Source organism: Rhinopithecus roxellana, chromosome 5 (genome assembly GCF_007565055.1).
Source record: "Rhinopithecus roxellana isolate Shanxi Qingling chromosome 5, ASM756505v1, whole genome shotgun sequence".
Classification (NCBI taxonomy): Eukaryota; Metazoa; Chordata; class Mammalia; order Primates; family Cercopithecidae; genus Rhinopithecus; species Rhinopithecus roxellana.
In genome coordinates this window covers 68011589-68155403 of record NC_044553.1, presented here as the reverse complement: position 1 = coordinate 68155403, position 143815 = coordinate 68011589, and the positions used below count along the sequence as shown (strand labels likewise).

Here is a 143815-nt window from a genome sequence, read left to right as displayed (position 1 = left end):
CTTAAAAGGATATCCTTTGGAACTACATAAATTTGTGATGGAAAATTTCAAATGCCAACTTACATACAAGAGGGTAGGTCATGTAAAAATTATTTAAGGGGCTTTGAAGGCAGCTGTCTGGGGAGTTAAGGTCTTGTTTCTCCTGTGCCCTCTCTCACCCCTAAGGTACCGGGTGGGCCTCTGGAGGTGCATCTGCCTATACAGGGAATCTTTGATGTAGCAAAACACACACACACACACACACACACACACAACACACAAAAAACCCTCACAGCGTGCCCTGCCCTTGGGCTCTGGAAACCACCATCCTGCCTGCCCCACTCCTGCTCTCAGCCCCCTCCTCAGGCCTAAGCCTCCCCAGCCCTCCCCACCCCCCCTCCACTGCCCCAGCAGTCCACCCCGCTGTCACCTCCCAGCCCTGGCCCGGCCAGCCCTGGAGTAAATAAACCACTGGGCAGAGACCCAGACAATGGGCCTTGGCAAGGAGTTAATGGGCTGGGCCTCTTGCGTTAGCCGAGTGTGACCGGAGCTGGCAGGGGGCCTGGCCTGGCGCCAGCATCGATTACGACCAGACGGAGCCAGGGCAGACTTGGCACGAACGGGCCCCACAGCTGGCAGATTCAGTCACCCTGGCCACAAGGGCACGAGGCCTGCCCTGGGCGCCGGCTGCCACCGCGGCTGCGCTCCCTGCCACCGCCTTTGCTGCCAGTGTGGCAGGGCCGCTTGTCAGGCACTCAGCCCCCGGGCCCTGACTTTTGGTCCTCCCCAGGGGACTGTCCCTGGTCAGGCCTCTTCCTGTCCCAGGCTGCCTCTGAGGCTGCTCTGTGGCCCCACAGACTGGGTGCGGAGCAGGGGTGGGGTAGTGGGGAGGCTGAGGGTTGGGCTGGGGGATGCATCTGTGACCACCACCCCCTCTGGCCCCTCCAGGACAGAGGGAGGCTACTGGGTCAGCTGGTGCTGGTCAGCAGGAAGAACAGGTGAAGCAAGCCTCATTTCTGGTGTCCACATGGAGGACAGGGCCTTTCTTTCCCTGTTCCTCAGAAACCTTCGTGGGCCTGGGCTCTGCTCCGGCTCAGCAGCTCCACCCTGCAGGCGGGTTGGCAGGGTGGCAGGGACCACCTGAGGGCTGGCTGCGTCCCTGCTGAGAAGCTGTTCCAGTCAGGTTTTGCAAGCGGGGCTTGCCTGGGGGAAAGGACATTTCTTGCTTTGTGGGTTCACTGCTCCTCCCAGCCTCTCTAGGTCCCTGTCCCCTGGGCGATGGGCTGTGGCATAACGTCCTCAGGGCAGGCAACGGCTCCATTTGGAGCTGAGGAGCTCCACGGACCCGCAGTCTTGCTGAGCAAAGGTTTCTTTGGCTTGACTGCTGGGAGACAGATCATTCCACTGGGCAGAGTCTCCAAATTTTAGGGGATGGTCAGTATCTCTCTGCCCTGAGAGGTCCAGAAAACACCACAGAGGAGAGAAAACACCAGGCCACATACCCAGAGTGACAGCCCCTGCTCTCTGAGGTCACAGGTGGAGAGCAGGGGAGGTCAGGCCCTGAGGGCTGTGGCTGCTGGAGCCAGCTCCACCAGGCCTGATAATCCCTGCAGATGAAGCCGGCGCCCATCCCAGTAGGCAGTGGTAATCCCCACCCAACCCCGCTTCCCCGGGCAGGAAGCTGACACAAGGGTGAGGAGGCACTGGGAACGCGGGAGAGCAGAGGAGCGGCAGCTGGGGCTCTCACCTTGGCACTAGCTTCTGTGCCTGCCCTCAGTTTCCCTTGTCCCCCTCCGGAAGCTCTCGGATCTTTACTTTTTTGTGAGCTCTGTTCTCAGAGAAAGTTCTAATACGTGTATAATACCAACTGACTGACTAGTGGGGTGGGGTGGGGCTTGGGGCGCCGGGTAAATGTGTGGTCCACCAAATGACACCAACCCAACAACCCTGCGGAGTTGTGGTCTCCAAACTGAAAGAGGACACAGTGTCAGGTGACAAACACAACTGGCCTGGAGCCAGGCATGGTGGCTCACTCCTGTAATCCCAACATCTTGGGAGGCCGAGGCTGGAGGATCACTCGAGCCCCGGAGTTCAAGACCAGCCTGGACAATATAAGGAGACCCCGTATTTACAAGAATTTCAAAAATTAGCTGGGCTAATGGCAGTGCACGCCTGTAGACCAAGCTACTTGAGAGGCTGAGGTGGGATGGTCGCTTGAGTCTGGGAGGTAGAGGTTGCAATGAGCCGCGATTCAGCTGCTGCACTCCAGCCTGGGCAACAGAGCAAAACCCTGTCTCAAAAATTAAAACAATTAAAATTAAAAACTGGCCTAGACTAGGGATGTGAAATGTCCAGACATTTTGAACAGATAAGAGGGATGGTGGGAGGGATGAATTTTTCAAAAAGAAATATTGACATTTGGTGGCGAAATATAAATACATACAAATCTTTTCCTCTACAATACTTACTTTTTTATTGTCCTTGAAGGACCTACAAAAATCACTTAGGTGGTTGAGGCATATAAAATGTGCTATGCATAACTTGGCTCATAAAATTGTCACCTTTGTTATATGGTTCCAGAGATGTGAGTGTCTGTTTAAAAGTTAGAAACATGCTGTTAATGGAGACTCTTTATTCTTCCCCAGTATTTTTTAAAACCCAAAGACTTCTCAAGGAGTCTGATTTTTGTCTGTTTGTTTTGTTTCCCCTGGCCTTCATCTGGACTCATCCTTCTGGTGGCCTTTTATGAAGTAGGCTGGAGACCCTTCATACTGGATAACCTCACACCTTGACCTGGGTAGTCAGCAGCACAGGGCCCAGTGTTTAGAAGGGCCTTGCATTTGGTTTAAAACTCTGTTGCCACCATAAATATATAGATGTCTTTTTTGAGACAGGGTCTTGCTCTATCACCCAGGCTGGAGTGCTGTGGCATGTTCTTGGCTCACTGCAGCCTCCACTTTCTGGGTTCAGGCTATCCTCCCACCTCAGCCTCCCTAGTAGCTGGAACTCACAGGCATGCACTACCACGCCCACTAATTTTTTATTTATTTTATTAATTTTTTTGAGACAGGGTCTTGCTCTGTCACCCAGGCTGGAGTGCAGTGGTGCAATCTTGGCTCACTGCAACCTCTGCTTCCTGGGATCAAGCGATCCTCCCACCTCAGCCTCCTGAGTAGCTGGGACTACAGGCATGTGCTATTGTGCCTGACCTAATTTTTTATTTTTTGTAAAGACAGGCTCTCATTATGTTGCCCAGGCTGGTCTTTAACTCCTGGGCTCAAGTGCTCCTCCTACCTCGGCCTCCCAAAAAGCTGGGATTACAGGCACGTGCCACCACACCCAGCAAATGCTTCATACGTTTTTAACAAGGGGCCCATATTTTCACTTTGCACTGAGCCCCACAGGATAAGTAGCTAGGTCTGGTCATACCCCTGTCTGAAGCCAGCACTGACCATCCCCAGCCCTCGGAGCTGTCCCCAGACCTCACCAGTGTCATCTCTCCAATAGGAGGAGGCCTTTGCCCTTGTGTAATTCCTGCTTGCTCTTGTCAGGAGTGCCTGCCTGCCTGCGTGCCTCGCTTTGAGCCTCCCTTGTCCCTGGCCAGCTCAACAGCATCTCCTTACATTCCCATTCGGCCCTGGGGACCACTGGGAACACAACAAAACACAGCCTGTTCCCGTGTGGCTGTCGGTTGGTCGGGCGTCGAGGCCTGCTCCTCACTCCAGCTGGTGTACCCCTCCAGGACCCATACCTCGCGCAGAGCGGGAAGCCTTCAAAGAGGCCGCGCCTTCCTGGCTGCTCCCTTCGCATCCTGATCCAGGCCAATGATGTTTTTGCAATTTTCCTGTCAGCTTGGTGGGAAAAGTTCAAAGAGACTCTGTCTTCCTTTCTGGCTTCCTTTCCATACGGCACAGCTTTCTCTCAGCTGCTCCCCTGCCCCATCTCTCTCGAGGAAATCGGTCTCTTTCCTCTCCCCCTCACCCAAAAGGTCCATTCCTGAGCGTTATCCTGAAATCAAGCCGTGGCGGGGCAGTGGGGGATCTGAGGCAGAAGGTAGGTCAGAAGTCGGCCAACCACCTGGCTTGGGGCCTCCCTGCCAGTGCCACCTGTGGAGGCCGACTGTTCGGAGGATCCGGGAGGGAGACAGGGAAAAAGAGTGCTCCCGGGGTTGGAAGAGCATTAGCACCTCTCATAGGGCTCCCACAGTACCCCATCTGAAAGAAGGTGATGGATTGTTCATAACCTGTTTCTCCTGGAAACACTTCCTAGTGGCCAGGGACGCACGGGAATGTGTTCCCTCTGTGGCCTTTCTGTTGAAGAAGCGTAGCTGTCAGTGCTATTCCTCGGAAGAGCCTGGCATCCCAGGGGTCTCGGAAGGGGCATCAGAATGCAGAATGTATGACAGTCACTCCCAGCCAATACCATCACTCTTCGAAATCAGGAGTTTCCAGTTCTCCCAAGGCGTCAACTGTACCCTGAAACCCTAGTGAAGGGCTCGGGGAGTGCTCATGCCCCATTATCATCACTTCTCCGTCCGCTCCTCCATCCCTCTTTCCTCCTCTATTACAAGGGATCCACAGGATTTGAGAGTAGAGGAGGCTTGCCTGCTGCCTCCACCCACTGGAGGAGAGCCTGCCAGGCCCAGAGACAAGCCCAAGGCTCCACGCCTTCCCGTTTTCTTTGCAGCAACGGGGTCTCATTATGTTGCCTAGGCTGGTCTCAAGTTCCTAGATTCAAGCCATCCTCCCACCTTGGCCTCTCAGTGTTTTGGGATTAGAGGTGTGAGCCACCGCGCCTGGTCCCGGGCCTTCCCTTTCGAGGTCAGCACTGAAGGCAGCCAGAAACCAACCATGCACCACCCCAGACCTGAGAAACAAGTCTAAATAGGTAGGACCGTAAGCAAACCAGAAGCTCAGGTGAACAGTGGGCCCAGAGCCAACAGGAACTCACTCTCAAACTCCAAATCCCAAAAGAGTAGAGGGGCTGGTTTCCAGAAAGGCCACAAAGTAAACCTTGTGGAGAAGACTCCAGTGGCTCTGGAGAAAGGGGGAAGCAACGTGGAGCAGCAGAAGGGCAGAGGACAATGAGTCAGCAAAAATGACTTCCTACCTCCTAAAGGGGAGGGGGTGAGGACGGGAACTCCCAGTAAGAAAGACTGGCAAGATGTTGGGTAAAAGCTGAAGGGGAAAGAGGTACATGGGGCAGGAAAATAACACCATTGGAATGAAAATGGTTCCCCTGGAGTCTAGTGATAAGAGAAGGAGGGATTGAGTGAGTTGGGGGATCTTAGTCATCTCGGCCAATCGCGTGGCACAGCAGCACTGGGACTTTCTTGGCAGAATGAATACACAGGGGCTTAGAGACATGCTGCGACTGAGGGGAGTGCCAAGTGAGAAATGGAAAAGACCAGGAGAGTGGCGAACGGCCTCACGCTCACTTGACTTCACTCATGCAGATGGGCTGCGGGAGCAAGATGGAAGTCCTGACTGACGATCCACACTCTGGGTCTTCAGGGAAGTGTCAGCCTCAGAGCTGTGGTCAGTGCGTGGAGCCAGCTACCTGTTGGGAAAGAAAAACTTAAGGTAGCTCCTTACCTCACACATGCCAGTTAGGCTAAATAATTACTATTTTTGAAAGGAAGCAATTTAAAAAGAAAAAAAAAAAAAAAAAAACAAGAAGAATGTATAGGTAAAGACTTGAAACTATATATATATATATAGTCGAGACAGGGTCTTGCTATGCTGCCCAGGCCAGAGTGCAGTGGCTATTCACAGGCACGATCATGGTGCACTATAGCCTTGAACTCCTGGGCTCAGGTGATCCTCCTGACTATGCCTCTCAAGTAGCTGGGACCACAAGTGTATTCCTCTGCACCCAGCCTTCTTGAACATTTTTATATGAAAAGTTATACAAGCATAAAAGCAACAGAAGTCACGAAGGAAAGGCTTGATTGATTTGGCTGCATTGAAAAGTATTTGTGACTCAAATAAGTGAAATTGTAAGACAAATAGCAGTTTATAAAGAATTCTCATAGACAACAAAATACTAACTCCAAAAGTTAAAAACAGTCAAATACTAAGGAAGGGACAACTCACAGAAGAAACAATGGCAATTAAGTATTTAAATATTTCTTCCTCATTCAGAAAATAAGAAAGTGAAAGTTAAACAATGAAATGTCTCATTTTGGGTGGATAGTGTAGCTCATGGCTGTAATCCCAGCGACTGGGGAGGCAGAGATGGGAGGACCGCTTGAGCCCAGGAGTTCTAGACCAGCTTGGGCAACATAGGGAGACCCCGTCTCTACAAAACAAAAAATAAAAAATTAGCGCCGGGCGCAGTGGCTCATGCCTGTAATCCCAGCACTTTGGGAGGCCGAGGTGGGTGGATCACGAGGTCAGGAGATCGAGACCATCCTGGCCAACACACGGTGAAAGCTCGTCTCTACTAAAAATACAAAAAAAAAAAAAAAAAAAAAAAAAAAAAATTAGCCAGACATAGTGGCAGGCACCTGTAGTCCCAGCAACTGTTCTCGGGAGGCTGAGGCAGGAGAATGGCGTGAACCCGGGAGGTGGAGCTTGCAGTCAGCCGAGATCGCGCCACTGCCCTCCAGCCTAGGCGACAGAGCAAGACTCCATCTCAAAAAAAAGAAAAAAAAAAATTAACGAGCATGTTGGTACACGCCTGTAGTCCCAGATACTTGGCGGTGGGTGGGGGGAAGGAGGGGCTTTTGAGCCCAGGTGCTCAGGAGGTCAAGGCTGCAGTGAGCCATGATCGTGCCACTATGCTCCAGCCTGGGCGACAGAGTGCTATTTTGTGTCAAAAAAAAAAAGAGAAAAGAGGGAGGGAAGGAGGGAGGGAGGGAAGGAGGGAGGGAGGGAGGGAGGGGAAAGGAGGAAAACGAAAGTCCCTTTTCACTCATAAAATTAGCAAAATAAAAATGTTTCAGGCTGGCCATGTTGGCTCACGGCTATATTCCCAGCACTAGATGGAAACATGGTGATTTTGTATCCAGGTTCTGTTTAGCTGAACAAGCTAGACCTCATCCGTTGAGGAGGGAAGACAGCTTGAACCCAAGACGTCGAGGCTGCAGTGAGCTATGCTTGCGCCATTGCAGCCTGGGCAACACAGTGAGACCTGTCTCAAAAAAAAAAAAAAAAAAAAAAAAAAAAAGTTTCAAATGATAATACAGTTGACACTTGGACAAGGGTTTGAACTGCGCGAGTCCACTTACGTGCATGTTTTTTGTTTTGTTTGTTTGTTTGTTTTTTGAGACAGGGTCTCACTCTGTCACCCAGACTGGAGTTCAGTGGCATGATCATGGCTCACTGCAGCCTCAACCTCCTTGGGCTCAGGTGATTTTCCCACCTCAACCTCCCGAGTAGATGGGACTACAGGTATGTGCCACCATGCCCAGCTAATTTATATATAGTTTTTGTAGACACGAGGTTTCACCATGTTGCCTAGGCTATTCTCAAACTCCTGGGCTCAAGCAATCCTCCTGTCTTGGCCTCCCAAAGTGCTGGGATTAATCAGTCATGGTGCTCAGCCCAGCTTTTTTTCAATAAAGGTTACACCAGGTATGCCTGTCTCTCCTGCCTCCTCTGCCTCCCCTTCTACCTCCTTCATCTCTTCTACCTCTGCCATTCCTAAGACAGCAAGACCTACCCCTCCTCTTCCTCCTCCTCCTCAGCCTGTTCAATGTGAAGATGGTGAGAATGAAGATTTTGATGACGATCCACTTCCACATAATGAATAGTAAATATATGTTTTCTTCCTTATGATTTTCTTAGTAACATCTTCTTTTCTCTAGTTATTGTAAGAACACAGAATATAATACATATAACACACAGAATATGTGTTAATTGACTATTATCAGTAAGGCTTTTGTCAACAGTAAGCTATTAGTAGTTAAGATTTGGAGGAGTCAAAAGTTTTATACGTGAATTTTCAACTACTGGGGGTGGGGGTGGTCAGTGCCCCTAACCCCAACATTGTTCAAGGGTCGACTGTGCTGTATTCAATTTTGGTCACCTTGTGTTAGGTAGGACTCTCATATACGGTAAACAAAAGTATAAAATGATACAAACTTTCTGGAAGACAATTTAGGAACAGGTATCCAAAGCTTTTGAGAAATTCATACCCTCTGTATCCAGAGATGGTTAGCAGTCTACTGATCATGCTTCCTTCCATAGTGTACAGGTGATGCAGGGAAGTGGCTGCCCAGACAGGGACTATATTCCCCAGTTCTCCCTGCGGGAGGTGTGGCACCATGCGATCAGCCCTTGCTAATGAAAAATGAATGGAGGTGGTGTGTGTCGCTTCCAAGCTGACATGGTAAAGATGTGCCTCCTCCACCCTTTCTTTCTCTGTGTATAGTGGCTTTTGAAGGTACATGCTGAAGACAGCAGAGTGACAAGCTAGATGGAACCTGGATCCTAAATCACCACACTGAAGGCCACCCACCAAATACTCAACATTGAACAGCTCTGTGAGTGAGAAATAAACTTTTATTGTGTGAAGTCTTTGAGATTTGGGGCCTTATCTATTATAAGCAATTCGTGTTGCTTACTATGACCCAGAAATTACACTTCTAGGAATGTTTCCTAAAGAAATAATCAGAGAGGCAAAGACTGATAGAATCTAAGAACAATGGACAAAACCCGAAACAGCTATAATGACAGTGAATGCTGCAAAGGGCTCTGAAACATGGGAATGGAAAGTGAAGAGCAGAGGACAGAAAATAAATCACACAGTTGCTCAGTAGTACAAATACAGTATTTGTGATGGGAATTAAGAAGAACAACAGTTGAGAAGAAAATGAAAAACTGATCAGCAAGCCTAGTGTTTAATAAGTGTATACACTGACCCATTTGCACAAACATTTTGGAATAGATTGGTGAATGGATCCTGGCATGGAAATATTTTGTTAACTGTGATCAGAGGGTTATCAGCTCTTTTTCTCTAAGAAATTCTTTGACATATGATTAAATTGTCAAGGTCTCTTCTTTTTTTTTTTTTTGAGACGGAGTCTTACTCTGTCACCCAGGCTGAAGTGCAGTGGTGCGATCTTGGCTCACAACAAGCTCCATCTCCCAGGTTCATGCCATTCTCCTGCCTCAGCCTCCCAAGTAGCAGGGACTATAGGCACCCGCCACCACGCCCGGCTAATTTTTTTGTATGTTTAATAGAGACGGGGTTTCACCGTGTTAGCCAGGATGGTCTCGATCTCCAGACCTCATGATCTGCCCGCCTCGGCCTCCCAAAGTGCTGGGATTACAGGCGTGAGTCACCACGCCCAGCTGGTTGCCAAGGTCTCTTCTACCTTTTATATGTAGATTTTTCCAGTCCAAGTCCCCTAACATTATTGTTTTCATAACTTTGAAGGCTTTTCTTCTCCTCTTCATAGCTGATCCTTCTCACCATTCTTCCTGGCCTCAGGCAGTGATGGTAATACGGGTAAGGTAAGTGCTACTACCAGAAATTATGTTACAAATGTATTATGGGCTGGGCATGGTGACTCACACCTGTAATTCCAGCACTTTGGGAGGCCGAGGTGGGCAGATCACTTGATCACTTGATATTAGGAGTTCGAGACCAGCATGGCCAACATGGTGAAACCCCGTATCTTCTAAAAATACAGAAATTAGCTGGCCATGATAGCAAACACCTGTAATCCCAGCTACTTGGGAGGCTGAGGCAGGAGAATCAATTGAACCCAGGAGGCAGAAGTTGCAGTGAGCCAAGAATACGCCACTGTACTCTAGCCTGGGTGACAGAGCAAGACCCCATCTCAAAAAAATGTACATATGTGTGTATGTGTGTGTGTGTGTGTGTGTGTGTGTGTGTGTGTGTGTATATAATTGAATATGTTTATACTTTCAAATTACTTTCACATATATTGCCACTATTTTGGATAATTATAATTCCTATGTCAAATAGCATCTTTCAGACTGATGAGTCATAGTATATACCAGAGTTGATTTTCAAGGTTTTATCTTTCAGTTTTTGAAATAGTTAATATGGACACAAAATGTAAAGAGAAAAAAAATTGTTCCTCTTTGACTACTATATTAGTCAGGATAGGCTAGAGTATGCTGCAGTAATAAAGCAACCCCCATATTCCAGTGGACACAAAAAAAGGTTGATTTCTCTCTATGCTGCATGTTCATTCCAGGTTGGCCAGGGACATGGCTCCATATAGTCACTTAGGGACACAGGGTGAAAAAGGCGATTTCATTTTGTAGTTGTGCTAGTGGAACAAGCAGCCTCTTCAATCACTGGAACACGGAAAGACGAAAGTAAAGAAGGGCATGTGGGCATTTTCTGTCTTAGCCCAGAGGTGATTTGCATCATTTCTGCTTATATTTCATTGCCTGGAACTTGTCAAATGACTCACCTAATATACAGGACTAAATACAATGTTTAGCAAGCACCACTGTCTCTAGTTACTTTTCTCATTCTGTCTACCATTTCTTTTCTGGGGCTGACTGTTTTTCTACTTATCTTTGCATATATATGACAATCTAACTTTCTGAAATTGTGCTAGATACAGGACATCAAATATGTGTGGTTGTTTCCTCCTTCCATGCCCAGTAGACATTGCTCTTTGATCATGGTACTCTTTTGGGCTAAGCCTGGATGTAGCATCAGAAACCTTCCCAATACAGCTGGCTGCTAGTTTCTCATTATCGCTAGAGATGAAACTTATTTGTCATCCCCTGCCTAAGGAATTCCACTAGCCCCGAGGACATGGAACTGACTTGCTTGGTTCTAATCTACACTACTCCATTACTTTCTTCAGGGATGGACATGAAACTAGCAGGCACCTGACCAATTCTGTTATCTGTACTGTTCACAAACACCTAATCTCGGGACTCCAGAGTTACCATCATTTTGGGGCTCTGGTATTTTCCCTTCCACTCTCTACCACTTTGATCAGGGTAAGAACAATCAAAGGAAACTTGACTTCCTTTACAGCTAACATGGGCTACTACCCATAAACTGGGAGAGAAAAAAAAAAGAAGAAGAAAAGAAAAAGGAAACTTTAGGTAAAAACAAAAACACAAGTCTTCCCCAAGCAGAACTCTGAAACGGATTGGGCCAGCCCTCCTCTCCAGAAGCCTCCACAGTTTCACAGGTCATTCCCAAACCCAGAAAAGGCAATAATTCTTTCCTATCCTCAGTGACATGGAACAAAGAGAATAGCCCTTGTAAAAATAAAATCAAAAAAAAAAAAACTTCAAAAAGAAAATGTCACTTTCCTTAAGGGTTAAACAAAGCAGGCTCTCAGGAAAATCTAGAATGTTCTTCCCCTCAGCCATGAAAACTGCTCACCATTTTCTGTTTCTTGCAAGCTTTATCCCGAGCCCCGGGGGTCTCTGGTAAGAGATACTTTAGAAAATAGAGAAGTTGGGGCAGGCTGCTGGCTTCCTTGTGTTTTTTTCCTCTCAGCCATTTCCCAAAACTTCTTAAAGTCCTCGCATTATACAAAGTGAAGATTTGTTCTCTCTACACCAGTAGTTGAGAAGTCTCTCCCGACAAAAGTTTTCACTACTGTTGCTGTTTGGAATTGGCTCAGCAGACGTAAACAGGGTCATGTGGGGCCAAAGAGGGTGGGTGTTTAGTTTTAAAGCTCCGGGGTTAAGAGTGAAAGCATGTGACTCCAGCCCGGCCAGAAACAGAGGAGCCTTTGTGTGCAGTGAGTGAGCCAGAGGCAGTCCCGAGGCTAAACACAGGGGGAGCGGGAAGGAGAACGCTGACACAGGTTCCGAGGGGCCGACAGGATGCCACTGCAGGGAGATTAACTCTTTGTTCCACAAGGGGAGCTTCTGTTCATGGCTCACAGTAGAGCAGAATACTTTTAAAAATAAAACAGCGAGCTTGCGAAGGGACGCACATATTTCTGTAGCCAGAGTTGAGACGAGAGGCAGACCGAAGCAACTGGAAGCAACAGCAATGTCCCAGCGGGAGTTTTTGGTCAATTAGCCTGGGTACTTCCTTGGGGTCCTCCCATCTAAACACTGCAGGCTGTTCCCGTGATGGTGCTCCCCTCACACACACCCCTTCTCCTCCTGGATGGCTGTGACGAACCGCAGGAGACAGCGGGGCAGCCTGGACCACACCTCCCCTGGTTCCGCTTCCTCAGGAGCGGGGAGGCTGGTGGTTGGCAGGACCCTGCCACAGGGAAGCTGCCAGGCTGCTGATTCAGCCCACCCCGGCTGCACCCTCAGGCACCAGAGCCCACTGGTGTCATCCTTTACCCATGGACATTTGGTGAGCGTGGGCTCTGCTGGCACTGAGCAAGGAGGTGGCTCTCAGCCTGGCTCACCAGCCTACACTGCTCAGAGCCCACCGGCCCCAGTGCCAGTGTGCCCTTCCCCCAACTCCACTTCCACCCAGAAATTGCTGCATTGAACTCTACTGAAGTGAGCAAGTCAAATTTCCTGAAAGTCTGCAGAATGTGACTTTCAGACTTTGGCAGGAGGAGGAAAGGAAACAAGGTTCATCTTGCCCTCGCCCCGTGGGACTGCTCAGGAGTTCAGAAGCGAGGGCGGCAGTGAGTGGCACGCCTTGCTGAACATCACACCACGAGCACTCACCCTTCCTCCAACTAGTATTCTTCACTCTTTGCTTACATGAAGATTGCTGAGCTCCTTGCAAGCGTCAGGTTCTTTGCTGGATAGCGGGGCTACGGTGGTAAATGAGACAGATGAGTGCCTGCCCACCAGGGGCCTTTGGTCCATCCAGACATGTAGAAAAGCCACTCCCACAATAATGTCCATTGGTGGTCAAGAAAATGGTGACAGTTGTACTGAGTCAATGGTGACTGTCTGTGGTAAGAAGTAAAAGGGAAATTTGCTGGTCCTTAATGGTATGAAATCCAGTCTTACAGGTGTATTTCGGTTTCCCCGGTCTGTGAAATGTCATCAGTTCTTCTCTACATGTCACAGAGGAGTCATGGAAATGATGGGTCTAGAATGGCCGTAAACTGCAGAATATTGAGGCAGTACCAAGCCCTGGTGCTCGGCCAAGAGGCTCACGACCCCAGCCTTTGATCTACCAGACTCGGGGGCTGATGGATTTATTCCGTGGTTGCTTTTTAGAATAGTAGCCAGCCCGCTCAAGTGTGTGTGTGTGTTTGCACCTATGAAATTGGCACTCAAGGGCTCAGTACCTATGAAATTGGGCTCAAGGGCACTGGGCAAAAGTAATGGTGTGTTAGAAATGAGGTTGCTACCAGGCACCAAACCCTCTCCACTTGAAAGACAGAATCACGGGGCAAAACCCTGGGCTCACTCAGGTGCAAAACAAGCAGCTTTTATCAGGGTTGCCCAGAACTCCCAGGCCTTTGCCCCTGTCCGCTACTGGGTCTTCCACAGCCCCCAGCCATGCTTTCCTACCCCTCCAACAGCTGACCACTCCCCACCAGCTCATGTTGCATGAATCTCTGAAGCCCCTTCCTGAGCTCATGGAAAAGCACCCCAGGTTCATTGCCCATCTTCCAGCTGGATAAGATCGAAGGCTACAAATACTCTCTCTGGGCTAAAGTTGTGACCTCCAAAAGCCTCAGTCTCTGAATGTGCTGACAGGAAGTGTACATCTCCAAAATCAAGAATGCAGTACAATAAACACACGTGCCTCCAGAGATTGCACCATCCTCCGTCACCGTGTACACAGGGTGAAATGTACAGGTGACAGCAGTAACTGCCTGGAGCATGAGGAAAGTCAGGAGCACAATGAAGAAAAAGCTTGCTTTGGTTTCTAAGTTTTTGCAGTACTTGTTCTTTTGCTTTTTACTTTACAAAGAAAACCATAATCCTTAAGCCTGGGGACCAAGTGACAGGTTCAGACTCAATAATTTTCCTGAAATCTTATGCAAAAATTCTTGAGTCTGAGCATGTCACATGCCTTTTCCCTAGGAGAGGATTCCTATCTTAATTCAGCAGAATCTCAAAAGAGTTCAAGATCTCACAAAAAAAAAAAAAAAAAAAAAATTAAAAAGCCAAAAACCTGCTGAAGCCGGGGTCCCACCACTCATGCCTCTAATCCCAGCATTTTGGGAGGCCAAGGCGGGTGGATCACTTGAGTCCAGGAGTTCGAGACCAGTCTGGCCAACATGGCAAAACCCCATCTCTACCAAAAATACAAAAAATTAGCCGGGAGTGGTGGTGGGCGCCTGTAGTCCCAGCTACTCAGGAGGCTGAGGCAGGAGAATTGCTTGAACCCAGGAGGCGGAGGCTGCAGTGAGCCAGGATCGTGCCACTGCACTCTAGCCTGGGCAACAGAGCGAGACTCCATCTCAGAAAAAAAAAAAAAAAAAAAAAAAAAAAAACCTGCTGAATAAAATGCTGGGGCAGGTCACAGAGATGCAGTCTGGTCCTGCCCCATTGGACAGATAAGGACCCCAAGAACCAGTGAGGCGAAGTCACATCCTTGCCCAAAGTCATTCAGCCAGCTAACGATACAGTCAGCCAGAAAACCCAGTCTCCTTAATCCCCACCGGGTGTCTTATCCACTTTCCACACCACCTGGATCTCTTGTAGGGCACAATTTTGAGGGTGGGGACCATGTACCTTATTTCTTTCCAATCTTCGCATTGGGCTTAGGGTAGCGCCTTGCTCCTGGCGAGGGGCTGTCAGTGCCAGTGACTCACTCAGTGTACCTCATCTTCTCAGGAGCAGGGTTGGCGCTCAAATGAGCATTCGAATGTTGGCGACAGATCCCCCCGCAGAGTAGCATGGAGCCAGGGGACATGTGAATGGTAGCAAAAGCAGTGGCCAGACAGGACATCACTAATATCACTTACTTTCACCCTCCCTTTAGGACAATTCCGATTCCAACTCCACACTGAGCCTTCCCCGTTAAGGAGGCAGGAGCGTCTCCTAGGAAGCAGGGCATTAAGGGCAGCGTGGCTGGGTTTAGGGGTCTAAAGGAGTCTCATTGTACACAGGGACTAGTTCCAAGACCTCCTTTAAAGCCAAATCACATAAAGTGAAAATTTCCCTTGAAAATCCTTTAAAATGCCTATCAAGTACAACAAGCAGACATGATCCCTCCACAGGACATCCCAGCCAGTCAGCTCTGCCTTCAGGCTGGAAGAGAGTCCTGTTACCTCAGCTGAGCAGCAGAGGAAAACATGGGTGGCATTTAGGGCTGTGCTGGGCCAGAGAAACTTATCTTCAGTGTGGTGAGATGCTGCCGTGGGATATGAGATAAGGCCAGGGAAGGGCGGCCGCACGTGCTCCCGTTTCACGCTCCCTCCAGGCCCTGCAACCGTGCCCTGCTGCTGCACTGTATCACCACACATCAGCATATCACTGTACACGTCCCTCCCGCTCTCCCCACCTCTCAGCTGAGCTCCTGCAGTTGACTTCATGAAAATTAAATGGGTGCTTCAGGAATCTCCACCTTAATACCAGCACCTCATCACGCAACCACCTTGGGCTGCCACTCCCAAATTCCTGGCCCACAGAAACTGTGAGATAATAAATTTTTGTTTGGTTTTTGTGGGTTTTTTTTGAGATGGAGTCTCGCACTGTTGCCCAGGCTGGAGTGCAATGGCATGATCTCGGCTCACTACAACCTCCACCTCCCGAGTTCACGCGATTCTCCTGCCTCAGCCTCCCAAGTAGCTGGGATTACAGGTGCCAGGTACCATGCCCAGCTAATTTTTTGTATTTTTAGTAGAGATGGGGTTTCACTATGTTGGCCAGGCTGATCTCGAACTCCTGACCTCGTGATCCACCTGCCTCAGCCTCCCAAAGTGCTGGGATTACAGGCGTGAGCCACTGCGCCCGGCCATGTTTGTTGTTTTAAACTGCTAAATGTAGGGGTAATTTGTTTTGCAGAATACAAGTACAGAATACTAATGCAAAGGAGATATCTGGAGAGGCAGGCTAAGGAATGATCCAGCAGGACAAGTTTTCCAGTGGGCGTGATGAGATTGAGTCTGCCATTTAGGAAGTTTCCCTGGCAGCACAGAAGACCACGCTGTGGAAGGCACAAGGCTGATGAGAGAACAGTTAAGATGCTCCACAGTTGTTCAGGCAAAAGGACTTACATTAAGACAGTGCAGCAGAGAAAGAAGGAAGACAGGCTGCAAGAGACATTTCCAAGTAAGAATGGCCAGAGCTTATTGACTAACTGCCCACAAATAGTAATATCATTAATATTAATAGCTAACATGAATTGAAAACTTAATATGTACCAAGCACTCTTCTAAACACCTTACACATATCTGCACATTTAATTCTCACAATAACCTATGGGTAGGTACTACTATCTCATTTTATAGATGAGGAAACTGAGGCACAGAAAGATTATGTGGCCTCCCAATGCCACATAACTGGTGAGCAGCACAGTCTGGGTTCACACTTGGGCAGCTGTGCCTTTAATGTCTCTGTTCTTCCTCTGGCGGGATCAGAGGGAGAAAGGAGGGAACAAGGGGAACAAAGGTGAGCTCTGGGATTTCTAGCCTGGGCAACCCAGTGCAGCCTTACCCAAGGTAGGCCTCGATGACATGAAAGACATCACTATCACCAGTCACCTACTAATCCTCCGTGAACCTCATAGGAACTGCTTAATGCACTCAACTACAACCCAGCAAGTGAAATGTAGAATAACATCCGGACATGGCATCAGGCCCCACTTACACCACGCTCCAGTAAAAATAAACCTCCCCGTCCAAATACAGAGTGGTGGGAAGTGTCATACTTTACAGAAGAAGAGGCAGTTATTTGGCATTAAAAATAGATACATCTTGGCTTACTTGAAGATCTGGGCATGAGCAGTGCAATTCCCAAATGGAAACAGATGGACGGGGTGAGCCCCCCCTCAAGACTGACTCAGCTATTTAAAGAATCCAAATAGAAAGTTATATCCCCTTTCTGGGCCTCAGTTTACTCACCCATAAGACAGAGGGGTTGGACAAAAGATCCAATGTCACACCAAGCTCCAGCCCTCTGAGGGTGGGAACTGGAGGCCAAGGCTAGATCTGAGAGCTGACAACCTCCTAAATCAAGGAGAGCCCAACAGATGCAGGGCGGGTTGGCTCCTCAGTTCACAACTTACTGCTGATAGGATCAGGAGTAGTTTTTCCCAAGGATTTTCAGAACGCTGTCAAGAGTTTTTAAATCACCGCTTTGAATCAGACACATTGTTAATCCACAAAGAAATGCAAGCCAGGAAGTCCCCCTGCGACTAGCTTGCCTCCTGAGGGGTTACCCTGAGAGAACGGAGGGGTGAGGGAGTGTGTGCGGGAGGGGCTGCCGCGGTCCTTCCATCACTGAGTCCCAGCGGCAGGCAGGCCCTTTCGACACATTCCCTTTAATCGGGCAAGGCAGGCACAGTTGTATTTCACACGTGGAAGAACTGGAGGCTCAGAGAGGTGACATAACTTGCCCAAGATCATTCAGCTGGAGGAGGAGGGAACTGGGTCCAAAGCCTGCATCTGTCCCCCTCATAGGGCCGCTGCTGTGCTGCCTACCGTGTGCTCGGAATCACTCTTCTCAACTTCAGGAGGGCAAGGGAAGTCATGACGGAAGCTGAGAGCCTCCAGGTCACTCAGGCCGGCAGCTGAGAAAGCTAGAAGGCTTTAATTTCCTAACTGATCTTCTTGCATTTTTATACCTTGAAAAATAAAAGACCAGATTTGCTTTAAATGATTTTATTAAAAATTGTACCAATTGATGGGGGGAAGATATACACACACACACACATATGCATGTGAAGAACAGAAACACATAAAGCCAAAGGCTCTGTACAGTTTTTTTAAAAATGTGGCCCCTTTCTTCTTCCTCTCTCCCAGAGGCAGAGTGCCCAGACCCCAGGGCAGCTACCCTGGGGATGAACAAAATGCTACATTCTCACTGGGTCTCCCCCTGCCAGCCCCCGTGGATCCAGGGATAGGGTAGAAGGCTAGCAATGCTCCCAGAGCAGGGAGGGGCACTAGCCACCTGCACAGAGAGAGGCAGTGCAGGCCTGGGAGCCAGCACAGGGCTCTGAGCACCTTCAGCTGGGAGGTTGGCTGGGCAGCCATGAGATCAGCTTTCTCCGTTATTCCCTCAAGACTCAGAGTCCCCACCTGCCCTCAGGCTGCCTAAGGGTGACTGGAGCCCCTTCCTGCTAGGGTGTCTGGCCAGGATGGCCTGCTTCCAAGAGTCCTCACCTTCACACAGAGAGCCGTCTCCAGGCCAGGCCAGCGCTGATTTGCAGAAGGCCTGTAGAGCCATGGTGACCAAAATCTTCCTGCTTCTTCCACTTCCCTTCTCCCTACCCCACCTCCCCATCAAGTCCCTCAAAAAGAAGTACTCACTGGGGTAGCGTGCTCCTTGCTGTCCAGGACAGTCACAGTGGCTCCATAGCACTCTTCCTGGGAGGCCCTGGCAGAACTGTCCCGAACAACCCTCAGGCAGGAGCCACCTGCGGATGGGGCTGGGCTGCCGGGGCAGAGACAGGTCAGCTGGGCCCCTGGGGCCCTTGAAACAAGCCTGCCACATAGCTTTGAACACAGACCTACTCCCCTGGGGGCTGAGGGAGGTCACTGGGAGGTGATCTTTTTCCACCTCGGACTGAGCAAGAGGAGGCTGCCAGGGAGCAGCGCTCCAGTGGCCCAGACTTTGAAACAGGCCAGGATGAGTCCAGGCTGAGTCCTCCACCCTCACTGCAGGAGTCCCACGTCTGGCCTGGGGAGTTCCCTCACCAGATCTGTCGACCAACTTCTAGAAACCCCTGCTTTGGGGCTGTGAATTAGTAGGACTGTTTTGACCCTGAATATCAGGCTTCCCTTCCTCCCAGGCATTTCTTCCACCAGGAGGGAGCTTTCCAGGCCCTCTCCCAACCCCCACCCTCAGCAAGCCACAAAGCCTCCACCGTCTTCAGCTGGTTACAGGTCAGGATCCAGGTCAGACTCTCCCTCCCTCTAAATCTGATTCTCCACCCCTCGCTAGAGACAGCCAGGCTCCTGGGGGTGAAGGATGGAGTCTGAGGGGGTGGAGGTGGGGGGGAGGGGCAGGGCAGGTCTCCTGAGGCTAGACTTGAGGAATGTTTAGGCCAATTCAACAGGCAGAGGAGGAAGGGGCCAGTCTAGATCACTAAGCCAATTAAAAACAACCAGCCAGAAAGAACGTTTCTCCTTCCTGACAGCTACTCCGCCAGCTACCTCCTGGGTTTTTTTTTTTTTTTTTTTTGGTGGGGAAGAAGGGAGAGGGAAAAGTGGGGGTGTAAATTTTGCCCTGGCTCACTTAAGACAGTTCCTGGCTTTGCATAATATGGAGACAGTGCAGTCAGACCACCTTCCACCTGCCCCAGGCTTGATGTTGAGGTGGGTTTGTCAAAGTCTGGGCTCAGTTCTCAGGCCACGGGGCACCCAGCCTGGGCCCAGCAAGGTCTCTGAAGCTGATGGCCTTGCCTTAGCACCAAGATCTAAATCATTTTCTCTCTCACTGAGCTCAGGTGGAGAGTCTGCCAAGAGGGGTGAACAGTGGCTGCTGTAAATAACCCCGGTTTTTTGGTGTGTGCCACTGAAGCATACGGCAGCAGCCTGCCTGTCACCACCTTGATTCAGACAGGGGAGAACAACATATGTCCCATACACATCATAAAATGGTATGGAGACCCACAGGGAAGGCTGAATTTCACAATGGTCAGTGCATCCCCGAGCCAGTCCTCACGCTGGTCCCCGGCTCCTTCTCTGCATAGCAGGAACCCGTCTTCTTAGCAGACAAATCATGGTACACACCCTGAGAATAGAATTCTGACCAAGAAGAGGTAATATCTCCAGGATATCTGAGCAGAACAAAACAAAGGCTTACACGCACAGTTTGAGGCCCTTCTCCTCCAGGGTGCTGTGAGCCCATACGGCACCTTTGTGCAAATTAGGAAAGGCACCCCTTCTTCTTGGGAGAAGTAGCCCCACACCAGGGCACACAGCTTAGTGAGCAGAACACAAGCTGAATTCCAGCCTCCATTAGCTCTCTCTGCAGGTGCCCTTGTGCAGTGAACAACCTGCACAACTGTACATCCAGAAGATCAATGTCTCCTTCAATAGTACTGAAGACCTCCTCTCTTCAGAACTGGAAGAGCTTGGGCTTGTTCAGATTTGAGAGTCTACTCTGGACTCTTCCTATTTCCTTGGGTAGCCCTGAGGTCTTCTTTGTCCAGGGAAGCCGTCTTTTCTTTGGGCCTTACTTCACTGTTAGCACCAATGCTGTCTTTTCTCACATATGCAAAAGTTATAATTTAGTTTCCAGCGTCTGGTTAACAGATTCCCTGCGCCTGCTATTGGAGCTGCCACACTGGCTGCTTTAGATCCTCTCCATAAGTGCCGCAGCAGGGAGAGAAGGGAAGACATGCAGAGGCAGCTGTGATCCTGCTGCTTCCAGAGCAGGCCCTTCCGGCCTAGCTGGAAGCTGGAGGAAGACAGGAAGTGTGTACCCAGCTTTGACGGTTCCCCATTCTAATCATTATCTGTGACTCTAAAAGTCACTTCTCAGCTGGCAAAGCCACTGTCCTGGCTTCTTCCGTTTCCCACTAGGTGTGAAAAATGATTGGGATGAGGGAGAAGAGGTATGTTGTTTCCAAGGAAACCAAAGGGTCTGGGGTCCTCTAGGGCTGATCCTTACGGTGGAGCGGCCACCACATTTTCCAGCCGCACTGCAGACCTGCCCCGATGTCCCTCGGTGCTGATGCTGGGGGTGGAATGCGGTCTGTCAGTGGGTTCTTTTGAAGGAAGAGCCAGCAAAGGCACAGGCTGCCAGCAGCAGCACGCCGACCGACTATTCAGCTCATCCGTGGCTGACACCCAGCTGGTCCCAGGCCGCCAGTGGTGGCAGTGGCTCTGTACCTCAGGACCAATCCTGGGGCCTCCAAGGGGGACCAAGTCAGTTTTGAGGCCTAGTCAGAAGTCTGGTTCATTCTGCGACATGTTTGAGGGGTCCTTAGAGAAACCCAACCCTCCCTGAGGTCTGACAGGAGCTGGCCAGGAATCCTTGAGCCCTTGGAGCAGGTACTGGCTGGGGCAAGTGAGAACCCAGACAGATGTGGAGCTGGCCGGCCAGCCTAGTGAAGCCGCTGTCCTCAAGTGGAAAGCCCCTGGCCCAGGCCCTGCTGGGTTAAAGCAATGTGCCCATCAGGATCATGGTCCCCATCCACAGTGGAAGGCTCATAAGTTTGGTGGAACTGGGATTCGAATCCACGCGATTTCTTAACTGAGTTCCTCTGGAAAAACCACAGTCCACTTCCCAGAGAACATCACTAACGGATCATCTTCGACAACCGGTAGATTCCTCAGTCGAAGAATCTACTTGTCAGAGGCCTTGGGAATTCTCACCATCACAGACACATCAGCCTCCCCTTCAACAGTGTTTGACAACGGCCCCCATTCCAGGTCAAGGGCCTGACAGAGAAAGAAGGTCCCACTTGAGTATGTTGTATGTACACACAGGGAGAAATGTAAAAAAATTAAAACGCAAAATAACAACAAAAAAACAACTTCACAAGACACAGTGTCAGTCCTGCCCGATGTCCTTCCTGACGGTGTTCCTGGTGCCCCATGTGAAGAGGGCAGCCCAGCCTCACCTAGGGCCCGCCCCGTTCCTATTCTCTTCTCCATTCAAAGCAAGGTTGTGCAGGAAGAGGAGGATCTGCCACCACACGCGATTTCGGTTCTGCTGGTGCTGAAGGGAGAAAAAAAAAGGCCAACATAACTCCCAAACACAACCTTAGACGACTCCCTCTCATTTCCAATAAAAGTTAAGATCTCCAAGTCTCACGGCTGGCACTTTAATCCTATCAGTACAGCTCACAGCGGGCGGGGGGGGGAGGCGAAAGAGACACTGCCATGTGGAGGAGATAGTAGAGTTCTCCAAAAACAATTGCAGCTTTAACATTAAAAAGAAAAGACTAGGCTCTATATGCACTATGCACAAGAGGATTAAGCTTTTTCCCCTGCTTGCAGGATTTTCCAGAGTTAGCCAAGTGCTGCTTTTAATCAGATTGGCTCCCGAGCCCCTCAAACCTCAGCTGCGTGAACAACAAACTGGCTTCAGAAAGAGAAGAAGTGCCCCCCTCTCTCCCCCCCGACTCCAAAGTAACATAGAGAACAAGGGGGAAGAGGGGGCCTCCATCTGCAAGTGATTTGACACTGTGAAGGTCAAAGGGTTAATCTTCAATTTAAACCACACTGCTGAGGCAGCAAAAATCTGATTTCATCCAGTGCAAACACGCACACACACAAACTCTCTCTCTCACACACACACACACACTCTTGTGCGCCCGCCCGCTCTCCCTCTCCAGCATCTCCACTCGGTGCTGCCCTTTTTATAGATGCTCTTGACAGTAAGCCATAAATAATCCCTCTTGGAGCGCTCTCCTACTGACTGGAGCCAATTAAACGTTAAGCAAGAACATACTTGAAAACAAAACAAAAACAAAGAATATATACTATGCTCTGGAGGTTATCCCAGGTCCTACTGTCAGGCTGGGAAGCTAGGGGCAAAGTTCAGGGGTCAGTGGCTCAGCAGATTGGGGCTGGTGCCCTGCCCACGCAGGTACCATTTCCCAGGGGAGGCCCGGGCGGGGTGGCAGAGGGGGGAGGAGAAACTAAGGGGTGCTGGAAGAGGCGGTCTTTGTTCTCTCTTTGTCTGCCAGGGCAGGAGGACTGGGCGGGGGCCTCTCCACAGGGCTCTCAGTGGACAGGGGAATAAAAACCTAGTGTGCAGAAAGGAGCCAGCACGGGCTGGACTTGGATTACTTTGGTGGCCCCGTCAGCAAGCAAGTTTACATGAGGTGTCCGGGGGAGCTGGAGCCCTCTCTTAAACTGTCTTCAACCACAGCACCAGCCCCCACCAGGCAACTACTCCGGTCAGATGGGTAGAGGAGAGAAGAAGCCAGTGGCACAGCTGGAAAGGGGACCCAGGTTGCCTGGGCTCCCAGAGCTTCCAGGTTCCGTCCAGCCCCGGCCTCCCTGACCTTTCCCAGGGCCACCATGCAGGTTGCTGGCTTCCCCTTCATGCTGCCCTAGGCCACAAAAAGAGAGGCATCCAGGCAGCTGGCCTCAGGCCTGACAACCCAGATGAACACAGAATGCCCCCGTCCATGGCAACAGCATTCCTCCTTCCCCCGTGGAAGAGCCTGGAAAACAAGCCAGCAAACTGGAGGCACAGCTCCTGCTTGGAGGGGAAGGGAAATCGGGCGTGCCACAGAAGAGGCCTGGCAGACAGCGGGTGGGGAGATGGATGGCTTCCTCGTGTTTTGTAAACAAAGATGAGTAAAAAGAGGAAACACACCCGGCTTAACAAAATCTGGTTAGAGTAAAACAGCGTGAAAATGGACTCAGCTGCAAACCCGAGGCCTCGGGCCTGCAGCAGCTGGGCCAAAGACCCCCTCTCCTCCCCGCCCCAGCTGCTGCCTGAGACAGGTGCAGAGGTCATGTGGCCGAACAAGAGGCGAATCCAGGGGCAGACTCATCCCTGGAGAGGCCAGTCTGCTGGAATTCCAGAGCTCCTCAGGTGCTTGTCTGAGAAGACTGGTGGCAAGAACAATCATCACCATAATAGTAACGTGGGGTAGGGCGGCAGCGGGGGGTGGGGAGGAGCCAGGCTCTGTTCTGTGTGTTCTGCATCCTTGCTTCTCAAAGGGTGGTGCATGGACTAGCAGCCTCGGCATCATCAGAGAGCTGCCTGGAAACACAGACCCCGCATCAGAAGATTCCCCAGGTGATTTTGAGGCACATTATCATGCCCACTACTTAGCTACCACACAGGTAGTTTAAGTGGCAGGGACTGGACTGAACCTAGACCATATGGCCCTAGAGCGATGTCCCTTCCCGTTATCACTGTGCTCAGAGTGCCACTACCTTTCTTTATACAAAGCAGACCCTCTAGCCTCCCCTTCACTAAATCATCTCCAAACAGCTCAGTGGCCAAGGAAAGCAGGTGAGAATTCTATGATTTGGGGTTGGGGCGATTCCCATCTCTGTATGTTTCAGTTTCTCCCAAATTCCACTAATGGAGGCCATCTACTGCCTGGGCAACTTGAGATCTCTGAAGATGAGGCACAGACTCCATCATCTGGGAGTGTTGGGAGACTGAGAAGCAGCTGTGGGCCAGAGAGTGCTTTCAGACAGGAAGACTGAGGTCCCGCAGGGGACCCAGGCAGGCCTAGGCACAGGAAGCAGGGTACATGGGCCGGCCCTTGGGAAGGATCTAGTTTCCATGCCTCTGTGTGTGTGACAGTTCTTAGGGCTCATGAATTGGCAAGGAAGGCTCTATGGTGTATGGATCCCCAGGGACCAAGAATCAGAGGACCTGGCTTTACGGGTGGATCTCCCATCAACCTGCTCATGAGTTCCCTCTTGGCTTATAAGGAAAATGCAGGTATTGTACTAGATCAACGGTTTATAAACCCAACTGTGTCACTAAGCCAGCTGAGGTGCTGTCGTAAGTACAGAGTCTCCAGGCCTCTCCCAGACCCACCGGGTCAGAATTTCATGGAAGGGTCCCAGGAATCTGTGTACTGAACAAGCTCCCTGGGTGACATTTTAGAGATCAGAAATCATTTATTGTATATTTTAATCATACAAGCAATACATGTTAATTGTAGAAATATTGGAAAATACAAAACATTACAGAGGAGGAAATAAAGTCACTCATGATCCAACAGCCTAGAAGAAAACACTTCACATGTTGGTGTTCTGTCCAGTGCCTTTCGATCTCTTCCCACCAAAGTAATGTCTTATCCATTGGCCAAGCCAAAGGTCAATCCTGCCCAGGTGGTTCTGTGGCAGCCAGGCCGCAGCCTTTTGGAAACCACAGAGGTGCTCTCCAACCCTAAGGAGTTTGTCATCCACAACTGCCTTCAGGATTATAACTCAGAGTTCCAACAACTGAATTCTGTCAGCCGGGTGTAGGGCCTGGGAACCACCCATGGGCCCAGGAGCCGTCTCTTGACTACAAGCAGATACCACACAGGCTCCCTTTGGCCTTCTCCTGCCTCAGGGCAGCCTTCACAAGACCCTTTTCCACGAGGAAACCAAGAGAATCAAAGAATGCCCTGATTACAAAATACAACAATAAATAAAATCTTGCCTAAAAGTTTAACAAAAGGGCCTGACTAGAAAGGAAAGAAAAAGGGCTTGAAGGAGGCCAGTGGGAGAAACGGTGAGGAGGAAGGAAGTCGGCCTTCACCGAGCAGGACAAAGAACACAAAGACACCAAAACGCCAGAGAAGGTGGGTCCTTCCACAAGAGGGTATGGAGGAGAAGGGGACAAGGAAGGAGAACCAGGAATGAGTGCACTTGGCCTCTGCCCCTCAGGCACCTGGCACAGCACCCGGTGCACAATCTGAGATCAACAAGGGCAGACCTGCAGAACCAGGCCTGTTCTCCTAGACTCAGCTAGGGCACCCCTCACAGAATGGGGCTTCCCAGAATACACAGTCGGGGTGACCCAAGGGTGGGGGCTGGGATACAGGGGAGCAGAAGCTCACCCTAGAGCCCTCAGACTCACATGATTTAGAAGCCAGGGCCAAGGCATGGAGGGAACGAACTGAGGACAACGCCTCCAGGGCAGGCGCCCTAACATGGTAGATCACAGTGTTGTCTTCAGTGAAGAGAGCGCAACCAGGCGTCACAGCCCCGTGCGCCTTCTTTGGCCCAGTCTCATTTTCTTCCCATGGTCAGGGGATGAAGGCAGTCAGCTGACAAATGTTTCAATCCCTACTGTGTGCAACACCCTATGCCTGAATGCACAGTTGCTCATCCTGTATAATGGGGAACGTGGAAGGCATACAGTAGGCACTCAACAAGGGCACGCTGGACCGACTACAGAGGAGTCAGCCCTGAAAGATAACCCACTTGTCTGAGGCCAGGAACAACTGATGTCTGGCCAGGTCTAAAGATGTACTTTACGTGATAGTATCAGCCTCTCACCTGGGGAGAGGTCCAACTAGTAAAAGGCCTCCTTTTTTTTTCCCCTCTAAAGAGCTGGCTGTGGTGTCTGACAAGGTTGGACTACATAAATCAAACTCTGTTTCATCCCACACAGCCTCTGCCCTAAGCACAAAGCATGTTCCCTACGCTCCCTGGATAAGAATCTCCCTCTGCCTCTCCCCCTTTCAGATCCAATGCACGCCCTCTGGGGGCTTTGTGTGTCACAGTGTTCCAGATGCTCCAACTAGAGCTAATTCACCCCAAAGTATCAGAGGAAGAAGCCAAGCCAAGCTGTGTGCAGCTCTAAAAGAACCTACCTCACAAAATGCAAATTTACCAAACAGAGAGCAACTTATAATATCTGAGATATAGAACAGAGCACTTTCCTTTCTTCTCATGTGATCCTCACAATAGGAAGAGCAGGCATTATCAACCCATTCTAGAGCGACGGACACAATGGCTCAGAAAAGTCATCCCAAGTTAGTTGGGAGGGGTGTTATCTGAGGCTCTGACTTCTGACTCCAAAGCTGTGTTCCTTCACTAAAATTTTGCAGTGTGTTTATTCACATTATGAAAATAGTATTACCTTTTCAAAGCTAAACCACCACTGATCTGCTCCTCTAGTATATTTAAAGACATTGTTTCCAGATCATTAACTATTTAGTAAGGATGCTGTGGACCAGAAAAAAATAAACCTTTCAGAGGCAGAGCTAACTGAAGATCAAACAGAAATAAAGCTAAAACTGGTCTGAAATTATAACTTCAGACCATGATCTGAAAGCACACTCAATCTCTTCAAAATGCAGAATTGTCTATACTCTAGGGGAAGGTACACAGTCTACGATGTGAAGTTTTCCTCCCTCTTCCCTTTTCCCTGTCATTCTCTAAACCTACTCAGGCCAGGGCTGAAGGAAAGATCCTTGCAGTTGAGAACAGGAACATTGAGATAAGAGAGACTTTTGGAAAATTGCACTTGAAAGAAGCTAGGAAGATGTTTTCTGTTGAAATCAGCACATTTTAATCAAGCACCCAACTGAGCCACCAAGCATCTAATTGAGCTACCAAGCACCTAACTGAGCTACCAAGTACCCAGCTGAGCTACCAAGCACCCAACTGAGCTACCAAGCATGTAACTGAGCTACCAAGCACCCAACTGAGCTACCAAGCACCCAGCTGAGCTACCAAGCACCTAACTGAGCTACCAAGCACCCAGCTGAGCTACCAAGCACCTAACTGAGCTACCAAGCACCCAGCTGAGCTACCAAGCACCTAACTGAGCCACCAAGCACCTAACTGAGCTACCAAGCACCAACTGAGCTACCAAGCACCCAACTGAGCTACCAAGCACCCAACTGAGCTACCAAGCACCCAACTGAGCTAAGAGCTATGTGGATACAAAGATGACTAAAATATAAACTTGGTTCTCAATTGTTTTACAATATAATGGGGAGAAGGGCAAAAACACAGAGCTAAGTATCACATGAGGCAGAGCGGGTCGAGGCAGCAAATGCGTGCTCCCTTGTACCGTTGTTTTCTGGAATGTGATTGCTGGGTAGCAGGTATAGGGCGGTTGGACCATGGTTCCAGAATCCATCAAATCTGTGTGGCGCCTAGCTTAGCAAACTATAGTGTGACTTAAGCATGTTACCTCACTTCTCTGAGCCTCAGTTTCCTATAACACAGGGACAATGGCATCTAAAAGTACAAGGTTGCTGTGGTGATGACATGAGAAAAATATACATAAAGCACTGGACCTGGGGGCAGCAATGAGCAGGCTCCTTCTTCCCTGGGGAGCACAAGGAAAACCTAGGACCCACTGGCTTTGCAGAGCACTTCTCTCAACATGCTGTGCAACAGGGCCTGCCTGGGGAGCACCGTCATCCCGGCGGACTCACGAAGCCCCTCGGAGATCCCTGACTTCTGCTTTGACACTGGCCACCGCAGCCACAGGCCTTGGGGCTCAGGATTCTAGGCTGCCAGGCTAAGCCAAGGATTCTGAAACCCAGAGGGCAACCCTTGGGACCAGTGGGCCCACTGCCTCAGACTGCTTCTGACCCAGAGGCCCGAGGAACAAGCAATGTGGCAAAATGGAAAAGGAAAAAAAGGCTCCTTGCCAAGAACTTCCTCAGCCCAGCCAGTAGTGTTAACAGGACGGTGAAGCCACCATGGCCGCGCCCATAGATTCTCTAAGGACAAGAGCAGTCTGAAGCCAGCCAGTTCTCAGTGGAAGATGGCAAGGCTTCCTCTAACACAACTGGAAGACACTGGCTCCAGCCACTGGGGGTTGAGGGGTACGGGTGGGGGACAGAGCTGTGCTGTACCATCCATGTCCCCAGACCCATGTTTTGCACCTCCACAGCCTGGAGGAAGGAACTACCGAGACCCTTAGTTTCCCTCAAGCTGAGAACAGCTCCATCAAACTACTGGGCAACTTCTGCAGAGCTCAGGAGGGCATGACGGTGTGTGCCCTGGTTAAAGAAGGGAGAGGGAGGGGGTTGGGGGGACAACCCTGTTGTGTTTATTATGCTATATGCAAAATAACCCCAGGTTCTGACTCTCAGCCTGGGGTCTTTTCAGCTGACTGTTCATGTCCTGTCCAGGACCAGGTCAAGGCAAACCAGGCAAGGAGGAAGGTTGGAACCGTCTCCTTCACACACGGACTAATTGTGCTCTGGTCATGGAACATGACCTCTTGGCTGCCAGATACGGATCAAAAGGCAGACCAGACATTTTTCTTTAACCTTCTTTCTTTGTGTCTCCCTTAGTCCCCTCCTCCCATCACCCACTTTCCAAAAAAAAAAAAAAAAAAAAGCCAATTTCCATCCCATGCCTTGGTGGGGAGGGGATGAACTCTCCGGAACTACGAGGCCCTTCTCCTGGAAGAGAGAGCAGTCAGGTGCAGAGTGTGTGGGGAACTCAGCCTCTAGTCTGCCACGCTGATGACTCAGAAGCTAAATATAGCGAGCGATATAAACAGAGCCAGCCACAGAGCAAACACAGGGCCCCCAGCCCTGGCGCTGGCTCTCACGCACTCTGGCTCTCCGCAGGCCCTCCCCCAGCCTCATTCTTCCCCTGGCACTGTCCTAGGTGGGCCTCCCACTCCTGGGACAGAGGCTGGCTTCCTAGGGACCCTTCTAACTCTATAGCAAACCTCTGGGGCCCCTGCCCGGGGCTGTCCCATCTAGACCCTGAGCAGCCTAGTTAGCCAGCTTGAGTTCCAGAAAACCACTCACTAATAACGAGAGAATCCCAGTGTCAGGAAGCAGTCAGGGGCTCCCTGAACAAAGGATCCAGTCTGCTAGGCAGAGAAGCTGCTAGTTAATAAACCATGCAAACACCAACTTGGGTACAACTTCCAAAAGAGCTCTCCAAATTACAAAGTCAGGTACAAACAAAATCCTAAAGTCATATTTTAACATATTTCTAAAAGTACTCAACTGTCCCTGACTTAACAGTTACTTGTATCACAACTCCTAAAGGCCTTTCACATCAACTCTGCAAGGTAAGTGTTAGAAACTAAGGCTTGGAGAGAATAAATGATTTGCCCACGGACACACAACTTATAAGTGGCAGAGCTGGGATTTGAACACAGATCTGCCTACAAGTCTAGGATCATTTCTGTGATATTATAGCTAAAGATGGTTTCAACCGAGTGGCTGAAAGTTTTCTCAGATTTCATTTGCCAAAAAATCTAATTACTATTCAGGGAATTTCCAAACCCGGCTTTTCTGAATGGAGCCACTCCTGATCCAAGTGAAAAAGCCATTTCCAACATGAAGAATTCCAACCCTCCTGTAGCTTTACTCACTCGACTGTCTACAGTAACTACTGTTTTTGAGGATTCTTGGCTTCTTAACATTGCCCAGAAATACCCCCACAAATATCATGATGGGCCACTGCGATAGAAGAGACTCTCCCAAGGGGAGGGGATACCACTTCCTGCCCCTCCTTAGGCTCATGCTGAGGAGGCCCTGGCACAAATACAGGACAGCTGGGGTTCAGACCTTCTGACCAGGGCAGCCCAGGGGCTCAGGGAGGAAGAACATCTGTACCACACTCTTTTGCGCAGAAGCTGGACACAGAAGCAACACAGCACCACCCTCAAGATAAGCCATTATCAGCAGACCATCGGGGGCCCTTGCCACAGTTTGTCAGCTCACAGAGGAGCAAACAGGGGAACCTTCACTCCTGCCCCGGCCGAAGGAAGGTGGGATGTGCAATGAGGTTCGGAAAGGCTTTTACCTCCACCCACTCTGCCTCCAACTCTCTTGCTGCTTTGGAGACACAAAGAGCTGAGGCGGAGCACCCTGCTGACTCTGATCTTCCACCTCCAGTTTTTTGCCTGTGGATCTGGAAGAGCCACCCAGAACTGATAACTTGGGTAACCAGGCTAGTCTTCCACCTAGCAAGGCTCTCGAGAAATGTGCTGAAAGCGCAGATGGCTCGCGTAAAATGACACCGAGGGAAATTTGGAACCTGTTGCATCTGGAGCCAGGTTGATACACTCAATTGGCCATAATTCCATTTTATAGCATCATCACGTCCCCTCCCTCTGCTCCATCCTCCAAGGGAGAAGATCGTTCTGATGCAAAAAAAAACAAATAACTCAGGTCTATAACCAGGGACAAAAAGGGGGAGTTCACACTCTCCACAGAACTACGGACCAGTGGCCACTGTCTGGCCCCAGGACACTATCCCAGATGTAGGGGAAAGGTGGTGGTCAGGCCTCCTCAAGCCCCATCCGCCTATTGGGTTGCCTCTCTTGGCTCTCTCAATCCAGCCCGTAATGACGGGGAACGACTGTCATTCCCTGAAGAGAAATCGATAAGGCCAACGTCCACAAATGATCAGTCTGGACACTAATTCCTCTGGACCAGGCAGGTGGAGGGAAGTTCAGGGGAAGCAGCTCTACTCAGGGAGTCCCCTGCCAGGTGGAGTGGGAAATGAATTGTGAACCAACAAGAACAAACATGGGGGGTGATCAGGATCACCAACACAAAGAAGGAAATAGGCATGGCATTAAAGAAGATCTACTAGGTGTCCCGAACTCTCATAGGTATTTTCTCACTTAATTATCACAGTAAAATTCTGTGGTATTAGCACTAATTCATAGAAGAGGAAATAGGTTCAGTGAAGTCAAGTGACTTCCCGAAAACTAGTAGGTGGCAAAGCTGGTATTCAAACCTGGACTTTCTGACTCTGAACCCAAAGCCTAGAAACTAAATCCTAAGCAACCTCCTTCCCACTGCCTCAGTTTCTCTGCCTGCAAAAATGAGAGAATAGGGAAAGAAGATAAAGGATAAGAATGGAGGAGTGACAACAGTACTTTCTAGATATGAAATCTTAGACTGTAGTTTATATAAGAATCAAGTTTAGAAAATGACTCACTTCTTAAAAGCAGCCACTGAAACATTCCAGGAGTACCAGTGTCCCACCTGCCTGAAGCCCCCTCACCCAGCACTAGCCCTTCCTGCAGGATGAGTTCCTGGTAAAGGTCTATAAGCAGGGTCAGTGGGGAGGAGGGGGTTAAACGCAAGAAGACTCTGGGGAGAATTGCTCAAGGAGAAGACAAAAAGCCTGGCTCTTTGTACTGGAAAATTTGGGAAAATCAGCTCTTTGAGCTAGAAAGGGCTCACTGGCCAGCCTCCTACCCTTGCAATGAATTGTAGTTTTACTCAAGTAAGTAAAGAAGTAGGTAGCAAGTAAGAAGTAAGTAAGATGAAGAAGTAGGTAGCTGGCAAGAAGGGTAGGGGTATAAGTAAGTAAGTAAGTAAGAAGAGTAGGTAAGTAAGAAGAAAGAAGTAAGAAGAAGTAGGTAGCTGGCAGGAGGGTAGGGGTATAGAAGTAAGAAGTAAGTAGTAAGTAAGTAAGAAGAAGTAGGTAGCTAGCAGGAGAGTAGGGGTATAGGGAACTTGGGAGCCAGTGTGGAGTGAAGTGTGAGGCAGAGGAGACTCTCATGAAGCTCTCCTCCAGTTCTCCTTCTCCCTAGCTTGGATGGCTCTGGCTAAAAGCACAGCACCTTGTCTAAAACTAACCTGTGCCCTCAAAGAGGCAGCTCTGAACTGGGAGAAGTGATGCTGACCAGCAAAAAGCAGGGCAAGGCTGGGCACAGTGGCTCATGCCTGTAGTCCCAGCACTTCGAGAGGCCGAGACAGGTGGATCATCTGAGGTCAGGAGTTCGAGACCAGCCTGGCTGACATGGCAAAATCCCATCTTCACTAAAAGTACAAAAATTAGCTGTGTGTGGTGGTGGGCGCCTATCATCCCAGCTACTCGGGAGGCTGAGGCAGGAGAATCGCTTGAACCAGGGTGGTGGAGGTTGCAGTGAGCCGAGATCATGCCACTTTACTCCAGCCTGGGCGAAAGAGCCAAATTCTGCCTCAAAAAAAAAAAAAAAAAAAAAAAAAAAGCAGGGCCAGACCTTGGGAGAAGGGCCTCCTTCTCCTCCTGTTCAGGACCAAGTTAGGAGGGTCCCCAGGACTGTATCCTAGTCCTGTGCCAGGGAGGGCTCTCAGCCTGTTCCCAAGCCTACAGAGGCTCACCAGTGGATGGAGGAATATTCTGGGAAATAACTGGTGAGAGAGATCAGATTATTGCAAATGAAGCAAGCTGTCCTCCACGTAGCCCTCTAGATGAGTCTAGGAGAGCCACAGCCACTGTGTCCTCCCATCCTCTCCAGTACCAGAACTGGAAGCTGTGAGCTGGGCTCAGCCATAGGCCTGTACAACCAGGGTGGAGTGAATGGGCAGGAAGGAGGCCAAGAAACTGAAAACAAGAATCAGAGTGAGTCCACACATGGACTGAAGGGGAAACTCTAAGCCAAGTTTCCACCAAATAATCAAAGGAGAGAATAAGAACTGGAGCGTAAGTCTATTATCTAAGCATAGGGCCACCCTCCTGTCCTGATAACTAAGGGACCGGGAGGACTTACCAGGCCCAGGCCGAGCCCCAGACTGTCCTCAGAACTCCTTGGCAGAGGGCACTAACCATATCTATCCTGCAATGGCCTGTTCTTAGGAAACCCAAGGTCAATTCCTCTTCCCCTGGCACTGGCAATGGTTTGATACTTAAGTCAACCTCCTATTACCAATAGCTCTCCTCCAGCCACCTGCAGCTACCCATCTCACCTCAGAGTCTGCCCAGTCATGGTCAAGCTATGTATTCCCTTGATTTCCTGACAGTCAGACACACACACACACATACAGAGCCAGCTGGGCTGGGGACACAGTCCCAGAAGTACAGAATGTGTTCGCTTCCAGGTGGCATGCCTGTGCTTCAGCTGTGGCTGTACCAGCACGGATGCAGCCTCAGGCTCCTCTCCCAGCCTTGGCAGCCATCCAGAAAGCCAGCCTGAAGAGGAAGGGTTAAGTGCCTGGGGGCCCAGCCCAGACAGCGGCTGCTGGAGCAGGGAGGGCAGCCTCCAGTCCATGGCACAGAGGGCTCCTCCAGCACGAGCCTGCCAGCCGCCGCCTTTGTTGATGGACTCTGCCACATGCTCGGCTGACACGCGATGCTCCGCCCTGGCGGGGCTGGTGCCAGGCTGCCGGCTGAGCGCCCGGCTGGCCGCCGGTCTGGGGAGCCTCTCCGAGGTACACTCTCTGGAGTCCCAGACCCTGGTTCCCAGACAGAGACAGTGAGGAGCGGCCTCCCCAGCTGGAAAGTGTCAGGTTTCAACCGGTTCCACCACTTTCCCCCACTCAGGCCCCATCCCTTGGCCTGGTTACCCGTTTCCCACTGTACCTTAGCCAGGCACCCCCCAACTGCCCAGTTTCACTGCAGCACCCTGAAAATCTTCCTGTTAGGTCTGTGAGGGGCAACCCCCGAGCCACAGCCATAAGAAGAGATAGGCTGTCAAGCAGGGCTGCAGAAAGCCATCCTATTCCCAGGGAGGGACCGTAGCCTCTCCCCAGAGGGCTCTTATGGAACATGAGTTGAGAGTGGGCAGTTCACCAATGTGGAGCTCAGAGATGAGGGCAAGATGCTCATCCAGTTGGGCCCGTCCTGCCCATGGGAACCGCAATAACCAAAACTCTGGGACCATATCTTTGAGGTCTGGCAGAGACAGAGTTGCTGACAAGAGGAGACAGGCAGGCCCTGGCCCCCAAGCCCCAGCAGACTCAACCCTCCTCCCCTAAAACCCCCGTGCCTACTTGCTGCACATGAAGCCGGTGGAACTGGTCTGCAATGCACTGAAGCTTTCGGGCAATCTGTACCTCTGCTCGATGTTGCCACTGCCCTTCGGGGGGCTGCTCCCCGATGGGCAAGACTGCCGGGAAACTGGCAGGGAGAGGAAGCCGGTAGCCAGCATTGCCTGCAAAGATAGAGGACCCACATCTCAGCATTCTCCACAACTGCTCTGGCCTCCCCACGCCTGCCTGACCTGGCCAAGACCGGAGGCTGAGGGTAAATCCTCATATGAGAAAGGATAGGAACTGGCCTGCCTCTATCAGGGCACTCTGCCAGGCTTGGACAGCCTGCTGCCCAAGTGCACAGAAGTTGCGGAACAGAAGTGGGAACAGAGAGAGTGGCCCCAGCCTTCCCTTCGCTTCTCCATTCACCGACAGTGCCATGACAAAGGGCAGGTGGTAATGTGTGCAGGCGAACATGACCCCTTCCGTCCTTATTTATCAAGCCACCCTTAACCACAGTTGGTTATTCATGTAGTAGCAGGTTGAAGCTCTTCTCTGGAAAAGCACTGGAGGTAGCTCTCCAGTTTCTGGGTTGGGGCAGAGAAAGAAAAAGTCAAAAAGTGTCTTCACTTTTTTAGTGAAGTAGAGAAAGGCTAGTCTCCCGAAGCTCCTGGGCAGCAGCACAAAAACGAGGGAGGGAAAACTCCTGAGACGCACAGAGCTGCCAAGTTCCTCTCTGGAGACAGCCCCAGGCAAGACCTCTAGACCAGCGCTCCACACTCACCGAGTGCACGCGTTAGAGCCACCGCTAGGGGCGCCAGTCCGCCGGCCTCCCCGCTCCTTTCCCTCTTCCCTGCCTGCCCGCCTCATCCAACTTCTCAGACTCCCGCCAGAACTGCTTTGCCAGAACTGCCCTAAGGGGCAGTTCCCTCTGGGAGTGACTGCAGTGTCTCCTCAATCTGCTCGTCAGACACAGTAAGCCAGCCTCCTAGCCTTTACCCTCCCTCCATAAGCTGCAGTGCTAATAGAAGAAAACAGACCGTCTAACCTGCCCTTTTGCCAGAGGAGGGCATATTTCTCACAAAACAAACTATTTATAAGCCCATAAATGAAGGGGTCTTGTCTTAGCCTTGGAAGCATCCCCTCTGCTGGCATTGGGCCCAGGCAGGCCCACCCTCTTTCTCCAGTTTCCCTTTCAAGCACGGAAAGTCCCAAGTGACAACTGGGGGCCACCTTCTGCCTTTGGGAACCCTCCCTCCCAGAACCGGCTGGGTTTTTCCCCTTCACTGTCAACAGCCAGTCACAGATCCCCCAGCCTTCTCCAGCGCAAGAGGAGCCACTTTATAGTAGGCAAGTCACTGCTAGGACACTAAAGGCCAGGCCACTCAAGGGGCACAGGAAGTAAAAGGGGATACCATGGACACAAGGATCCCTCCAGGAGGGGACAATTTGCCCTCTGGGGGGCCTGAGGCACAGGTGAGGAGCAGTAACAAGCCGAGAGGCAGCAGGTGGAACTCAAGGAATCAACAGCGCCTCCGATCACTTTGGGGAAGGAAACGGCAAAGGGCAGGTGTGGGGAGGGAAAGCCCCTCTTTTCCCCCAGTGTCTGTGGGAGGACTCTTGAGGCTGACAGCACTCACCATAAAACAGTCGCTGGGGTTCCTCAGTTACCCCACAAGGCAGCATAACACCTTGGCTGGGGGAGGCTGGGCCGAGGGTCTGGGTAGCCTTGTCTTCCTGGCTGGTGGGTCGAAGGCCAGGGCCACAGCAGTGGGTGAGAGGGAAGAGCTGAAGTCGGCTGAGGGGGCAGTCAAGTAGGCTCTGGGCAAACAGATCGGCAGAGAGCGAGCTCCCAGGTTGGGCCCCCGGCTCCCCGTCCTCCGGCTGGAACACATCATCTTCCAGCTCCTCCACACACCGAGATGGCTCCATCTCTCCTGTGAGGGGGCAACGCAGGCATGTGGGCTGCTGCCCCACCAGCGCCACACCTGGAGCGACTCCCCTTCCCATCTTTCTTCCGTGCTCCCCCTTCTTATTTGAGGTGGCCGGGCCACATACTGATGACATACAATCCTGGTAATAAAGCACTGCCAAGGGTGACACTCACTCCCAAAGTGTGGGCCGCCTACCTGTTCAGGGGCTCTCCACACCTCTTCCCTGGGCCTGCCTGGAACCACCCTTTTTCCCGATCATGTTTTCTGACCTAGGCTGGGCACAAAGTTTGAGGGTTGTGAGCAATAGCAAGAGTAGAATCAGCAGCTATATGCAGGCAGGGTACCTGGGAAAATATAAAGAAGACTAGCCTCTGTTAAGTTGCTGTCAAGGGTGCTGTGACGGGCTATACATATAGTGCTTACAACACACACACACACACACACACAGTCATTGTCCCAAGGAAACTCTTATCTCAGTCTGAGCTGAGCTCCAGGCTCAGCAGAAAAAACAAAAGCCAGCAATCCCAGGGCAGCCAGGTTCCCTCCAAACCTCTAAGCCCCGCCCTGCTGCCCATCTACTCTAATCTCCACCCCTTGCTTGCACAACACAACAAACAGGCTCTGCAGTGTGGTAAGAGTGTGTCCTGGGAGAGGGGATAAAGACCCAAGCTAGTCATTGCAGCTGCCATCTCAGCTCTCTTTGAGCAGAGGTGAGCTGTCTGGCCACCAAAGATTGGCCTGGAGAGTAGGTTCAGCCTCTCCCGACTAAGTCTCCTCACTAGTCTCCACAATTTCAAATCCTTGTTTCCACAGCCTCCCGCTCCTGCCAGCTCTGAACCTGAGACTGGTACAACTGGTCTTACAGAAGGAAGTGAAATTCAGCCCTCTCCCTATGACCTCACTCACTGCCTATACTACTGAGGTTATTGATATGAGTTTCTTGGTGATAAAGAAGTTCCTCTTGCTCCACCTGATGGCTCTTGGAAGTCTGAGCTTGGAGCTACTCAGCATCTTAAGCTTCCAACCCAGCTCCCTTCACATGCCAGGAACCCCTTAGGGCCTCTGCAGCAGCAGCCAGAAGCAGCCACCAACTGAACAGCTAGGGATAAAGCGATGAATTTCATTCTTGTCAGACTCAGTTGGAGATTCCTGGGGGTTCTGTCCCCCAGTCTCTTGGCGTTGAAGAATATGCCAAATGGTCTATGGATTGGGGAAGTAGCTAAAACAATCTCAGTTCAATTGAGAATCCTGCCTTTGCCAAACGCAAGTTCTCTGTGAGGTGCTTGCTTGGGCCCACCCTTCGTCCCATCCCATCCCTGTCCCTGAGCTGTCTATGGTCCTGTCTCTGCCCTCTTCCCTAGAGAGTGAAGAGATGCCTGCTAGGATGGCAAGCAGCCACGTGTTGTTCTTTGGACAGTTTCCCATGTGTGTGTGTGTGTGTGTGTGTGTGTGTGTGTGTGTGTGTGTGTATGGGGAGGGGGGTAGGAGGTGCACTCCAGCTTATTAACAACAGGAAACAAAATTTCCTGATGAAAGGACCAAGTACTGTCCTGCCAGTCACCTGGCAGGGGCTCCCCTCCAGCTCTCCAGCCTCCTCTTCTCAGGCTGACAATCCTGACCTAAGAAGGGGCCCTCAAAGCCAATCACAAGCAGGGGTCATTGTCTTGGTTTTTCCTTTGAAGCCTATCACCTTCCCCTCCCCCTCCCAGCAAAGCCCCAAAGTTCAACCCTTGCCTGGACTGGACAGTGGGGGAGGTGCAGCCAGAAGGTGTGGCTCTGCAAGCCCCGGGGACCCCTCTCAGGCTCCACAAACTGGAGGTGGCTTGCTTGTAGGTGGGCGCCTCTGGAAGGGTGCTGGGCAAGGTCAAGGGTAAACTAAGAGAGGGTGAAGAAACCCTTTCCTCCCTTTTCTCCTGAGCTTAACAGGTGATGTCCAGAGTGGCGGGAGGAGGGTACTAACTGAGAACAGGGCCAGGGAATGCTTTATTCCTAGCAAAGGAACTCAAGCCCCGCTGCTGCCATCCCAGCCCCTAAGGGCTGAGAAGAGGGATGCTGAACTTAGACTCCTCCTCTTAGGAGAAGGCAATAGCCAGACACCCAGAGCCTCAACAGTGACTAGGAACACACACACACACACACACACACACACACACACACACACACACACACACACACACCCAGACCTGGGTGACTCCAGGAGAGAGTCTCAGCCTCTGAGTCGTGATGCCAGGGCTCCGCGCCAGGGTCCAGCGTGACGAGCACTCGGGGGCTTGACGCCCAGACTCGATTGGGAAGGGGGGAAAAAGCCCAGCTGTTAAGGAGAGAAGCCTTCAGACTCCGCAGGGAGGCGGGATGCCCCACAATTCCTGGTCTACCCCAAAGTCAGACCTAGAGGCTGGGCCGTTCGCGGGCGCCCAGGTCTGCTCAGTAGTGCACCCCAGGTTCCCCTGCCTACCTGGACCCAACTCCTTCGAGTCCCAAATGCTACCCCCAAGTTCCCTCTTGGAGCAGCGCACCCAGCTGTGGGTTCTGCACGCCGTTCTCACCCCAGGGCCCCAGTTCTTCATGGTCACCCTAGACGCCCGCAGCCCAAACCCTTCCCGGGCCCCCATGCGCAGCGCGACTCTGCTCCCCACTTCCTCAGGGAGCTGCGATCCAACTCCGCCCGGACCCCGGCCGCCACCCGGGCGCTCACCGGGCTGCGGCAGGAGGCGGGAGGCGCAGGCAGGGGCGGCGGCGACAGCGGACGCGGGCCGGGGCGGGAGGAGGCCACTCCGCACGGTGCGGTATTGTTTCCAAAATACGCTCGCTCGGGGCATCCCGCAAACAGCTGATGAGGCCCCGCCCCCCTGCGCGTCATGCCGAGGACTGGCCAATGGCGAGTGAAGCGCCAAGTCCCGGGCTGGGCAGCTGCCAGGGACGGTCACGAATGTACGAACCTTCCCTTGGAAACATTGCAAGGGACCGAGCAAAATTCCGACCGTCGCCAGAAGCGCAGTTGGAGCGCCGTCGCCAGCGCGGATTCTGTCCCTAATACAGGCTCTGGAAGCGCCAGAGAGTCCCTGAATCCTCTATTAGGTGTCGGAGAGGGGGCGCCAAAGTAACTTTTGTCTTCTTTTTCACGGGAATGGGCAGAATAATTGCTGCGCGTCCAGAAAGGGAGGGGGGAAGGAGGCGGGGAGTTTTTTGATGAGGCTAATGCGTCCAGTGGGTGCAGGGTGCAGGGTGCGGGTCCCTATGGGATCCCAGCCTCAGGGGAAAGCTCCCTCCCGCCTGCCGAGCAGGTCAGAAGAAAACTGCAGCCCCAAAGCTGAAGGTGTGTTTGAAACAAACACATCCAGAGGAACCCTTAGGTCCTCTTCTTGACTGGGCGTGGTGGGCACTGGCAAAATAAGGACCTGGTTGAGAAGAGGAGCGCTCAAGAAGGCAGGGGCTGCTTGAGCGGTTGACACATATCTCACAGATTGAGCAGCATGTCCTGCAGACCGCGCAAGGGAATCTGTGGGCTACTTCACAGACATTTACCGAGCACCTACTCTGTGCCAGATACTGGGCTGAGTGCCAGAAACCTGGCGTCTGCCCTCAAGGAGCTTACAGTCTACTAGGAGAGGTAGCCCTGAAAATAGTGAAAAGTCATAGGAATTGTATCCTTTCCAAGGATAATGACTATTGAGGAATGCAGAAAAATTCAGAATACAAAGGCTGGAGAAGGCCTCAGGGAGACAGCTTTTAAATTGAATGGGAAATATTTTTCAGTAAGGAAAACCAGATGCACGTGGCTCACGCCTGTAGTCCCAACTGGGAGGCCGAGGCAAGGCGGGTGGTTCGCTTGAACTCAGCAGTTGGAGACCAGCCTGGCCAACACGGTGAAACCCTGTCTCTACTAAAAATACAAAAATCAGCCAGGCATGGTGGCGCATGCCTGTAATCCCAGCTACTTGGGAGGCTGAGACAGGAGAATTGCTTGAACCCAGGAGGTGAAGGATGCCGTGGGCCGAGATAGGGCCACCGCACTCCAGCCTGGGCGACAATGAGACTCCATCTCAAAAAAAAAAAAAACAAAACAAAAAAGAATAGCCCAGGCGTAAGGGTAGCAGACTGAAGTGCAGAGTTGGAGAGCTTGCCTGTGCAGGGAGCAGAGGGAGGCTTGGTGACTGGATCATTGGGTGCACACTGAGATTTAGGAACAGTGGGCATGGGCAGGTAGATTCAGGTCAGATTACAGAGGTGTCCCTGGAATGCCAGACTGAAGAATCTGTATTTTATAAAGGAGAGGCAGCAAAGATTTTATTGGAGATTAGCGACTTGACCAAGCCTGAGTTTTAGGAAAGATAAAATGATGAGTCCAGCAAAGCAGTGAGAGGGAGCCACTCCTGCAACAATCCTGACCCACCAGGGGCTGTAGGGCTCAGCTGTGCTCTGACCACTGAGCTGCTCTCTGAGTTGTAAACTCAGATTTAAGGTCAGTGGAGCTGGGACCTTCAGCCCAATAGAGCCTGAAGTCTCGTTGTACCTTTTCCGCATCCATTCTTTCCTTTGCTCCCTCACAAGGCACCTGAAAGAGAATGAACCAGCCATATTGAGGGCTGTGGTTGCTAGAATAGAAAAATACTGTCTCCAAAGGACAGAGACGAGGGAAAAGGGAAAGAGTGGGGAGTCAAGGTTGGCCAGTAGCACAGTCCCCCAGAAATTGATAGATGTCCGGCAAGAGGCGCTAAGCCAAAAGGAGGTATATTATTTTACCCAGAGGCCTGGCCAAAAGTGCATGTCTGAGCTGGTCAGAGTGACCTTACCCTCCTGCTACAGGTAGGGAGATGCGGAAACCAAACTCAGCCTCTGTGAAAGGTACTGGGAGCCCTCCGTGGTTTCCAATGCACCGACTTCCTTCCACTCCTTCCTTCCATCCTTCTCTTCTCATTTGCTTTCCTATCAGGCCAGTGTCTCAGGCTGGCCACTGGTGCCCCTGAGCATTCCTTAGGTTCAAGAGTGGAACTAAAGGACACAGCAGCTCTGAATCTGCCCTCTGGGACAGCACAGGCCCTGAGGGCTGGGGCCATCGTAGCTCTCCTGACCCATCTGAGATGCTAAAGCTCTGTCTGCTTCATCACAGCCCTGCATGGTAAAATTGGGTCCACAAGGCAAAGAAGCTGAGAGAATGGGTTATTTTTGTTTGTTTTGAGACAGGGTCTTGCTCCGTTTCCCAGGCTGCAGTGTGGTGGTGCAATCACAGCTTATTGCAGCCTCAATCTTCCAGGCTCAAGTGATCCTCCCACGCTCAAGTGATCCTCCCACCTCAGCCTCCCAAGTAGCTGGGACTGCAGGTGTGTACCACCACAGCCAGCAAGTTTTTAAAATTTTTATTTTTGTAGAGACAGGGTCTCACTATGTTGCCCGGGCTGGTCTTGAACTCCTGGCCTCCAGCACTCCTCCCACCTCGGCCTCCTAAAGTGCTGTGATTATAGGCATGAGCTACCGCACCCAGCCAAGAATGGGATATTGACATGGGATCTATGTACTCACCAGGCTCATCAGGGTCCTGAGCTTTAGGGTTTATGAGCCCCTGAAACTGGTTAAACTGTGTTTGTGGGTACACACAAACATTTTTGTGAGTGGGGTGGATCCATAGCTTGTAACACTTTCATAAAGTGGTCTGTGACCCTACAAAGGTTTCAGAAAATCGTCATTGTGACAGAATGGGACTGAGGAACAGAAAGGGGTATCTCAGTGGGTATGGCAGTTTGCAAGATATGGGGAGGGTCACATCACCAATGATATTTATTTTAAGACCTCTCTCCCAGGTCTTCACAGCCTGCTCCCTCAGGCTGGTTCTGAAAGACACCTGTGGCTTTGCCTCCTGCGCTCTCAGTCTGTAAGGTCAAGCAGCAAGGGGCCCAGCCTTCTGAGCTAGAGGGACCAGAGAAGGACTGTCAGGGATAAAGGGGTCAGGGAGGTCAGGAGCCTCACCCCCACCTCTCATCACTGTTAAAGCAGACTCCTCCCTCTATGCCCTTTTCCCCCTTTTAGCACAGCATGGACTCAGCAGTATCAGGACCTGCTGCGCTGCAGATCTGGGCTCTGAGCCCCCTGACCAATAGCAACGCCCTGGGAACAGATGAACCCTGAGCTTTTGACTGGGCTCGGAGCAAATACACAGTGCAGTCACAGCAACCTCTGTTTTGGAGAATTTCCTTTCTCTCATTCTCTTCTCGTCCCTTGCCTCAATTTGTTTTCTCCTCTGCTAACTGATGCTGGCTCTGGAAGAAGGGTCCCCAGAGAAAGGCGTCAGCATGGAGGCTGATAGGGAGGAGGGCCCTCCCTGACAATCTTGGAGGAATACAAAGAGTTAAGGGGAGGCTGCTCTCAACCAGAAAGAAAACCCAGCTCCTGTAGAAAGCGGGCAGGAGCCCTCTCCATTGTCTCACCTGGCTATAGGATTTCTCTCTGAGACAAGAAATGGCTCTAAAACTCCAGTAACTGGATCACTGGAGAGGGCGGTTTTTAAAAAACCAGCTGACAGCTGAATAATAGGAATTACCAGGCAGGCTGCCCTGGGGTTACTGAGGTTTGTAACTCAACCCCCAGGGAGGGGTTAGATTGGAAACTGATTTATGGGTAAGGTTGGGGTCTTGCTGGGGGAGCACATGGTGCCTGACCCCCTTAACTACTTCCAGAAGAGCTCATATATGTAAGAAAGACCAGGGATCTGCAAGACGTGGGTGTCCTTCCCTTGCTGGACTCGCCCTATCAAAGGGAATTTATCTCTGTTATCCATCTGTTTGCAAAGGATAGTTCCTCTCTTCTGAGTTGCAGAGTGTGTGTGTGTGTACGCCAGAACAGACAGATTGGCTTCTACTAACTGGGCAAGTTAAGAAATTATTTGATTGCCTAGTCAATGAGCTCACTACTTGCCAATCACTGATTCAGAGGGATTCAAATAGAAAAAGCAGGTACTCTGCTAAAGAGAAGGCATCTGGGAATTCAGACACCGGGATGTAAAGGGAAATCCTGAAACTAAGGACTAAAGCTGGCATGCTACAGTCTGGGAAAACTGGGATGTGAAGTCCAAGATCCCGTGATGTATGACAACAGCATACGTTCAGTTTCATTTGGGAGGACTACTCGGTAAATATTTGTTGAATGAGTAAATGAACGGACATTCCCACGTTTAAGAAGTACAAGTAGTTCTGTATTAGGAAGTGGGAAGAAAGCTACAGAGGGGCATTCCTGATAAATGTCCTCTCAACATTGGGTTTGCCATTTGGGATGCCTGGTCTCATCTTAGTTTCTTTTTTTTCTTCTAAAAAAATCATTTAATAAATAGAGATGGGGGTCCCCCTAAGTTGCCCAGGCTAATTTCAAACTCCTGATCTCAAGCGATCCTCCCACCTCAGCCTCCTGAGTAGCTGCTATTACAGGTGCAAGCCACTGCACCCTGCTTATCTGACTGAATTTCTTCTCACCAGCGAGACAACCCTCTTAGAAGACAAGGGTGATGCCATCTACTCCTTGATACCCTCCGAGCGCTCTGCTCCAGGCTTGGCACATGAGTCACTCACTAAGTCTTTGGAGACAAATTTATGGAAATACTGTGAGCCAGGCCCTCAGGGCAGTATCCTCAGCTCCCCTCTCCTCAACCCACTGTGCAGCCCATGGAAAAGAAGTTGGCTTTGTCCTGCCAAGGAATGAAGAAATCCAACAGAAATACACTTTCTTTCACTTTACTTCTCCCAGGATGGCAGCCTTTTTCCTGGTCAAATGTACATCACTACAACAGTACATACTTCTTTTCAGGATTGGCAGGGAAATCTCAGAAATTTCTAGCTGAAGCCAGATTTATTGCTATCAAGGAAACCTGCCACCCGGAAGAGCTGAGGACCAGTCCCTTCCTGGCTTCAAGTGTACCAGGTTTTGAACTTGGTGTTCAAGATGATCTGGGCTGAGAAGTGAGTTAGATCAGCTGTTTTTCAGCCAACTCCGTAGTCCCCAGTGTGCTGGAGGGGAACAGGGTCTCTCTCTGGAAGGGGCTTCATGAGAGAGGGGTTCAATCACTCAGGTGTGAGTTTATCAGACATTTACTGAACACTCGCCATATGTTAGGCTTCATGCCAGCGGCTGGAGGTACAGACACAGTCCCTTCGGGGATCATTGAACATATCAGAACCCTTTTTTCTCAAACGTGAACTTTCATATACACACCTATACACACGCTCAAAGAGACACTGAGGATAGGAGGAGGGTATGGCAGGGAGAGCTGGAACTAAACAAGCTAAGGAAAAACAGACTTCTCCCAAATGGTCTTGCCTTTCCTCACACAGAAGCATCTGGAAGTGTCTGAAGCCCCATCTCCCCGCTCTGAAAGCCCACCTGTCATCAGGTGGAGTAGAAAGAGCTCTGGACTAGTGTGGCCAGGCGCAGTAGCTCATGCCTATTTATCCCAGCAATTTGGGACGCCAAGCTGGGAAGATTATCTGATGCCAGGAGGATCACTTAGGACCAGCCTGGGCAACATAGTGAGACCCTTTCTCTACAAAACATTTAAAAATTAGCTGGACATGGTGGTGCCCGCCTATGGTCCTAGCTACTCAAGAGACTGAGACAGGAGAATCACTTGAGCCTAGGAGTTGGGGGATACGATTGCACCACTGCACTCCAGGATGGGTGACAGAGTGAGACCCGATCTCTTTAAAAACAAAAACAAACAAACAAACAAAAATAAAACCAGAAAGAAAGAAAGAGCTCTAGGCTAGATGTCAGGAGATCTGGATTCAGCTCCCAGCTCTGCTACCACAGGCGATCTTTTCCAACATGCATTTGTGTGCCCTTATGCTGAGGTGGCATAACTCGGGTAAATAGTCTGGCTCAGCAGGGGTTAGAGTTTGGGGCTGACACCCACCTCTTATGGCAATCCTGCCCAGGCCCCTGGGCTGTGATGAAAACAACTCCCACCTGTTGAGCATTTACTATGTGCCAGACATGTTGTGTCAAACGGTGTCTCATTCAGGCTTTAACAACCTCAAGATAGAGCTATTACCATCAGCCACGTCTTACACTTGAAAAAACTAAGGTTACTTCTCCAAGTATGGGCCCACAGCAACAGAAGCACGGTCTGAAGCCACCCCAGCATGAAAGCCAGCACTCACACCCCCTACCTCTACTGCCTTAGGCACACTCAGTCCCTCCGCACAGACAGGATTCACTCGCCTTCCCCCTTCAATAACACACTGTCCCCGTCTGCCCCCTGAACAGGAAGGCCAAGCCTGAGGGAGCCTAGCAAGGTACATTCCAGCTCTCTCAGTTGCAAACACTCCCACCACCACCACCACCTGCGGCAGAAGCTATTGCATCACCATCAGGAAGCGGTCCAGCGGCCCAGCATCAGCTCTAAGGCCCATTTTCAGTTCCTGCTTCTATCCTTGACTACATTCAACAGGCTGCCCTGTCTTCCAGCCCCTGCCCTGGCCCTGTAGTTTTAGGCTAAGGTGATGACTGGGCATGGGACTGCAGTCTGCTACTTAGATGAGATTTGTACAGGTCCATTTTCTGATCACTGCCAGGTGGGTGACAGGGGTCTGGCTAAAGGGGGCTTCTCAGCTAAGGACCATTAAGAGATCCTGTGGGCTCAGAGGAAGGTCCTGTCGGTTGCAGGAGACAAGGAGGGAAGGGAGTCCCAGGCAGGTACCATAACCTTATCTCTACCTTTCAAGGACATGGGCCAGTGAGAAGAAGGCCCTCAAGAGCCTGCCAACACAGCCAGGATGTCTCTGATGCGGAGTCTCAGCCCATCAGACTGGCAGACACACTACACTGGGCTTTGCTTTCCTCCCTCTATTGTTATTATTTTTTTCTTGAAACAGGGTCTCACTTTGTTACCCAGGCAGGAGTGCAGTGGTGGGATCTTGGCTCACTGCAACCTCGGCCGCCTGGGTTCAAGTGATCCTCCCGCCTCAGCCTCCCCAGTAGCTGGGATTACAGGTGTGAGCGACCACGCCCGGCTAATTTTTGCATTTTTACTAGAGATGGAGTTTCACCATAGTACCCAGGCTGGTCTCGAACTCCTGACCTCAGGTGATCCACCCCTTCTGCCTCCCAAATTTCTGGGATTACAGGCATGAGCCACCACGCCTGGCCACTTTCCTCTCTATTGCTATGGAATCTTCTGGAACTGAGGAGAGATCCTTGTCCCTGTAGTTTCTCTTCTGCCTGTCCTGGATGTTCTTTCCCTCTCTGCCAACATCTGTCTCCCTCTTCCCCACGTAGCACTCTTTCTTTATCTCTTCATCTCTCTTCCTACCCTGGTTTATTCCTGCATGCACCACCTCTCTCTGGCCTCACCCTGGGTCACAGCAACAGCAGTCAGCCTTTTATGGGCTTGTAAAATACTGGACATTTTAGTGGAAGTCATCTTGTGTGGAGAGGCTGCTTCTTTTAATGTTATCATCCCCATTTGAAAATGGTTCACTTGAGTCTGAGTGACATTTTAAATGCCTCTACAGGTGGGGTTATCACTGTCTCTTCACACAGAGATCTACCCTAAGCCAGAGATCAATATGAGTTTCTCCCAGCTCTCAGATTGCTCTTCAAATGCTGAACCTGACTGACTCTTTGGTAGGGGGTTAAGGCACCTGGATCAGTGATTTGAATAAATATCAAGTTGTTCTTTTAGGACCAGCCCAGCCTTAAATTACCAACACTGGTTTACTCTGTTTAAAGAAATGTCAGACTGCAGTGTGAACCTGGATAATGATAGGACTATTTCAGAATCACTCCAAAGGTTATCCGGTCACAAAGTTGTACTAGATGTAATAAACCCTAAACAAACAAACGGGGAACCCAAGGACTCTGAATGTAAAATATACAAAAGTGACCCCTGTACAAGCTTGTGGCATAGATTCTTATTGACCTGAGGGAGAAAATACTTCTCCAGTGTATATCACCACCAAGACAAGATCATAGACTATGACCTTTGCTACGGTTTGGAGAAGTTCTCAGAGGTGAGGAGAAAGAAATCTTGATGTTGCTTTGGGTATGGAACGTAGTTCCTCGGCAAAGCGTTTTTGGAGTTTACTAGTTTCCTTGTCTGCAGGAAGTTTTTGCTTAAATATTTATTGCTCAAATATTCTCTGTCGGTAGAGAGCTTCTGTATTCCATTTCTTTGGTACTTACAATAAAGTTTGTGTCATTTTCTTTGAAATGCGATTTTTAAAAAATAACTTAGTCTTTTATTTGGAGGACCTTGTTTCATTTGATCACATTTTCCCCTTGGCAATGGGGTCCCTTCCTCTTTCTACATATTCCCTACAGGTTGAACTGAAATAATTATTACTTCCTCTCTGAAAAAAACTATTTCCTTTACATTAAGTATTTATAGGGTACATACTATGTGCTATTCTCATAAAACCACATTAGGAATTTTCGGAAGGCCATGAGGTATAAGACACATCTCCTGCCTGCCTTCCCACTGGCCTGCCCCACCCCTCCTCCACTTTCATCATGCCCAGGGGTCACTGAAGGAGCCAAGATTCCTTGGGGATTTAATTGGGTGGCCACAGATAACACAGTGAAATAATACTGACCACAGTGAGATAACACAGTGAAATAATACTGACCACAGTGAGATAACACAGTGAAATAATACTGACCACAGTGAGATAACACAGTGAAATAATACTGACCACAGTGAGATAACACAGTGAAATAATACTGACCACAGTGAGATAACACAGTGAAATAATACTGACCACAGTGAGATAACACAGTGAAATAATACTGACCACAGTGAGATAACACAGTGAAATAATACTGACCACAGTGAGATAACACAGTGAAATAATACTGACCACAGTGAGATAACACAGTGAAATAATACTGACCACAGTGAGATAATCACAGTGAAATAATAACTGACCACAGTGAGATAACCAAGTGAAATAAATACTGACCACAGTGAGATAACACAGTGAAATATACTGACCACAGTGAGATAACACAGTGAAATAATAACTGACCACAGTGAGATAACACAGTGAAATATACTGACCACAGTAGAGATAACACAGTGAAATAATACTGACCACAGTGAGATAACACAGTGAAATAATACTGACCACAGTGAGATACACAGTGAAATAATACTGACCACAGTGAGATAACACAGTGAAATATACTGACCACAGTAGTGAAATACGACTACCAGTGAAATAATAATACTGACCACAGTGAGATAACACAGTGAAATAATACTGACCACAGTGAGATAGACACAGTGAAATAATACTGACCACCGTGAGATAACACAGTGAAATAATACTGACCACAGTGAGATAACACAGTGAAATAATATGACCACAGTGAGATAACACAGTGAAATAATACTGACCACAGTGAGATAACACAGTGAAATAATACTGACCACAGTGAGATAACACAGTGAAATAATACTGACCACAGTGAGATAACACAGTGAAATAATACTGACCACAGTGAGATAACACAGTGAAATAATACTGACCACAGTGAGATAACACAGTGAAATAATACTGACCACAGTGAGATAACACAGTGAAATAATACTGACCACAGTGAGATAACACAGTGAAATAATACTGACCACAGTGAGATAACACAGTGAAATAATACTGACCACAGTGAGATAACACAGTGAAATAATACTGACCACAGTGAGATAACACAGTGAAATAATACTGACCACAGTGAGATAACACAGTGAAATAATACTGACCACAGTGAGATAACACAGTGAAATAATACTGACCACAGTGAGATAACACAGTGAAATAATACTGACCACAGTGAGATAACACAGTGAAATAATACTGACCACACCACAGTGAGATAACACAGTGAAATAATACTGACCACAGTGAGATAACACAGTGAAATAATACTGACCACAGTGAGATAACACAGTGAAATAATACTGACCACAGTGAGATAACACAGTGAAATAATACTGACCACAGTGAGATAACACAGTGAAATAATACTGACCACAGTGAGATAACACAGTGAAATAATACTGACCACAGTGAGATAACACAGTGAAATAATACTGACCACAGTGAGATAACACAGTGAAATAATACTGACCACAGTGAGATAACACAGTGAAATAATACTGACCACAGTGAGATAACACAGTGAAATAATACTGACCACAGTGAGATAACACAGTGAAATAATACTGACCACAGTGAGATAACACAGTGAAATAATACTGACCACAGTGAGATAACACAGTGAAATAATACTGACCACAGTGAGGTGAGATAACACAGTGAAATAATACTGACCACAGTGAGATAACACAGTGAAATAATACTGACCACAGTGAGATAACACAGTGAAATAATACTGACCACAGTGAGATAACACAGTGAAATAATACTGACCACAGTGAGATAACACAGTGAAATAATACTGACCACAGTGAGATAACACAGTGAAATAATACTGACCACAGTGAGATAACACAGTGAAATAATACTGACCACAGTGAGATAACACAGTGAAATAATACTGACCACAGTGAGATAACACAGTGAAATAATACTGACCACAGTGAGATAACACAGTGAAATAATACTGACCACAGTGAGATAACACAGTGAAATAATACTGACCACAGTGAGATAACACTGTGACTCAGTTAAGAAGCCAGTGTTGGCCAGGCTCAGTGGCTCATGCCTGTAATCCCAGCACTTTGGGAGGCCAAGGCAGGCAGATCACTTGAGGTCAGGAGTTTGAGACCAGCCTGGTCAACATGGTGAAACCCTGTCTCTACTGAAAATACAAAAATTAGCTGGGCATGGTGGTGCATGCCTGTAATCCCAGCTACTCGGGAGACTGAGGCAGGAGAATCGCTAGAACCTGGGAGGCGGAGGTTGCAGTGAGTCGAGATCATGCCACTGCACTCCAGCCTGGGTGACAGAAGGAGGCTCTGTCTCAAAGAGAGAGAAAAAAAAGAAGCCAGTGTAACAGGGTAAGAACAAGGCTTTGGAGTCAGACAAATGGGGTTTCAAACCTCAGCCTTGGCACCTGCTGGTGATTTGGGAGTAGTAAATTAACCTCTCTGAACTTAGTTACATCACTTGTCAGATGGTGATAATTATAACATCCTCATGTGGTTGTTAGGGAGTAGAAATTCTAATAAACTATACAAAACACCTATGAGTGCTTTGTATAGAATAGATGCTCAACAAATGGTAGATACTACGATGTGTTCAGCACTGTGTGACAACTGTGAGATAGAGAAAGAGTTCAGCCAAGCGTGGAGTGGTGTTCCTATAGTCCATGCTACTCTGGAGGCTAAGACAGGAGGATCACCTGAGCCCAGGAGGTCGAAGCTACAGTGAGTCAAGATTTTGCCACTGCACTCCAGACTGGGTATCAGAGCAAGACCCTGTCTCAAACTAAAATAAAATAAAATATAAAGTTGGAAGAAAAATGAAAAAACGTTGGCTCTGTTTATAGAAGCTGTTCTAGTTGAGAAATCAAACCTAGCACATAAAAAATAACTGTAGCATGTTAAAAATAGCATATAAGGCTGGCCATGGTGGCTCACGCCTGTAATCCCAGCACTTTGGGAGGCCGAGGCGGGCAGATCACAAGGTCAGGGGTTCAAGACCAGTCTGGTCAATATGGTGAAACCCTGTCTCTACTAAAAATACAAAACTTAGACGGGCGTGGTGGCAGGCACCTGTAGTCCCAGCTACTCAGGAGGCTGAGGCAGGAGAATCGCTTGAACCCGGGAGGAGGAGGTTGCAGTGAGCCGGGATCATGCCACTGTACTCTAGCCTGGGCAACAGAGCAAGAATCTGTCTCAAAAAAAAAGAAAGGCATGTAAATTACCTTAAAAATCATATTCCAGTCAGCCCTCTGTATCCATAGGCTCTGCATCTGTGGATTCAACCAACCTCAGTTCAAAAATATTCAGGAACAAAACAATTGCATCTGTACTAAACATGAATAAACTTTTTTTCTTGTCATTATTTTCTAAACAATCCAATATAACAACTATTTACATAGCATTTACATTGTATTAGGTATTATAAGTAATGTAGAGAAGACTTGAAGTATATGGGAGGATGTGCATAAGTTAAATGCAAATATTACATCATTTTATATAAGGGACTTGAACACCTGTGGCTATTGGTATCCACAGGAGGCCCTAGAACCAATTCTACACAGATATTGAGAGATGACTATAATAGAATATAATGACTACAGAAATAAAATGAGACTATGCCTGTGAAATGCTTGACACCAAAGTGCTTTACATATAGTAAATACTCAATAAACGGTAGTACAGTAGCTACTGTTATTAACAATAACATTCTCCTAGATTCTTTCTAGAATAGTAGTTTTCAAAGTGTGATCCCTGGTTCAGCAGCATCAGCATCACCTGGAACTTGTTAGAAATGCATGTTATTGATCTCCCTCCCATACCTACTGACTCAGAAACTCTGAGAGTGGGACCCAAAAATCTGTGTTTTTATCTATCTATCTATCTATCTATCTATCTATCTATCTATCTATCTATCTATCTAGAGACAAAGTCTTGCTATGTTGCCCAGGCTGCAGTGCAGTGGTACCATCACAGCTCACTGCAGCCTCTACCTCTTGGGCTCAAATGATCCTTCTGTCTCAGCCTCTCTAGTAACTGGGACCACAGGTGCACACGGCCACACCCAGCTAATTTTTAACTTTTGTTTAGAGACAGGGTCTCGCCATGTTGCTCAGGCTGGTCTCAAACTCCTGGCCTCAAGTGTTCCTACTGCCTTGGCCTCCCAGAGTGCTGGGATTACAAGCATGAGCCAGCATGCCCAGCTCAATCTGTGTTTTAATAAGCTCTCTGGGTGATTCAGAGACAATAGTTCTCCATATTGACTGCACATTAGAATGACTGGGGAGTTTCTTTAAATCCTGATGCTGGCTGGGCACGGTGGCTCATGCCTGTAATCCTAGCACTTTGGAAGGCCGATGTGGGCAGATCACTTGAGGCCAGCAGTTCGAGACCAGCCTGGCCAACATGGTGAAACCCCATCTCTATTGAAAATACAAAAATTAGCCAGGTGTAATGGTGCACACCTGTAATCCCAGCTACTAGGGAAGCTGATGCACAAGAATCACTTGAACCCAGGAGGTGATGGTTGCAGTGAGCCTAAATCACACCACTGCACTACAGCCTGGGCAATAGAGCAAGACTCTGTCTCAGAGATATAGACCAATGGAACAGAAGAGAGCCCTCAGAAATAACACCACACATCTACAGCCATCTGATCTTTGACAAACCTGACAAAAACAAGAAATGGGGAAAGGATTCCCTATTTAATAAATGGTGCTGGGAAAACTCGCTAGGCATAAGTAGAAAGCTGAAACTGGATCCTTGCCTTACTCCTTATACGAAAATTAATTCAAGATGGATTAGAGACTTAAATGTTAGACCTAAAACCATAAAAACCCAGAAGAAAACCTAGGAAATACCATTCAGGACATAGGCATGGGCAAGGACTTCATGTCTAAAACACCAAAAGCAACGGCAACAAAAGCCAAAATTGACAAATGGGATATGATTAAACTAAAGAGCTTCTGCACAGCAAAACAAACTACCATCAGAGTGAACAGGCAACCTACAGAATGGGAGAACATTTTTGCAATCTACTCATCTGACAAAGGGCTAATATCCAGAACCTACAAAGAACTCAAACAAATTTACAAGAAAAAAACAAACAACCCCATCAAAAAGTGGGCAAAGGATATGAACAGACACTTCTCAAAAGAACACATTCATACAGCCAACAGACGCATGAAAAAATGTTCATCATCACTCGCCATCAGAGAAATGCAAATCAAAACCACAGTGAGATACCATCTCATGCCAGTTACAATGGCAATCATTAAAAAATCAGGAAACAACAGGTGCTGGAGAGGATGTGGAAAAATAGCAACACTTTTACACTGTTGGTAGGACTGTAAACTAGTTCAACCATTGTGGAAAACAGTGTGGCGGTTCCTCAAGGATCTAGAATTACAAATACCATTTGACCCAGCCATCCCATTACTGGGTATATACCCAAAGGATTACAAATCATGTTGCTACAAAGACACGTGCACACGTATGTTTATTGCAGCACTATTAACAATAGCAAAGACTTGGGATCAACCCAAATGTCCATCAATGACAGACTGGATTAAGAAAATGTGGCACATATATACCATGGAATACTATGCAGCCATAAAAAAGGATGAGTTCGTGTCCTTTGTAGGGCCATGGATGCAGCTGGAAACCATCATTCTCAGCAAACTGTTCCAAGAACAGAAAACCAAACACCACATGTTCTCACTCATAGGTGGGAATTGAACAATGAGATCACTTGGACACAGGACGGGGATTATCACACATTGGGGCCTATTGTGGGGAGAGGGGAGGGGAGAGGGATAGCATTAGGTGATATACCTAATGTAAATGACCAGTTAATGGGTGCAGCACACCAACATGGCACAAGTATACATATGTAACAAACCTGCACATTGTGCACATGTATCCTAGAACTTAAAGTATAATAATAATAAAAAATAATAAAAATAATTTTAAAAAACCCTAATGGCCATGCTTCACCTAGACCAATCAGGATTTCTAGGGGTGAGATCCAGGCATTAGGATTTGTTAAAGCGTCCCCATGTTATTCAAATGTACATCTGGGATTTGGGAATATATCTGTACATAGAGCTTTGAGTTTACAAGAAGAGAAGACTATTCAATCTTTCCAATGAGTAAGTTTTCTAATGTAAATTATGGAAAGGACCCTAAAATACCCTTTTCCATCATTTCACCCCTCCTCCCAAATCTGCCTGTAAAAAAGACCCAGGAAGAAGACAGAGCCCCTTCGGTAACCTGAGGTTGAGCAGAGGACCATGGAACAATTCATCCTGCTTCCTCCCTTTAGAAGAACTGCCGTCCTAGGGAAAACACATGGAGAGCTTGAGCCCGATACTAATTTTTAATCATTCTGTGCTATAAATTCCCTCTGGAGGACAAACAGGCATCTGCCTTGACGTTAAGAGGCTCTTGTGTCACCCAAATCCTTTAATTATTCATGGAACAAGGAAGATCCTTTATCAGTCCCAACCATGCACCCCAAGAGCCTGATCCAGTTGTCCCTAGATGCAGCCTGTTTACCTGGCCACACCTGCCCAAACTGGCTGATCTTTGGTGTCTCCAAAGTCCAGGATGATATTTCAGAAAGAGAACTTGGTGTGATGTTTAGCAGAAGATGGAGTGAAATGGAAGGCAGGATAACCTAGACCTCATGTGCCATCCTGTGTAAGTGATTGTACAAGATGAGGTGTCTGGAAACAGTGGGTTTTCACCCCAGCCATGCCTGCGATTAGAGGGAATAGCCACTGGTCCCTCAGTTGTGCTTGCTGGGAAAGTTCCTTTGTACAGGCTGTTTTAGGAAAGTAGCTAGGAGTGAAAGAAAGGTGAGATCTGGAATCCTCAGGCAGATAGAAATCCTACTGTGTATACCTTATAAGTTACTTAAACTTAAAAGTCCCAATTTGTTCATCTATTTATAAAAATTGGGGCTTTAACGAGATGACAAATGTATGAGTCCTAAGCATAGTGCCAACTACACAGAGGCTTAGGAAATGTTAGTTTCCCTTCCCTTTCCCAGAAAAGGGAAGGAGTGGCAAGAGTGTGATCAGTCAGCTGCCTGAACCTCCTCTCTGACCCCCTGGAACCTCTAGTGAACCTGCCACTCAGTGTCACTGTCTTTCGGAGCTATTGCTAGTTAAAAACAGGATAAGATTTACATGTTAAATACTTCTCTGATACGTCCCCCACCAGGGCTGCAGCAAATTTGTGGTTGAATCCACTTTTAGTTACTACCTACTTTTCCAGTGCATAACTTAGAAACTCAAGTAGCAGAAAATAAAGTTTATTTTAATTCTAAAATTATTATTGTAAAAATGAATATGGCAATCCTGTGACCTCTGTTCCTTCACAGGAAAGACAGCATCTCACGGGCTGGACCCATTCCTCTGAAGGCTCGGGGCTTTCTTCTAGGCTTCCTTTGTGGGTTTGGGTTCACATTTCTCCTTCCCCTCACAGGATCTATGGCTGAATTTCTAAAGAAGAAGGGGAAGTAGAAGGAAAATGGGCTGTTGTCCTTACAAAGGAAAGGGTCCCGTCTTTTCAATGACCCAGGCCCTCTGGAAAGCCCAAAGAGACCCCACATTCCCAGCCTGGGAATCTGAATAAAAATAATCTAAGGCCTCTTGGAATAGCCACATATGTTGTGCTTACTTTCATACCTTTAGAAGCAAACATAAACAATGAATTAATTCTGGCACCCACTAGTGACTGCGATCAACCCCAGTGTTACAAGCTGTCCAGTGGGAAGCAGATGGCAGGAACGTAGCACAGGGCAGGGCAGAGCCCCAGGACAGGACGGTAGCTGCAGACCACAGGGCAGGGAAGGGCAGGGCAGGGCAGGGCCCCAGGACAGGTCAGCACAGCAGACCACAGGGCAGGGCAGGGCAGGGCCCCAGTACAGGTCAGCACTGCAGACCACAGGGTAGGGCAGGGCAGGGCCCCGGGACAGGTCAGTACTGCAGACCACAGGGTAGGGCAGGGCAGGGCCCCAGGACAGGTCAGCACTGCAGACCACAGGGTAGGGCAGGGCAGGACCCCAGGACAGGTCAGACTGCAGACCACAGGGTAGGGCAGGGCAGGGCCCCAGTACAGGTCAGCACTGCAGACCACAGGGTAGGGCAGGGCAGGACCCCAGGACAGGACAGTAGCTGCAGCCCAGATGCAGTTACTGTTCTGGGACCTTCCTGAAGTAAGGGGCAGAGGCCCAGTGCCTCAGAGACCTAATGCCTCTGAACTCTCGCCCCTCTCAACTCCCGCTCCTTCCTCCCTCATATCCAGGGGACGCCATGGCTCATTGACTCCCTGCCTGAGCGCCAGAGGATCTTCAGAGAGCTGCCCAGCCTAGGAATAAGAGGCTGGACACATACATCTTCGGTAATACCCCTCCTTCCCCACCACACACACACCAAGAGAATCCCCACAGCAGTGGGGCAGACATGCAGGAGATGCCAACGGCATGGAGCCTTGTAAGGAAATCTCCAAGAGGACAGGAAGAGGGACAGATCTGGGAGTCTGGGGAAACTTGGCCCTGATTCATTACACCTGCCTTTAAAGTGCACCATCAAAGTTGCGTGCTGTTTTCTTCCCATGTCTGCAGAGCCCTTTGTTCTCTGGCCATTGCTGACCAGCCTGGCTCCCAGTCAAAGCCAGACAGATTGTTCTAAAGTGTGGATTTCCACTGGCTGTCTGCATCTAATGAGCTGTCGCTCAGAACTCTGCCTCAGAACCCAGGCAATGTCTGGAAGAAGTGGGAGGGGAGAGTAGGTGTGACAGGATCCACAGCTGGGCCTGAGCTTTGCCGGGCAAGCGGGGAGTCTGGGCTGCCCTATACTCTGGCCCCAGATTTCACTCTCAAGGACCAATTTAGCCTTTGAGTCACCTAGTCTCCCTAGGGCAGAGCCCAACTGTGGGCAAGGTCTCTGGATCCTGCATGATCCTCAGGCCAGAGACGCCACTTGGCATTGCTCACCTTCTCTCTTCGCAGGACTGTCCACTGGAATGGCTTGAGATGGAGCCCCAAATCCCTGGGCTCCCACAGCCTGTGCTGGGTTCTGTAGATCTCACAACCGGAATCCTTTCTTTGGAGTATCCAGAAGGCCTTCTTAAGATGTGGCTGTAGGCTGGAAATTGTGGGACATGCCTGTAATCCTAGCACTTTGATCCTAGCAAATGGTCCTAGGCTGAGGCAGGAGGATCATTTGAGCCCAGGAGTTTGAGACCAACCTGGGCAACACAGTGAGACCCCGTCTCTATCAAAAAAGGTTTAAAAAAAAAAAAAAGAAAAAAAGAAACTGTTGCTAGAAAACCGCTTTGGAGAAAGAGGCTGTGACCTCCCCTAGGAGGAGCTCCAGCTTCTCTGGTGTAACGTGTCGCCGCAAGGATTTTTTTCCTGTGACCAAAGACATGGACCAAAACCTGCCCCTGTTACTTCCCTCTGTGTCCCTCTCTCATGGGAGGGGCTTCACACAGTACATGTTTGGTGGCCATCATGGGACAAACTGCAGTGTATATCATCAGTGATTAAGTAAAATCATTCATGGGGCATGCACAGGGGAAAGGCCACGTGAGGACACGGTGAGAAGGCGGCCGTCCGCAAGCCACGGAGTGAGGCCTCAGGAGAAACCAAACCAGCTGACCCCCTGACCTTGTTCCAGCCTCCAGAACTGGGAGAAAATTAATTTCTATTGTTTAATCCACCTAGTCTGTGGTATTGTGTAATGGCAGCCCTAGCAAACTAATAAAACCTTTGTTTTGTGGATGATAGTAATAGAATGTAATTCTTGGGTTTGTTGTGAGGTTTGAATGGGATGACCTGTGTAGAAATATAATGCAGTTCCTGGCACAGAGTAAACACTCAGTGAAAGTTAGCTATTACGATGTAAAACCAGACTAATGGGATTTATCATATCCATTCACTTTCACATGCAAGAAAAACATTCATGAAGAAGCCCAGCTGAGTTCTCTTCCCTGAACTACAGACTCATACATACAAATTTACTCAACATCTCTGCTTGGAAGAATAAAGAGTACTTCCCACAAACCTACTTGCTATGGTTTGAATGTTTGCTCCAAAGCTCATGAAATTCAATTGCCATTGTAACAGTCTTACCTTTAAGAGGTGATTAGGCCATGGGGGCTCCAACCTCATGGGTAGAGTTGATGCCATTATAAAGGGCAAGTTGGACCCACTCTTGTTTTCTCTTGCCCCTCCGCCTTCCTCCATAAAATGATGCAGCAAGAAGGCTCTTGCCAAGTGCCAGTGTCTTGATCTTACACTTCCCAGCCTCCAGAACTGTCAGAAAGTTAACTTTTGTTCTTCATCAATGACCCAGTCTGTGGTATTTTATTATAGCAGCACAACTGGACTAAGATATTGATTCTCCTCAATCTTTCCAACTCAGTAGAAAACTCCATCCTTCTGCTTGTTCAGACCACAACTTTAGAGTCATCCTCTTCTTTCCCTATACTTCACATATCACCTGTCAACAAACCCTGCTGTCTCTGCCTTCAAAATATACTCAGACTCATCACTCCACCATGGCCACACCAGTCTAAGCTACCACCATCCCTTCCCTGGATTGTTGAAATAACTGATCCCCCTATTGCTTCCCTTGCCTCTTACAGACTATTTTCATCCCAGCAGCCATGGTGATCCTGTTAAAACCCATACAAGACCCTGTCATTCTTCTGCTCAAAAGCCATCACTTCCCATCTCACACAAAGTAAAAGCCAATCTTTCCAGTGGCCTGTGAGATTGAGCATGAACTGACTCCTGGTTACCTCTCCAACTTCATCTCTTCTTCCTGTTTTCACTCATTCTGCTCCAGACACATTGACCTCCTTCCTGCTCTTCTAACATCTGGGAGAGCTCTGCTTCTGGTTAGGATGTAGAAACATATGAAAAGCCTTTGCTACAATACTATCAACAAGAAAAACCCAGACAAAAATAAAAATTGTACTTTTCTACTGAGCAGTGCATGCATGGCCTTGATGAGTTGAATTCCAGGAAGAAACAAGCCCTTTATAGATGAGCAGAAGGTCAGCACAGCTTCCATACCTGAGTATGTGCCTAGTCTGGCTACAGGTGAATGGAGAAATGTGCCATAGGCAGGGGCTTTGTAAGGATAAGAAGAAATCAGCTGAACCACGGTATGGGCTGGCAAGACAGATGACAGTCTGGAAGAGGCCCAATATAAAAGCAGGTCATTTGGGCCGATAATTCTCTCTTCTCCACCCACCCCCATTCCTGAACTTTGCCACAAAAGTGGCACTGGAGAAGGGGCTGGAAAGCAGAGAGTAGATTCTGGGACCCTGCTGGAGTCGAATTCAAAGTCAAATCAAAATGATCTGAATCTGTACACCACCCCCACCCAGCTCAATTACTGACAACTTGAAAAGGAGGCAGAAGCTTGGGATTGGGCTACTTAGAAGTGAACACAATCTGATTAAAGCTGCAATCCAGCCTTAACTCAATTCCACTGTCCGAGGAGTCCCAATGATCAGCTTCAACCTAACCACTAGACAGGGGAAAGGAATTGCAATTTCTGGGAAGTAAACAAAAAAATATATTTTCGTTTCTACTGTTCTTTTATACAAAATTTTTGGAATACAGTTTTGAGAAGCAGGAGATTAAAGAAAAAGAAACATATGATCCATAATCAAGAGAAAATAGAGAAGCAGATCCACACATGATCCAGTTATTGGAGTTAGCAGACAAAAGCTTTAAAACGATTAATATAAACATGTTACAGTTCACAGGAAAACATACCTATGATGGTTGAAGAGAGGGTTATTTTAGTAAAGAAATGTAAACTCTGAAAAAGAACCAAATGGAAATTCTAGAACTAAATATATATATATATATATATATATATATATATATATATATATATATATAATTCATTGCACTAGCTTAATAGCAAATTGGACACCACAGAAAAAGGATCAAAGAACTTTAAGACAAGCCAATCAAAAGTATACAAACTGATACAAAGAGAGACAAAAAATTAATGACCAGAGTACAGTGACCTGTGGGATAACAGCAGGTGTCCTAAGATTTGTGTAATTGTAGTCTCAGAAAGAGAACAAATAAGCACCTATTGTTTTTCTACAGGAAGAAATAATAGCAAAAAAATTAAAATGCAACGAAAAGGATCAACCTACAGATTTAAACTAATTTTTTTTTTTTTGAGATGGAGTCTCATTCTGTCAGCCAGGCTGGAGTGCAGTGGCACAATCTCAGTTCACTACAACCTCTGCCTCCCGTGTTCTAGCGATTCTCCTGTCTCAGCCTCCCAAGTAGCTGGGACTACTGGTGTGCACCACCATGTCCAGCTAATTTTTGCATCTCTTGTAGAGACAGGGTTTCACCATGTTGGCAAGGCTGGTCTCGAACTCCTGACCTCAAGTGATCTGCCCACCTTGGCCTCCCAAAGTGCTGGGGTTACAAGCGTGAGCCACTGCACCTGGCCGACCTACAGATTTTAAAAGGTCATCAAACCCCAAGTAGGGTAAATACAAAGAAAAACACATCTAGACACATCATAGTCAAGTTGTTGAACCAAAGATAAAATGAAAATCTTGAAAGCAGCCAGAGAAAAAAGGAACATTACAATGATAAAAATGGTGCCTAACTTCTCTTTAAAAACAATGCAAACCAGAAAACAATAAAATGACATATATGAAAAGAAAACCCAGAAAACACAGAATTCTCTGTCCAAGAAAAATAGCTGTCACAAATGAAACAGAAATTAAGATATTTTAAGATAAACAACAGCTAAGGGAAATAATTTTCAACAGACATGTACTTCAAGAAATACTAAAAAAGCTGGGTGCAACTGTAGTCCCAGCTACTGGGAAGGCTGTGGCAGGAGGATCACTTGAGCCCAGAAGTTCAATATCAACTTGGGCAACATAGGGAGACTCCATCACAACAAACAAGCAAGCAAAACATAAATAAAATAAAATAAAGGAAGAAAAGAAAGAAATACTAAAGGGAGTTCTTCAGGCTAATGAGAAATGATAGCATGATAGCGGTTGGAAGCTTAGATCTACCAGAAGGAATGAAGAGCATGCAAATGGTAAGTATGTGGGTAAATATAAAAGACTCTTTTAATTTATTTTGAATGACAATTGGCTTTTAAAAACACAAATAATAAGCCGGGCGCGGTGGCTCAAGCCTGTAATCCCAGCACTTTGGGAGGCTGAGACGGGCGGATCACGAGGTCAGGAGATCGAGACCATCCTGGCTAACACGGTGAAACCCCGTCTCTACTAAAAATACAAAAAACTAGCCGGGCGAGGTGGCGGGTGCCTGTAGTCCCAGCTACTCGGGAGGCTGAGGCAGGAGAATGGCGTAAACCCGGGAGGCGGAGCTTGCAGTGAGCTGAGATCCGGCCACTGCACTCCAGCCTGGGAGACAGAGCGAGACTCCGTCTCAAAAAAAAAAACACAAATAATAACGATATATTATGGGACTTATTACATGTATAGAAGTAGAATAGATAATGGTGATAGTCAAAAGATGGAAGGGGCAAATAGAAGTAAAATGTAAGTTTCTTAAATTATTTGTGAAGTGGTATAATGTAGATCCAAAATAAACTGTAACAAGTTAAAGATGCATACTATAATCCCTAGAGAAATTACTAAAAATAAAACAAAGAGGTATAGCTAAAAAGCTAATAGAGGCTGCATGTGGTGGCTTACACTTGTAATCCCAGCACTTCGGGAGGCTGAGATGGGAGGGCTGCTTGAGGCCGGGAGTTCCAGACCAGCCTGGATAACACAGCAAGACCCAGTCTACAAAAAATAAAAAATAAACTAGTCAGGCATGGTGGTACATTCCTGTAGTCCCAGCTACTTGGGAGGCTGAGGCAGGAGGATTGCTTGAGCCTAGGAGGTTGAGGCTGCCATGACCCATGATTGCACTACAGCACTCCAGCCTGGGTAAGAGATCAAGACCCTGTCTCTCTCTCTCTCTTTCTTTCTCTCTCTCTCTCTCTCTCTCTCTCTCTCTCTCTCTCTCTCTCTCTCTCTCTCTCACACACACACACACACACACACACAAAACCAATAGAGGCAACAAAATTGGATATTGAAAAATAATTGATACAGCTGAGCATAGAGGCTCACGCCTATAATCCCAGCACTTTGGGAGACCAAGGTAGGAGGATCACTTGAGCTCAGGAGTTCAAGACCACCCTGGGCGACATAGTGAGACCCTGTCTCTACATAAAATAAAAAATAAATTAGCTGGGCATGGTGGCATGTGCCTGTAGCCCCAGCTACTTAGGAGGCCAAGACAGGAGGATCTCTTGATCCCAGGAAGTCGAGGCTGCAGTGAGCCGTGAGTGCACCACTGCACTCCAACCTGGGCAACAGAGCAAGGCTCTGTCTCAAAAAAGAAAACAGTGCATTGCCACTGACCATCTGCATTGCCTTTAACCATACCCACTTCCCTGGTTCAGCCAAACCTTGAAGAGCGCTATGCTGAGGGCCTAGTACAGTGCTGCTCAAACCCTAATAAATTGCCTGGAGATCTTGTTACAATGCAAACTACATTTTGATTATCAAGCCTATTTGACTATCAAGGTAGGGGATTCAGAGATGACCAAGACAAGGTCCCTTTCTTCATTTGGCTTAAAATCCATACAAAACAGTATAGGGGAGAAGGTGAGCAGTGCCCAAAGGCTGGTGGAAAGACAGCAGAGGAAGAATTTCACTGGTTTCAATTAAAAAGTGCACGATTTTGGTAGATGCTTGACAGAGTTAATGAGTAAGGCCACTTGGTAAGAGAGAGAGTTGGGCTACACCAAAAGTCAGAGGAGTGTAGATGAAGCCAGTGTCTGTGCAACCCCGAAGAATATGCTACTGGGATCCTTACTTTTCTTCTCTTTATTCTGATGGAAATTGCTGAAGGGGAAGAGACATGACCCAGTCTTGGCATGGGCAACATGGGTGTTTTACTGTAGGCAAACAAGGCCCAGGATTGGCTGTGGGGCACCTCGGAAAAATAGGCCCTGAGGACCGGTTCAGGTGTGGACTCTTCTTACAAAGGGCAATGCAAGCAGAGAGGGCCAAGCAGCAAGCAAGAGTGTGGGGAAAAGAAAGAGAGATCAGAATGTTACTGTGTCTATATAGAAAGAAGTAGACGTAAGAGACTCCATTTTGTTCATCTTGCGAGTCAATCATGCTCGACTGCAGTGTTTCCGTCTCTGTGGGTTCATTGTAGAACTTCAAATGTCTAGTGGGTATCCAAACAGGAAGCTGATTTTCTCCTGGTGAAACACAAGCAAAATCTCTTCCCCAGGTTATCACCTTCCCTATTTCCCACGTCTTATTTTTGTTGTTTTTCCACCAAATCAGTTTTCCTTCATGTGGGCTGTTCTTTTTACCAGTAAGATATTGTTCTGCAGAAGTAGTAGTCTGATTTCTATAAATGTTTAAAAATTTTGAAGTATAGAGTGCTAGATTAAGTTGCATCTGAGGAGTGGTACACTCCTTACTGTCTCCCCCTTCTTTTTGTTTAACTGAGTTTTGAGTGTTCTATTAGTTCTTTCAACTACTGTTACTATGTCTACTTCTTTCTACATAGACACAGTAACAGTCTGATCTCTCTTTCTTTTCCCCACACAAGAGCATGACTCATTATGAGTTGTCTTGAATTATGGTCCTTTCTAAGTAGAGGGCTCTGCCTGCTGCTTTTGAATCAGGTCTGCTTTGATGGTTACAGATTTTGGTACAATCTTAAATCTAACACCCTCCCTGATTTAGGGCTAAGTCAGGTCCCTCACTCAGTGTCTGCGCAGAGCAGTATATTCATCAGGGTTCTTTTAGAGGGACAGGACTAGTAAGGAGAGAGATATATATGTGTGTGTTATATATGTATACACATATATAGAGAGAAGGGAGTTTATTAAGTATTAACTTCCATAATCACAAGGTCCCACAATAGGCTGTCTACAAGCTGAGGACCAAGGAGAGCCAGTTCGAGTCCCAAAACTCAAGAACTTGGAGTGTGATGTTCGAGGGCCGGAAGCACCCAGCACGGGCAAAAGATGCAGGCTGGGAGGCTGGGCCCATCTCGCTGCTTCACTTTTTTCTGCCTGCTTTATATTTGCCAGCAGCTGATTAGATGGTACCCACCCGATTAAGGGTGGGTCTGCCTTCCCCAGCCCACTGACTCAAATGTTAATCTCCTTTGGCAATACCGTACCCTCACAGACACATCCAGGATCAATATTGCATCCTTCAATCCAACCAAGTTGACACTCAGTGTTAACCATCATGGGCCAGATCAGAGAATCATGGGATTTTAGAGCTTGTAGGCCCTTATTGTGGCCCAACACCTTCTCTTTATGGTAAGGAAACACCCCAAACTCAAACTCTGGCATCGTGCTCCCCTTACTCTGGAGCTTAGACCCCTAGTGAAGACTGCTCCCCAGTCCCTGTAGAAACCCACCTCTAAGCCCTCAGCAAGGCAGCAGGGATAAAGAGAAAGGGGGTACAGCTTCTGCCTGGGGTGGAGGGTCAGGGGTGAGGAAGGCTGGCTGCTCAGCTTTCAGGCCATTCTCAGACGCCAGTAGGCAGGGCTGTGTGCCTAGAGATCCAGTCCCCAAGGAGCAGAACCAGAAGGAAGGCCGGGGTACTTGGCTGCTGAGAATGGTAGAAATTAACCTGGAGTGTGACCTTACCCCTAGAGTGATAGAAGGCCAGCAAGAGTGGAGTCCAATGGACATCACCTCCAAAACTTAGAAAGGCCATGTGTCCGGATTTGCCCAGGACAGATCCATTATATAAAATATAACTTTTATGTGAGCATAACTCTTAGAGGTTCCCCCTTTCACTACCCAAACTATTCTGTTTTAGACAGTATTTCTATGGTCACCCCAGTGTGACTCCAAAACTTTAACCACCAAGGCTAAGAGGTGGGGTTGCTGAGCCCTGTCCTGGCCCTGTGGGGCCTTCCTCCTTTGCTGCTCTTCTGCTCTGAATCATTCTAGATATACCTCCAGGATCAAGTACAAGTAGGAATAGGATTCCTGTAGGGAGATCACTCTTCTCAGAAGCCCTAGAAGCTCAGCCTGGCCTCAGGGCAGCTCCAGAAGGGTAGAGAAGGGGCCTGGAGGCACTCTGGGGCTGACTCAACATCTGAGATGGCTCAAGATACTCCCTGACTGCACCCAGGCTCCGGCCAGGCCTGTTCTAAAGCTGACTCAAAGTCCCTTGCTGGGAAGAAGCAGGGCTTGGGACAGGGCACACACTTCCAGGATATTTGCACCATGAAGTTACACTTTCCCCTCATGGGATGGGGCTGAGGAGACAGCAAGGCCTGTATAGTGCTGAATCTGAACCCAGGAAGGCCAGGACACTACCCCAAGGCAAAGCAAATTAACTAATTATAATTAAAACTACAATAACATTGTTCATTGACTACTTATATTTTTGCATGCTGCCTTTCTTTGCCTGCGGGCTAGCTCTAGTGTAATTCAGCAACAGTTATCTGAGGAGGTTATATCCCAGGGAATTACATACCAGACTTGCCTTCCCATGGGATCTCAATCTGGGTCTTTGCCTCTTGCCATGGTTTGAATGTCTGCTCCAAAACTCATGTTGAGATTTAATTGCCCTTGTGATGGTGTTAAAATGTATGACCTTTAAGAGGTGATTAGATCATGAAGCCTTTGGTCTCATTAATAGATTAATACCTTCAGAAGTGGGTTAGTCATCATGAGAGGGGTTTCCTGATGAAAGGATAAGTTCAGCCCCATCTCCTCTGTCTCATGTGCTCATTTCCACCTTCTACCGTGGGATGATACAGCATGAAAGACCTAACCAGATGCCAGCACTATGCTCTTGGACTTCCTAGTCTCTAGAGCCATACCCAGTTTGTGGTGTTCTGTTATGGTAGCAGCAAACAGACAAATACACCTCTAAATGAGCCACATTTTCCTCCTTTCATGTAGGCTAATTGGGGTCTCAACTTCCCTGTCTCTCTTCATCATCACACACTGCTCTCCAACGTGGGAGGCTAACTTTATTCCACACCTGAAATGTTCCTATGCTGCAAGTTTCCAGAGGGTCCCTAGGCCTCAGGGAGGGTTCTTACTGCAGCAGGTGTGACAATGCCCAAGTCAAGATGGTGGGTGAGGACTGGGGCTGGTGCCTCTGCTTAGCTGAAGAGTCCTCCACTTAGCTTTTGGCTGGTCGTGGCAGATAATTGAGAAGAAGGTCAAATTGCAACTGGCAGTTGAGCACCCTTGAGAATTGCACTCCTAAGGACTTTGCAGAACAGAGCCACAATGCCAGGCAAGGCCTGCCTACCTGCAGACATTCACTTAAGATAGAGTTGGCCTTTGTTTTATTGAAACCATGGTTATTTTATCTGTCTACCACAGCCAAACCTAATCCTAACTGATATCAGTATGTTAAGATTTACTGTTTATACTCCAATTATTTCCAAAAATAATCAGACAATTTATAGTAAATGAAAAAGATACGATAGAATCATTCAAACAAGCATAAATGAATAAGAGGCACATAATAAAAATGGGGTGACAGTTATTCTAGAAAATGTGAATTAGGGGTCATTATTATAACTGTGTGCAATATTTCACATCTCACTTCCTAGCAGTGAAGTGAAATAAGGAACACCTTACATATTCCTTATTATCCGTGTGGGTGGTGAAGGAACAAGATTCTAGTTCTGGGGCCAGCACTGGCATCTTACAAAGCAAATCCATTGTTATCAATAGCATCACCCCACAGCAAGGATGTGAGTTAGAAACCTGCACTGGATGGCATGCTGTGTGTTCCCCACTGGCCCCATCTGACCACTCTCCACTCTTCTCTCAACAGTGTCCTGGAAACACTGTACCCATCATTTCTTTTCCCCTCTGACTTCCAGTTGGTTTGGTCAATGGGGGGCCCTGGCAGGACATCAGAAGGCAGGAGGGGAGACTGGTCCTTAATGCTCCTGTGGTGCCATGCTCGCCAGTGGCTGCACACCTGACACAGCTTTTTTCAGGCTCTCCCATTGCTGCAGTCTCCCAATGGGCTCCAGGAGCAACTCTTAACTCTCTCCCCATCAGAACTAGGGGTAGCAGCTTCCCCTTGTTGCCACTTTCTAAGTTCTTCACTACCCGTGTTTGTTCCCTTTAATCCCATCCCTTCCATCGTAAATTATCCCTTCATTTATTTCACGGATAGTGAGTCATTGGTTTCCTGCTAGGACCCTGAAGATACAGAAGGTGTCTCCATTAGAAATGAATCTGGCTTCCATAACAGCAAGCCTTACAAACAGTGGCTTAAGCAAATAGGTATTTTTATCCACAATATGAGAAGTCTAGGGGTGGCAGTTCCAGGATGGTGCAAAAGCTCCATGATGCTGTCATAAAGCCAGGCTCTCCCTTTCCACTCGCCTTTCCTTAACCTGTTGGCATCTGTCTTTCTGCCTTCATCTCATGGTCACAAGATGCTGCCCAGCTCTAGACATTCTACCTATCTCCAAAATAGGAAGAAGGGCAAAAGGGCCATGCCAACCATGTCTCTCCTGCCCCAGTCTTCTCCAGACTTCCATTTGGGTCATGGCTGGATCACAGGGCTACTCCTAGATGTAAGGGAGGCTGAGAAATCCAGGAACAGATTTGTCATGACTGAGTTGGGCAAATCATGACTCATTACTTGGGGTACTCAAGGCACATTGCCATCCCAATCAATCACCCTGTTAACAAAGGAGAGCAGGGAGAATTGGTTTTGGGCAGGCCATGAATACTAACAGTTGCAGTGAAGCTTCCTAAGGCTGGGGAGGCAGCCTGTGTACAATGTGACAGTGAACAGAAACTGAGACAAGCTGGTGGAGAGCAGTGTCTGTATCCAGAGATAGGTTTTAGGGATATACTGTCCCTGAAACTACCTCATGCGCAGTTCCCCACTTCAGTGAGAATTATCAAGACCACATGGTGTAGGGACAAACCCTAGACACAGTCAGAAGACTCCTCTGCAAATCTTCCACAGCCGCCTCAGCATTTCTCTCTCCCTCCTCCATGTGCCCCGGCTTCATATGATACTCCTGCTAAATCTCTGACCCCACTGTATTGCAATTATCTTTCCACACAAGGCTGTCCTCACCCACTAGACCGGGGACTACTTGGGGACAGAAATTCTGTCTTGTTTGTATTTGTGATCCCTTGCCCAGTTAGTGCCTGACATAAAATAACAATAACAGATGCTCAATAAGGGCAAGGGGCGGTGGCTTATGCCTGTAATCCCAGCACTTTGGGAGGCTGATGCAGGAGAATTGCTTGAGGCCAGGCAGTCAAGACCACCCTGTGCAACATAGCAGGACCCTGTCTCTACAGAAAAAAAAAAAAAAAAAAAAAAAAAGCCTGGCGTGGTAGTGTGCATCTGTGGTCCTAGCTACTCGGGACGCTGAGGTAAGAGGATCACCTGAGTTTGGGAGGTAGAGGTTGCAATGAGCCATGATCATACCACTGTACTCCAGTCTGGGCAACAGAGCAAGACCCTGTCTCCAACAACACAAAACAAAAACAAAAAGTCCCACAAACGCTCAATAAGGATTTGTTGACTGAGCAACTGATTGACTAAATAAAGGAATGGGAGTTGGGTTGTGCTGCCTATCCTAATACACTGGGTGACCTCAGGCAAATAACTTTTCTAAACCTGGGTACTTCATCTGTCAATTGGGAGAGGTGCACTAGAACATCTCCAAGACCCCTTCTCACTCTGACATTTGGTGATTTTTAACTCCCATAGAACCATAGAACTCCCACCTCTGGAGTTATTTATTCGGTTTGAGGTGTTAGCTATCCAGATATTCTCTGTTAAAATGTACATACACCATATGAGGAAGTTATCCAAATAAGAATTCCATCAACATCACTGTGGAAAAATCTCTGGCGTTATGATTAGCAGGTCTTAGAGTGAAGTGTCTTAAGGGAGTGAAGCGCAGAGAGATTAGCCTTGATGTGGACAGGAAAGTCTGAAGTGAGATATACTGTCCAGTCACTTTGGGACTCGTTGAGATTCTGCAAGAGGAGACAGGGAGCTTGGGCAACTGGAATGTAGGTGACATAAGGACAGTGGGGAGTTATGGGGGCACAGAAAGGTGCCAAAGAAAGTGCCATTCGTTTGTTCATGCCTGTCTAGCAGAATAGCCGAACATGAACGAGCCAGGCTGTGTGTTGCAGAGGGGCATTGGGACAGGGATGGAGCAAAAAATGATGCTTTGATCCAATCAGGGTGGCCAGAGGACCTGATGGGAGACTCCTCTGGGCAGGTTGTCAGGGTGTGGTCTGCGGCCATCTGTCTTCCACTGTGATACCCCACGGGACAGACCTTTCCCTGCATGGCTGAAACAGAATGAATGAAGGAAGAGCCTGTCACTTTTTCATTCAGCCTGTACCTTCATTCAGCCTGCACCACGGCATGCACAGGGAGAAAGTCACACACAAAGCGAGTGGCATTCTTCCCAAGGTGCGTACTTTTGCCTTTTTGCATAACCGGTAATGTGCTCTCCCCCTCATAGATATTTTTGCCATGAATATAATGGTATTAATTTGTTATTAGTCATCTTCAGGAGTAATTTACTTTTTTTAAAACCTCAGGTACATTGGATTAACCATAGTCTTTGGTCTATAACACTCTCTTTTTACTGATCCAGGCCTGGCCCATCTTTGTGCTTCTTTTTGTTTAATTATTTATTTATTTCAAAATAATATAAGAAACACTCACAAACTACCACCCAGGGCTAGAACTAAAATATGAAGCAGACCTACATGTACCTATATGCTCCTCATCCGTTCTATCCCTCTGTCTGTTGTCCTGCTATCCCACATAGATTATTATTATTTTATTTATTCATTTGTTTTGAGACAGGGCCTTACTCTGTCACCCAGGCTGGAGTGCAGTGGCGTGATCTCAGCTCACTGCAGCCTCGACCTCCCAGGTTCCAGTGGTCCTCCCACCTCAGTCTCTTGAGCAGCTGGGAGTACAGGTACACGCCATCATCTCCAGTTATTTTTTTAGTTTTTGTAGAGATGGGGTTTCGCCATATTGCCTAGGCTGGTCTTGAACTCCTGGGCTCAAGCAATTCACCTGCCTCAACTTCCCAAAGTGCTGGTATAAGCCAACGCACCCAGCCTAGATTTTTTTTTTTCTTTTTTTTTTTTTTTTTGAGGCAGAATCTTGCTCTGTTGCCCAGGTAGGAGTGCACTGGCCTGATTTCGGCACACTGCAACCTCTGTTGCAACCGCCTCCTCCTGGCTGGGTTCAAGTGATTCTCCTGCCTCAGCCTCCCAAGTAACTGGGACTATAGGCGCATGCCATCATGCCCAGCTAATTGTAGTTGCTGTGTGTTTCTTTGTTTTTTGTTTTTTTTTTTTTTTTTCTTTTAGAAGGAGTTTCGCCCTTATTGCCCAGGCTGTAGTGCAATGGCGTGATCTGGGTTCACTGCAACCTCCACCTCCCGGATTCAAGTGATTCTCCTGACTCTGCCTTCCTAGTAGCTGGGATTACAGGCATGCCCCACCACACCAGACTAATTTTGTATTTTTTGTAGAGACGAGTTTTCTCCATGTTGGTCAGGCTGGTCTTGAACTCCTGACCTCAGGTGATCCACCTGCCTCAGCCTCCCAAAGAGCTGGGATTACAGGCGTGAGCCACCGTGCCCGGCCAACTTTTTAAAATAGAGATGGGGTTTCGCATTGTTGTCCAGGCTGGTCTCGAGCTCCTGAGCTCAAGTGATCCACCTGCCTCGGCATCCTAAAGTGCTGGGATTACAGGCATGAGCCACTGAGCCTGGCCATCAGCCTAGATTATTAAAAAATTTTGATCTCTTTAACTGTGTGAGCTATGAAACCGTGAGCGGGTATGAGGCTTATAAAGGATCACACCTACTACCGCAGTTTAGTCATCAGGACCTGAGCCAGTGCTTCTAAGTCCTAACTGGCTGAATTTGCTTATGCCTAGAGGGACCAGAACCTCAGTCAATGACACATGTTCACAGCCTTGTGGCTGGAGTCCCCAACCTGCAGTGAAGTAAGACTGTCCACAAATATATTTCACATTGTTTTGAAATTTCACCTAAGCTAGGGTGTCTCAACTTCAGCATTACTGACACATTGGGCTGGGTAATTCTTTGTTGTGAGGGGCTGCCCTGACCCTTGTAGAATGTTTAACAGAATACCTGGCCTCTACCCAGTAGATGCCAGTAGCACTCCCAGTTCAACAAATTCTGCAGATAAAGTTTCCCCAAAATACAATGCCCCTCCATGAAAGAAAATATAAGGCTGGGCGTGGTGGCTCAAGCCTGTAATCCCAGCACTTTGGGAGGCTGAGACGGGCGGATCATGAGGTCAGCAGATCGAGACCATCCTGGCTGACACGGTGAAACCCCGTCTCTACTAAAAATATAAAAAACTAGCCAGGCGAGGTGGCGGGTGCCTGTAGTCCCAGCTACTCGGGAGGCTGAGGCAGGAGAATGGCGTAAACCCGGGAGGCGGAGCTTGCAGTGAGCTGAGATCCGGCCACTGCACTCCAGCCTGGGTGACAGAGCGAGACTCCGTCTCAAAAAAAAAAAAAAGAAAATACAAGTACAGTTTGTATTGTAGGGCCTAGCTACATAACCTGTGGTCCTCAAACTAGCAGCCTGAAGGACGCCTGGAAGCTCGTTAGAGATGCAGAATCTCAGGCCCCACTCAGATCTAGGAATCAGGATCGCATTTCAACAAGATCCCCGGGTGATTCGTCTACACAATCAAGTTTGAGAATCACATTCGTAGAGATTATACAAACTGCACATCTGTGTGTGAATAAAGTGGGCCCAGCTGTGTTTCTCAAGCGTGGGAGAGGGATTACTGCCATTTTGGGTGGGACAATGTGTTGTTGTGTGGGATTGTCCCACACTTTGCAGGACAGACTATCCCATCCCCATTAAATGCTCACAATGCTCCCCAGTGCCCAAGACAACTAGACATTCCCTCTAACACTCTTGGTGGAGTACAGCTGCCTTGGGGTGTGAACCCCAGAAGAGGAGAGTCCCTCCACTCTTAAGACCTTGGATGAATGCAATTTGCCTGACAATAGGACTGCCTGTCCACAGATGGGTCTGGGAGGAAAGGAAAGATGCAGAAGTTAAAACATCACAGTGCTCTTCATCACGGCTTCAAGGGGTTAGGGACTTGCTAGGAAGTGCCAGGTGATAAGCACTGGCCAAAGGGGAGCCAGGGCCATGAGCCTGGCATATCCCAGGCAATGTCCAAGCTAGGAGCATTGAGGAGTGGAACAGAGGAGATACAGGAGCCCTCTGGGAGAAGCAGGAATTACAAAGTGCTGCCCAACCGGTCAGACCAGCTGGGCCGGTTTCCCCTGAGTCCTGGCAGCCCCAAGGGCTAGTTAGAAAAAAGCAAATGATTGAAAACAGTTTGGCATCCCAGAGCTGTGTCTGGGGTGAGGAAGGAAATGCATACAGGTGGGTGAGGTGCCCATTCTGTGCCTCACTCCCTTCTCACCTGCAGGCCCTTCCCAGAAGTGGGAGGAATAGGTGGCTCCACAGCTGGGAAACTTGAGCGCTTAGAGGGAAAAGCCCCTGCTTGGAGAATGCAGCTGGACTCAAAACTGAAGGGGCTGGGTTTGCTCCCCGCTTGCTGCTTGTCAGGCACAGTGAGCCAGGGTCTCCTTTCAGGTCCTCACAACTCTCCTAGGCTCCTACCATTGCAACCACCCACACTTCCCCAGATGCTGAATGCACTCTCACTCTCCTGCCTCCCAGTTCCTCCTGTGCTATTCTCTCCACCTGGAAAGCCCCTTCTCTCCTTTCAGTAACTCCCACTCATTTTTAAGACCCCTCTTGGCAGCACTCCCAACCTCCCTTTCTCTCGTTCTCTCAGCCTCCATGCTTGGGTGTGGGAGGGGCCCCATCCTCTTTCAAGTTCCGCTAACTCCAGGCTCCTGCTGGGGCTATAGCTCATAAGCTATTATATCATAGATTGTTTTGTTTTTCTTGAGCATAGGACTGGTGCCTTTTTCATATATATATCCCTGGTGCCTGGCACAGCACCCAACACAAAATATTCAAGAAATGTTTGTCAAATGAATGGGGGACATCCTAGAGTGCTTGGTCTAACAAGGTGAGGTGCTAGCTATTCTCTTTAGTTCATTACTGTCAATCAGTCAGTTAACGAGTATTGATTGAGCGCCTGCCTCGGGCCAGGACTTAGGGATGAAGAGTTAGAACCCACATTCTCATAGCTTTTATACACCAGTGAAGAAAACAAGGCTAACTGGAGCCTTTGACTGCTAGAAACAGGTCAACTGGTCCAATATCTTTGTTTCCCACTGAGGAGAAAGGTGCAGCCTGTGGGTAGAGGGATGGGCCTTTCTCATGCTTGTCTGTGTAGTGGGGTCTTCCTGGTGTCAGCTGCCATAGGTAACTCATATTCATTGTCGGGAGTCTGTTCCAGGCACACATCTCACAGCTGGCAGCAGTCAGCCTCTGAAATGCCACAGCTTCCTCACTGACAAGGGAACCAGAGCTAGCAAAAAAAAAAAAAAAAGCCTTTTCTCTTGGAATGCCCACTGCCTTCTATAGCTGTGTTAGGCCGTTTCTGCATTGCTCTCAAGAAATACCTAAGGCTGGGTAATTGATAAAGAAAAGAGGCTTAATTGGCTAGAGATTCTGCAGGCTGCACAGGAAGCATGACACCAGCATCTGCTTGACTTCTGGTGAGGCTGCAAGGAGCTTCTACTCCTGGTGGAAGATGAAGAAGGAGCAAGAAGAGAAGGGGGAGTGCCACATGCTTTTAACGACCAGATCTCAGGTGAACTCAGAATGAGAACTCACCTATCACCAAGGGGATGGTGCTAAGACATTCATAAGAGATCTGTCCCATGATCCAAACACCTTCCACCAGGCCCCATCTCCAACAATGGAGAGAGAAGCCCCCTCTTTCTATATGAGATTTGGAGAGGACAAACATCCAAACCATATCAATAGCTCCTTACAAAGGGGTTGGATGGAAAACTAGAAATAGGCTCAGATAGATCCAGAGAGGTTTGCAGCCCTCCGTGTCATCTTTGGCTGTTAGGAAATGACGTTTCTAACTCTGTTTGTCCGGATTCTGTTCTCCCTGCTTTAGCTTGGGAGCCATGTTGGAAGAAAGGCACTGAAATGCCTTAGAGCAGTAAGTGTCGAAAACCTACATGGAGAAGGGAAGCTTGCCTTTCTGTCTGGGCTCAAGAGGCTGGGGCTGGCTGGGCACGATGGCTCACACCTGTAACCCCTGCACTTTGGGAGGCCGAGGCAGTTGGATCACCTGAGGTCAGGAGTTCAAGACCAGCCTGGCCAATATGGTAAAACCCAGTCTCTACTAAAAATACAAAAATTAACCAGGTGCCTGTAGTCCCAGCTACGTGGGAGGCTGAGGCAGGAAGATCGCTTGAACCTGGGAGGTGGAGGTTGTAGTGAGCAGAAATTGCACCACTGCACTTCAGCCTGGGTGAGAGAGTGAGAATCCATCTCAAAAAAGAGTCTGGGGTTCTCATCTTGGGTATGTTCAATCATCCCAGAGGTGAACCTGAAATTCTGAAACGTAAAGAGTTCCTCCAAAGTTACTCTGGGGGTCCCAAATTCAAGTTTCCCACTGGCCCTCAGTCTCCTAAGGCTGTTTTAAGAAAGGGAGAATGTTGGCCAATTCTGGTTGGGACCTACACCTCCAGGTAAAACTTTAAAAGGACAGCCTTTAGAGAAGAAGGCAGAGACGGGAAAGAGGCAAAACAGCTATCAGCTCTCTTTAACTCTAACAATCTTCTCGCACCTAGCTGTAGCCAGCTTGGTTCCCACATTCAGCCAGACTAAGTTGTTTCCAATCATTTGGCCCCTCCCAGCCTGAGGGCCTCTGACCTCTGGCCTTTCTTTGGAAAAGCAATGCAGAGCCCAGATCTGCAGGAGTAGCTCCCAGCTGGGCCCCCTAGCAGGGAAGAAGCAAACTTTCCACAGTTTGCACCAAGCCCCAGGAGGCAATGTCAGAGAGGAAGTGAGGAAGCCTGCCTGGCAGAAAAGCAATGGAGGCTCGGACATATCCACCCACAGACACTCCATTCTCCTGCCAGTGTCCCCACAGTGGATTGGCTCTGCCAGGAGCCATCCCTACCCCTTGGGGCCAGGCCAAGAAAGGGTCATGATCCAAGGTGGATATCCTGTGCCCCCCTCACTCCAGTTCCCCCCAAGCCCACAGACAAACCCTGCTGCTTTCAGCATTCCTCTTCCTCAAAGGCAAACCTTGCTTGCTGGGAGCTCCACCCATCAGTTCATGGGACATCCCTTATATATGGGAATGAGTGGAAGCCCCCACTACCTATGGTGCTGAGAGATCCTGAATTCGCTTCTCCCTCAGAATGTGGTGCCTAGATGGTGATGTTTATTAAACGTCAGAACTGGTCAAATCTCTTAAATTAGAGCTGAGGTTTCTGGCACCCAGAGTTTGAAGTAAGAAGCTGGCAGCATTTAGATCCTACTCTGCTCTTCCTCCACAGGCAACTCAACTCCTCTTTGCTTCTTAGAGTTTGGATCATCTCATGTGTAAAATGAGCACAATCATGAATACTTGGAAACTCTAAGATTCTCCAAGACCTTCCCAGAACAGAAAATTCCTGTCAGAATAATGCCAGGGCAAAACAGTCTAATTTCGCACTTCCTATTAGCTACATAGCTCATTTACTCCACATCTTTCCTTGTTTCTTTTCTTTCTCTCTCTCTTTTTTTTTTTTTTTTTTTTTTTTTTTGCTTTGTTTTGTTTTGTTTTCTAGATGGCGTTTCACTCTTGTCACCCAGCTGGAGTGCAATGGTGCGATCTCGGCCCACTGCAACCCCTACCTCCCAGGTTCAAGTGATTCTCCTGCCTCAGTCTCCTGAGTAGCTGGAATTACAGGTGCCCACCACCATGCCCAGCTAACTTTTATATTTTTAGTAGAGACGGGGTCTCACCATGTTGGCCAGGCTGGTCTCAAACTGCTGACCTCAGGTGATCCACCTGCCTTGGCCTCCCAAAGTACTGGGATTACAGGTGCGAGTCACCGTGCCTGGCCCTTGTTTCTTAACAGCCCTGCCATATGACTGCTTCTATTCTGAGTTTGTGGTCACTTCTGACCTTTTGGATCTTTTTTGCCAGATGCAGAACAGTTGATACCTGGTATCTCTCCATTTATTGCATATATCAGTGTGGAAATTCTCGGTTAGGCAATTTCCAATGTTTTGAGAAGAGCATGAAAAGTCGGATACTTCTACCTAAAAGCAGAAGCATAGTCCAGAAAGGAGTTTTCATGGAAATGAAGAGAGAAACTCAGCTCCTCGGAGAGTTCCCTAGAACCCTGTTAGCAACAGCTACTGTGAGATGCAACTGGGCAGCAGTCAGCAGACCCAGCCTTGGGCCAAGGCATCTTTTCACCTTTCATCTCCCTTCCTCCTGGCAACACAAATTGGTTTGGCTTATTGTGCCCCCTTCTCATTGGTTCTTTCACCTCAAGACACCTAATCATGGGTAAATTGAAGATGCAGTTGCTGTTCTGATTGGCAGATCTGTTAACCGCTAAGGTAAAAGAACAACATGGTGATGTTGCTTTCCCAGGTGTGGCATATTTCTGGCCCTGAACACCACCCCTCTCCTTCAATTCTGTCCCCCTTGACCCTCCTCCCACCCCAGATAGTCCCTCCTTCCTTCTGTGGTTATGCAGTAAACAAGCAGTCAGCCCAAGGGTTCCCTGGAGACCCAGAGATTTTCATCTTTGGAGTGTTTGGCCTGCTAAAGCTGAATTTTGTATTATCTATGAAGGCAAGACAAAGTTGGGGAAATCAGGCTTCACACAATTAAGAACACACACATATCCACAAGCCCAGGCAACAGATCATAGACTTTTGGACAACTAAATCCATCTAAAAACCACTGATGAAGGTAGGGTTGGCTTTGATGTAAAGTAAATACATAAAATTGAGGAGCTTCCTAGAACAGTCCCATAATGCTACTAGTTGCCACTGTGCCTGAAATTCCACCATTAAGATTTATTCCTGGCCGGGCGTGAGACTACAGGACTACTCCTGTAGTCCCAGCACTTTGGGAGGCCGAGGCAGGCAGATCATTTGAGCCCAGAAGTTCAAGACGAGCCTGTGCAACATAGTGAAACCCCATCTCTACAAAAAATACAAAAATTAGCTGGGCATGGTGGCACACACCTGTAGTCCCAGCCACTCAGGAGGCTGAGGTGGGAGGATCTCGAGCCTGGAAGGTAGAGGTTGCAGAGCCGAGATTGCAGCACTGCACTCCAGCCCAAGTGGCAGAGTGAGACCTTGTCTTGAAAAGAAAAAAAAGAAAAAAGAAAAAGATTTATGCCTTCATAAATTTTCTTCTCCTGGAGCCTCCTGTTAAAATACAGGAGCAATATATATTTTAATATATATATAATATATAATATAACATATATTATATTATATATTTATATTTAATATAATATATAATATAATATATTAATATAATATATAATATAATATATATTTTAATATATTAAAATAATATATTAAGTAGCAATTCCCAAAAATCTGTTCTGAAAGAAGGAGTGTGGAAAGGTTTCTTTATGGTCAAGTAAGTTTAGAGATGCAAACATATTTTAATACCCCCTGTGGTAGGCGGAATAATGGCCCTCAAAGATGTCTGTGTCCTAATCCACAGAACCTGTGAAGATGTTACTTTACGTGGCAAAAGGGATCCGGCAGATGTGATTAAGGTTCAAGACCTTAAGATGGAAAGTTTAGCTTGTATCATCCAGGTGAGCCCAATTTCATCACACGAGCAGAGAAACGTTCCTGACTGTACTCAGAGAAAGAGATGTGGCAATGGAAACCAGGTGAGAGAGATGCTCTATTTCCAGCCTTGAAGATGGAGGAAGGCAACCATGAGTTAAGGAGTGCCAGTATATGCCTCTAGAAAACTGGAAAAAACGAAACAAATTCTCCCAAAGAGTCTTCTGATAGATACCCGGCCCTGCCAATGTTTTATTTAGCACAATGAGACCCATGTCAAATTTCTGACCTATCAAACTGTAAGATAATAATAAATGTGTATTGTTTTAAGCTATTAAGTTTGTGGTAATTCATTACGGTATCATTAGGAAACAAACACACCCCTATCCTTGGAGATTCAGGTGCACTTTGGCATATTAAGGGCTCCACGAAGCTTCTCATTTAACCCAGCACTTTAGAGACTTAATTGAATACCAAGCTCTTAATCCCCTGTAACATATATTAGCATCTTAGAACATGATGTGAAAAATACTGCATCTCAGCATTAACTATTTTTAATACCTGAGTGTGATTTAGTTCCGATGTTTTCAACGTGAAAACATGTTTCACTTGAAAGAACGGGACACAGGACAGGTAAGTTTTGATGGCCCAGCATGGAGGTCTAAAGAGGCGAGGCTGGGGTTGGAAAACTCATGGGAGAGTGGTGAATAGATAGGTGGGCACATGCTATGAACTTTGGCTGCTACACAACTTGTGTTGTTGTGCTCAATAGTTTGTGCCAAGGCCTCCTTGCCCTTCAGGCTGACCATCTTCTCCAGGACATTTCCCCTGACCTCTCCCCAGGACTAGGTTGGAAGCCTCTCTCATATGCTTCCATGGCCTCCTGAGTTTATTTATCTCCAGCTGAAATTGCCTTTTTATCTCTCCTACTGGCCTGAAGTTTCTTTTTCTTTTTTTTTTTTTTCCTTTTTTTTGAGACGGAGTCTCGCTCTGTCGCCCAGGCTGGAGTGCAGTGGCTGGATCTCAGCTTACTATAAACTCTGCCTCCCGGGTTCACGCCATTCTCCTGCCTTAGCCTCCTGAGTAGCTGGGACTACAGGCGCCCGCCACCTCGCCCGGCTAGTTTTTTGTATTTTTTAGTAGAGATTGGGTTTCACCGTGTTAGCCAGGATGGTCTCGATCTCCTGGCCTCGTGATCCACCCGTCTCAGCCTCCCAAAGTGCTGGGATTACAGGCTTGAGCCACAGCGCCCGGCCTTGGCCTGAAGTTTCTAGAGGGCAAGTTCACTGTTCTCATCTTCTGTGTCCCATCCTGGTTCAGCACATTGGGGTGAGCCTTTGTCTCATCCTCATTAGACCATAAACGTGTACGAGCTTAATCCTGACTTTCTTAGAATTGGCGGGTGCAGTTAAAGCCTATCCCCACCCAGGCCCTATGTTGGCTGCCAAGCTACAGTCCAGCCTAAGAACTCATTTTCCAAATTAAACCACAGAGCACCTCCTGTCATACATTTTGGAGTTTTGTTTTGTTTTGTTGTGTTTTGTTTTACCTACCTCCTTCTTTCTCCATAGTGAAACAAGCAAGGGGTTTAGCCTGAATGAGTTCTACATTGTACCACAGTTTATGGGAAATCCAACTAGATTATAGGAAAGACTGAGATCAAAAGACCAAATGCTACATTTCCAAGATCGTTTGTAGGAAATAGTCAAAACTGAGAAGCCATAGATATGAACAGGACACCCTGCTGAAAGGAAATGAAGTGCTAGGCCAGTACTGGCATAAGGTAAGAGATAAAATGAGCCAGTGAGAGAATCCCATGCACCATATCTCACATGATCCAGGAAAGCTTCCTGGATGTGGAGGACTAGGATGTAAAGAGTAACCAAAATTTCCTATGAGGAATCACCCCTTCCCCTCTCTCAGTCCCAAGGTGAAACACATGACTTGGTTTTGAATAATCAAAGCCCTGAATCTACTATCCCCAGTAACTGTTTGGGAGGAAGGGGTTAAGCAGGGTGACTCCTAAGTCTGAATTTGAACCTGTAAGGGTAAAGTCCTGAATCTGTTGCCCAATGGAGAATGACAATAAACCAACAACAAGAGTAGAGGCGAGATGGAGAGAGGCCCAGTCCACACGACTCCTGGGTTAAGCTTTATCTGAAGTCTTTTATATATAAAAGACAGTAAATTCCCTTTTCCAAGTAGGCCGGTTTAAGTTGGATTTCTATTTCTTTGGAATCAAGAGTCCTGATGATTCAGAGGAAATAATGACTTACATAACGTGAACAAAGACAGAAAGCTGGGAACTAAGAAATAGGGAGTAGTGGACAGTATCCTCAGCACCTGCCTCTGGGAACTGCCGCTGCCGCCTCTCCGACCATCCCCACAGTCATAAAGCAGAAATCCCCTGTGCCTGTGCTTTCTTTTTTTTTTTTTTTTTGAGACGGGGTCTCGCTCTGTCGCCCGGGCTGGAGTACAGTGGCGGGATCTCAGCTCACTGCAAGCTCCGCCTCCCGGGTTTACGCCATTCTCCTGCCTTAGCCTCCTGAGTAGCTGGGACTACAGGCGCCCACCACCTCGCCCAACTAGTTTTTTGTATTTTTTAGTAGAGACGGGGGTTTCATCATGTTAGCCAGGATGGTCTCGATCTCCTGACCTCGTGATCCGCCCGTCTCGGCCTCCCAAAGTGCTGGAATTACAGGCTTGAGCCACCGCGCCCGTCACCTGTGCTTTCTTAAACGACCCTGTTTCTGCCCCAAGGTGGCTAGTGCCTGTAATCGCAGCTACTGGGGAGGCTCAGGCGGGAGGATCACTTGACCCCAGGAGTTGGAGGCTGGAGTGAGCCATGATCAGGCTACTGCACTCCAGCCTCGGCGACAGAGCAAGAAGAAGACCCTGTCTCTAAAACAAAAGCAACCAAACAAAAAGACCCCACTCGCCTGGTCACGTCTGATCTATCACAGTTTCTTCCTCAGAAAATTGAAATTGCGACGAACAGTTTAATGTGAGTCAAGGCTAGTCTCCTGAAGGGGAAAAGAGGTGAAACCTTGGGAACCATAGCATGGCTGTGTTTACTGCTTGTGGACTGAGCAGAAGAGAAAGCAAGACAATATCATCACTTTCTAGATGAGGAAAGCTGACGGTCAGAGAGATTATATAGCTTGCCTAAAGTTGCAGATTTGGTATGATTTTACAGAACTAGAATTCAGCTTTTTTGAACTCAAGGGTGGGGCAGGAAACAGCTAGGTCTGCGGGCTAAGAACCCTGCACAGGTGATATTTGGGGCAGACAGCAGGGGTAGTCACTCTAGAAGAGTCAGGCCAAGTGCAAGCACTCAGAGATATCTCCCAGCACTCAAAACAGCAAAGAAATTCTGGTGCTGTAAGTGTTCCTCGCTCAGCTCAGAGACTCGCCTTCCAGCCATGACTCAAGACAGCACCTGCGGAGAATTTGTTTCGCCTAAGCCTGCTGCCCTTCCGCGGCCATTGACTCCGGGAAACTACAATTCCCATTATGCACCGCGACTTCGAGGACTAAACCGGTATAAACTACAAGCCCCAGAATGCCTTGGGAGAGAGGCAAGCGCACGGAGGAGCGAAGGGGCGTGGCCACGTCGACCGCGCGGGACCGTTAAATTTGAAACTTGGCGGCTAGGGGTGCGGGCTTGAGGTGGCTGGTTTGTAAGGGAGTCGAGTGCGTGCCTTGGTCGCTTCTGTAGCTCCGAGGGCAGGCTGCGGAAGAAAGCCCAGGCGGCCTGCGGCCCGGAGGAAAGACCTACAGCAGGACGAGGACCTGAGCCAGGAATGCAGGATGGCGGCGGTGAAGAAGGAAGGGGGTGCTCAGAGGTAGATACGGGAGAAGAGCTGCTGGGGGCTGGGCCTGAGAGGACCCGAAGGTGCCTGGGAGGTAATAGAAGGTTCCGCTCGGAGTAGTCGAGGGGGAGATCCGCACGGTCAGAACAGGCCCCGCCGGAGCCTCCTCCCTTTTGGAGTCGAATGCCAGAGGTGGAGGGGAAAGGCAGTGGACTGAGGGCACGTGCGAATCCTGCCTCATCCAGCTTCAAAGCGAAGAAGGCTGCGGGACCCCAGCGGAACAAAGACTTTGGAAGTTGTAATATGGTCTTGTTTGTAACTCAGCTTAGCCACCCGCTACTTGTTTGACCTTTGGCAAATCGTATGTATGGAAAATGCTGATGTTCATGCTGCCTTACGTGGTTCTGGGGGAATTCGAAGTATTTGTTAAGTAACTGCTTCCAAATAAGCCGTCAACAAAAGGCAGGTGCTATGCCAATAGCACAGAGATCTAAAAAGCCTTTAGCCGATATCATAGAGGTCTAAATTATGCCAATAGCATAGAGATCTAAAAAGCCTTTCTCTGCATGTTTGCGGCTTTTCCTTGTGTTAAAGAAAAAAAACTATATTGCAGTTCTAGGTTGGAAATCTGTATGTGTTTTCACCATGGTGCCCACAATACCTAGGTAAGTGCTATGTCATGGGCTCTTTCATTCATGTAACGAGTATTTTTTTGCCTAAGCTCTGAATGCAGCAAATATACAGACACCCAAATCTCAACCCTCATGAAGCTTAAATTCTGGGTTGGATGAAGGTGGGGGAGTCAGACAATAAAGAAACTGTTAGGTGGAGATGGTGGTCAGTATTAAAAAACAAAATAAAGCAAGTGTGGGTAGGGAATATTGGGGGTGGAGACTGGTGCAATTTTAGCTTGAACACTGGAGCCTCACTGAGATGTCATTTTGGTCAAGATTTGAAGGAATCTCAAAAGCTAGCGATTCTTTATCTGAGGGAAGTACAAAGGCTGAGGGCGAGAGCTGGGGAAGGAAGGTGCGCCTGGCGCGTCCAAGGCCATTGTCACTGGCGCAGAATTAACTAGAAGAGTAAAAGGATAGTACATAAAAATGGTGAAGATGCAGACATTGTAAGCACTTAGCTTTTACTCTAGTTGTAATCAAAAGTCACTGGAAGGTTTTGAGCAAAGGAAGGACATAATCTGACTTGTGTTTAAGTGGGGTCACTTTGGCCGTAGTGCTGAATACACTAAAGGCAGCAAAGGATGGAAGCAAGGGACACCAGTTAAGAGGTTGTTGAGGCCGGGCGCGGTGGCTCAAGCCTGTAATCCCAGCACTTTGGGAGGCCGAGACGGGCGGATCACGAGGTCAGGAGATCGAGACCATCCTGGCTAACATGGTGAAACCCCGTCTCTACTAAAAATACAAAAAAAAAAACTAGCCGGGCGACCTGGCGGGCGCCTGTAGTCCCAGCTACTCGGGAGGCTGAGGCAGGAGAATGGCGTGAACCCGGGAGGCGGAGTTTGCAGTGAGCTGAGATCCGGCCACTGCACTCCAGCCTGGGCGACAGAGCGAGACTCCGTCTCAAAAAAAAAAAAAAAAAAAAAAAAAAAAAAAAAAAAAAAAAAAAAAAAAAAAAAGAGGTTGTTGAGATAATTCAGCCTGAAATAATTCAGCCCAAAAGCGAGTTGAGCCAGGTGGAAAACAGTGGAGATGATGAGAAGTGGCTGATTTCTGTATATATTTTGAAGGTAGAACAAGTAGGATTTGCTGACTGACTGAGGGATATGAGAAAGGCATCAAAGTTGGCACTAAGATTTTTGACTTGGGCAGCTGAAGAATGGGATTGCCATTTATTTGAGAAAGAGGAAGACTGTGGGAGGAGCAGGTCTGGGAGGAAGTGGGGGCAGTCTTAGCTCAATTTGGGATATTTAACTGAGATAATGTAATCACTATTTTTAAGAGCAAGAGAAGAAAGTTCAGATGAATTCAACAAACATTCAGGGCATAACAGTGTTATATTTTGTATTAGATCGTGGGCATACAAAAATAAATGGCATAGCCCTTACCTTTACAGGGTTCACACAATATAGAGCAGGTCCTGGTATAATGTCGTTTTGTTATAATGTTGATGAGAAAAAAAATAATTCATTGTGGGGCTGCTGTGTATGTGAAGTTTGCATGTTTTCCGCATGTCTGCATGGGTTTCCTTAGGTACTCCAGTTTCCTTCTACATCCCGAAGATGTACCTGTTGATAGGCATGTCTAAATGATCCCAGTCTGAATGGGTGTGAATGTGAGTGCTCCCTGTGATGGAATGGTGTCCTGTCCAGGGTTGGTTCCTCTCTGAGTTGCTGAGATGGGCTCTGGCCACCCTTGACCCCAAACTAGAATAAGTGAGTTGGAAAATGAATGAAGGAATGAATACAAATTATTGTAAAATAAAAATCTGTAAAGGCTGGGCGCAGTGGTTCACACCTGTAATCCCAGCACTTCGGGAGGCTGAGGCAACAGGATTGCTTGAGCTCAGCGGTTCAAGACCAGCCTGGGCAACATAGTAAGACGTGTCTCTATTTAAAAAGTTTATATAAAGTGTGTATGATAATCATACAAATGCATGACAATAAACAATGCCTTATGAAAGTGCCCAGCATGCCCACTATAATGTTACTGTTTGTTTTTGAACTTTGTAGTGGTAGGAGGTACTTCCTGAAATTTTCACTCTCAAACGTTTATTCCTTGAGTTAACCCACCAACACTATGACTGCAGTCACTCACAGATTCACGAAAAATTGGGTAAATGATTAATTTTTGTTTTCATTAATTGTTCTTACATGTATGGATAGCTCACATTTATTTCAATGTTTAATATTAAAAGTGTTTCGAGTCTTTATTTAGAAGTTTGGTGATGTTTTTGTGAGCAGAAATACGCCATAGGAACATAACTCTTGTTTATGTCGATCAGCCTGTGGTAAAATTGGTTTTGTTACATGTCATTTTGATTAAAGTCATAGTTTCCAAGAAGCTGTCTCCAATGTTAAGTGAGAACTTATTGTAGTTAAAAAGACGTGACTGATTACAACTCGAATTATTAATCACAGTTACTTTAAGTTTTCAGCGCTCATCTAGACTGAAGTCCCATATAACTTTCACTCTATTTCAAAGATTAGTGCCAATGTATCTCTTTTTAAGTCCAGAAATGATGTCTTTTAGAAGTAGTCTTCTATCTATCAATTGCAAGCCTCTGAAGTGCAGAATACATAATGGCAATTACCTCCAAAACGTTTTGGGGATTCTTTCAGTAGGCTTAATAGAATTGGGTGTGGGGATACAGGGGATTGTGACTAGTAAACTGTGTTTGTTTGCTTCTGCTTTTGGCTACCTATATGTACAAACTTCAGTTTTGAGTCATCATTGAAAGATGGGACATTAGTCACACCCACACGTTGCTAATTTTAATTTTTTCTTTTTGAGACAGGGTATTGCTCTGTTGCCCAGGCTGCAGTGCAGTTGTGTGATCATGGCTCACTGCAGCTTCGACCTCCTGAACCCAAGCAATGCTCCCACCTCAGTCTTCTAAGTAGCCGTGACCACAGGCGTGTACCATCACACCTGGCTAATTTTTCACTTTTTGTAGAGATGGGGGTCTTCCTATGTTGCCCAGGGTGGTCTTGAACTCCTGGGCTCAAGCACTCCTCCTGCCTCAGCCTCCCAAAGTGGTAGGATTATAGGCATGAGCTACCACGTCCGGCACTAATTTTAAATTAAACTAGATGATGCACTCATTGGTAGGCATAGAATTACTTATTGCCTTTTTGTCTACTTTGCCAAATTTATAACACTTTTGTTCCCTTCTTTTCTTTCTGCATTAAGCCCTATTCATTTTTCTTTTCTTTAAAGAAAGAGGTGGGGTCTTGCTATGTTGCCCAGGCTGGTATCAAACTCCTGGCTCAAGAAATCCTCCCACTTTGGCCTCACAAAGTGGTGGGATTACAGGTGTGAGCCACCACACATGGCAATGCCCTGTTCTTATAGTACTGTCTACAATATCCTTGCCAAGTTGTCTTCCATTGGGCAATACTGTAGCCATAAACTTGAAAAACAGCTAACAAAGAAGCTTAGGTGTATAATAATAATAATAATAATAATAATAATAATAATACTGTGTCAGTCCACTATATTCAACCCAAGACCGTGAATAATCACCTATCGGAAGACATTTACAATAATCTAGTGCTATAATAGTCAATGTTGGTATGAGATTTACATTTGTTTCCTTCTTCACAGTGAAGCCATGTCCCTGGAGGGAGATGAATGGGAACTGAGTAAAGAAAATGTACAACCTTTAAGGCAAGGGCGGATCATGTCCACACTTCAGGGAGCATTGGCACAAGAATCTGCCTGTAACAATACTCTTCAGCAGCAGAAACGGTGTGTAGAATGGCTGAGTCTCAACCTGTCATCATTCATCCCAAATGTAGATAACGTGGGTGTGGATCCATGAGGGATGGCATAATGAGTACTCTTCAAAAATTGGTAGTATGAAAATCTGTTCTCTATCTGCCTTCATATCACATGACAGCCATCTGAAGCTATCCTCAAGTATAATTAAGAACAAAGGCTATAGGATTTCATTTCATTGTGGTACAGCCAAACTCTTTTTATCAATAGAAATGCAATTTATACAGGGAACAGTGATAAACATAGGAAAGCAAGTATTACATTGCAATGCTTCCCAAAAGTATTATGTTAGGAAGTTATTTTTGAGAGTATGACCAAAAAAATAGTGGTCTCCAAAGACATGTAAACCTTAGAACAATTGAATTTATACTAGAAAGTTCTCAATAATGATTTAACAAACTCTGGATAAAGAAAAGCTGAAAAATACTCTTATGTTATTCAAATAGACTTGTGGATCTTGTTCTCCTTTAATACATGTTTTGATAAATATGTTTTTTTTAAAAAAAGGTAAATCAAAATATCAGTTTCTACCTTCAATCTCTGACAAAAAGAAATACTGCCATTACAGGCAAATTATCATAATTTGGGATTATAATGTAATGACTATTCTTATTAATCTCTTTGGATTTTTTTTTTTTTTTTTAAATATGACAGGGTCTCCCTCTATCACCCAGGTTGGAGTACAGTGGCCTGATCTCAGCTCACTGCAACCTCTGCCTCCCGGGTTCAAGTGATTCTCCCACCTCAGCCTCCCAAATAGCTGGGATTACAGGCATGCACCGCCACGCCCGGGTAATTTTTGTATTTTTAGTAGAGATGGAGCCTTGCCATGTTGGCTGTGCTGGTCTTGAACTCCTGAGCTCAAGCAATCCACCCACCTTGGCATCCCAAAGTGCTAGGATTACAGGCGTGAGCCACCACACCCAGCCTCATTCATCATATTTTTTCATGTTACATGCATCAGTAGATTACTCTTTTTATTGCTGAATAGGATTTCATTTATTTATTCACCGATTGATGAATATTTAGATTCTTCCAGTTTTGTGCTTTATGAATAATGTTGCCATGGACATTCTTGTACAAGGCTTTTTGTAGACATAATTTTCTTTTTCTTTTTTGTTTTTTTTAGAGATGGAGTCTCGCACTGTCGCCCAGGCTGGAGTGCAGTGGCATAATCTTGGCTCACTGGAAGCTCCACCTCCTGGGTTCATGCCAGTCTCCTGCCTCAGCCTCCCGGGTAGCTAGGACTACAGGCGCCCGCCACCACACCCGGCTAATTTATTCTATTTTTTAGTAGAAACAAGGTTTCACTGTGTTAGCCAGGGTGGTCTCCATCTCCTGACCTTGTGCTCCGCCCGCCTCAGCCTCCCAAAAGTGCTGGGATTACAGGTGTGAGCCACCGCGCCCAGCAGTAGACATAATTTTCATTTCCCTTGGAATGGAATTGTTGGACCATAGAATAGATGTATGTTTAACTGTTGAAGAAACTGGTTTACCAAAGTGGTTGTAACATTTTACATTCCTACCAGCAACTCGTGAGAGTTCATTTGTGCCAAATCCACTCCAGTATTTGGCGTTGTCAATCTTTTTCATTTTAGCCATTCTAGTTTTGTGGAGTTGTGTCTCATTACTTTGCATTTCCCTGGTGACTAATAATGGTGAACGTTTTTTCACATGCTTTTTGGCCTTTTGGATATCTTCTTTTGTGGTGTATCTGTTTAGATATTTTGCCTAGTTTTCAAATTGTGTTGCAGGGGTTCTTTATTTACTTTTTCAGGAGCATAGATTCAAGCTGTCCCTGATTCAAGTTTCAGGAACATAGATTCAAGATTCCCTGAATCTATGCTCCCCAGTAGGGGTTCTTTAGTCTCTGTAGTCTCTATATTAGTCTTTTATCAAATATATGTGTTACAAATATGTTTTTCCCTCACCCATGGCTGTTTATTTTCTGGGTGTTTTTTTTTAACTGCTAAGTTTTAAATTTTGATGAAGTTCAATTAATTAGTGTTTTTCTTTTATGGTTAGTACTTTTTGTGTCCTCTTCAGGAGACTTTTGCCTACCCCAAAGTAACAAAGATACTCTCTTATGTTTTTTTTACTAGTTTCATTATTTCAGCTTTTTTTTGAGATGATGTTTTGCTCTTGTTGCCCAGGCTGTAGCATAATGGCACGATCTCAGCTCACTCCAACCTCCGCCTCCCAGGTTCAAGCGATTCTCCTGCCTCAGCCTCCTGAGTGGCTGGGATTACAGGCGCGCACCACCATGCGTGGCTAATTTTTTGTATTTTTAGTAGAGACAGGGTTTCACCATGGCCAGGCTGGTCTGAAACTTCTGACCTCAGATGATCCACTGGCCTTGGCCTCCCTGAGTGCTGGGATTACAGGCGTGAGTCACTGCGCCCGGCCAAGCATTGTTTTAGCTTTTACGTTTAGGTGTATGATTTATCTTAAATTAATCTTAAATTTATCCTTATATATGGCGTGGGGTTGGAGTAAAAAAGTTTTTTTCCCCCCATATGGGTTATCTTTCTAGTTCTTCTGCCGCCATTTGTTAGATTTTTTTTTCCTTTCCTCATTGAATTGCATTGGGGCCCTTTTCTTTTTTTTTTTTTTTTTTTTTTTTTGGGACGGAGTCTCGCAGTCGCGCAGGCTGGAGTGCAGTGGCCAGATCTCAGCTCACTGCAAGCTCCGCCTCCCGGGTTTACGCCATTCTCCTGCCTCAGCCTCCCGAGTAGCTGGGACTACAGGCGCCCGCCAACTTGCCCGGCTAGTTTTTTGTATTTTTTAGTAGAGACGGGGTTTCACCGTGTTAGCCAGGATGGTCTCGATCTCCTGACCTCGCGATCCACCCGTCTCGGCCTCCCAAAGTGCTGGGATTACAGGCTTGAGCCACCGCGCCCGGCCTGGGGCCCTTTTCAAAAATCATTTGACCACATATGTGTGAGTTATTTCTGGACTCTATATTCTGTTCTATTGATCAAATTGTTTATCCTTTCACCAATAATACACTGCCTTGATTAGTTTTACATAGCAAGTCCAGCAGAGTGAGTTCTACAGCTTTTGTTCTTTTTCAGAATGGCTTTAGTTATTCTTGGTCCTTTGCCTTTGCAAACAACTTTTGAAATCATCTTGGCAATTTCTAGAAAAGAGCCTACTGAAAAGGAAAAAAAAAAGGCTGAGCGTGGTGGCTTACGCCTGTAATCCCAGCACTTTAGGAGGCTGAGGCGGCGGATCACCTGAGGTGAGGAGTTTGAGACCAGCCTGACCAACATGGAGAAACCCTATCTCTACTAGAAAAACAAAATTAGCCGGGCATGGTGGCACATGCCTGTAATCCCAGCTACTCGGGAGGCTGAGACAGGAGAATCGCTTGAACCCAGGAGGCAGAGGTTGCGGTGAGCCGAAATCGCGCCACTGCACTCCAGCCTGGGCAACAAGAGTGAAATTCTGTCTCAAAAAAAAAAAAAGAGAGAGAGAAAAGAAAAGAACCTACTGGGATTTTGATTGCGTTGGTTTGAATCTACAGATCAATTGATAAGATTGCTGATTTTTATCAGTAGCATCTTAGATTTTATTTTTTCACCATTTCTGCAGATAATCTCATTATTTCACACTTTAATTGCCATATTAGCCTCATAATTGTGGTCCCTTCTTCTTATGCCTGGCTATCCTTATAAAGTTCTTGATTAATCTTTTTGAAATCTTATATTTAAGATGCCCTCCAGTAGTGGCTGGAGTAGATGGAATCCAAAGTCTTTAAATTTACATTTAAAGCATGTGCTTCTTACTTCTCCAGTGGTCTCCATTTGTTCTTGGTACTGACTTTATGTTATAGCTTAGGGTCCACTCATCTTCCTTTGGATGAACTCTTCCACCTTCGTAATTTTATTCAATATTAGTTTCCCTCTGTCTTGAAAAAACTGTTTTTCTTTCAAATTCCATGGTTCCTTCAGAGTCTCACCTTCTGAGGCTGCTTCTGTGATACCTCCTTTTGACTTCTTAAAGCCTTTACTATCCATTCTTGGCAACTATAATTTCGTATACCGCTTTTTATTACTAGTTCATTTTTCATTTGTGTACTTTGTTTTCCTTATTAGAGTGTATGTAGATTTCCATGTGTCAGGAACTAATTTATTATTTTTAGATCAAACATAACTTCTTTTTTTTTTTTTTGAGACGGAGTCTCGCTCTGTCGCCCGGGCTGGAGTGCAGTGGCCGGATCTCAGCTCACTGCAAGCTCCGCCTCCCGGGTTTACGCCATTCTCCTGCCTCAGCCTCCCGAGTAGCTGGGACTACAGGTGCCCGCCACCTCGCCAGGCTAGTTTTTTTGTATTTTTTAGTAGAGACGGGGTTTCACCGTGTTAGCCAGGATGGTCTTGATCTCCTGACCTCGTGATCCGCCCGTCTCGGCCTCCCAAAGTGCTGGGATTACAGGCTTGAGCCACCGCACCCGGCCAATATGACCTACTTATTACATGAATAAAAATGGAAGTGATACTTGTTCATTGGCTGTTGTCATTATTGCATATGCTAACTTTTTCTGTTTAAATTTCAGGGCATTTGAATCTGAAATTCGATTTTACACTGGACATGACCCTCTGGATGTTTGGGATAGGTGAGTCTTTTTATTTCACAAGGACAATATAAACATTAACAGATAAGTCCTTATGGCCATGTTTCTCAAACTGGGGTATATGGAGTGTGTGTCAGAGTAGACAGTGGTGTCCTGGGGGCACAGAGATCCTGAATAATCATAATATATTTTCCTGAGGTGTTTAAGATTCAGGAAATTTCGAGTTTATGATGTACGCCTTTGAACTACACCCTTGTATCCCTATCCTCATTTTTCCCCAGAAGCATGTATTAGAGATACTTTGGAGAAGTTTGAGGGATACAGGCTTAGGGTATGTCATTGAGGACCTCAAAAGAAACATGCTTTACTTCTGCTTAAATCCAGAATGGGTCTTGGAGCAGGAACAAAAGTACATGTTCAGTTTAAAATGTGTTCTTATCTTTTTCTTCCCATTTAGGTATATCAGCTGGACAGAGCAGAACTATCCTCAAGGTGGGAAGGAGAGTAATATGTCAACGTTATTAGAAAGAGCTGTAGAAGCACTACAAGGAGAAAAACGATATTATAGTGATTCTCGATTTCTCAATCTCTGGCTTAAATTAGTAAGTCTTTCTTAAGTGCCATCTGAGTTTTAAATATTAAACTAAGAGATTTTCTCTAGAGGTATCTGGTATACCAAAAAAAAGTAAAACCTGAGCCATTTTGAACCATTTAGTAGATTGGAAACATTTAATAAATATGCAATACTTCTTAAATTGGTTCTACTTAAAGGTGGACTTAAATATAGTATAATAAGGTATTTTCGCCCTTTTAAGATTGATCGCAAAGTCTGTAGATCTCTCAATGAGTATGGATTATTAATTTATTTTATTTTTTGAAACAGGGTCTCACTCTGTCACCCAGGCTGGAGTGCAGTGGCTCCATCATGGCTCACTGCAGACTAAACCTCCTGGGCTCAAGCAATCCTCTCGCCTCAGCCTCCTGAGTAGCTGGGACTACAGGTTCTGTACCATTACATCCAGCTAATTTTTAAATTTTTAATAGAGATGACGTCTCTCTCTGTTGCCCAGGCTGGTCTCGAACTCCTGAGCTCAAGCCATCCTCCCACCTTGGCCTCCTCCCAAAGTGCTGGGATTATTTGACCTCCCAAAGTGCTGGGCCTCCCAAAGTGCTGGGTGTAGGCATGAGCCAACACCCCTAGCCCAGATTACTTACTTAATTATTCTAAACATAACTGGGTGTAGTGGTTCATGTCTCTGGTCCCAACATTTTGGGAGGCTGAGGTGGGCTGATCACTTGAGTCCAGGAGTTCAAGACTAGTCAGGGCAACATGGTGAAACCCCATCTCTACAATAAGTACAAAAATTAGCCAGGTGTGGTGGCACAGCACCTGTAGTCCAGCTACTCAGGAGGCTGAGGTGGGAGTGTCACTTGAGCCCGGGAAGTCCAGACTACAGTGAGCTGAGATTGCACCACTGTACACCAGCCCAGGTGACAGAGCAAGATCCTGTCTCAAAAAAACAAAAAACAAAGCAGAAAAACATAATTGGGCCATTCAACTGTACTGGATGAGAAGGTGCAGGAACTAACATTTGGCAGCAGTGTGGTTGTTTGGGGAAAAACTTCCCTCTGTGATTCTGGTATCCCTTTTACCCCTTTATGAAAGTCATCAACATAAAGAAGTGATATTTTAGTTTTTTATTGGTCTTTGGACCTTTTTCACCTAGTGTATTGCTACAGCCAAAAATGTCTGCCTCAGCTGGGCATGGTGGCTCATGCCTGTAATCCCAGCACTACTTTGTACTGTCTCACTTGACACGTAGGAAAAGCGTATTTTTCATTAAAAAAATGACCACAGTTTCTTAGACATTAATATTACTGCTTTTATTCTAAAATAGAAAAAAATAATGAATATTTGGAATTATTTACAACTACTGCAATATGATGAAATATTGACATTAAAACTGATAAGATTTCTTTCTAAAACAAATCTCTTGACATTAAAAGTGATAAGATTTTTTACTAAAATAAAGTAAGAAATAAATTTCTTACTAAAATAAGTCTTGAGGAGGACTGATTTTAAACTTCTAATACAGTTGACCCTGGAACAACACAGGGCTTAGGTGTGCCCACCCCTCACCCAGTTGAAAATCTGCATGTAACTTTTGGCCCCCAAAATTATTAATAGCCTACTGTTGACCAGAAGCCTTACCAATAACATAAAGTTGATGAACACATAGTTTGTATGCTGAATGTATTATATCCTTTTTTTTTTCCCACAACGTTAGCTAGAGAAAAGAATGTTTTTAACAAAATTATAGGAAGAGAACGTGTATTTAATAGTCATTAAGTGGATCTTTATAAAGATCTTCATCCTCGTCTTCACATTGAGTAGGCTGAGGAGGAAGAAAAGAGGTTCGTCTTACTGTCTCAGGTGGCAGAGATGGAAGAAAATCTGTGTATATGTGAACCTGTGCAGTTCAGACCTGTGTTGTTCAAGGGTCAACTGTAGTTACAAGTATAGAAAATTAGGTAAATCCTGAAGGCATAAGGTATCTCGATTTCCTCAAGACATGCGACAAATATTTTTACATCCTTAGTGAAAGGTTGGAGAAATTACTTTACGGATATTAGTTACAGAAACTTATAATGAAGAATAGCACCCAAAGAATGCTAAACAGATTTGTTAGCCTAGAGACTGTGGACCCTTGTGGTGTAACAATGGATTTTGTCCTTCATTTGTCACTAGCCTAAATAATATCTTTATGCATAATTTATTAAAAGATTGGAGACTGGGTGCAGTTGCTACCGCCTGTAATCCCAGCACTTTGGGAGGCCATGGTGGGTGTATCACCTGAGGTCAGGAGTTCGAGACCAGCCTGACCAACATGGTGAAACCTCATCTCTACTAAAAATACAGAAAATACAAAAATTAGCCACACGTGGTGGTGCGCACCTGTAATCCCAGCTACTCGGGAGGCTGAGGCAGGAGAATTGCTTGAACCCAGGAGACAGAGGTCGCATGAGCTGAAATCGTGCCACTGCACTCCCCACTGGGCAACAGAGCGAGACTCAGTCTCAGAAAAAAAGATAATAAAAAAATAAAAGATTGGACTAGCTGCACCTCTAAAGTGACTTTTAATCCCAGGATTCTATGATTATATTTAATTGGAATTGTTAAAAGTAACAATTAATTAGAATAATTTATCTGTTTATTTTTGTTAACCTGGTGCTTGTACTGAAGAAGAAGAATATCATAAAAAGCATAATCTAGATCAGTGCTACTGAAAGAAGGGTTTGCATACTGTGTGAGATAAGTACAAAAATTGAAAGTGAGCTTTAGAAACTTTGGTAACAATTTGATGTTGCTGGGACATCCAAACGCATCATCATTCTTCGAGTAACTTCTGTTTTTATTGTATTTTATATCAGTCCATAATGGGACACACACATACACACAATAAAACTGGCCCCTTTGCCACAGATTATTTGAGAAGCAATAGTATAGACAACCATCAAATTCAAATGATCAGCACTGGAATGATCAGCAATAATCTGAACTTTGTATATGGCTAACTCGGTACATATTAAACTATTGCTTTTTCTTTGTGGGTCTGGTCAAGAGGAGTAACAGATGAATTCTTCACACTACTTTCTTTTGCTTTGCAGAAGGATTTCTCCAGTGAGTTATTTTATGTGACACCTACAGTCTAGCTAAGGAAAAAATTGTTTCTGGAAAACATCTGGTATTTTGATTTAAAGGTATAAAATTAGTTTAGTTTGGCAATTTAAGGGTTACCAAAAAAAAAGGTTTATTTAACTTTTAGATCTATTAATCTAACCATATAGTCCTTTTATGTATGTTATTTCTTTTTTTTTTTTTTTTTTTTTGAGACGGAGTCTCATTCTGTCGCCCAGTCTGGAGTGCAGTGGCCCGATCTCAGCTCACTGCAAGCTCCGCCTCCCGGGTTTACGCCATTCTCCTGCCTCAGCCTCCCGAGTAGCTGGGACCACAGGCGCCCACCACCTCGCCCGGCTAGCTTTTTGTATTTTTTAGTAGAGACGGGGTTTCACCATGTTAGCCAGGACGGTCTCGATCTCCTGACCTCGTGATCCGCCCGTCTCGGCCTCCCAAAGTGCTGGGATTACAGGCTTGAGCCACCGTGGCTGGCCTATTTATGTTATTTCTTAAGTGATCTCATTCAGCGCTCTGAATAACCTGATCTTTACTGGCTGTCCCGTGCACGAGAACACCAGAACCATTCCGAAAGCTCTCAAAGTAGTGAAATCAATGTTAAACTATATTTATGTAGTGACAGATATCAAAGATTGGATCTTATGCTGGTAGCACATTCAGAATTATAACTTTTCTTGAAACACCACCACATATGAGAAAACATCACTAATTTAAATAAGCAAGAAAAATCCATTTACTGAATTACTGCAAAATTAAACTGTAAAATGCTAATCATTTTTGTTAAAGATAGAAATAAAACATTTCATTTATTTAAGCATTTGTTGTACTAGACCATGATTAAGGGCTAGCATATAATAGATAGCAATGTCTTCTGACTTTGTAGAGCTTAGTTTATCTGAAAGACAAATGTGAAGCCATTAATTGTAACTGTAACAAAAAGAAAATTACGAGTTCTATAGGAACACATACAAGAAGGACTTAACCTAGGCTAGACAATTAGGAACAGATAAATAGGAGACATTTAGTAAAGTAACAAATGGTAGCTTCTCTAGTAGTAAAAGAACTCCTAACTAGAACATTGAAATGTTATTTTTGGCCGGGAGCGGTGGCTCACGCATGTAATCCCAGCACTTTGGGAGGCTGAGGCGGATAGATCACGAGGTCAAGAGATAGAGACCATCCTGGCAACATGGTGAAAACCCGTCTCTACTAAAAATACAAAAATTAGCCGGGTGTGGTGGCGCGTGCCTGTAGTCCCAGCTGGGAGGCTGAGGCAGGAGAACCACTTGAACCCGGGAGGCGGAAGTAGCAGTGAGCCGAGATTGCGCCACTGCACTTCAGCCTGGCGACAGAGCGAGACTCCGTCTCCAAAAGAAAAAAAAGAAATGCTATTTTTATGTGAAATTAGGAATTGTTTTTAATAGCTTCTAATGCTGATTAGAGTCTGGTGGAATGAGTATTTTTGTGAATTATTAAATTGTAGCATTAACAATTTTTAAAACCATCTCAGAAAGCAATTTGTTACCTTTTAACATAGTTCTAGGAATTTCTCTTAATGGAATAATGTAAAATGTGAAAGGTTGTATGCATGAAGTTATTTATTTTAGAATTATTTATAATTGGGCAAAATTAGAAGTTGTTTAAATATCCAGAAGTAGATGAACAGTTAAATTATGGAAGCTCTATTAGATGAAACATGATGCATTCGTTTGAAAATAATAGTGAAAAGAATTCGAGGCTGCACCACTGCAGTCCAGCCTGGGCAGCAGAGCAAGACCTTGTCTCTAGAAATAAAAATTAAAATTAAAAATAGGCCGGGCGCGGTGGCTCAAGCCTGTAATCCCAGCACTTTGGGAGGCCGAGACGGGCGGATCACGAGGTCAGGAGATCGAGACCATCCTGGCTAACATGGTGAAACCCCGTCTCTACTAAAAACAATACAAAAAACTAGCCGGGCGAAGTGGCGGGCACCTGTAGTCCCAGCTACTTGGGAGGCTGAGGCAGGAGAATGGCGTGAACCCGGGAGGCGGAGCTTGCAGTGAGCCGAGATTGCGCCACTGCACTCCAGTCTGGGCGACAGAGCGAGACTCCACCTCAAAAAAAAAAAAAAAAAAAAAAATTAAAAATAATGGTTAAGTGTAAGCAGGCAGCATGGAAAAGTGAATGATGCAGTATTATAGTGGAATAAAAGCAAATTTTATTATGATCAAAACTTTATAAGATAATATATAACCTTTTATCCTTAAGGAAAAAAAGACTGAAAAAATTTATCAAAATGTTTATGATGTGAGGTTTTTAGTGATATTTTCCTCCCTCTTGCTAATAGAGTTATCTACATTGTATATGGTCTCATAATGTCCCTTCTAAAACACAGATTTGACTATGTCATTCCTTTGCTTATCGCTCACCCGCCCTTAATACATATAACAATTACTGTTAGGCAGATTCAAAATTGATTAGCTTGACATTCAAGGCCTATCACAGCCTTTTTCTCCAGACTGCTACCTTACCTGGACCCCTGTATAACTTTTAATTTTCTGTATCTTTGCTTATGCTATTTTCTGTGGCTGAAATACCCTTCCCTTCCCAGTTTCCACCTGATGAAAGTCCATTTCTCCTTCAGGGCTAAGCTCAAAGGTTAACCCCTTCCTCCCCACTTTCTTTTCTTTAGAGACAGAGTCTCACTCTGTCACCTAGGCTAGAGTGCAGTGGCACTGTCATAGTTCACTGCAGCCTCAAACTCTGGGACTCAAGTGATTCTCCTGCCTCAGCCTTCTGGGTAGCTGGGACTACAGGCACCTTCCACCATGCCCAGCTAAATTTTTAAATTTTGTTGTAGGGTCTTGTTATGTTGCCCAGGCTTGTCTCAAACTCCGAACCTCAAGTGATCCTCCTACTCCTACCTCGGCTTCCCAAAGTGCTGTAATTACAGGCGTAAGTCACTGCACCTGGCTTATTACTCCTTCTTGAAGCCTTTACTCTCCAACTCTTCTTACAAATCTCTCAATTTTGTCTCTTTTTTAGGTCCTCCCAGTGTACGGTCCTTATCATATTGTAATAATGGATTTTTTCAATACAGGAATTGCATGTAGTATCTCCAGTGATTGTTTGGCATCTAATAGGCATTCAACACGTGAATAGAAATTGGTTAACTGTTAACAATTTTGTTACAGGGGCGTTTATGCAATGAGCCTTTGGATATGTTCAGTTACTTGCACAACCAAGGGATTGGTGTTTCACTTGCTCAGTTCTATATCTCATGGGCAGAAGAATATGAAGCTAGAGAAAACTTTAGGAAAGCAGATGCGATATTTCAGGAAGGGATTCAACAGAAGGCTGAACCACTAGAAAGACTACAGTCCCAGCACCGGTAAACTTTCTTTGGAGCTTGTCTTAACTCTTTAAAAATAATAGAAATAAATTATCTCTTTTTTACGTCTGAATAAAGTGCTTTCTGGTGGATTGGCATGTTAAGTTTACTTAGTTACTATTCAATTTTTTTAAAGATATATTTAAAAAATTTTAATCCACTGTTTGGTATACAGTACTATGAGTAAAAAGACTTGTAATCATCAACATTACCAAGATACAGAATAATTTCACACTCTCTAAAAGAATTCCCTTTGTAGGGAACATCACACACCCGGGCCTGTCGTGGGGTGGGGGGAGGAGGGGAGGGATAGCATTAGGAGATACACCTAATGTAAATGACGATTTAATGGGTGCAGCACACCAACATGGCACATGTATACATATGTAACAAACCTGCATGTTGTGCACATGTACCCTAGAACTTAAAGTATAATAATAATTTTTTAAAAAAAGAATTCCCTTTGTAGTTAGTGCCTATGCTTAACCCAAACCCCTGGCAAACACTGATTTATTCTCCAGCCCTATGGTTTTCCAGAGTGCCATATAAATGGAGTCATATAATATACAGCCTTTTGAGTCTGGCTTTGATTTAGCATAATGCATTTGAGTTGTAAAAGTTCTTTATAGATTGTAAATATAAGCCTTTGTCAGATATGTGATTTGAAAATATTTTCTCTCGGCTTAAGCCTGGTCTGTTAGTTTTCTTAACTGTCTTTTTTAGAACAGAAGTTTTTAATCTTAAAGAAGTCTAATTTACAAGTTTTTCTTGTCTGGATTGTGCTTTTGATGTGTCTAAGAATTTTTTATCTAGCCAAAGGTTGTCATAGAGATTTTCATCTTCAAGTTTTATAATTTCACTTTTTACATTTAGATCTCTGATCCATTTTGAGTTAATTTTTGTAGAAGATAGAGGTTAAGTTTTTGTTTTTTGTTTGTTTTAGCATTTTAATGTTCATTTGCTCCAATGCCATTTGTTGAGAAGACTAATCTTTCTCCATTGAATTGCCTTTATACCTTGATTTAAAAAAAAATTAGTTGATCATATTTATGTAGGTTTATTTCTATTATTCTGTTTTTTCTACCGATGTCTGTGTCTATCCGTTAGTGTTTACCATGCTATCTACATTACTATACCTTTATAGTAAGTCTAGAAAGCAGATAAAATGAGTCCTCTAACTTTGTTCTTACATTTAACTCTGGTAGTTCATTTGACTTTCTATATAAGTTTTAGAATCAGCTTTCTGGGATTTTGATTAAGATTATACAGGAATATGGTATAATTCTCCATTTATTTAGGCTTTTTTTTTTTTAAGTAAACTTTGGTAGATTTTTGTCTTTCAAGGAATTGATCCATTCATCCAAGTTAATGAGTTTGTGGGCATAGACTTGTTCATAATATTCCCTTACTATGCTTTTAATGTCTGCAGGTTATGTAGTGATTCTCCCTCTTTCTCCTGATATTGGTAATTTGTGTCTTCTCAGTGTAGCTAAGATATCAATTTTATTGATTGTTTTAGAAAACCAGCTTTTGGGTTCATTGATTTTTTTTTTTTTTTCCTCTTAATGATTTTCTGTTCTTAATTTTATTTCTGCACTTTATTTCTTTCCGTTTGCTTTGGGTATAACTTGCTCTTCTTTTTGTAGTTTAAGGTGAAAGCCTACATCACTGATTCTAGACCTTTCTCTTTTTCTAATATAAGCATTTAATGCTCTCAATTCCCTTCTAAGCACTGCTTTAGTTGTATCCCACAAGTTGTGATATACTGTATTTTCTTTTGAATTTAGTTCAAAATATTTTCTAACTTGTCTTGTGTCTTCCTTTTGACCCATAAGTTACTTAGAATGTATTACTTAAGTTAGTAAGTGTTTTTGGATTTTTCAGATATCTGTTATTGATATCTAGTTTAATTCCATAGTGGTCAGAGAACATAATGTATATGGTTTCAAGTCTTAAATTTGTTAAGGTTTGTTTTATCACCCAGATTATGGTTTATCTTGTTGAATGTTTCAAGTACACTTGAAAAATATGTGTATTCTGTTTTTTAGAGTGTAATATTCTGTAAATATAATTTAGGGCAAGTTGACTGGTAGTCTGTTCTGGTCTTCTATATCATTGATGACTTTCTGTCTACTTGTCATATCAATTACTAAGAAGGGTTTTGAAGCCTCTTTGTGATTTTGTCTATTTCTTTTAGTCCCATCAGTTTTGCTTAATATATTTTGAAGTTCTGTTGTTAGATGCATAAACATTTAGAATTGACCCCTGTATCATTATATAATGTCTCCCTTTATCCCTGATAATACTCCTTATTCAGAAGTCTACCTGGTCTGATATTAGTACAGCTACTCCAGCTTCCTTTTTGTTTGTATGATACATCTTTTCCCTTTCTTTACTTTAAAAAACAAAAACGGCCGGGCGCGGTGGCTCAAGCCTGTAATCCCAGCACTTTGGGAGGCCGAGACGGGCGGATCACGAGGTCAGGAGATCGAGACCAACCTGGCTAACACTGTGAAACCCCGTCTCTACTAAAAAATACAAAAAACTAGCCGGGCAAGGTGGCGGGCACCTGTAGTCCCAGCTACTCGGGAGGCTGAGGCAGGAGAATGGCGTAAACCCGGGAGGCGGAGCTTGCAGTGAGCTGAGATCCGGCCACTGCACTCCAGCCCGGGCGACAGAGCGAGACTCCGTCTCAAAAAAAAAAAGAAAAAACACAAAAAAACACTTTTAGAGTTGTGTAATCATCATTACAATCTAATTTTAGAACATTTTTCACACCCTAAAATGAACCCCATGCCCATTAGCAGTCACTCCCCATTCCTACTTACCTCGCTCCTAGGCAACCACTGCTCTGCTCTTCGTGTCTATGGATTTGCTTATTCTGGATATTTCAGTTAAACGGAATCCTACAGTACATGGTCTTTTGTGATTGGCTTCTTTCACTTAGCATACTATTTCCTTTTTTTTTTTTTTCAGGGAGGGGAGGGTGGAACGGGGATTTTCAGCATACTATTTTCAAGGTTCATCATAAATGAACATAGTTGCGACGTGTATCAGTACTTTATTCCTGTTTATTGCCGAATGATATTCCATCATATGAATATTATTTATCCATTTTATTTATCCATTCATCAGTTAGTGAACCTTTAGGTTGTTTGCACCTTTTGACTGTTACAAAATAGTACTGTGAACATTTGTGTAACAGGTTTTTGTGTCATTTTCTTTTTACCTTTTTGTTAAGCCAGTCGAATTTAGCAGTGGAGGGTTATATACCAACTTTAGTGACACTTATGTTAATTAACTTCTTTAACTTTTAACCTATGTCTTTATATTTTTTAAGTGGGTTTCTTATACACAGCAAATAGTTGGGTTGTGTTTTTTCCATGAACTCTAACAATATCTTTTTTGTTATGTTGAGACCATTCAATAGAATTGTTAATATTGTTGGGTTTAGGTCTACTATTTTATTATTTGTTCCATGTCTTTTGTTCCTCTTTGGCCTCTTCCCTACCTTCTTTTGGATTATCTGAATATTTTTTAGTATTTCATTTTAAATTGTATTATTGGCTTTTTGTCTGTTACAACTTTTTAAGTGGTTGCTATAAGGTATATAATATACCTAAACTTTCACATTCTACTTAGAGTTAATATTTTACCATTTAAAGTAAAATACAGAAGCTTTATAACCATAAATGTTCCTTTATATTCCCTACTCTTTTGGTATACTTGCCATATGTATTACATCTATATGCATTAAAAACCCCACCAGACAATATTTTGTTTTGCTTTCAAAAGCCATATATATATATATATCTTAAATAACTTAGGAAAATAGTCCTTTGTGTTTACCCTTTTTTTTTTTCTTTCTTTCTTCATTCCTGAAGCTCCAAGTTCCCTTCTAGTATCATTTCCCTTTAGTCTGAAGAACTTCTTATAGCCATTTTCTTTCAGAGCAGGTCTGTTGTCAGTTCTCCTAGTTTTCCTTCATCTGAGAATGTCTTCATTTCATCTTCTTTCCTGAAAGATATTTTTACTGGATATAGAATTCTGGGTCAACGTTTCTTTTCTTTTCTTTTTTTTTTTTTTTTTTTTGAGACGGAGTCTTGCTCTGTCGCCCAGGCTGGAGTGCAGTGGCCGAATCTCAGCTCACTGCAAGCTCCGCCTCCCGGGTTCCCGCCATTCTCCTGTCTCAGTCTCCCGAGTAGCTGGGACTACAGGCGCCCGCCACCTCGCCCGGCTAGTTTTTTTGTATTTTTTAGTAGAGACGGGGTTTCACCGTGTTAGCCAGGTTGGTCTCGATCTCCTGACCTCGTGATCCGCCCGTCTCGGCCTCCCAAAGTGCTGGGATTACAGGCTTGAGCCACCGCGCCCGGCAGTTTCTTTTCTTTTCTTTTCTTTTCTTTTTGAGACGGAGTCTCGCTCTGTCACCCAGGCTGGAGTGCAATGGATGGCATGATTTCGGCTCACTGCAACCTCCACCTCCCAAGCTCAAGGGATTCTGTTGCCTCAGCCTCCCGAGTAGCTGAGTAGCTGGGACTATAGGCATGCACCACCACACCCGGCTGATTTTTGTATTTTTAGAAGATACGGGATTTCATTACATTGGCCTGGCTGGTCTCAAACTCCTGACCTCAAATGATCTGCCCACCTTGGCCTCCCAAAGTGCTGGGATTACAGGCATGAGCCACCATGCCCAGCCAACATTTATTTTCTTTCACCACTTTAATGATGTTATTCCGCTGTCTTCTGGCCTCCATGGTTTCTTTCTTTCTTTCTTTTCTTTCTTTTCTTTCTTTTCTTTCTTTTCTTTCTTTTCTTTCTTTTCTTTCTTTTCTTTCTTTTCTCTTTCCTTCTTTCCTTCTTTCCTTCTTTCCTTCTTTCCTTCTTTCCTTCTTTCTTTCTTTCTTTTCTCTTTCTTCTTTCTTTCTTTCTTTCTTTCTTTCTCTCTTTCTCTCTTTCTCTCTTTCTCTCTTTCTCTCTTTCTCTCTTTCTCTCTTTCTCTCTCTCTCTCTCTCTCTCTCTCTCTCTCTCTCTTTCTCTCTTTCTTTCTTTTCTTTCTTTTCTTTCTTTCCTTCTTTCTGACGGAGTCTTGCTCTGTCGCCCAGGCTGGAGTGCAGTGGTGCAATCTTGGCTCTCTGCAAGCTCTGCCTCCCGGGTTCGCTCCATTCTCCTGCCTCAGCCTCCTGAGTAGCTGGGATTACAGGCACCTGCTACCACGACTGGCTACTTTTTGTATTTTTAGTAGAGACAGGGTTTCACTGTGTTAGGTAGGATGGTTCGATCTCCTGACCTCATTATCCGCACGCCTCGGCCTCCCAAAGTGCTGGGATTACAGGCATGAGCCACCGCGCCCGGCCCTCCGTGGTTTCTAATAAGAAATCTGTAGTCATTTAGTAGTTCCTGACCTATACATAATGTATTGATTTTTCTCTGGCCTTGTCCAAGATTTTTTCTTGTTTAGCTTGGGTTTTCAGAAGTTTGATTGTGATGTGTCTAGATGTAATTTTTTTTTTTTTTTTTTTTTTTTTGAGGCAGAGTCGAGCTCTGTCACCCAGGCTGGAGCGCAGTGGCGCGATCTCACCTCACAGCAACCTCCACCTCCTGAGTTCAAGCAATTCTCCTGCCTCAGCCTCTCGAGTAGCTAGGATTACAGGCATGCGCCACCACACCCAGCTAATTTTCTGTTTTTAGTAGAGATAGGGTTTCTCTATGTTGGTCAGCATGGTCTCGAACTCCTGATCTCAGGTGATCCACCTGCCTTGGCCTTCCAAAGTGCTGGGATTACAGGCATGACCCACCACACCCTGCCTAGATGTGATTTTCTTTACATTTAATCTGTTTGGGGTTCACTGGGCCTTTTGAATTTGCAAATGTATGCCTTTCACAAAATTTGACAAGTTTTCAGCCATTATTTTTTAAATGCTTCTTTATACCTACATCTCTTTCTTCTTTCTCTCTCTGGGACTTCAGTTGCACAAATTTTAGACCATTTCTCCCCACTCTGCTATCAAGAATCTGTCCAAATTAAACCTTTTGATATCATTCCATAGGTCCCTGAAGCTTTGTTTAACCATTTTTCTTTTTGTTTTTTAGATTGGCCCATTTTTATTGCTCTGTCTTCAGGTTCACTTATTCTTTTCTCTTCCATCTCCATCCTGCTATTGAAACCATTCAACATAAATTTTTTATTTCAGATACTGTATTTTTCAATTATAAAATTTCTATTTCATTCTTTTTTTATAATTTCTGTCTCTCTGTTGAGAATTTCTGTCTTTCCATTCATTTCAAATGTTTTTACCTTTATCTTATGGAACATAGTTATATTAGGTACTTTAAAATCTCCAAGCTGGGCATGGTGGCTCACACCTGTAATCCCAACACTTTGGGAGGCCAAGGCGGGCAAATCACTTGAGGTCAGGAGTTTGAGAGACCAGCCTGGCCAATATGGTGAAACCCCATCTCTACTAAAAATACAAAAATTAGCTGGGCGTAGTTGTGGGTGCCTGTAATCTCAGCCACTCGGGAGGCTGAGGCAAGAGAATCGCTTAAACCCAGGAGGCAGAGGTTGTAGTGAGCCGAGATTGCGCCAGTGTATTCCAGCCTGGGTGACAGAATGAGACTCTGTCTCAAAAAACAAAATAAAATAAAATCTCCATCTGAAAACGATACCATCTGGGTCATTTTATGTTTGCATTCGCTTATTGTTTTTTCCTTTGAAAGTTGGTCACATTTTCCTAGTTCTTTGTGTGTCAAGTAATTCTTGTACCCTGGATATTTATCCTGACCCTATGTTATAAGACTCTGATCCTGTTGGCTGATATTCTCTGGAGAATATCTATGTTTTTGTCTTAGTAGACAACCACACTTTAGATATTACAAGTTCTTTGTCATCTTGTGTGGCTATTGGTTCCATTGTCAGTTCAGTTTTCAAGACCTTTGCTATATTGCTTTGGGTCTGTCCCATGCACGTCCTGCTTAAGGGTTAATCTGGGGCTTGGGCAGTGGTTTAATCATAGTTCAGTTCTCAAAGCCTTTTCTGTGCTGCTTTGAATCTACCCTGTGCATGCACAGCTCAAGAGGGAACCTAAGATGTGTGCCAATTCACATACAGAATTAGGAGATCCTCTTGTTCAGCTCATTCCTTTGCAGTTCTCCTCCCATATTCTTTGGCTTTCAGAGCCCTCTTTTCCTAGTCCTCATGCCAGTAAGATTGGGGTTTCTTTAGGAGTTTCAGATTCACATACCACCATTGCAACAGTTCAAAACCACAAGAGAAAATAGAAGAATAAAAAAACAGGAAACAATCCTGCGTGGGTTGTTTCTTCAAGTTTTGACCCCTCTCCACAGTCTGTTTGCTTTTGTTGACTTTTCAGAGCCCTCAGTTAGTTGCTTTTTTTGTATATTGTCTACAGTTTTTGATCCTATCAGTGAGAGAGAGAGAGAGAAAAGGTATAGTGGGCATACTCCATCTTGGCCAGCACCTGCAATTTATTCTGGGTTTTTTGGGGTTTTTTTACCCTTATGATAATACTTTTCAAGGCTGGTTGAATGAAGCAGTGGTAGGAATGGAGAATCTCTTCTGATAATACTTAAAACTGTGGCAGCAGCACAGGAAGTTTACTTTTCAAACTTCTGCCAGCTTTGCTAAAGTAAAATGTCATGTCATATGCAACTTCATTTCATATAGGTCAGGAGAAACTGTATATGTGCGTGTGTGCGCATGCACGTGTATAGAAAAAGACACTCAGTGATAAAATAGATGTGGCATAATGTTAACAATTGGTGGGTCCAGTTTTCTAATAAAAAGTTGGTGGAGAAACTCTAATCTTAATAAATTCTGTGATCTTAGTCTTAATAACCCTAACCTGATCCTCAGATCAACTTAATGGTGATTTTCAGAATAATTTAAATTGGTCAAACTTGGGCATTTAAAGGGAGAGTTAAATCATTCTAGCCAAAACTTTTCATGATCTTAAGGTGACTCTCTTTACTTCCGAGAGAATAAATATGTTCTTTGGGATATTTCTGCATTCTTCCCCCAGCCTATTCTTCTAATTTGTTTACTTTAACAAATTGGAAATTTAGAGTCTGGTAAAGTCGTGGTCACCTCACTAAAAGTTAGTTGTCCATTCTGCTGCTTTAGACAATTCCAAGCTCGAGTGTCTCGACAAACTCTGTTGGCACTTGAGAAAGAAGAAGAGGAGGAAGTTTTTGAGTCTTCTGTACCACAACGAAACACACTAGCAGAACTAAAGAGCAAAGGGAAAAAGACAGCAAGAGCTCCAATCATCCGTGTAGGAGGTGCTCTCAAGGGTAAGTTTGTTAAATGTTATTTCGGAAAACTGTTAGTTTCTAGTGGTAAAATCACATAAGTGGTAAACTCATGTAAGCAGATAATACATAAGTATACCTGTGGACACTGTTCTAGTTTGCTGAATACTGAGTAACACAAAGAAGGAAGTCAAAGGAGAGCTAATATTACAGTGTGCAGTAAAATCAAAATGCATCAGTAATTTTGTGTCTTAATTAAGAAAGACCTAATATTTAGGAAGCATCAAGATTTTCTGAGTTTGAATTGTAAGTTGAAAGAAGATATGTAGTAACATAGCAGGTGTTGTTAAAGTGAAACTTATGTATACCAAAGCCTCAGAGAATGATACTAATATGGTTAAGAATCCTGCCTTCAGAGCCCTTTGGGACCAGACATTAGACTCTCTGTATACCCAAAGATCAGCAATAATTTTGTTTTAATTAACATTGACTTTTTTTTTTTTTTTAAGAGATAGGTTCTCGCTCTGTTGCCTGAAACGTGGTGGTGCAATCATAGCTCACCATAGCTTCAAACTCCTAGGCTCAAGCAGTCCTCTTGCCTCAGCCTCCCAAGTAGCTAGGATTTTAGGTGTGAGCCACTGCATCTGGACAACACTGACTATTTTTTTTTTTTTTGAGACGGAGTCTCGCTCTGTTGCCCAGGCTGGAGTGCAGTGGCCAAGATCTCAGCTCACTGCAAGCTCCGCCTCCCGGGTTCATGCCATTCTCCTGCCTCAGCCTCCCGAGTAGCTGGGACTACAGGTGCCCGCCACCTCGCCCAGCTAGTTTTTTGTATTTTTTAATAGAGACAGGGTTTCACCGTGTTAGCCAGGATGGTCTCGATTTCCTGACCTCGTGATCCACCCATCTCGGCCTCCCAAAGTGCTGGGATTACAGGCTTGAGCCACCACACCCGGCCTACACTGACTATTTTTTAGAGCAGTTTTAGGTTCATAGCAAAATCAACCAGAAGGTACAGAGAATAATAAGCTTTTATTTATTATATTTATAGCAGTTAGACATGTAAACCAGACTTTTTTTAAATCTCTTATTTCTTTCCTGGTATCAATTTATCAATAATCAGAATGTTGCTTGGTGATTCTAGAATTAGGATATAGAAAGTGTATGGTCCCAAAGGCTATTTCATCCAGATTGTGATGAAGCTTGGTTAATAACCAGCCCCACAACAGAGAAAACCCCTAATAAATGGGTTAATTTTGTATTAACATATTAATTTTGTATTCTCTAGTTCCAGTATATCTCTGGATATACTCCATTGAGAGAAAGTTTAAAACTGAAGAATAAAACTTAGGTTAGTTTCTGATAAAACTAGATAATGTTATAATGATGACTGAAGGAAGATATAGAATGTCTTTTTTGGAAATCTGTGAATAAAAGATGGGGGGTGACTGGAGGAGGGAAAAGAAGGCAGAATATAAGTAACAAAGAATGGATAAAACAATTCTATTTTTGATTTATTAAGTTTTTTTATTAAAAAAATTTTTTTTTCTGTTGTAGTGGAAATATTCTCCTTGAGTTGGGGAAGAATAGGTATACTTTATCTGTCATCTAAGTTAATAATGAAACATTTTACATGAAGTTTTAATATTTTTGCTCCTAGCTCCAAGCCAGAACAGAGGACTCCAAAATCCATTTCCTCAACAGATGCAAAGTAATAGTAGAATTACTGTTTTTGATGAAAATGCTGATGAGGCTTCTATAGCAGAGTTATCTAAGCCTGCAGTCGAGCCATGGATAGCACCTCCCGTGCCCAGGGCCAAAGAGAATGAGCTGCAAGCAGGCCCTTGGAACACAGGCAGGTCCTTGGAATACAGGGTAAGGACTCTTAGATCCAGTGCTTTGCTGACACAACAAAGACTTCACATTTAGAGTAGAGAAGTATTTTTACCATCTCTTTTAATTCCTCTTGAATATTTAGGCATGGTCTATATATGCTGTCTCAGAACATAAAACTATGGTAATTTTAGTTTTCTTCTTCATCTCCAGCCTCGTGGCAATACAGCGTCACTGATGGCTGTACCCGCTGTGCTTCCCAGTTTTACACCATATGTAGAAGAGACTGCACAACAGCCAGTTATGTGAGTGTGGTTTTTGGATATTTTGAAGTGAAAATTATTAGGGGTGGGCAGAGGCACCTATTCTACTTACCAGAGGCATTTTCTTCTTTGTGAAGATGAAAGTAACCAGGCCAGGTGCAATAGCTCACACCTATAATCCCAACACAGGTGGAAGCAGGAGGATCCGTAGAGCCTAGGTGTTCAAGACCAGCCTGGGCAGCCTAGTGAGACCCTGTCTCTATTTATTAGGAAATAGTAACCAAAGTTTTGTATATCCTTTGTGTTTGTATTCCTTTGAGTATGTTAGGGTTAAAAGACCGTTTGTTAATATTTTATTAAGGAATAAACTTATTAATTAGGTTTATATTTTCATTACTGAATATTGCTTTAGGAAAATTAATGGTGGCTATTCTGGAAGATGGATTGAACACAGATAAATAAGCTATTGGAATGGTTCAGGCAAGGATATTAGGGGCGGTATTTGGGCAGGGTAGTGGTAATGAAAGGAGAAGGGAGCATGGATGGGAGAGGCTTCAGCAGTAAGTTCGAAGATTTGTCTGATGGGATAATGGGGATGTAGGGAAAAGATAATGTGATTTAAGTGAGACGTTCTCATTTTGTCATTGATAGTAATGAGAAATGATGATAGTTTTCCCTCTTATCCTGCTTTTTCCTTCTGGATATATTTTTCCCCTTTCTTCCTAATCCTTAGCATTTCTGTTTTTAAGAAAAAGTATAGTAGCTGGTGGTTAAATAAATAAGTCAGCAAGCCAGCCTGAGATTTAGTCTAATGCTTAACATTGCCTAGTTCTTTTTTTTTTTTGAGATGGAGTCTCACTCTGTCGCCCAGACTGGAGTGCAGTGACGTGATCTCGGCTCACTGCAAGCTCCACCTCCCGGGTTCATGCCATTCTCCTGCCTCAGCCTCCCAAGTAGCTGGGACTACAGGCGTCCACTACCATGCCTGGCTAATTTTTTGTATTTTTGGTAGAGACGGGGTTTCACCGTGTTAACCAGGATGGTCTCGATCTCTTGACCTCATGATCCACCCACCTCGGCCTCCCATAGTGCTGGGATTACAGGTGTGAGCCACTGCACCCACCCTATTTTTAGTTTTTCCGTTACTATGGAGGATGAAGTGGGAGGATTTTTTGTACCCAGGAGTCCATGGCTGCAGTGAGCCAGGGTCACACCACTGTACTCCAGCCTAGGCAACAGATCCAGATCCTGTCTCTAAAAATGAAATAAAATAATAAAATAAAAGTTAAGAACTTTCACCTTTGGCATATCCAAATCACCAGCAGCACTACTCTCGTCCTTTGGGACCATTATTAAGTATAATAAGGGTTACTTGAGCACAAGAACTGCAATGCTGGGACAGCTGATCTGATAAGAGTCAGCTACTAAGTGACTCTTAGTAGCTGTGGATGCTAAACAAAAGGATGATTCACATCCTAGGTGGAACAAAATGGGAGTATATGGGATTTCATCAGGATGGTCAGTGTAATTTTTGTTTTTATTTTTTGAGACCGAGTCTCACTCTGTTGCCCAGGCTGGAGTGCAGTGGTGCCATCGTGGCTCACTGCAACCTCAGCCTCCTGGGTTCAACCAATTCTTGTGCCTCAGCCTCCCGAGTAGCTGAGATTACAGGCTTGTGCCATCACATCCAGCTAATTTCTGTGTTCATAGTAGAGACGGAGTTTTGCCATATTGCCCAGGCTGGTCTCGAACTCTTGGGCTCAATGATCCACCCGACCAACTCAGCATCCCAAAGTGCTGAGATTACAGGCATGGGCCACTGTGCCTGGCCAGAATGACTTGTAATTTAAAACTGATGAATTATTTCTGGAATTTTTCACTTAATATTTTTGGACCACCATTGACCATAGATAACTGAAACTGCTGAAAGTGAAACCATGAGTAAGGAGAAACTACTCTATTTGGTTTTTTATTGTTGAGTTTAAGAGTCCTTTAGGTATTCTAGATACAAGTTCTTATCAGATACATGATTTGCAAATATTTTCTCCCATTCTGGGTTGTCATTTTATTTTCTCAGTGATCTCTTTTGAAGACCAAAAGTTATTTAAAATTTTGATGAAATGCAATATATCTGTTTTTTATCTCTAAAAATAAGATTTTGAGATAAAAAACTCTAAGCTTTCGGTGTCATATCTTAGAAGGCTCTGACTAATCCAAAGTCATGAAGATTTACTTCTATACATTTTCTTCTAGGAGCTTTATAGTTTTAGCTCTTATATTTAGGTCTGTGATCCATTCTTAGCTAATTTTTGTATATGGTATAAGGAAGGAGTCCAAATTCATTTTTCTCCATGTAGATATCCAGTGGTCCCAGCACCACTTGTTGAAGACTACTCTTTTGCCATTGAATGGTCTTGGCACTCTTGTTGAAATATCAGTTGACCGAAATGTATGAATTTATTTCTAGACTCTTAATTCTATTCCATTTATCTATTTGTCTATCCTTATGTCAATACCACACAATCTTTTTTTTTCCCCCACACAATCTCGATTACTGTAGATTTGTAGTAACTTGAAATTGAGAAGGATGAATCCAACTTCGTTCCTCTTTTTGAAGATTGTTTTGACTGTTCTGATTCCCTTGTAATTCCTTATCAATTTTAAGATTAGCCTGTCAATTTCTGCAGAAAAACCAGCTGGAATTTTGATAGGGATTCTGTTGAATCTGTAGGTTAAGTTAATGAATATTGACATCTTAAAAATATTTTTTTTTTTTTTTTTGAGACGGAGTCTCGCTCTGTCGCCCAGGCTGGAGTGCAGTGGCCGGATCTCAGCTCACTGCAAGCTCCGCCTCCCAGGTTCACGCCATTCTCCTGCCTCAGCCTCCCGAGTAGCTGGGACTACAGGCGCCCGCCACCTCACCCGGCTAGTTTTTTGTATTTTTTAGTAGAGACGGGGTTTCACCGTGTTAGCCAGGATGGTCTCGATCTCCTGACCTTGTGATCCGCCCGTCTCGGCCTCCCAAAGTGCTGGGATTACAGGCTTGAGCCACCGCGCCCGGCAACATCTTAAAAATATTAAGTCTTCTGGTCCATGAACATGGGATGTCTTTCCAGTTATGTATATCTTTAAATTCTTTCAATGTTTTGTAGGTTTCAGAATACAAGTTTTGCACTTCTTTTTCTTTAATTAATAGACTTTATTTTTAGGGCAGTGTTAGGTTTGCAGAAAAATGCGGTTGAAAGCACAGAGAGTTCCCATATACTCCCTCCCCACCCCTCAACCCTGTGCACAGTTTTTCCTATTACTAACATCATACATGAGTATGGTACATTTGTTATAATTGATGAACCAATATTGATACATTATTATTGGTTAAAGTTCTTTGTTTACATTAGGATTCACTCTAATGTGTTTTACAGTTCTGTGGGTTTTAACAAACGCATAAATGTTATATATCCATCATTACGGTGTCATTCAGAATAGTTTCATTGTCCCAGAAATCCCTGTGCTCCATTTGTTCATCCCTTTCTCTCTCTCCCCAAATCCCTGGGAACTATTGATCTTTTCATTGTCTTTATAGTTCTGCCCTTTCCAGAAAGTCATGTAGTTGGAATCATAGTATAGGTAGCCTTTTCAATCTGGCTCCTTCCACTTAACAATAAGGTTCCTCTGCATCTTCTTCTGGCACAATACCTCATTTATAGTGCTGAATGATATTCCATTGTATAGAAGTGCCACGATTTGTTTATCTATTCACCCACAGGAGGTCATTCTGGTGACATACAAGTTTTAGCAACTATGAATAAGGTTGCTATAGACATTCATGTGCAGGTTTGTTTGCTTGTTTGTTTGTTTTAAATAGTCTTGTTCTTTCACCTACAGTAGCATGATCCTGGCTCACTGCAGTCCTGACTCCTGAACTCAAGTGATCCTCCCACCTCGTCCTGCCTAGTGCCTGGGACTACAGGTGCATGCTACCATGGCTGGCTTTTTTTTTTTTTTTTAAGACAGAGTCTCACTTTGTTGCCCAGCCTGGTCTTGAACTCCTGGGATCAAGTGATCCTCCTGCCTCAGCCTCCCAAAGCACTGGGATTACAGGCATGAGCCACCACACCCAGCCAGGTTTTTGTGCAGACATAAGTTTTTAACTCATTTGGCTGGATTGCATAATAAGACTAATTTTAGCTTTGTAGAAATGTGCCAAGTTATTTTTCAAAGTAGCTATACTGTTTTGCATTCCTACCACAAATGAATGAGAGCTTCTATTGTTCCACATCCTTGGCAGCATTCAGTGTCATCAGTATTTTAGATTTTAACCATTCTAATGCGTGTGCAGCAGTATCTTATTGTTTTAATTTGCAGTTCCTTAATGACATGGGAAGCATCTTTTCATATGCTTATCATCTATATATATATCTATATATATACCACCTATATATATACTTTTTTAGAGACAGTGTCTCTAAAAATATATATATAATATATAAAAAATATATAAATATGTAATATATAAAATAGCTGGGATATATATATAAAAATATATATATATATATTTTCCCCTTAGAGACAGTGTCTCACTGTGTTGCCCAGGCTGGGCTCAAGTAATCCTCCTGCCTTATCCACCCTGGTAGCTGGGACTACAGGTGCATGCCACCACGCCTGGCTAATTTTTTTTTTTTTTTTTTTTGAGATGGACCGTCGCCCAGGCTGGAGTGCAGTGGCCAGATCTCAGCTCACTGCAAGCTCCGCCTCCTGGGTTTACGCCATCCTCCCGCCTCAGCCTCCCGAGTAGCTGGGACTACAGGCGCCCGCCACCACGACCGGCTAGTTTTTTGTATTTTTTTTAGTAGAGACGGGGTTTCACCGTGTTAGCCAGGATGGTCTCAATCTCCTGACCTCGTGATCCGCCCATCTTGGCCTCCCAAAGTGCTGGGATTACAGGCTTGAGCCACCGGGCCCGGCCCTAATTTTTTTTTTTTTTTTTTTTTTTTTTTTTGAGACGGAGTCTCGCTGTGTCGCCCAGGCTGGAGTGCAGTGGCCGAATCTCAGCTCACTGCAAGCTCTGTCTCCCGGTTTTACACCATTCTCCTGCCTCAGCCTCCCGAGTAGCCAGGACTACAGGCGCCCGCCACCTCGCCCGGCTAGTTTTTTTGTATTTTTTAGTAGAGACCGGGTTTCACCATGTTAGCCAGGATGGTCTCGATCTCCTGAACTCGTGATCCGCCCGTCTCGGCCTCCCAAAGATTACAGGTTTGAGCCACCGCGCCCGGCCCTAATTTTGTTTTTTAAAGACAGGGTCTCAGCCATGTTGGCGTCGGAAGTTCGCCAACATGGCAAAAGCCCATCTCTACTAAAAATACAAAAATTAGCCAGGCCTGGTGGCCCCGGCGCCTGTAATCCCAGCTACTCGGGAGGCTGAGGCAGGAGAATTGCTTGAACCTGGGAGGCGGAGGTTGCAGTGAGCTGCGATCGTGCCATTGCACTCCAGCCTGGGTGACAAGAGCAAGATTCTGTCTCAAAAGAAAAAAAAAAGACAGGATCTTACTGTATTGCCCAGGCTGGTCTTGAACTCCTGGCCTCAAGTGATCCTCCTGCCTCAGCCTCACGAAGTGCTGGAATTACAGGCCACTGTGCCCAGCCTCCATCTATATGTCTTCTCTCACTTCCTTATTTTAAATTTATTGTGAAATATTTTACTGTTTTTGAAGCTATAGTAAATAGAATTGTTTTCTTAATTTCATTTTCTTTTTTCCCTTTCTTTACATGCTGCCTTGAGATGAGATTAATTTTCTTTTCAGATTGTTCATTGCAAATGGATAAAATACATTGATTTTTGTATACTGATCTTGTATTCTTTGACTTTGATGAACTCGTTTGTTATCTAAGACCATATCTTCTGCAAAAAGAGATCGTTTTGCTTCTTCCTTTCCCATCTGGACTCCTTTTATTTGTTTCTCTTGCCTAATAGCCTTGACTAGAACTTCTAGTACAATGTTGTATAAAAGTGACAAGAATGGACATCCTTGTCTTGTTCCTGATCTTAGGGGGAAAGCATCTAGCCTTTCACCATGAAGTATGATGTTAGTATGGGTTTTTCATAGATGTCCTCTAGCAGGCTGAGCAAGTTGGGGAAACTTTTTAAGCATGTAAATGCTTGGACCCTACCATTACAGCTTTTGATTCACTGAGTCTGGAAAGGACCGGTATCTTTAGTTGTAGAAAGGTATATAAGAAAATAAAAGGTATGTAGGTTATTCTGATCCACAGGGTTGAAAATATCTGCTGTATCATGGTTGAAGTATCTTATACTTCATTCTTTTAAAATCTATGCTACCACTCTGATTCTTCCCCCTCAGCTGAGCACCTTGGACTTAATATTATTGAGTTCCTAATGCTATATTCTTAACTCTAATTCTTTTGGATACTAAACCATGAAAAATGGTTTGTATTGCATAGATTAACTTATTTTTTTATATACTGGGTATCATTAGGATATGGTATTAAGATTTATTTTCACCTATAAATAATATAAGCTACTTGATGATCCCACTTATGGCTAATTTCCTTCCTTGTCATAGCAGAGGTGGTACTCAGAGCATAATTTTATTTTCCTTTTTCTTAAATTTCAATAGGTTTTGGAGAACAGGTGGTGTTTGGTTACACAAATAAGTTACTTAGTGGTAATTTCTGAAATTTTGGTGCACCCGTCACCCGAGCAGTGTACACTGTACCCGATGTGTAATCTTTTTACCCTTATTCCCCCGAATCCTCAGAGTCCACTGTATCATTTTTATGCCTTTATGTCCTTATAGCTTAGCTCCCACTTATGAGTGAGAATATATGATGTTTGGTTTTCCATTCCTCAGTTACCTCACTTAGAATAATGGTCTCCAATTCCATCCAGATTGCTTCAAATGCCATTATTTTGTTCCTTTTTATGGCTGAGTAGTATTTCATGGTAGATATATACCACATTTTCTTTATCCACGCATTGATTGATGGGCATTTGGGCTGGTTCCATATTTTTGCAGTTGCGAATTGTGCTGCTAAAACATACATATGCAAGTATCTTTTTCATATAATGACTTCTTTTCTTCTGGGTAGATACCCAGGAGTGGGATTGCTGGATCGAATGGTGGATCTACTTTTAGTTCCTTAAGGAATCTCCACACTGTTTTCCATAGTGGTTGTACAAATTTACATTCCCCCCAACAGTGTAAATGTGTTCCCGTTTCACCACATTCATGCCAGTATCTATTATTTTTTGATTTTTTGATTATGGCCATTCTCACAGGAGTAAGGGGGTATCGCATTGTGGTTTTGATTTGCATTTCCCTGATGATTAGTGATGTTAAACTTTTTTCATATGCTTGTTGGCCATTTGTATATCTTTTGAAAATTATCTATATATGCCCTTAGCCCAATTTTTGATGGGATTGTTTGTTTTTTTCTTGCTGATTTGCTTGAGTTCCCTGTAGATTCTGAATATTAGTCGTTTGTCTAGATGCATAGATGGCGAAGATTTTCTCCCACTCTTGGGTGGTCTGTTTACTCTGCTGATTATTCCTTTTGCTGTGCAGAAGCTTTTTAGTTTAGTTTAGTCCCATCTAATTATCTTTGTTTTTCTTGCATTTGCTTTTGGGTTCTTGGTCATGAGGTCTTTACCTAAGCCAATGTCTAGAAGGGTTTTTCCAATGTTATCTTCTAGAATTTTTATGGTTTCAAATCTTAGATTTAATTAAGTCTTTGATCCACCTTGAGTTGATTTTTTGTATAACATGAGAGAGGAGACTCCAGTTTCATTCTCCTACATGTGGCTTGCCAATTATCCCAGCACCATTTGTTGAATAGGCTATCTTTCCCCACTTTACATTTTTGTTTGCTTTGTCAAAGATCAGTTGACTGTGAGTATTTCGCTTGATTTCTGGGCTCTCTATTCTGTTCCATTGGTCTATATGCCTGTTTTTATACCAGTATTATGATGTTTTGGTGACTATGGCCTTACAGTATAGTTTGAAGTCAGGTAATATAATGCCTCCAGATTTGCAGAACATAATTATTGATGGCCCTTGTGAATTATTTTTAGTTTATTTTATCAATCTTATTTTTTTTTTTATTTTTACCCATATGAATAATAGTAATTTTGCTTCTTTAGGACGCCATGTAAAATTGAACCTAGTATAAACCACATCCTCAGCACCAGAAAGCCTGGAAAGGAAGAAGGAGATCCTCTACAAAGGGTTCAGAGCCATCAGCAAGCATCTGAGGAGAAGAAAGAGAAAATGATGTATTGTAAGGAGAAGATTTATGCAGGAGTGGGGGAATTCTCCTTTGAAGAAATCCGGGCTGAAGTTTTCCGGAAGAAATTAAAAGAGCAAAGGGAAGGTGTGTGTAATTCAAGTTTGTGAAAAGGACTTGACTTAGTTGTGTGAAGGTTGAGCTGATCTATTACGTCTGAAGAAAACTAACCTTATACTTTGCACCTTTATGTGATATTTCTATGGTTGTACTGTTTCTTTCTGTGTATCAGCCAACCTCCCATTGCTGCCTTCCACGAGAACTCCTTGAGGTGTGGGGGTACTGAGTATATTTAGAAGTAAAGGAAGACGTTCTGAACTGTGTGAACAATTTATGTTCCCCAATACAATAAGCAGGCGGCTATGATCCCTGACATGCATATATGTACATTCCATGCATCCCTATTAAGTACTTTTCCTAATGCTATTGCTTGAAATATTCCACTTTACCTTTGATATTTTGTCTGAAATTTCTCCAAGAGCTTATTTAGATTAACCTGTTAGGTCACACTGCAATGATTTAGATTATGGATATTCATATTTTTTAAAGACATTATAAATTAAAGAAAAATGTTTAAAAATTGAGATATGGGAATTTTTGGGAAACAGGAAACAGTTCTGATTCTGGAGCCTTGAGTACTTGAAGGCAAGAGGCAGGGCAGAATGGGCTGGAAAGTAGGGAAGTAAGGCATGTGGGGCTTAACGCATGACAAGGTGAAGGAGAGTAAAGAAGGGTACAGAAAATGAGGTAGGGGAGGGTCCACTTCCATTTAGACATTTCTTATTAGGATCTGTAAGGAGAAAGTAATGTTTCTTTTATACATGGATATGCAGAATAACCTACTAATATAGCTCAGCTCTCTTAAGAGGATGTAGTGTTTGTGGGGTTAGCTGGGAAACTTAACCATCACTTAAACTTTGAGGAGCAATCTTTTCTGAGTTCCAGGTGGCAACTTTGGTAAAGCAGACTGTTAGTAAGTTTGGAAGTGTTTTCATTTGTTACACTAATTAGTGTCATCCAAGATTGTCAAAAGTGCTCTGGGTTCAAATTGAACCTGTGTGTCTAGGTAGGAGAGAGGGATAGTTGCAAAGCAAGGTGTTAGTTGAGTAAGGGTTTTAGAAAAGGAGAACCACTCCAGCAAAGAAATAGGCTAGAAGGGTGGCCAAATATGAACCAGAAAAGGAACTAGGTATCTAGATAAAAACTGTTTCCTAAGGGAAAAGCTTAGTCTGTACCAGGTATATAGAAGGAAAATGAAAGTCCATTTTAGGGCTGAGCATAGTGACTCACACCTGTAATTCCAGCACTTTGGGGAAAAAAAGACCAGCCTGGGCAACATGGTGAATTTTCATTTCTGTGGGAAAAAGAAAAAGTACATTTTGTTTTCAACTAGCCAAAGAAGGACCTACTCTAGATTAGATGAGATTTAATTAGGAATAAGAAGGCACTGACCTCTGAGAATTTTTTAATACTCATTTCTGTTGTGTTTTTTTGTTTTGTTTTGTTTTTTTGTTTTTTTTAAATAGACGGGGTCTCCCTGTGTTGCCCAGGCTGGTCTCAAACTCCTGGGCTCAAGTTATCCTCCCACCTTGGCCTTTCAAAGTGCTGGGATTATAGGCATGAGCTACCATGCAGATCTTAATACTCATTTCTCAGCTGGTCTCTGAATCTATTTCATGAGCTTATATAAATTCCCATCTGTGTATAAGTTTGTACCCTTATATAAATCCTCATTTCAATAAATGTGGTTTCTAGTTACTGTCAAAAACTGGCTTCGAAGACTTGCTAACAACTACTTACTCTCAGGGAAGAATACAAGAAAAGAAGAAGCCATAATCAGGGCCTACACAAAGGTTGTTTTTCTTTGCATTGCACTTCCAAATCATTTTTTCCCTCTTCTTTCAAAAACTCTAGCTTCTTTCAGATTTCTATCCTCTAATTCTTTTCTATTTCCTGAGCCTCCTTAGTGTACTCACCTCAGACTTTTCAGTTACACCCCATCATTCATTAATTGACTAATAAGCACATGGCTCACTATCTATGCCTCTTTACCCTAACCTGCAAAACCCTGCATGACCAAGCATGGTAGCATGTGCCTGTAGTCCCAGCTACTCAGAAAAGTGAGGCAGAAGGATTGAACCAGAAGTTTGAGACCAGCCTGAGCAATATAGCAAGACCTCATCTCCAAAAACAAACAAAACCCCATGTGACTTAGCCTTTGCCTACCTCTCCAACCCCATCTTTTTCTATTCACCCTCTTACTATGCTGCAACCACACTGAACTTCCTTTGGATTCTTAGACACAGTGGTCTTTTCCTGCATTAGGGCCTTTGTGCCACCTAGTTGGTTAGCCTAGAATCTTACCCCAGAACTTTGGCCCCTTATCATTTAAGTTACAGCGTAATAATGTCACTTTATCAGAATGATCTTCCCTGATCACTGGTCTTAAGTAGCCCTCCCTTGACCTCCATCTGTCTACCCAGTCACACATTCTCACATCATCTATTTTATTCTTTTTCTAAACTGATTTTCTTGTGTGTGTGTTTCCCCCAAATTTGATTGTTAGCATCACATAACCAAAGACTTTGTATTATGTACCACTGAAACCTAAGTACTCAGAGTTGTGCTTGGCACATAGTAGGTATTCAGTATTTTTTTCCTTTTAGTAGAAACCTGTGTTGTTCAAAGGTATTCTATTTTTTTATTGAATGGATAAATAAAAGAATAGAGGCCTAGACCACAAGTTGAGGACCTTGTTCCACTTAAATCATTTTCATTTGTATTAGTAACATATGTGTTGAGGAGATGAGCTCCAAAGGCAGTTTTGCACAGAATGAGTTACTATGAGGAATAATACCTCAAGCAGCTTTACTGTTTCTAGCCGAGCTATTGACCAGTGCAGAGAAGAGAGCAGAAATGCAGAAACAGATTGAAGAGATGGAGAAGAAGCTAAAAGAAATCCAGACTACTCAGCAAGAAAGAACAGGTGATCAGGTAATTTTTCTTTTTTCAATACACAAGACTAAAATTTATTGAAACAAACTTAAACACTGTAAAAATATAGAAGGTTAAAATCCTCCCAACCCCCATTTAGAGTTTCTGGTAGCTTCCTAGCTGTTAGTAGCAGGAAAGTTGAGCGGGAAAGTAATTTAACAGGTGACTTCAAATAGAATTTGTGGCATGTGAAATAAGTGGTGCAGTTTATTGACTTCTTAGTTATACTCCAAATCATTATGTTGTTAATTCTGGCTCAAGCTTTTATTCTAGCTATGTTCCATTAAAATGGGATTGCCTAAAGAAATTTACTATATGCCTGGCACTGCTCAGTTGAGTACCACTGTACCAGTTTAGAGTAGGAATATAAATTATTGGAAATGACTTTTGTGGTATACTCATCTTATCTTGTTAGTGGATGTCTAGGGAAAGAGTAAAGTAAAGCTAATGTTAGAGCTTGAAAATAGTATTTTCTGGGTGGGAGGGACATTGATTTTGTTTATTTAATGCAAACAGCAAGAAGAGACGATGCCTACAAAGGAGACAACTAAACTGCGAATTGCTTCCGACTCTCAGGAAATGCCAGGAATGACTCTATCCAGTTCTGTTTGTCGAGTAAACTCTTGTGCCAAGTAAGATTACATTGATGGAAGGGACAGTGCCTATAGGAGGGCATTTAGAAACAACCCTCGACTCTCTAGTGCCTTGAAGTCTCTTATAGTATTGAGACATGGTTTTTATAAGTCTCTGTCACAACATAAGCTTTGATTCTGATTAGGGAGGACAGAGCATTGACTATTTTCCACTGAAGAAACGTGTTTCTTATAGAAACAAATACATATAATGTTTTTAAAAATCAAAATCACCCATTTCTACCATCAAGAGATGACTACCATTAACACTGTTCTGTCTTTTCTTTTGTGTTGTATTTTTGTTTTGTTTTATAAAAATGTCAGCTTACCATTTTGTAATCTGCTTATACTATTAATGCAACTTGACATCTCTTATCAAATATATTTCTGCAACATTTTTGACAACCAAAGGTTCCATCTTCTTTAAGAGAATTTGGATTGACAGTAATAATTTATCTTAGAGTAAATATTATATTTAATGGAAAAACCTCTTGGACTTTTAAAAACTAAACAGTTCTTTCTGTGGGTATCGAGCACATGATTTAAAACAAGTTTCTTCACAGAGAAACTTCACTTGCAGAGAACATTTGGCAGGAACAACCTCATTCTAAAGGTGAGTCGTATTTGACAACTTTGAGAAGAGCTTGCTGATAACAAATGTGTTATGTAATAAATGGTAAATATTTTTATTATGATAAAGGGATTGAAAGAAAGAGGGGGACTAGGATGCTAGGAATTTAGTGTAGGCATATGCTTTATGATAGGAAAGACACTTGAAAGAGTTTTTCTTTAAAGATTCCTCAGTGTTTCAAAATATTTGGTTTAATTGTAATTTTAAATTTACACTAACCACCAAATCTTATACTTTAGTTACTGTACACTAAACAGCAAAGACACCAAGGAAGGTGTTTCTTTTCAGGGAAAAAAAAAAAAATTTGAAGCTATTTTATATTCAAATTGGTTTTCTTTTCTTCAGAACATGTTAAAAGTGGTGAAACATGAATATCTACTTGTAAATGGCTTTGCAAAAATAAAAATAAAAAACATTAAAATCTAATTAAACCTCTGTTTCTAACCAACAATTTATTGGAAATGTAAAGCATGGAGGAACATTGTTAACAACATAGGGGGGTGAAATTGGCAAAATCCAGCATTATGGGGCTAGCAACCCAGTTTGTTGAACAAAAATTCCCCCCAAAACTCTATAGAATAAAAGAGATTTAAGAGGCATTTGAACAATCACAGTATACGGATCTTAACTCTGCATTCCCAATTCAAACAGACTTTTTAAAAAAATTATTTATTTATATTTTTTTGAAACTGAGTCTCACTCCGACACCCAGGCTGGAGTGCAGTGGCGCGATCTCAGCTCATTACAAATTCTGCCTCCCGGGTTCATGCCATTCTCCTGCCTCAGCCTCCTGACTAGCTGGGACTACAGGCGCCCACCACCACATCCCCCTGATTTTTTTTTTTTTTTTTTTTTTTTTTGTATTTTTAGTAGAGACAGGGTTTCATCATATTAGCCAGGATGGTCTCGATCTCCTGACCTCGTGATCCGCCCACCTTGGCCTCCCAAAGTGCTGGGATTACAGGCGTGAGCCACTGCGCCCGGCCAAAACAGTTTTTTAATTGGTAGAATATGAAACTTCTGACTGGGCATTAGATATTCATAAATTGCTCATTTTATAGGTAGGTATCATGTTTTGGGATTGGGATTTTAAAACAGCCTCTTTTAGAAATATGTACGGAAATATTTGCAGATAAAATGACATGTCTGGAATTTGGTTTAAAATAATCCTATTGGGTTGGGTTTGGGGAGTAGTGACAGTGGTAGGGAATCTAAATGGAACAAGATCATCTATGTTTAGGTAATTGTTAAATTGTTTAATGACCTTTTATATGTTTGAAGTTTTTGTTATTAAAAAAACAGATTGCCTTCCTGCTTTCAAACAACACAAAATATTGATTAATTTTTCTGGTTGTCTTGAAGAGTAAAGCATTTACTCCTAGAGTATGTATCTAGTCTCTCTTTCTCTAGGTCCCAGTATACCTTTCTCCATTTTTGATGAGTTTCTTCTTTCAGAAAAGAAGAATAAAAGGTTCGTTGTTTGTTTGTTTTTTGTTTTTTTTTAACTTAAGAATTTTCTGTTATTATAAGTGAGGATAAATTAGGGGCTACTGTTATGAAAAAAATTGCTAAGTGAGGTATGTCTTTTTCCAGTCCTCCTGCAGATCCCCCACGAGTTTTAACTCAACGAAGACCCCTTGCAGTTCTCAAAACCTCAGAAAGCATCACCTCAAATGAAGATGTGTCTCCAGATGTTTGTGTAAGGAGCAGTATCCTTAAGTTAATGTAAACGGGCTAGTGGATTGTTTATTCAAATCCACAAAAGCTTAAGGTTAAAGTTGAAACCACTGACTTGAATATTAAGCACATGAAAAGATGCTCAGTATTATTACTCAACAGGGAAATGCAAATCAAAACCACAGTGAGATACTACTTTATATCTACTAGGTTAGCTATAATAAAAAATTATGCACAATAACAAGTGTTGGCAAAGTTGTGGAGAAATTAGAACATACATTACTGGTGGGAATGTAAAATGGTGTAGCCACTTTGGAAAACAGTTTGGCGGCTCTTTAAAATGTTAAACACAGTTACCATACGATCCCGCAGTTCTGTGCCTAGGTATATACTCAGAATAATTGAAAACACATGTTGACACAAAAAATTTGTACACAAATGTTCATAGCTGTATTACTCATGATAGTGGAAACAACCCCAAATGTCCATCAACTGATGAATGGATAAACAAAATGTTGTATATCCATACCATGAAATATTATTTGGCTATAAAAAGGAATGAAGAGTCCGGGCGCGGTGGCTCAAGCCTGTAATCCCAGCACTTTGGGAGGCCGAGACGGGCGGATCACGAGGTCAGGAGATCGAGACCATCCTGGCTAACATGGTGAAACCCCATCTCTACTAAAAAATACAAAAAACTAGCCGGGCGAGGTGGCAGGCGCCTGTAGTCCCAGCTACTCGGGAGGCTGAGGCAGGAGAATGGCGTAAACCCGGGAGGCGGAGCTTGCAGTGAGCTGAGATCCGGCCACCGCACTCCAGCCTGGGCAACAGAGCGAGACTCCGTCTCAAAAAAAAAAAAAAAAAAAAAAAAAAAAGGAATGAAGTACTAATACATGTCACAACATAGGTGAATCTTGAAAATATTTTGTCAAGTGAATGAAACCAGATACAAAGACCACATATTATATGATCTCATTTTCATGAAATATCCAGAATAGGCAAAGGTATGGATTGAAGTTTTCCAGGGGATTAGGGAGAGGGTGGTGGAGAGTGACTGCTAATGGGTATGGGGTTTCTTTTTGGAGTGATGAAAGTATTCTGGAATTAGAATTCCAGAATACTGGAATTCTCAGATAATTCTGATACAGTTAGTCTACTGACTGCTATGAAAAGACAGTGATGTAAGAGTAATTGATTACATACTGTGTTCTGGAGTATACCACCAGAGAACATGATTAACAGGCTAGACTTGGATGCAGTGGTTCTAGATTCCACTGTTCAAGGATACGCTTATTTGTTAAAGGAGTCCAACTTCATCTACCTTTTTTTTTTTTTAACCAATCTTTTACTTGAATTTTGTTACTAGGTACCTAAAATGTCTAAGCTACTAGGGCTATAAATAGTATTTGCATAAAATATATAGATTATAAACATCTATTTTACTTTAATCATATATATAAATACATATATATATATATATTTTTTTTTTTTTTTTTTTTTTTTTTTTTTTACTTTCTTTCTTTTTCTTTTTTGGATAGGCTGTCTGTCACCCAGGCTGGAGTATAGTGGCGTGATCTCAGCTCACTGCAGCCTCTACCTCCTGGACTCAAGCATTCCTCCCACTCAGCCTCCCAATTAGGTGGGACTACAGGTGTGAGCCACCATGCCTGGCTAATTTTTTATTTTTTGGAGAGACATGGTTTCGCCATGTTGCCCAAGCTGGTCTCAAACTCCTGGGCTCAAGTGATCCTCCCACCTCAGCCTGCCTCCCAGAGTGTTGGGATTTCAGGTGTGAGCCAATGCACCTGGGCAATTTTTTTTTTTTTTTTTTTTTTTTTTTTTTTTTTGAGATTGAGTTTCACTCTTTCACTCAGGCTGGAGTGTAGTGGCATGATCTCAGCTCACTACAGCCTCCGCCCCCTGGGTTCAAGCAATTCTCCTGCCTCAGCCTCCCGAGTAGCTGGGATTACAGGTGCCTGCCACCATGCCCAGCTAATTTTTGTATTTTTAGTAGGGACGGGGTTTTGCCATGTTGGCCAGGCTGGTCTCGAGCGCCTGACCTCAGGTGATCTACCCACTTTAGCCTCCCAAAGTGCTGGGATTACAGCCACTGCACCTGGCCTATTATTTTTATTTAACTATACTTTGTTTCTTCCAGATGTACCGCCCACCTTTAGTTACTCAGTCAGAAATTCAAAGTATATGTCAAATTGGTAATGATCTAGAAAATTAATCTCTAGTATCCATATGGGTTAAATCAAATAGACACTATTTGTATACTACAGGTAAATATGTAAAGTGGTGTAATCTCTCTGAGGACAGCTAAGTAATATATATAAACTTTAGTGTTTATAACCTTTTGACCTGATAATTCTACTTTTAGGAATTAATCCTAAGAAAATTAAAGTGTTTCTAAAGATTTATGTACATTTAAAGTAGTTTTAAACTAGTAAAATCAGAATAACCTGAAAGTTGGTTAATTTTTTATAGACCCATAGTGTGGCCATTATGTTTTTAAAGAATTTTAAATAGCATAGGAAGGAAAAAATACAAAAAGCATGAGAAAGAGCAATACACAGTATCGTGAATGCTACATTTTCACTGGTTTTAAAACTCCTTTTTAAATGCATAAAATATGCTATGCATATATCCTACCAGACATACATGAGTTATCTTTAAGAAATAAATAAAAATTAGATATGTAGCATAGAGGAAGAAGACCTAAAAACTAGGAGGATAGCAGATTATTAGAATATTTACTAAGTGAAAGCCAGAAGAAAGATAGTATTTGTGCTTTATTTCATAGGTGAAATTTGTTGAGGAACGAAACATTGCCCAATATTTTTCTTTATATGGAGAATCTTCCTGGTACATTTTTTGGATGAAGTGTAGTTTACTGTGTTCATGATATAAAAACCTTTTTATCTTTGCCTAGATATTCTGATATGCTATTTCTCTATCCTATGTCACTGAGCTAATGTGTCTCTCTCAGTAAAAAAGTTCTTCATGTATTGAAATATTTTAGCTAAACTTTATATGGTTTTCATTTCAGGATGAATTTACAGGAATTGAACCCTTGAGTGAGGATGCCATTATCACAGGCTTCAGAAATGTAACAATTTGTCCTAACCCAGAAGACACTTGTGACTTCGCCAGAGCAGCTCGTTTTGTATCCACTCCTTTTCATGAGATAATGTCCTTGAAGGATCTCCCTTCTGATCCTGAGAGACTGTTACAGGAAGAGGATCTAGATGTAAAGACCTCTGAGGACCAGCAGGCAGCTTGTGGCACTATCTACAGTCAGACTCTCAGCATCAAGAAGCTGAGGTGATTGGGAATTTACAGGTTTTACAAACCAGATTGTTTACTCTCTTATTCTGTGTGTGCTTGTCAGTTATAGTAATCAGTTATCAAGTTCTTACTAACTGCCAGGTACTGTGCTAAGTGCTTTACATGAGAGTAGGGCTGCCCCAGATAAAGTGTCAATGGGATTTAGTGATTGATTTCGATGTGAGGGTTAAAAGTAAACTTTGATGGTGAAGAAACTAAGTGGTCCGAGAGGAGTATTGTACCACTGAGGAAACTTTGCAAAGTGTACATGATTGACAAAAAGGAGGCATTTAGTTTTTCTTTAATATTGAGTTTAAAATAGTGGTAGGATAGCTTTTGTTAATTTTATTTATTTATTTATTTATTTATTTACTGAAACGGGGTCTCTGTCCCCCAGGCTGGAGTGCAATGGCGCTATCTTAGCTCACTGCAACCTCCGCCTCCTGGGTTCAAGCGATTCTCTTACCTCAGCCTCCCAAGTAGCTGGGACTGCAGGCGCGCACCACCATGACTGGCTTATTTTTATATTTTTAGTAGAGACAGGGTTTCACCATGTTGGCCAGGCTAGTCTCAAACTCCTGACATCAGGTGATCACCCGCCTCGGCCTCTCAAAGTGCTGGGATTACAGGAGTGAGCCTCTGCGCCCGGCCAGCTTATGTGAATTTTAAATAGGCAACTAGAGATGTGTTTTTTTAAAAAGTATCTTTTGATAGAGAGGTGAAAATGAACTATGGAATAGATATGAGGGAATGGCTTACAGCCAGGGTCTGAGCCTTGTTTTAGGTCAGCTAATTTAAACTAATTCCAGTTTTAGGAATACTTTTTAATTTGCCAATTTTTGCTTTTAAAGCTACATTTTGAGAGACCAGATGCAGTGGCTCACCTCTGTAATCCCAGCACTTTGGGAGACTGAGTGGGGCAGATCACTTGAGGCCAGGAGTTGAAGACCAGCCTGGTCAACTAAAAAAAAAAAAATTTTTTTTGAGCTCTACTCAAAAAAACATTTTTTTTGAAAATTTTCCCTATAAGCTTTTAAGCACATTTGCTAGGATGTATTCACACTGCATGATTTGGGTTTCTCTTTTCTTTGCCTAATCTTTCCTTATTGAAGAAAAAAAAGTCCAGAGAAAGGATAAAGAGGAAGAAAGTGTCAATGTTAGTCAGTGTTTCTCAATATTATGGAATATAGAGTAGATATTTACTATAGGTAATATCTTTATTTACTATAGGTAAATAAAGCGTAAATCCAGAAATATATGCTAGACATGGCTTGTTCACCAGATTTAGAGGAGGTTACCTAGATTCTGATTTGGGGCAATAATGGACTTGAAAAGTAAGATTATTGCTGAGTGCATTGGCTCTTGCCTGTAATCCCAGCACTTTGGGAGGCTAAGGTGGGAGGGTCCCTTGAGGCCAGGAGTTTAAGACCAGTCTGGGGAACAAAGTGACGCCCTGTGTCTAATAAAAATCAAAAAAATCAGCTAGGCATGGTAGCACTCACTCAGCTATCATTTCCTGGGCTCAAGTGATTCTCCCACCTCAGCCTCCCAAGTAATCCCAGAAATTAGCTTTTTTGTTTTACAACCTTTTAGCTACTTGGGAGGCTGAGGTGGGAGGATCACTTGAGCCCAGGAAATCAAGGCTGCAGTGAGTCATGATCACACCACTGCACTCCAGCTTGGGTGACAGAGTGAGATCCTGTCTCAAAAATAAAATGAAAAGAAAAAAAAAAATGAGACTATCAAATAAATTGATAACAAATTATAAATTATTTAAACCAAAATTTTATTAAATTGTATTAAAAAATAAAAGTATAACATAAAATTATAAAATTTATAGATTAAGGCTAGGTGCAGTGGCTCACGCCTATAATCCCAGCACTTTAGGAGGATGAGACAGGTGGATCACATGAAGGCAAGAGTTCAAGACCAGCCTGACTAACATGGTGAAACCCTGTCTCTACTAAAAATACAAAAATTAGCCGGGTGTGGTGGCAGGTGCCTGTAATCCCAGCTACTCAGGAGGCTGAGACAGAATCACTTGAACCTGGGAGGCGGAGGTTGCAGCGAGCCAAGATCGTGCAGTTACACTCCAACCTGGGTGACAAGAGCAAAACTCTGCCTCAAAAAAAAAAAAAAAAAAAAAAAAATTAAGAATTTATGAAATTATAACAAAGTTGATATATATTATTCCTTTTTTTTTTTTCGAGACGGAGTCTCACTGTGTCACCCAGGCTGGAGTGCAGTGGCGCCATCTCGGCTCACTGCAAGCTCCGCCTCCCCGTTTCACTTTCTCCTGCCTCAGCCTTCCTAGTAGCTGGGACTACAGGCGCCTGCCACCACGCCTGGCTAATTTTTTGTATTTTTAGTAGAGATGGGGTTTCACCGTGTTAGCCAAGATGATCTCGATCTCCTGACCTCATGATCCACCCACCTCGGCCTCCCATAGTGCTGGGATTACAGGCGTGAGCCACCGCGCCCGGCCGCCAATATATATTATTCCTTTAAGAATTAACTTATTTGTGATTCTTTTAGCCCAATTATTGAAGACAGTCGTGAAGCCACACACTCCTCTGGCTTCTCTGGTTCTTCTGCCTCGGTTGCAAGCACCTCCTCCATCAAATGTCTTCAGATTCCTGAGAAACTAGAACTTACTAATGAGACTTCAGGTAGGATCATACATACCACTATATCCATGCCTAGCGAACACTTGTTTATCTCAGCAAACTGAGCTGTATGTTTTTCTTTCCTTCTTTTTTGAGACAGGGTCTCACTCTGTCACCCAGGATGGAGTGCAGTGGCACAATCATAGCTCACTGCAGCCTCAAACTTACTGGGCTCAGGTGATCCTCCTACCTCAGCCTCCCGAGTAGCTGGGACCACAACTGCACCACCACCATGCGCAGCAAATTTTTGTATTTTTTGTAGAGGTGGGGTTTCACTGTGTTGCCCAGGGTGGTCTCAAACTCCTGGCCTCAAAGGATCCTCCCGCCTCGGCCTCCCACTCTCTGGGATTATAGGTGTGAGCCACCATGCCCAGCCTAGTTGTTTTTCTTAAAGAAGTTGCCCACCAGGCGCAGTGGCTCATGCCTGTAATCCCAGCACTTTGGAGGCCGAGGCAGGTGGATCACGAGGTCAGGAGATCAAGACCATCCTGGCTAACACAGTGAAACCCCGTTTCTACTAAAAATACAAAAAATTAGTCGGGCATGGTGGCGGGCACCTGTAGTCCCAGCTACTTGGGAGGCTGAGGCATGAGAATGGTGTGAACTGGGGAGGCGGAGCTTGCAGTGAGCCGAGATGGCGCCACTGCACTCCAGCCTGGGCGACAGAGCGAGACTCCATCTCAAAAAAAAAAGAGAAGTTGCCATAAATTGTGAAATTTCTAGAATAGATTAGTATGAAGTGAACACAGTTTCATAAACACCTGAGACAGGTGAGTGTAGTTAAATTAACAGTGCTGACTGTGTAACCTTTATTTTTTTTTTCTTCTACTCTGTTATAATGTCCAGTTTAAGCATTAGGTTCTTTTTTTGGTGATATCTTTTCACCTTTCCCTCCCACTGGCAGAAAACCCTACTCAGTCACCATGGTGTTCACAGTATCGCAGACAGCTACTGAAGTCCCTACCAGAGTTAAGTGCCTCTGCAGAGTTGTGTATAGAAGACAGACCAATGCCTAAGTTGGAAATTGAGAAGGAAATTGAATTAGGTAAGTACCATTGAACGCATGTCCTCTGGTGTATGACAGTATACAAATAAGTGATTATTTGTACTTAAGCTTGATGCTTGAGCAGTGTAAATATTCCTAGATTGTATTTTTTTAAAAAGCAATATAGAGGATGACACATCAGTAATTTCATGTCTTAATAATAGGAATGATGTCTTCTCCTCTTACAATTTTTAACAAATTATTTTTAAAAGTATTCTAGATACTACTAACTGGCAAATATACCAGTGCCTCTGGTCCTTAAACCAGGAGGTAAAAGCTAGAGGGCTGTATATGTTCACAGTGATTTTTAAATGGAATCAAACTTTATCAACAGGTAATGAGGATTACTGCGTTAAACGAGAATACCTAATATGTGAAGATTACAAGTTATTCTGGGTGGCACCAAGAAACTCTGCAGAATTAACCATAATAAAGGTGGGACTGATTCTTTTTTTTTTTTTTTTTTTTTTTTTGAGACGGAGTCTCGCTCTGTCGCCCAGGCTGGAGTGCAGTGGCCGGATCTCAGCTCACTGCAAGCTCCGCCTCCCGGGTTTACGCCATTCTCCTGCCTCAGCCTCCCAAGTAGCTGGGATTACAGGCGCCCGCCAACTCGCCCGGCTAGTTTTTTGTATTTTTTAGTAGAGACGGGGTTTCACCATGTTAGCTAGGTTGGTCTCGATCTCCTGACCTCGCGATCCACCCGTCTCGGCCTCCCAAAGTGCTGGGATTACAGGCTTGAGCCACCACGCCCGGCCAAGGTGGGACTGATTCTTTGTAATTTCAGTTACTTTGTAAATAATATGGATTGAAGCAATAACTGTCCTCATGGTACCATCACATCTTTCTAATAATCTCTCAATATGTCCAAATATATTAAGTATCCTTTCAGTTTCATTTTTTTTTTTTTTTTTTTTTTTTTTTTTTTTTTTTTTGAGACAGAGTCTGGCTCTGTCGCCCAGGCTGGAGTGCAGTGGCGCGATCTCGGCTCACTGCAAGCTCCGCCTCCCGGGTTTATGCCATTCTCCTGCCTCAGCCTCCCGAGTAGCTGGGACTACAGGCGCCCGCCATCTCGCCCGGCTAATTTTTTGTATTTTTTAGTAGAGACGGGGTTTCACCGGGTTAGCCAGAATGGTCTCGACCTCCTGACCTCGTGATCCGCCCGTCTCGGCCTCCCAAAGTGCTGGGATTACAGGCTTGAGCCACCGCGCCCGGCCTCAGTTTCATTTTTTTGAGGAAATCTCTGCTGATAGTTTCTGGCCTGCTCCAATCTGGACAAGTTATACATTAACTTTCACACAATCACCACCCACAGTCACCTTGGAATTTCCATTTATTATCATCCTAGGTATTCACATTACCTTTTTCTTATATTGGATACCTAGTTTCTTTGTATCCTTTTTTTTTTTTTTTTTTTAAGGACAGGGTCTCTCTCTGTCATCCAGTCTGGAGTGCAGTGGCATGATCACGGCTCACTGCAGCCTTAACCTCTTGAGCTCAAGCAATCCTCCCACCTCAGCCTCTGGAATAGCTGGGACTGGAGATGCATGCCACCACTCCCAGCTAATTATTTTTTGTAGAGATGAGGGCCTCCCTGTGTTGCCTAGGCTGGTCTTGAATTCATGACTCAATCAATCCTCCCACCTTGACCTCCCAAAGAACTGGATTACAGGCATCTAACTTTGCTTTTGAATTTTTTTGCCATTCTGAGTCTCAAAGCTTTGTGAAGTTATTTTTCCCTCTTTCTGGATCCTTATAGGATCTTATTCTTGTCCCCACTATTCTGAAAGGTCACAATTACATGCCTTTTCATAAGTTTGTTGTCACTTATGTGTTAGATACTCAATGGCCATTTCAATCTGTCAATTCCCTCAGTTCTGAGAAATTTTCTTCAATGGAAAAATTATTTTTTCCCCTCAGTTTCCTCTGTTCTCTTATTCTCTAATTCCTTTTATTAGAAGTGCATATGGCATCTTTTGGACAGAACCTCTAAAAATTTAACTTTTTTTCTCCTATGTTTTATTTTTCTTTTTACTTTCTGAGTATTTTATCAGCTTAATATTTTTGGTCTTTTTACTAGGTTTTTATTTCTATATTTAATTTTCAAGAGCTCTTTTTTTTATTCTCAGAATTTTCTTTGTAGCATTCTATTCTTTATTTCAAAGAGAATATTCCTTATCTTTCTGAAGATACTAATGATACTTTAACATTTTTTTCTCCCTTTGTCATCTGTTTCTTCTTGTTTTTTTTTTTTTTTTTTTTTTTTTTTTGTCTGTTTTGATCTCTTTCACACTACAGGCTTTCTTCAAGTCTCTGACTCTCTATTCATATTTAAGTATGGAACACTGAAAGCTAATTGAAAGTAGTTGTGTATATGGAAAGACCTTGACAGCTGTGGACCTCAACGTAGGATGATCTAGCTTGGCCATTTTATTGGAAAACCCTCCAATATTTAGATCTTTTCTCTTGAGCTGATCAGAGAAGTCTTCTCCCTCAGAGAAGACTTCTGATTTTCTGCCTGGAGCATATAAGCCTGGCTTCTAGCTTTCTGAAAGCTGAGTAAGGAAATTGGTCTGAAGCATGGAAGGGCAGGGAGGTACATCTTAACATCTTAACCGCTGCATGTATAACATCCGATATATACACTTTTCCCTGTTTTCCATGTTATTTCTACGCCCCTCAGTGGTGCCTAGTGCTCTGTAGTCCAGAGCCCTTCTGTTTTATACTCACTAGGTAATAAACTTCTGGTCTTCGAGAACAGGGGAGAGGTAGTTGCTGGGCTGGGCTATGGGAGCAGAGGAGGGAAGCTGGGGTCTACCTTCCTCTTTTTTTGAGACGGACTTTTGTTCTTGTCACCCAGATTGGAGTGCAATGGCACGATCTTGGCTCACTGCAGCCTCTGCCTCCCAGGGTCAAGCAATTCTCCTGCCTCAGCCTCCCGTGTAGCTGGGATTACAGGCACCCGCCACCAAAAACCCAGCTAATTTTTGTATTTTTAGTAGAGACAGGGTTTCGTCATGTTGGTCAGGCTGGTCTTGAAATCCTGATGTCAGGTGATCCACATGCCTCGGCCATCCAGAGTGCTGGGATTACAGGCATGAGCCACTGCACTAGGCCTACCTTCTTCTTAAATGGGATTCAATCACTCCTGTCTTAGCTCCACCCTCAGCCTCACTTCCATGGGTAATTGGTGCTGGCAGTTATATACTATAGGGAAATAGCCTTGTAGTGTAAATGTAGCTCAGCTTTCTCCTCTGCCAAAATCAGTTTTTATTCTAACTGGATTGTTAACCTCCTCTTCTCTTTCCAGCTTATTCTCTTTCCAGAATTTGTTGCTATTGTGTCTTTTATAGTAGTTTTATGCCTTTAAAAATAACTCTTTATTATTTCTCTATCAGAAGGGCTGGAAGGAATGTGTTTCAACCTGCCAGCCATAACCATATACTTAATTGAATTTAATTTTTAAAATAAAATATCTTACAGGTATCGTCTCAACCTGTCCCATGGGACTTTTATATCAACCTCAAGTTAAAGGAACGTTTAAATGAGGCCTTTGATCATTTGTGCAGCTGTTATCAATATCAAGATGGCTGTATTGTTTGGCACCAATATATAAACTGCTTCACCCTTCAGGTTTGTAATACTAAAAACATAATTTAAAGTCCTCAAGTAGAGAGATTTGTGCTCCATTTCTCATAGGAATTTAGTACAAAATCTATCAATCTTCTAGAAATAGACCAATTCAATTATAAGTTAAAAGCATTGATCATTTTCTCAAGTTATTTTGACCAAAGATCTCTTTGGTTTTTTTTTTAACTTTTTTTGGTCAGTTGTCAAGCATAAATAAAAGTAGAATTGTACAATGAACTCCCATGAACTAGTGATCTATGATAATCTTAGCTCATGGCCACTCTTATTTTAGCTATGCTACCCCCACTGGATAATTTTTTAAACCCAGACACAATATGTCATTTTACTCTTTGGTTTCTTCTTAAGGTTTGCTACAGATTTTGATGATAATATAAATTCTCAAAAACGGTTGGAATGAGGGTATTTTAAAACATTTATTAAGTACCTATTTTGGGCCAAGCTCACTCTTGATGCCATTCATCATTATGTCATTAAATCCTTACAAACAATCTTATGGGAGATTGCAGTATTATTAAAACTGGGACATAGACTCAGTCTACAGAGGTGCCTGTGTTCCAGTAGAGAACAAGGAAGACTACAAAGCATCAGTTACCAAGGTATTGAGTATAACTACAATCTGCCAAACTTGAGAAATAGTGAGTTTTCTGTCCTTCAATTTCCAGGATCTTCTCCAACACAGTGAATATATTACCCATGAAATAGCAGTGTTGATTATTTATAACCTTTTGACAATAGTGGAGAAGCTACACAAAGCAGAAATAGTCCATGGTGACTTGAGTCCAAGGAGTCTGATTCTCAGAAACAGGTTGGTCCTTTTCATTGTTATAATTCTATCAGCTTTCTCTTAAAACATGGATAGTTGCCACTTTTTTTTTTCTCTTTTTTGAGGCGAGGGTCTCACTCTGTCACCTAGGTTGGAGTACAATGGCATGATCTCGGCTCACTGCAGCCTCCGCCTCCCAGGTTCAAATGATTCTTCCATCTTAACCTTGCTAGTAGCTGGGACCACAGGCGTGCACCACCACGCACGGCTAAATTTTTATATTTTTCGGTAGAGATGAGGTTTTGCCATGTTGCCCAGGCTGGTCTCAAACTTCTGACCTCAAGTGATCTGCCCACCTCAGCCTCCCGAAGTGCTGGGATTATAGGCGTGAGCCACTGCACCCGGCCAAGTTGCCAGTTTTTAAAGCATTTTGAAAAATGCCATATGGAGGAACACATTATGTTAAGAGAATATTTACCTAAAAGTAAAAAATCATTGAGAATAGTTTAAAATAATTCAAAGAAATAAACACATTGAGGAAATAGACTAAATCAGATAAAATAATTAATCACTGAGTATTGTGATGATATACATCAAGACAAGATATAAAATATGAATATTTTGAGGAATATAAAGTGGATTGTTTAGTCATTCTTTGAGTGGGACCCGTGCCAATCTAGCGAGGATGCCAGCAAAATCAAGGCACTGCTCAGTTTCATAGACCAAAGCTTAAGTCAGGCCTAACTGACATGTTAGCCAAGAGAAGTGGGTAAAACCAGAGTTCAAATACAAACTATGCCAAGGAATGGGGCTTAGTGTTCAAATTAAACCCAGTGTGTCCATCAGGTTCAAGGGGTGAGCACAGAGCAGGAAATAATAAATGAATACTAAGAACTGAGAAAATATAGATCACATTCAGGCATTAATTAGGCAAAAACAGTCCAACATTTTTGCTTTGTGAAAAGGACTAGAGGACTACTACGTTCTTTTAGTGATCATTGGTGTTATAGTATTTGAGTAAAAGCAACCTGGTTTAAAGATGCTTTGTCTGCCCAACCAGATGTCTTGGGTGAGGTGTTAACTTGGTTTCTGAGGCCACTGGTATATACTAATAGCTGGACTTATTCTTTACATTTCTTCTGACTACTTAATCTATAAGAAGGGATTGATTCTATCTTCTGCAACCTCTGCTGCTGATACCCAGGCAAAAAAAAAAAAAAAGAAGAGATTGAATTAGACTCTAAATTATAGTTAACATGAAAATTAAAACAACCCTAAATGTGTTCCTGTGATTGTAACCAAAAGAACTAGAGAATCCCACGTTCTCCCCTGAGATAGCAGAGTCAAAGTCTTTCCCAGACATAATGTAGCAGCATTTCTCATCCAGGGCACCATAGGTATTTTGGATGAGACAATTCTTTGTGCAGGTATGTTCCAAGCAATGCAGGATGTTTTATATTCCTATTCCCCCCACCCACCCAATTAAGTGCAGGTAACAATCCCCTAAGCCATTGTGACCACCAAAAATCCCCCAAAATTTCCAAATATGAGAACCCCTGGTATATTTTCACTCTACTTAACAACATTAAAATGACAGTGCTGAAATTCCCAGGGCTATGGAAATTGAAAGCAGAGGTATTTTCTAAGCCTTTTAGAATTAGGCATTTGTGGTCTATGGAGTACGATAACCCTTCTCTCAGCCACCAGAGGCTCTAGGAAAGTACATAGTATTAAAGAGGCATTGCTTTTTACTTTGTCACTGCTTATCAAATTTAATCAGAAATTTCACATAGATTCATAAGGAATTTAAAGCTAGAAAGGGGCCGAGCACAGTGGCTCATGCCTGTAATTGCAGCACTTTTGGAGGCCGAGGCGGGCAGATCACCTGAGGTCAGACCAGCCTGAACAACATGGAGAAACCCCATCTCTACTAAAAATACAAAATTAGCCAGGTGTGGTGGTGCATACCTGTTATCCAAGCTACTTGGGAGGCTGAGGCAGGAGAATCGCTTGAACCCAGGAGGCAGAGGTTGCAGTGAGCCGAGATCGTACCATTGCACTCCAGCCTGGGCAACAAGAGCAAAACTCCGTCTCAAAAAAAAAAGCCAGAGGCCGGGAGTGGTGGCTCACGCCTATAATCCCAGCACTTTGGGAGGCTGAGGCGGGCAGATCATGAGGTCAGGAGATCGAGACCATCCTGGCTAACACGGTGAAACCCCGTCTCTACTAAAAATACAAACGTTAGCCAGGCCTGGTGGCAGGTGCCTATAGTCCCAGCTACTCAGGAGGCTGAGGCAGGAGAATGGCGTGAACCCAGGAGGTGGAGCTTGCAGTGAGCCGAGATCGCACCACTGCCCTCCAGCCTGGGCGACAGAGCAAGACTCCATCTCAAAACAAAACAACAAAAGCCAGAAAGGGCTAGATGCGGTGGTTCACTTCTGCAGTCCCAGCACTTTGAGAGGCAAAGGCAGGAGGATCTCTTGAGACCAGGAGTTCAAGACCAGCCTGGTCAACATAGCAAGACCCCATCTCTACAAAAATAAAAGCCAGAAAGAACCTTTTGAAATTGCTTAGTTTAGTTGCTTACTTTAGTTTCTACATATTTTTTGTGAGGAAAATGAGATCCAAAAAAATGGAATGTCCTACCCAAAGTATAGTGAGTTAGTAGCTGATTAGAGGACTAGGACACCTTCGTGCATGCTTCTTTTTATTAATCTATGAAGCATTTTTTCCTATGCCTCCAAATTTATATAAATATTTTACAATTACACTGGGCATGGTGTCTCACATCTGTAATGCCAGCACCTTGGGAGACCAAGGCAGAGGATCACTTGAGCCTAGGCGTTCAAGACCAGCCTGGGCAATATAATGAGACCTCATCTCTACCAAAAAATTAAGAAATTAGCCAGGCGTGGTGGCACACACCTGTAGTCCCAGCTACTTAGGAGGCTGGGATGGGAGGATCGCTTGAACCCAGGAGGCAGAGACTGCAGTGAGCTGAGATCGCACCACTGTACTCCAGCCTCAGTGACAGAGTGAGAGCTTGTCTAAGAAACCAAACAAAACACACACATGCACACACATATTATATATATATATATAAAATACACATATTTTTTATATATCAGAATCCACAATCCCTATGATTGTAACTATATATACTATATATATATATATATATTTTTTTTAATTATAGTATAGTTTAATGGTGGCCAAAAAAGTTGGATCTTGTGCCAAGGGAAAATGGGAGCAATTGTCAATTTTAAAGTAAAATACATAGATCATTCTGTGCTGTGGAGGTATGTAATTGGAGTAGTTAAAGCCTGTATTTAGGAATATTGCACCAATATCAGAAGTTTGAGGGAACTAATTGAGAAAAACAGAGACAAGAGGAACACATGAAAACCCACTCATTTCATTTATAAACAGTTCCTATGTCTCCATGGAGAATAGCATTATTAGGATAGATAAACCCAAGGAAAACAAAATTAATTGATAATTAATTAGTATTATAAAGGTTTTTTTAAGTAAATAAGAACTGGAATTATGAATAAGAGTAAGATAAAATATGGTGTTTTACAATATAGGTAGGACTTTATAAAACAGACTTGCATTGTTTTCCATTAAACTCTGGAAGGAAGAATCTGAACAATACCTGGAAAGCTTATCTGGAATAGTAAACAAGAAAGGCTATGACACCTATAAAATTTTAATTTCCTCCATCATAATTCCTGTCAGTGTATAAATCATTGCAATTGTATGTGTTAATGTGTACAGTACAGGGAAGAAGCCTGTGCTCTGCTTCCATACTTACTTTATATAATACGGAAGCTTGATAAATGTTTAATGGTGGCCATGCATGGTGATTGAAATATACTTTGTGTCACCAAACTGGTGACATTCCTTCCGCATTGGGTGGACACTGCCACTACTGAGTCTTACAGGTGCATTTTCAAAATTAACCACTGGAGGGAGTTGTCGGCATAGCTAAGATGTACTCAAGGTACTTTTTTTTTTTTTTAAAGACCAGCTATGCAGCTTCTTTCATGGCCTATTTTTATTATCTCCTTCTCTTAAATCTGGGCTCAGAATCCACGATCCCTATGATTGTAATGAGAACAATCAAGCTTTGAAGATAGTGGACTTTTCCTGCAGTGTTGACCTTAGGGTACAGCTAGATGTTTTTACCCTCAGCGGCTTTCGGACTGTACAGATCCTGGAAGGACAAAAGATCCTGGCTAACTGTTCTTCTCCCTACCAGGTAAGTGTAAAACAAGCCTGAGCAAATATGGAGAGGGTTTCTTAATCTCTTTATTATCTAGATAAGCTATAAAAGCTAGTGTTTACTGATACTGACTCTCCCAGAGTAGATGACCTAGTTTTCAAATATCACCAAGTCAAGTAAAATGTAACATTTTTGTGTTACAGCATTGAAGAATATACACATACACGTGCAAACACATGACTAACTGTAACCAAGTGCCAGGGCCATTCCTACTGCCTACCACCCATGTAATCTTTTATAAGCCATTTTCTGTGATCTTCTCTGTAAAAAAGGGATAACAGTCTCTGCTGTGTGTTTATCAGAATTGTTGTGAGGTGTAAATGAAGTAATGTATATAAAAAGAACATTAGCACAAACGTAAAGTCTTTTGTATGGTGGCGTTATATGCAGAAATTCCTTCTAACTTAGCTTTAGACATAAGACATTTGCTGATTGAATATGTAGCACAAACCTGAACTAATCATGTGGACCCCATTTAGATCACAGTTGGAGTTCATGCAAACTCAGTAGGTCTACAGATTTGAATGTGATAGTCCAAATATTTCATCTTTTGTTCTTAAGGAGAACTCCTAGAGTTGGCTCTATTGATCATTTCTTTGGAGAGCTTCTCCCTTTACTGTAAGGGTGAGGAACAGTCTACTAAAATGTATGTCATAAAATAAACTTAGTTAAGCACTGTAATACCTTTCAACTTCCTACCGAAATAAGTTGCCATGGTAGAGGCAGAGAATTATTTTAGCTGATGGTGCTTTTTGTGATTTCAGGTAGACCTGTTTGGTATAGCAGATTTAGCACATTTACTATTGTTCAAGGAACACCTACAGGTCTTCTGGGATGGGTCCTTCTGGAAACTTAGCCAAAATATTTCTGAGTAAGTATTGATGAATTTCAGGGTCCCTGCCCGTCCCTGTAATTTTCTGTTTCTCTTGGGTGCTATCTCTGCTTTGGCAGCCTTAGTTTTTTTAATCCAAATGCCATGATTCCAGTAGTTTCAGCGAGTTTTCATTAGAGCATCAGCAGAGCGTCTAGTGCAGGATAAAGGAACTGCTCATTAAAAATAAGATTCAAAACTATTCAGACTTCAGGACCTCATTCTGAAGGTAGCTGTATCTTCCAGACTACAGCTATAGTATGGAAGCTTCCCTGTTTAGATATGTGAAAATAAACATTTCATGAGAATAATTTTCTAACCAATTGGTGTTAGCCTTAAATTCCTATTTATTTATTTATTTATTTATTGAGGTAGAGTCTCTCTGTGTCGCCCAGGCTGGAGTGCAGTGGCACAATCTCAGCTCACTGCAACCTCTGCCTCCCAGGTTCAAGCGATTCTCCTGCCTCAGCCTCCTGTGTAGCTGGGATTACAGGCGTGCGCCACCATGCCTGGCTAATTTTTGTATTTTTAGTAGAGATGGGGTTTCACCATGTTGGCCAGGATGGTCTCGAACTCCTGACCTCGTGATCCACCTGCCTCAGCCTCCCAAAGTGCTAGGATTACAGATGTGAGCCACTGCGCCTGGCCTAAATTCCTTTTTAATAACGGTTATTACCAAAATTTAATAAGCATCTCTTGAAAAGACTTACATTTCTAAACTATATGCTAATTTTAGGCTATTATTTATTTAATAAGTGGATAGAAGCAAACCAGATAACTGAATCTCCTGGTGAAGAAGTAAATGGTCTCTTAATAAGCGCTGCTTGGTCTCAGAACCTTAGTACTCCCTCAAGCCTGCTCATAATTATTAAGTCGGCCAAGCATGGTGGCTCACACCTGTAATCCCAGCACTTTGGGAGGCTGAGGCAGATCACCTGAGGTCAGGAGTTTGAGAGCAGCCTGGGCAACATGGTGAAACCCCGTCTCTCTCAAAATACAAGAAAATTAGCCGGGTGTAGTGGCCCATCCCTGTAATCTTAGCTACTTGGGAAGCTCAGGCATAAGAATCACTTGAACCTGAGAACCTGGGAGGCAGAGGTTGCAGTGAGCTGAGATCGTGCCACTGCACTCTAGCCTGGTCAACAGAGTGAGATCTCTGTCTAAAAAACAAACAAACAAAAAAAAACAACTTAAGTATCTATGTTCCATTTTAGCTTAGCTTAGCAAATAAGTTCCCAGCATAAGTTTGCCAGTCTGTCACCTATTGTTATATTCTTTGGTTAAAAAAAAAAATTCCGTGTTGAAGATTGAATGCCCCTTCTGTATTTTCCTCTTTGAATAATTGAATTGTAGTTTTCTCTTTATTTAATTCAGAACTTGGCCAGTGTTATCTCTTACATGTACTTTTTAAAATAGGCTTGAAATACAATGTAAGACATATAAGATGGATATAGGCATGTCCACTTGGCTATGGTCCAGACAGGTCTGGCTAACACAAGCAGAAACAAGTAGGGTCAGTTGGGGTTTCCTAACAGCCCTGCCTTATCTAATAAGGGAAGTTTCTCTGATCAAAAGAAAATAGTAATAAGCAAAGGTACAAACATATTAAGCAGTAGTTACTTTAGTCAAGCTTACAATTCTCAGAGAATTGTAAAGATGATCCACTACTTGGGTGGGAGAAAGGAGCTGTAGCCTTTTTGATGACCTAGACTCTAGGAAAGTTGGAAAAAATAAAATTCCTTTTTCTTCTATTTGTAGAAGAAAAGTGCTATGCCTTAGTACACAGAGGAAATTTATAGATTTAGATGAGAGAACTTCTTTCCCTTCATGTGCATTGTATCTTGGCTTTTCCCACTATGGTAGCCCTTTTTTGTAGTTCTTCCCTGGGCTTTCAAAGGACTATTTGAATGATCTCTAACCCTAGAGTTCTAGGTATTACCTTACACCATTTTGGTGCATAAATGTACCACTGAGTTAAACTAAAAGGAATTATAATTTTCATATGCCTAATCTTGATGGAAATGGTTTTATATATTTTTAGGCTAAAAGATGGTGAATTGTGGAATAAATTCTTTGTGCGGATTCTGAATGCCAATGATGAGGCCACAGTGTCTGTTCTGAGGGAGCTTGCAGCAGAAATGAATGGGGTTTTTGACACTACATTCCAAAGTCACCTGAACAAAGCCTTATGGCAGGTAGGGAAGTTAACTAGTCCTGGGGCTTTGCTCTTTCAGTGAGCTAGGCAGTGAAGTCTCACAGATTGCTGCCTCAGAGCAATGGTTGTATTGTGGAACACTGAAACTGTATATGCTGTAATTTAATTTAGGACACATTTAGATGCACTACCATTGCTTTTCTGCTTTTTGGTAGAGGTATATTTCCAAGTAACTGACATTTTTTACACAGTGATATGCTTACTCATGGCCTTGTCTAACTTTTAAGAAGAACTATTTTATTCTAAACAGGCTCATTACAAATGGTTACCTTGTTATTTAACCCATTTGTCTCTACTTTTCCCTGTACTTTTCCCATTTGTAATTTGTAAAACGTTCTCTTACGATCACCATGTATTTTGTAAATAATAAAATAGTATCTGTTAAATTTGTGCTTCTAACATGTCATGTAGTTTTTGCAAACTAAAATAACAAATGGCTTAATTTTGCAGAGAGGGGCTATTTTGCCATGGAAATTTATATATCCTAGACTTAGAATTGTTGCAATAGGGTTGTGATGAGACAGAATAGCCAACTACTTCTTTAGGTGGGTCTGACCTTCAAATAAGTGGTCTAGACTGAAAAGTAGGTAAGATGATATGCATAAGACCAAATTTCCTTCAATTTCAAGTGGCATGATTGTATATCTGGCTTATGTTTTAATGTTTTCACTTTTTTGGAGACAGGGTGTCCTCTGTTGTCCAGGCTATCACCTTGCCTTTCCAGACTCTGGCAATTTTCCCACCTCAGCCTTCCAAGTAGTTGGGAGCACAGGCTCACACCACCGCATCTGGCTAATTTTTTGTACTTTTGTAGAGATGGGGTTTCACCACATTGCCCAGGCTGGTCTCGAACTCCTGGGCTCAAGTGATCTGCCCACCTCGGCCTCCCAAAGTGCTGAGATTAGAGGTGTGAGCCACCATGCCCAGCCCTAGTGCTTTCACTTTTATCCACCAAGCCCCTTGGTCTATTTATATGATCTAGTGGCGCTGCTACTGGGTCTCTTGATTAGGAATCTGACTGTTAGAAAATAAAAGCAAATGTGTTCAACAGGGTTTAGCAACCTTTCAGAAATGGAAAAATCACCATTCTATTACGTGCAGAATGACTTGGAGAGGGCAAGGGTCAGTGAAAGAATAAAAGGAAATTTTGTTTGAAAGATTTGAGGAAGCAGGAGGTCAGAATAAAATGATAACTTTGAAGTATGAAATAGTTTGGAAGAGAATAGGCCTAGATAAAGTACTGGACTCCCAAAAGGAAGCATGAATTACACCTGGCCTCAGGGATAGGGAAGAAAATTGGTAGAAAAAGGCAATGAAAATTATCCAACTATCAGCTGGGCACCGTGACTCATGCCTGTAATCCTAGCACTTTGGGAGGCCAAGGAGGGAGATTCACATGAGGCCAGGAGTTTGAGAGCTGCCTGGGTGACAAAGTGAGCCCCATCTCTACAGAAAATAAAAATAAATATAAATTAGTTGGGTGCAGTCGCACATGCCTGTATTCCTAGCTACTTGGGAAGCTGAGGCGAAAGGATTGCTTGAGCCTGGGAGTTCAAGGTTTAGTGAGTATGATTGCGCCATTGCACTCTTGCTCTGGGCGACAGAACAAGACCCTGCCTCTAACAAAAAAAGGAAAGAAAATTATCTAATAATTTCGTATCTAAATATCAAAATTATCTAATGTTCCTCCATGCTAGTGCCTTATTTTTTTTTACTTTGTCACTGTTACTGCTCTAAGATTGCTGGAAAGCAAAAAATCCTATGTATGTCTCAACTAAAAATATTTAAGCATATATAGTTGAAGCACTGCAACATGACTTGGATCTGAAAGATAATCAACTTAGAAATATTTGCTCTTAACCAAAATACAGCTCTCCAAACATTCTCACATTTGCTTCCCGTACTGATGATGTAAAATGATATATCTGTATCTTTTACATAATCAAGCCCCTCTCCTCTCTGCTCTCCTCGTTTCTCAGTTCACTGTGTTGACACATGAAGTTATTACTTTGAGACTGGACAGCAAATTTAGATTTATTCTTAATATAGGCTTAGCTACTATCTAGTGAATTCTTTAGCAACCTTGACAGCAGGGTGCTGTGTAAGTAAAGCTTTGTTTCTGAAAGTAGGCTGTGAGGAAAGGGAAGAGAATCTGAGGAAGCTACTTTGTTAGAGAACTTGCATCTGTTTTGCCAACCCTCCTTGCATTCCAGTCTCCTCCAACCCTAGCCCTTCTTTGTAGAGAGGAGAAAAGGCACCTGACCAATTAGGACTTACAATGTCTTAGGTTTTCTGTTTGCCTAAGCATAAAACCACAAAGTGAGATTCTTTCCATTTCCCTTATATTTTATGCTTATTTGTCTTGGGAGAAGGAAGCATTTCCTTTTTGGCAGAAGTTTCAAATGGTTCTTATTTCTTGTCTCACTAAGGCAGTAATAGTGTAGTGATGGACCTGGTTAGGTACTGAGGGACAGCTGAAAAGGCAGGAGTTTTACCTTTGTTTGAAAAGAAACCACATAACATATAGCATCTCACCATTCACAAAGTGTTTGTACACCCACCGATAGTGCTCTAACTGATGCCAAACCTGAACCTGGAAATAAAAAGATTTTCCTGGAGCAGTAGGATTTCAGACTGTTGGTTGAGCTTATTATCTCAAGGTAGATAAGAAAGCCTTTGAGAAGGTTAGCATAAGGTTGTTTGAAATAACTCATTGGTGTCTTTAAGCTGAAGCCTTTAAGCAAAGACAGCAAAGAAGTGCTTTTCTGTTGCATCTGAAAATGAGGAATTCTTCCAACTGCACCAGTTCTTTCTAATGTGCCAAAATTAGCTTCTAATTTGGCTCCTAAAATTAAGGTTTCCCTAGTGAGGAAACTGCATTTTAAAAAATTTTTTTTGTGGCCGGGTGCGGTGGCTCAAGCCTGTAATCCCAGCACTTTGGGAGGCCAAGGCAGGCAGATCACGAGGTCAGGAGATCAAGACCATCCTGGCTAACATGGTGAAACCTCGTCTCTACTAAAAATGCAAAAAAT

At 44.6% G+C, this 143815-nt stretch overlaps 2 protein-coding genes across 8 annotated transcripts; one reads left to right on the top strand and one right to left on the bottom strand.

Annotated features, from left to right (window-relative positions):
• Positions 1 to 17628: 17628 nt before the first annotated feature.
• On the bottom strand, positions 17629 to 38796 carry BMF (Bcl2 modifying factor). 4 transcript variants are annotated; one of them, XM_030930956.1, is made up of 7 exons: positions 38665 to 38796; positions 38153 to 38280; positions 36165 to 36313; positions 35676 to 35972; positions 34057 to 34217; positions 21556 to 21653; positions 17629 to 21373 (listed from the first exon to the last, which is right to left on the bottom strand). In XM_030930956.1, the coding sequence occupies exons 4-7, from the start codon at positions 35965 to 35967 to the stop codon at positions 21310 to 21312; spliced, it is 615 nt and encodes a 204-aa protein (XP_030786816.1). In that variant the 5' UTR covers positions 35968 to 35972; positions 36165 to 36313; positions 38153 to 38280; positions 38665 to 38796; the 3' UTR covers positions 17629 to 21309. The 4 variants fall into 4 exon arrangements, with proteins under 4 accessions (XP_030786816.1, XP_030786814.1, XP_030786815.1 ...); XM_030930954.1 differs by having other exon boundaries at positions 36165 to 36243; XM_030930955.1 differs by lacking the exon at positions 36165 to 36313 and having other exon boundaries at positions 38665 to 38790.
• A 41957-nt stretch (positions 38797 to 80753) lies between these two features.
• BUB1B (BUB1 mitotic checkpoint serine/threonine kinase B) lies at positions 80754 to 141169 on the top strand. 4 transcript variants are annotated; one of them, XM_030930781.1, is made up of 24 exons: positions 80754 to 81297; positions 83951 to 84053; positions 85545 to 85688; positions 90274 to 90333; positions 90749 to 90893; positions 97162 to 97358; positions 105502 to 105671; positions 107290 to 107504; positions 107676 to 107767; positions 115884 to 116113; positions 118908 to 119020; positions 119537 to 119652; positions 120216 to 120265; positions 121694 to 121754; positions 121877 to 121982; positions 125013 to 125287; positions 127826 to 127959; positions 128861 to 129001; positions 129336 to 129436; positions 132482 to 132631; positions 133312 to 133454; positions 137502 to 137673; positions 138462 to 138568; positions 140610 to 141169. In XM_030930781.1, exons 3-24 carry the CDS (start codon positions 85552 to 85554, stop codon positions 140803 to 140805), a joined length of 3111 nt encoding a protein of 1036 aa, XP_030786641.1. In that variant the 5' UTR covers positions 80754 to 81297; positions 83951 to 84053; positions 85545 to 85551; the 3' UTR covers positions 140806 to 141169. The 4 variants fall into 4 exon arrangements, with proteins under 4 accessions (XP_030786641.1, XP_010358082.1, XP_030786642.1 ...); XM_030930782.1 differs by lacking the exon at positions 80754 to 81297 and adding an exon at positions 81439 to 81625; XM_010359780.2 differs by lacking the exon at positions 83951 to 84053.
• Positions 141170 to 143815: the final 2646 nt, after the last annotated feature.

Bases quoted from the DNA above. Each gene is read 5' to 3' on its own strand.
- BMF (XM_030930956.1), bottom strand. From the start codon at position 35,967: ATGGAGCCATCTCGGTGTGTGGAGGAGCTGGAAGATGATGTGTTCCAG. The intron at 34,218-35,675 runs GTGAGTGCTGTC...CTATCTTTGCAG, and splicing joins ACCCCAGCGACTGTTTTATG to GCAATGCTGGCTACCGGCTT. The intron at 21,374-21,555 runs GTGAGGCTGGGC...TTTCTCTGTCAG, and splicing joins AGGAACGGGGCGGGCCCTAG to GCCCTTGACCTGGAATGGGG.
- BUB1B (XM_010359780.2), top strand. From the start codon at position 81,263: ATGGCGGCGGTGAAGAAGGAAGGGGGTGCTCAGAG. The intron at 85,689-90,273 runs GTGTGTAGAATG...TTTAAATTTCAG, and splicing joins ACTCTTCAGCAGCAGAAACG to GGCATTTGAATCTGAAATTC. The intron at 90,894-97,161 runs GTAAGTCTTTCT...ATTTTGTTACAG, and splicing joins TCAATCTCTGGCTTAAATTA to GGGCGTTTATGCAATGAGCC.